This window comes from Osmia lignaria, unplaced genomic scaffold, assembly GCF_051020975.1.
Source record: "Osmia lignaria lignaria isolate PbOS001 unplaced genomic scaffold, iyOsmLign1 scaffold0001, whole genome shotgun sequence".
NCBI lineage: Eukaryota > Metazoa > Arthropoda > Insecta > Hymenoptera > Megachilidae > Osmia > Osmia lignaria.
Window position 1 is genome coordinate 9,420,945 of NW_027478158.1, and position 144,179 is coordinate 9,565,123.

Sequence of the window (144,179 nt, forward strand, 5' to 3'; positions counted from 1 at the left end):
GTTTCCGAGATATGTGCAGATTTATCTCAAGGGAAGGGGCCTGACGGACATATTTCGAGATATTTCTTCTTCTTGTTGTTCTTCTTCTGCACAGCTAAGCTGGAAGTGGCATTTGCAGCTCGCAATAGTGCAGAATTACCTCAAAGAAAGGGGCCACGGTGTTTCTGTATCTCTATTATGTTGGTGCGGCTTCGGAGCTTTTAAATATCTCGATATATCTCGAAAACTACGCTTCTGATCAAAAAATATCATAGAACATAGATTGTAGGAAACATAATTCTCTACAAAAAAGGTCTCTTAACGTTTTGCCATAGCTCGCTTCGTTTCCGAGATATTTGCAGATTTATCTCAAGGGAAGGGACCTGACGGACATATTTCGAGATATTTCTTCTTCTTGTTGTTCTTCTTCTGCACAGCTAAGCTGGAAGTGGCATTTGCAGCTCGCAATAGTGCAGAGTTATCTCAAAGAATGGGGCCACGGTGTTTCTGTATCTCTATTATGTTGGTGCGGCTTCGGAACTTTTAAATATCTTGATATATCTCGAGAACTACGCATCTGATCAAAAAATATCATAGAACATAAAAAGTAGGAAACTTAATTCTCTACAAAAAAGGTCTCTTAACATTTTGCCATAGCTCGGTTCGTTTCCGAGATATTTGCAGATTTATCTCAAGGGAAGGGGCCTGACGGACATATTTCGAGATACTTCTTCTTCTTGTTGTTCTTCTTCTGCACAGCTAAGCTGGAAGTGGCATTTGCAGCTCGCAATAGTGCAGAGTTATCTCAAAGAAAGGGGCCACGGTGTTTCTGTATCCCTATTATGTTGGTGCGGCTTCGGAACTTTTGAATACCTTAATATATCTCGAGAACTACGCATCTGATCAGAAAATATCATAGAACATAAATAGTAGGAAACTTAATTCTCTACAAAAAAGGTGTCTTAACGTTTTGCCATAGCTCGCATCGTATGCGAGATATTTGCAGATTTAGCTCAAGGGGAGGGGCCTGACGGACATATTCCGAGATATTTCTTGTTCTTGTTGTGCTTCTTCTGCACAGCTAAGCTGGAACTGGCATTTGCTGCTCGCAATAGTGCAGAGTTATCTCAGAGAAAGAGGCCACGGTGTTTCTGTATCTCTATTATGTTGGTGCGGCTTCGGAACTTTTAAATATCTCGATATATCTCGAAAACTACGCTTCTGATCAAAAAATATCATAGAACATAAAGTGTAGGAAACATAATTCTCTACAAAAAAGGTCTCTTAACATTTTGCCATAGCTCGCTTCGTTTCCGAGATATGTGCAGATTTATCTCAAGGGAAGGGGCCTGACGGACATATTTCGAGATATTTCTTCTTCTTGTTGTTCTTCTTCTGCACAGCTGAGCTGGAAGTGGCATTTGCAGCTCGCAATAGTGCAGAGTTATCTCAAAGAAAGGGGCCACGGTGTTTCTGTATCTCTATTATGTTGGTGCGGCTTCGGAACTTTTAAATATCTTGATATATCTCGAGAACTACGCATCTGATCAAAAAATATCATACAACATAAATTGTAGGAAACATAATTCTCTACAAAAAAGGTCTCTTAACGTTTTGCCATAGCTCGCTTCGTTTCCGAGATATGTGCAGATTTATCTCAAGGGAAGGGGCCTGACGGACATATTTCGAGATATTTCTTCTTCTTGTTGTTCTTCTTCTGCACAGCTAAGCTGGAAGTGGCATTTGCAGCTCGCAATAGTGCAGAGTTATCTCAAAGAAAGGGGCCACGGTGTTTCTGTATCTCTATTATGTTGGTGCGGCTTCGGAACTTTTAAATATCTTGATATATCTCGAGAACTACGCATCTGATCAAAAAATATCATAGAACATAAAAAGTAGGTAACTTAATTCTCTACAAAAAAGGTCTCTTAACATTTTGCCATAGCTCGCTTCGTTTCCGAGATATGTGCAGATTTATCTCAAGGGAAGGGGCCTGACGGACATATTTCGAGATATTTCTTCTTCTTGTTGTTCTTCTTCTGCACAGATAAGCTGGAAGTGGCATTTGCAGCTCGCAATAGTGCAGAGTTACCTCAAAGAAAGGGGCCACGGTGTTTCTGTATCTCTATTATGTTGGTGCGGCTTCGGAGCTTTTAAATATCTCGATATATCTCGAAAACTACGCTTCTGATCAAAAAATATCATAGAACATAAATTGTAGGAAACATAATTCTCTACAAAAAAGGTCTCTTAACGTTTTGCCATAGCTCGCTTCGTTTCCGAGATATTTGCAGATTTATCTCAAGGGAAGGGACCTGACGGACATATTTCGAGATATTTCTTCTTCTTGTTGTTCTTCCTCTGCACAGCTAAGCTGGAAGTGGCATTTGCAGCTCGCAATAGTGCAGAGTTATCTCAAAGAATGGGGCCACGGTGTTTCTGTATCTCTATTATGTTGGTGCGGCTTCGGAACTTTTAAATATCTTGATATATCTCGAGAACTACGCTTCTGATCAAAAAATATCATAGAACATAAATTGTAGGAAACATAATTCTCCACAAAAAAGGTCTCTTAAGATTTTGCCATAGCTCGTTTCGTTTCCGAGATATTTGCAGATATATCTCAAGGGAAGGGGCCTAACGGACATATTTCGAGATATTTCTTCTTCTTGTTGTTCTTCTTCTGCACAGCTAAACTGGAAGTGGCATTTCCAGCTCGCAATAGTGCAGAGTTATCTCAAAGAAAGGGGCCACGGTGTTTCTGTATCTCTATTATGTTGGTGCGGCTTCGGAACTTTTAAATATCTTGATATATCTCGAGAACTACGCATCTGATCAAAAAATATCATAGAACATAAAAAGTAGGCAACTTAATTCTCTACAAAAAAGGTGTCTTAACATTTTGCCATAGCTCGCTTCGTTTCCGAGATATGTGCAGATTTATCTCAAGGGAAGGGGCCTGACGGACATATTTCGAGATATTTCTTCTTCTTGTTGTTCTTCTTCTGCACAGCTAAGCTGGAAGTGGCATTTGCAGCTCGCAATAGTGCAGAGTTATCTCAAAGAAAGGGGGCACGGTGTTTCTGTATCTCTATTATGTTGGTGCGGCTTCGGAGCTTTTAAATATCTCGATATATCTCGAAAACTACGCTTCTGATCAAAAAATATCATAGAACATAAATTGTAGGAAACATAATTCTCTACAAAAAAGGTGCCTTAACATTTTGCCATAGCTCGCTTCGTTTCCGAGATATATGCAGATTTATCTCAAGGGAAGGGGCCTGACGGACATATTTCGAGATATTTCTTCTTCTTGTTGTTCTTCTTCTGCACAGCTAAACTGGAAGTGGCATGTCCAGCTCGCAATAGTGCAGAGTTATCTGAAAGAAAGGGGCCACGGTGTTTCTGTATCTCTATTATGTTGGTGCGGCTTCGGAACTTTTAAATATCTTGATATATCTCGAGAACTACGCTTCTGATCAAAAAATATCATAGAACATAAATTGTAGGAAACATAATTCTCCACAAAAAAGGTCTCTTAAGATTTTGCCATAGCTCGTTTCGTTTCCGAGATATTTGCAGATATATCTCAAGGGAAGGGGCCTAACGGACATATTTCGAGATATTTCTTCTTCTTGTTGTTCTTCTTCTGCACAGCTAAACTGGAAGTGGCATTTCCAGCTCGCAATAGTGCAGAGTTATCTCAAAGAAAGGGGCCACGGTGTTTCTGTATCTCTATTATGTTGGTGCGGCTTCGGAACTTTTAAATATCTCGATATATCTCGGAAACTACGCTTCTGATCAAACAATATCATAGAACATAAATTGTAGGAAACATAATTCTCTACAAAAAAGGTCTCTTAACGTTTTGCCATAGCTCGCTTCGTTTCCGAGATATTTGCAGATTTATCTCAAGGGAAGGGGCCTGACGGACATATTTCGAGATATTTCTTCTTCTTGTTGTTCTTCTTCTGCACAGCTAAACTGGAAGTGGCATTTCCAGCTCGCAATAGTGCAGAGTTATCTCAAAGAAAGGGGCCACGGTGTTTCTGTATCTCTATTATGTTGGTGCGGCTTCGGAACTTTTAAATATCTTGATATATCTCGAGAACTACGCATCTGATCAAAAAATATCATACAACATAAAAAGTAGGTAACTTAATTCTCTACAAAAAAGGTCTCTTAACATTTTGCCATAGCTCGCTTCGTTTCCGAGATATGTGCAGATTTATCTCAAGGGAAGGGGCCTGACGGACATATTTCGAGATATTTCTTCTTCTTGTTGTTCTTCTTCTGCACAGCTAAGCTGGAAGTGGCATTTGCAGCTCGCAATAGTGCAGAGTTATCTCAAAGAAAGGGGCCACGGTGTTTCTGTATCTCTATTATGTTGGTGCGGCTTCGGAGCTTTTAAATATCTCGATATATCTCGAAAACTACGCTTCTGATCAAAAAATATCATAGAACATAAATTGTAGAAAACATAATTCTCTACAAAAAAGGTCTCTCAACATTTTGCCATAGCTCGCTTCGTTTCCGAGATATATGCAGATTTATCTCAAGGGAAGGGGCCTGACGGACATATTTCGAGATATTTCTTCTTCTTGTTGTTCTTCTTCTGCACAGCTAAACTGGAAGTGGCATGTCCAGCTCGCAATAGTGCAGAGTTATCTGAAAGAAAGGGGCCACGGTGTTTCTGTATCTCTATTATGTTGGTGCGGCTTCGGAACTTTTAAATATCTTGATATATCTCGAGAACTACGCTTCTGATCAAAAAATATCATAGAACATAAATTGTAGGAAACATAATTCTCCACAAAAAAGGTCTCTTAAGATTTTGCCATAGCTCGTTTCGTTTCCGAGATATTTGCAGATATATCTCAAGGGAAGGGGCCTAACGGACATATTTCGAGATATTTCTTCTTCTTGTTGTTCTTCTTCTGCACAGCTAAACTGGAAGTGGCATTTCCAGCTCGCAATAGTGCAGAGTTATCTCAAAGAAAGGGGCCACGGTGTTTCTGTATCTCTATTATGTTGGTGCGGCTTCGGAGCTTTTAAATATCTCGATATATCTCGAAAACTGCGCTTCTGATCAAAAAATATCATAGAACATAAATTGTAGGAAACATAATTCTCTACAAAAAAGGTCTCTCACCATTTTGCCAGAGCTCGCTTCGTTTCTGAGATATTTGCAGATTTATCTCAAGGGAAGGGTCCTGACGGACATATTTCAGGATATTTCTTCTTCTTGTTGTTCTTCTTCTGCACAGCTAAACTGGAAGTGGCATTTCTAGCTCGCAATAGGGCAGAGTTATCTCAAAGAAAGGGGCCACTGTGTTTCTGTATCTCTATTATGTTGGTGCGGCTCCGGAACTTTTAAATATCTTGATATATCTCGAGAACTACGCATCTGATCAAAAAATATCATAGAACATAAAAAGTGGGAAACTTAATTCTCTACAAAAAAGGTCTCTTAACATTTTGCCATAGCTCGCTTCGTTTCCGAGATATTTGCAGATTTATCTCAAGGGAAGGGGACTGACGGACATATTTCGACATATTTCTTCTTCTTGTAGTTCTTCTTCTGCACAGCTAAGCTGGAAGTGGCATTTGCAGCTCGCAGTAGTGCAGAGTTATCTCAAAGAAAGGGGCCACAGTGTTTCTGTATCTCTATTATGTTGGTGCGGCTTCGGAACTTTTAAATACCTTGATATATCTCGAGAACTACGCTACTGATCAAAAAATATCATAGAACATAAATTGTAGGAAACATAATTCGCTACAAAAAAGGTCTCTTAAGATTTTGCCATAGCTCGTTTCGTTTCCGAAATATTTGCAGATATATCTCAAGGGAAGGGGCCTGGCGGACATATTTCGAGATATTTCTTCTTCTTGTTGTTCTTCTTCTGCACAGCTAAACTGGAAGTGGCATTTCCAGCTCGCAATAGTGCAGAGTTATCTCAAAGAAAGGGGCCACGGTGTTTCTGTATCTCTATTATGTTGGTGCGGCTTCGGAACTTTTAAATATCTTGATATATCTCGAGAACTACGCATCTGATCAAAAAATATCATAGAACATAAAAAGTAGGTAACTTAATTCTCTACAAAAATGGTCTCTTAACATTTTGCCATAGCTCGTTTCGTTTCCGAGATATTTGCAGATATATCTCAAGGAAAGGGGCCTAACGGACATATTTCGAGATATTTCTTCTTCTTGTTGTTCTTCTTCTGCACAGCTAAACTGGAAGTGGCATTTCCAGCTCGCAATAGTGCAGAGTTATCTCAAAGAAAGGGGCCACGGTGTTTCTGTATCTCTATTATGTTGGTGCGGCTTCGGAACTTTTAAATACCTTGATATATCTCGAGAACTACGCATCTGATCAAAAAATATCATAGAACATAAAAAGTAGGTAACTTAATTCTCTACAAAAAAGGTCTCTTAACATTTTGCCATAGCTCGCTTCGTTTCCGAGATATGTGCAGATTTATCTCAAGGGAAGGGGCCTGACGGACATATTTCGAGATATTTCTTCTTCTTGTTGTTCTTCTTCTGCACAGCTAAGCTGGAAGTGGCATTTGCAGCTCGCAATAGTGCAGAGTTATCTCAAAGAAAGGGGCCACGGTGTTTCTGTATCTCTATTATGTTGGTGCGGCTTCGGAGCTTTTAAATATCTCGATATATCTCGAAAACTACGCTTCTGATCAAAAAATATCATAGAACATAAATTGTAGGAAACATAATTCTGTACAAAAAAGGTCTCTTAACGTTTTGCCATAGCTCGCTTCGTTTCCGAGATATTTGCAGATTTATCTCAAGGGAAGGGTCCTAACGGACATATTTCGAGATATTTCTTCTTCTTGTTGTTCTTCTTCTGCACAGCTAACCTGGAAGTGGCATTTCCAGCTCGCAATAGTGCAGAGTTATCCCGAAGAAAGGGGCCACGGTGTTTCTGTATCTCTATTATGTTGGTGCGGCTTCGGAACTTTTAAATATCTCGATATATCTCGAAAACTACGCTTCTGATCAAAAAATATCATAGAACATAAATTGTAGGAAACATAATTCTCTACAAAAAAGGTCTCTCACCATTTTGCCAGAGCTCGCTTCGTTTCTGAGATATTTGCAGATATATCTCAAGGGAAGGGGCCTGACGGACATATTTCGAGATATTTCTTCTTCTTGTTGTTCCTCTTCTGCACAGCTAAGCTGGAAGTGGCATTTGCGGCTCGCACTGGTGCAGAGTTATCTCAACGAAAGGGGCCACGGTGTTTCTGTATCTCTATTATGTTGGTGCAGCTTCGGAACTTTTAAATATCTTGATATATCTCGAGAACTACGCATCTGATCAAAAAATATCATGGAACACAAAAAGTAGAAACCCTAATTCTCTACAAAAAAGGTCTCTTAACATTTTGCCATAGCTCGCTTCGTTTCCGAGATATTTGCAGATTTATCTCAAGGGAAGGGTCCTAACGGACATATTTCGAGATATTTCTTCTTCTTGTTGTTCTTCTTCTGCACAGCTAACCTGGAAGTGGCATTTCCAGCTCGCAATAGTGCAGAGTTATCCCGAAGAAAGGGGCCACGGTGTTTCTGTATCTCTATTATGTTGGTGCGGCTTCGGAACTTTTAAATATCTCGATATATCTCGAAAACTACGCTTCTGATCAAAAAATATCATAGAACACAAATTGTAGGAAACTTAATTCTCTACAAAAAAGGTCTCTCACCATTTTGCCATAGCTCGCTTCGTTTCTGAGATATTTGCAGATTTATCTCAAGGGAAGGGTCCTGACGGACATATTTCGGGATATTTCTTCTTCTTGTTGTTCTTCTTCTGCACAGCTAAACTGGAAGTGGCATTTCTAGCTCGCAATAGTGCAGAGTTATCTCAAAGAAAGGGGCCACTGTGTTTCTGTATCTCTATTATGTTGCTGCGGCTTCGGAACTTTTAAATATCTTGATATATCTCGAGAACTACGCATCTGATTAAAAAATATCATAGAACATAAATAGTAGGATACTTAATTCTCTACAAAAAAGGTCTCTCAACATTTTGCCATAGCTCGCTTCGTTTCCGAGATATTTGCACATTTATCTCAAGGGAAGGGGCCTAACGGACATATTTCGAGATATTTCTTCTTCTTGTTGTTCTTCTTCTGCACAGCGAAGCTGGAAGTGGCATTTGCAGCTCGCAGTAGTGCAGAGTTATCTCAAAGAGAGGGGCCACGGTGTTTCTGTATCTCTATTATGTTGGTGCGGCTTCGGAACTTTTAAATATCTTGATATATCTCGAGAACTACGCATCTGATCAAAAAATATCATAGAACATAAGAAGTAGCAAACTTAATTCTCCACAAAAAAGGTCTCTCAACATTTTGCCATAGCTCGCTTCGTTTCCGAGATATTTGCACATTTATCTCAAGGGAAGGGGCCTGACGGACATATTTCGAGATATTTCTTCTTCTTGTTGTTCTTCTTCTGCACAGCTATGCTGGAAGTGGCATTTGCAGCTCGCAATAGTGCAGAGTTATCTCAAAGAAAGGGGCCACGGTGTTTCTGTATCTCTATTATGTTGGTGCGGCTTCGGAACTTTTAAATATCTTGATATATCTCGAGAACTACGCATCTGCTCAAAAAATATCATAAAACATAAAAAGTAGCAAACTTAATTCTCCACAAAAAAGGTCTCTTAACATTTTGCCATAGCTCGCTTCGTTTCCGAGATATTTGCAGATTTATCTCAAGGGAAGGGGCCTGACGGACATGTTTCGAGATATTTCTTCTTCTTGTTGTTCTTCTTCTGCACAGCTAAACTGGAAGTGGCATTTCCAGCTCGCAATAGTGCAGAGTTATCTCAAAGAAAGGGGCCACGGTGTTTCTGTATCTCTATTATGTTGGTGCGGCTTCGGAACTTTTAAATATCTCGATATATCTCGAAACTTACGCTTCTGATCAAAAAATATCATAGAACATAAATTGTAGGAAACATAATTCTCTACAAATAAAGTCTCTTAACATTTTGCCATAGCTCGCTTCGTTTCCGAGATATTTGCAGATTTATCTCAAGGGAAGGGGCCTGACGGACATATTTCGAGATATTTCTTCTTCTTGTTGTTCTTCTTCTGCACAGCTAAGCTGGAAGTGGCACTTGCAGCTCGCAATAGTGCAGAGTTATCTCAAAGAGAGGGGCCACGGTGTTTCTGTATCTCTATTATGTTGGTGCAGCTTCGGAACTTTCAAATATCTTGATATATCTCGAGAACTACGCATCTGATCAAAAAATATCATGGAACACAAAAAGTAGAAACCCTAATTCTCTACAAAAAAGGTCTCTTAACATTTTGCCATAGCTCGCTTCGTTTCCGAGATATTTGCAGATCTATCTCAAGGGAACGGGCCTGACGGACATATTTCGAAATAGTTCTTATTCTTGTTGTTCTTCTTCTGCACAGCTAAGCTGGAAGCGGCATTTGCAACTCGCAATAGTGCAGAGTTATCTCAAAGAAAGGGGCCACGGTGTTTCTGAATCTCTATTATGTTGGTGCGGCTTCGGAACTTTTAAATATCTTGATATATCTCGAGAACTACGCATCTGATCAAAAAATATCATACAACATAAAAAGTAGGAAACTTAATTCTCTACAAAAAAGGTCTCTTAACATTTTGCCATAGCTCGCTTCGTTTCCGAGATATTTGCAGATTTATCTCAAGGGAAGGGGCCTGACGGACATATTTCGAGATATTTCTTCTTCTTGTTGTTCTTCTTCTGCACAGCTAAGCTGGAAGTGGCACTTGCAGCTCGCAATAGTGCAGAGTTATCTCAAAGAAAGGGGCCACGGTGTTTCTGTATCTCTATTATGTTGGTGGGGCTTCGGAACTTTTAAATATCTTGATATATCTCGAGAACTACGCATCTGATCAAAAAAGATCATGGAACATAAAAAGTAGAAAACTTAATTCTCTACAAAAAAGGTCTCTTAACATTTTGCCATGGCTCGCTTCGTTTCCGAGATATTTGCAGATTTATCTCAAGGGAAGGGGCCTGACGGACATATTTCGAGATATTTCTTCTTCTTGTTGTTCTTCTTCTGCACAGCTAAGCTGGAAGTGGCACTTGCAGCTCGCAATAGTGCAGAGTTATCTCAAAGAGAGGGGCCACGGTGTTTCTGTATCTCTATTATGTTGGTGCAGCTTCGGAACTTTCAAATATCTTGATATATCTCGAGAACTACGCATCTGATCAAAAAATATCATGGAACACAAAAAGTAGAAACCCTAATTCTCTACAAAAAAGGTCTCTTAACATTTTGCCATAGCTCGCTTCGTTTCCGAGATATTTGCAGATCTATCTCAAGGGAACGGGCCTGACGGACATATTTCGAAATAGTTCTTATTCTTGTTGTTCTTCTTCTGCACAGCTAAGCTGGAAGCGGCATTTGCAACTCGCAATAGTGCAGAGTTATCTCAAAGAAAGGGGCCACGGTGTTTCTGAATCTCTATTATGTTGGTGCGGCTTCGGAACTTTTAAATATCTTGATATATCTCGAGAACTACGCATCTGATCAAAAAATATCATACAACATAAAAAGTAGGAAACTTAATTCTCTACAAAAAAGGTCTCTTAACATTTTGCCATAGCTCGCTTCGTTTCCGAGATATTTGCAGATTTATCTCAAGGGAAGGGGCCTGACGGACATATTTCGAGATATTTCTTCTTCTTGTTGTTCTTCTTCTGCACAGCTAAGCTGGAAGTGGCACTTGCAGCTCGCAATAGTGCAGAGTTATCTCAAAGAAAGGGGCCACGGTGTTTCTGTATCTCTATTATGTTGGTGGGGCTTCGGAACTTTTAAATATCTTGATATATCTCGAGAACTACGCATCTGATCAAAAAAGATCATGGAACATAAAAAGTAGAAAACTTAATTCTCTACAAAAAAGGTCTCTTAACATTTTGCCATAGCTCGCTTCGTTTCCGAGATATTTGCAGATTTATCTCAAGGGAAGGGGCCTGACGGACATATTTCGAGATATTTCTTCTTCTTGTTGTTCTTCTTCTGCACAGCTAAGCTGGAAGTGGCACTTGCAGCTCGCAATAGTGCAGAGTTATCTCAAAGAAAGGGGCCACGGTGTTTCTGTATCTCTATTATGTTGGTGGGGCTTCGGAACTTTTAAATATCTTGATATATCTCGAGAACTACGCATCTGATCAAAAAAGATCATGGAACATAAAAAGTAGAAAACTTAATTCTCTACAAAAAAGGTCTCTTAACATTTTGCCATAGCTCGCTTCGTTTCCGAGATATTTGCAGATTTATCTCAAGGGAAGGGGCCTGACGGACATATTTCGAGATATTTCTTCTTCTTGTTGTTCTTCTTCTGCACAGCTAAGCTGGAAGTGGCATTTGCGGCTCGCACTAGTGCAGAGTTATCTCAAAGAAAGGGGCCACGGTGTTTCTGTATCTCTATTATGTTGGTGCGGCTTCGGAACTTTTAAATATCTTGATATATCTCGAGATCTACGCAACTGATCAAAAAATATCATACTACATAAAAAGTAGGAAACTTAATTCTCTACAAGAAAGGTCTCTAAACATTTTGCCATAGCTCGCTTCGTTTCCGAGATATTTGCAGATTTATCTCAAGGGAAGGGGCCTGACGGACATATTTCGAGATATTTCTTCTTCTTGTTGTTCTTCTTCTGCACAGCTAAGCTGGAAGTGGCATTTGCGGCTCGCAATAGTGCAGAGTTATCTCAAAGAGAGGGGCCACGGTGTTTCTGTATCTCTATTATGTTGGTGCGGCTTCGGAACTTTTAAATATCTTGATATATCTCGAGAACTACGCATCTGATCAAAAAATATCATAGAACATAAAAAGTAGGAAACTTAATTCTCTACAAATAAGGTCTCTTAACATTTTGCCATAGCTCGGTTCGTTTCCGAGATATTTGCAGATTTATCTCAAGGGAAGGGGCCTGACGGACATATTTCGAGATATTTCTTCTTCTTGTTGTTCTTCTTCTGCACAGCTAAGCTGGAAGTGGCATTTGCAGCGCGCTATAGTGCAGAGTTATCTCAAAGAAAGGGGCCACGGTGTTTCTGTATCTCTATTATGTTGGTGCGGCTTCGGAACTTTTAAATATCTTGATATATCTCGAGAACTACGCATCTGATCAAAAAATATCATAGAACGTAAAAAGTAGGAAACTTAATTCTCTACAAAAAAAGTCTCTTAACATTTTGCCATAGCTCGCTTGGTTTCCGAGATATTTGCAGATTTATCTCAAGGGAAGGGGGCTGACGGACATATTTCGAGATATTGCTTCTTCTTGTTGTTCTTCTTCTGCACAGCTAAGCTCGAAGTGGCATTTGCAGCTCGCAATAGTGCAGAGTTATCTCAAAGAAAGGGGCCACGGTGTTTCTGTCTCTCTATTATGTTGGTGCGGCTTCGGAACTTTTAAATATCTTGATATATCTCGAGAACTACGCATCTGATCAAAAAATATCATAGAACATAAAAAGTAGGAAACTTAATTCTCTCCAAGTAAGGTCTCTGAACATTTTGCCATAGCTCGGTTCGTTTTCGAGATATTTGCAGATTTATCTCAAGGGAAGGGGCCTGACGGACATATTTCGAGATATTTCTTCTTCTTGTTGTTCTTCTTCTGCACAGCTAAGCTGGAAGTGGCATTTGCAGCGCGCAATAGTGCAGAGTTATCTCAAAGAAAGGAGCCACGGTGTTTCTGTATCTCTATTATGTTACTGCGGCCTCGGAACTTTTAAATATCATGATATATCTCGAAAACTACGCTTCTGATCAAAAAATATCATAGAAGGTAAATTGTAGGAAACATAATTCTCTAGAAAAAAGGTCTCTTAACATTTTGCCATAGCTCGCTTCGTTTCCGAGATATTTGCAGATTTATCTCAAGGGAAGGGGTCTGACGGACATATTTCGAGATATTTCTTCTTCTTGTTGTTCTTCTTCTGCACAGCTAAGCTCGAAGTGGCATTTGCAGCTCGCAATAGTGCAGAGTTATCTCAAAGAAAGGGGCCACGGTGTTTCTGTATCTCTATTATGTTGGTGCGGCTTCGGAACTTTTAAATATCTTGATATATCTCGAGAACTACGCATCTGATCAAAAAATATCATAGAACATAAAAAGTAGGAAACTTAATTCTCTACAAGTAAGGTCTCTGAACATTTTGCCATAGCTCGGTTCGTTTTCGAGATATTTGCAGATTTATCTCAAGGGAAGGGGCCTGACGGACATATTTCGAGATATTTCTTCTTCTTGTTGTTCTTCTTCTGCACAGCTAAGCTGGAAGTGGCATTTGCAGCTCGCAATAGTGCAGAGTGATCTCAAAGAAAGGGGCCACCGTGTTTCTGTATCTCTATTATGTTGGTGCGGCTTCGGAATTTTTAAATATCTCGATATATCTCGAAAACTACGCTTCTGATCAAAAAATATCATAGAACATAAATTGTAGGAAACATAATTCTCTACAAATAAAGTCTCTTAACATTTTGCCATAGCTCGCTTCGTTTCCGAGATATTTGCAGATATATCTCAAGGGAAGGGGCCTGACGGACATATTTCGAGATATTTCTTCTTCTTGTTGTTCCTCTTCTGCACAGCTAAGCTGGAAGTGGCATTTGCGGCTCGCACTGGTGCAGAGTTATCTCAACGAAAGGGGCCACGGTGTTTCTGTATCTCTATTATGTTGGTGCAGCTTCGGAACTTTTAAATATCTTGATATATCTCGAGAACTACGCATCTGATCAAAAAATATCATGGAACACAAAAAGTAGAAACCCTAATTCTCTACAAAAAAGGTCTCTTAACATTTTGCCATAGCTCGCTTCGTTTCCGAGATATTTGCCGATCTATCTCAAGGGAAGGGGCCTGACGGACATATTTCGAAATATTTCTTATTCTTGTTGTTCTTCTTCTGCACAGCTACGCTGGAAGCGGCATTTGCAACTCGCAATAGTGCAGAGTTATCTCAAAGAAAGGGGCCACGGTGTTTCTGTATCTCTATTATGTTGGTGCGGCTTCGGAACTTTTAAATATCTTGATATATCTCGAGAACTACGCATCTGATCAAAAATATCATACAACATAAAAAGTAGGAAACTTAATTCTCTACAAATAAGGTCTCTTAACATTTTGCCATAGCTCGGTTCGTTTCCGAGATATTTGCAGATTTATCTCAAGGGAAGGGGCCTGACGGACATATTTCGAGATATTTCTTCTTCTTGTTGTTCTTCTTCTGCACAGCTAAGCTGGAAGTGGCATTTGCAGCGCGCTATAGTGCAGAGTTATCTCAAAGAAAGGGGCCACGGTGTTTCTGTATCTCTATTATGTTGGTGCGGCTTCGGAACTTTTAAATATCTTGATATATCTCGAGAACTACGCATCTGATCAAAAAATATCATAGAACGTAAAAAGTAGGAAACTTAATTCTCTACAAAAAAGGTCTCTTAACATTTTGCCATAGCTCGCTTGGTTTCCGAGATATTTGCAGATTTATCTCAAGGGAAGGGGGCTGACGGACATATTTCGAGATATTTCTTCTTCTTGTTGTTCTTCTTCTGCACAGCTAAGCTCGAAGTGGCATTTGCAGCTCGCAATAGTGCAGAGTTATCTCAAAGAAAGGGGCCACGGTGTTTCTGTATCTCTATTATGTTGGTGCGGCTTCGGAACTTTTAAATATCTTGATATATCTCGAGAACTACCCATCTGATCAAAAAATATCATAGAACATAAAAAGTAGGAAACTTAATTCTCTACAAGTAAGGTCTCTGAACATTTAGCCATAGCTTGGTTCGTTTCCGAGATATTTGCAGATTTATCTCAAGGGTAGGGGCCTGACGGACATATTTCGAGATATTTCTTCTTCTTGTTGTTCTTCTTCTGCACAGCTAAGCTGGAAGTGGCATTTGCAGCGCGCAATAGCGCAGAGTTATCTCAAAGAAAGGAGCCACGGTGTTTCTGTATCTCTATTATGTTACTGCGGCCTCGGAACTTTTAAATATCTCGATATATCTCGAAAACTACGCTTCTGATCAAAAAATATCATAGAAGGTAAATTGTAGGAAACATAATTCTCTAGAAAAAAGGTCTCTTAACATTTTGCCATAGCTCGCTTCGTTTCCGAGATATTTGCAGATTTATCTCAAGGGAAGGGGTCTGACGGACATATTTCGAGATATTTCTTCTTCTTGTTGTTCTTCTTCTGCACAGCTAAGCTGGAAGTGGCATCTGCAGCTCGCAATAGTGCAGAGTGATCTCAAAGAAAGGGGCCACCGTGTTTCTGTATCTCTATTATGTTGGTGCGGCTTCGGAATTTTTAAATATCTCGATATATCTCGAGAACTACGCATCTGATCAAAAAATATCATAGAACATAAAAAGTAGGAAACTTAATTCTCTACAAAAAAGGTCTCTTAACATTTTGCCATAGCTCGGTTCGTTTCCGAGATATTTGCAGATTTATCTCAAGGGAAGGGGCCTGACGGACATATTTCGAGATACTTCTTCTTCTTGTTGTTCTTCTTCTGCACAGCTAAGCTGGAAGTGGCATTTGCAGCTCGCAATAGTGCAGAGTTATCTCAAAGAAAGGGGCCACGGTGTTTCTGTATCCCTATTATGTTGGTGCGGCTTCGGAACTTTTGAATACCTTAATATATCTCGAGAACTACGCATCTGATCAGAAAATATCATAGAACATAAATAGTAGGAAACTTAATTCTCTACAAAAAAGGTCTCTTAACATTTTCCCATAGCTGGCATCGTTTCCGAGATATTTGCAGATTTAACTCAAGGGAAGGGGCCTGACGAACATATTCCGAGATATTTCTTCTTCTTGTTGTTCCTCTTCTGCACAGCTAAGCTGGAAGTGGCATTTGCAGCTCGCAAAAGTGCAGAGTTATCTCAAAGAAAGAGGCCACGGTGTTTCTGTACCTCTATTATGTTGGTGCAGCTTCGGAACTTTTAAATATCTCGATATATCTCGAAAACTACGCTTCTGATCAAAAAATATCATAGAACATAAAGTGTAGGAAACATAATTCTCTACAAAAAAGGTCTCTTAACATTTTGCCATAGCTCGCATCGTATGCGAGATATTTGCAGATTTAGCTCAAGGGGAGGGGCCTGACGGACATATTCCGAGATATTTCTTGTTCTTGTTGTGCTTCTTCTGCACAGCTAAGCTGGAACTGGCATTTGCTGCTCGCAATAGTGCAGAGTTATCTCACAGAAAGGGGCCACGGTGTTTCTGTATCTCTATTATGTTGGTGCGGCTTCGGAACTTTTACATATCTTGATATATCTCGAGAACTACGCATCTGATCAAAAAATATCATAGAACATAAAAAGTAGGAAGCTTAATTCTCTACAAAAAAGGTCTCTTAACATTTTCCCATAGCTGGCATCGTTTCCGAGATATTTGCAGATTTAGCTCAAGGGAAGGGGCCTGACGAACATATTCCGAGATATTTCTTCTTCTTGTTGTTCCTCTTCTGCACAGCTAAGCTGGAAGTGGCATTTGCAGCTCGCAAAAGTGCAGAGTTATGTCAAAGAAAGAGGCCACGGTGTTTCTGTACCTCTATTATGTTGGTGCAGCTTCGGAACTTTTAAATATCTCGATATATCTGGAAAACTACGCTTCTGATCAAAAAATATCATAGAACGTAAAAAGTAGGAAACTTAATTCTCTACAAATAAGGTCTCTTAACATTTTGCCATAGCTCGCTTCGTTTCCGAGATATTTGCAGATTTATCTCAAGGGAAGGGGCCTGACGGACATATTTCGAGATATTTCTTCTTCTTGTTGTTCTTCTTCTGCACAGCTAAGCTGGAAGTGGCATTTGCAGCTCGCAATAGTGCAGAGATATCTCAAAGAAAGGGGCCACGGTGTTTCTGTATCTCTATTATGTTGGTGCGGCTTCGGAACTTTTAAATATCTTGATATATCTCGAGAACTACGCATCTGATCAAAAAATGTCATAGAACATAAAAAGTAGGAAACTTAATTCTCTACAAAAAAGGTCTCTTAACATTTTGCCATAGCTCGCTTCGTTTCCGAGATATTTGCAGATTTATCTCAAGGGAAGGGGCCTGACGGACATATTTCGAGATATTTCTTCTTCTTGTTGTTCTTCTTCTGCACAGCTAAGCTGGAAGTGGCATTTACAGCTCGCAATAGTGCAGAGTTATCTCAAAGAAAGGGGCCACGGTGTTTCTGTATTTCTATTATGTTTGTGCGGCTTCGGAACTTTTAAATATCTTGATATATCTCGAGAACTACGGATCTGATCAAAAAATATCATAGAACATAAAAAGTAGGAAACTTAATTCTCTACAAAAAAGGTCTCTTAACATTTTGCCATAGCTCGCTTCGTTTCCGAGATATTTGCAGATTTATCTCAAGGGAAGGGGCCTGACGGACATATTTCGAGATATTTCTTCTTCTTGTTGTTCTTCTTCTGCACAGCTAAGCTGGAAGTGGCATTTGCAGCTCGCACTAGTGCAGAGTTATCTCAAAGAAAGGGGCCACGGTGTTTCTGTATCTCTATTATGTTGGTGCGGCTTCGGAACTTTTAAATATCTCGATATATCTCGAAAACTACGCTTCTGATCAAAAAATATCGTAGAACATAAATTGTAGGAAACATAATTCTCTACAAAAAAGATCTCTTAACATTTTGCGATAGCTCGCTTCGTTTCCGAGATATTTGCAGATTTATCTCAAGGGAAGGGGCCTGACGGACATATTTCGAGATATTTCTTCTTCTTGTTGTTCTTCTTCTGCACAGCTGAGCTGGAAGTGGCATTTGCAGCTCGCAATAGTGCAGAGTTATCTCAAAGAAAGGGGCCACGGTGTTTCTGTATCTCTATTATGTTGGTGCGGCTTCGGAACTTTTAAATATCTCGATATATCTCGAAAACTACGCTTCTGATCAAAAAATATCATAGAACATAAATTGTAGGAAACATAATTCTCTACAAAAAAGGTCTCTTAACATTTTGCCATAGCTCTCTTCGTTTCCGAGATATTTCCAGATTTATCTCAAGGGAAGGGGCCTGACGGACATATTTCGAGATATTTCTTCTTCTTGTTGTTCTTCTTCTGCACAGCTAAGCTGGAAGTGGCATTTGCAGCTCGCAATAGTGCAGAGTTATCTCAAAGAAAGGGGCCACGGTGTTTCTGTATCTCTATTATGTTGGTGCGGCTTCGGAACTTTTAAATATCTTGATATATCTCGAGAACTGCGCTTCTGATCAAAAAATATCATAGAACATAAAAAGTAGGAAACTTAATTCTCTACAAAAAAGGTCTCTTAACATTTTGCCATAGCTCGCTTCGTTTCCGAGATATTTGCAGATTTATCTCAAGGGAAGGGGCCTAACGGACATATTTCGAGATATTTCTTCTTCTTGTTGTTCTTCTTCTGCACAGCTAAGCTGGAAGTGGCATTTGCTGCTCGCACTAGTGCAGAGTTATCTCAAAGAAAGGGGCCACGGTGTTTCTGTATCTCTATTATGTTGGTGCGGCTTCGGAACTTTTAAATATCTTGATATATCTCGAGAACTACGCATCTGATCAAAAAATATCATAGAACATAAAAAGTAGGAAACTTAATTCTCTACAAAAAAGGTCTCTTAACATTTTGCCATAGCTCGCTTCGTTTCCGAGATATTTGCAGATTTATCTCAAGGGAAGGGGCCTAACGGACATATTTCGAGATATTTCTTCTTCTTGTTGTTCTTCTTCTGCACAGCTAAGCTGGAAGTGGCATTTGCTGCTCGCACTAGTGCAGAGTTATCTCAAAGAAAGGGGCCACGGTGTTTCTGTATCTCTATTATGTTGGTGCGGCTTCGGAACTTTTAAATATCTTGATATATCTCGAGAACTACGCATCTGATCAAAAAATATCATAGAACATAAAAAGTAGGAAACTTAATTCTCTTCCAAAAATGTCTCTTAACATTTTGCCATAGCTCGCTTCGTTTCCGAGATATTTGCAGATTTATCTCAAGGGAAGGGGCCTGACGGACATATTTCGAGATATTTCTTCTTCTTGTTGTTCTTCTTCTGCACAGCTAAGCTAGAAGTGGCATTTGCGGCTCGCACTAGTGCAGAGTTATCTCAAAGAAAGGGGCCACGGTGTTTCTGTATCTCTATTATGTTGGTGCGGTTTCGGAACTTTTAAATATCTTGATATATCTCGAGAACTACGCATCTGATCAAAAAATATCATAGAACATAAAAAGTAGGAAACTTAATTCTCTACAAATAAGGTCTCTTAACATTTTGCCATAGCTCGCTTCGTTTCCGAGATATTTGCAGATTTATCTCAAGGGAAGGGGCCTCACGGACATATTTCGAGATATTTCTTCTTCTTGTTGTTCTTCTTCTGCACAGCTAAGCTGGAAGTGGCATTTGCGGCTCGCACTAGTGCAGAGTTATGTCAAAGAAAGGGGCCACGGTGTTTCTGTATCTCTATTATGTTGGTGCGGCTTCGGAACTTTTAAATATCTCGATATATCTGGAAAACTACGCTTCTGATCAAAAAATATCATAGAACGTAAAAAGTAGGAAACTTAATTCTCTACAAATAAGGTCTCTTAACATTTTGCCATAGCTCGCTTCGTTTCCGAGATATTTGCAGATTTATCTCAAGGGAAGGGGCCTGACGGACATATTTCGAGATATTTCTTCTTCTTGTTGTTCTTCTTCTGCACAGCTAAGCTGGAAGTGGCATTTGCAGCTCGCAATAGTGCAGAGATATCTCAAAGAAAGGGGCCACGGTGTTTCTGTATCTCTATTATGTTGGTGCGGCTTCGGAACTTTTAAATATCTTGATATATCTCGAGAACTACGCGTCTGATCAAAAAATATCATAGAACATAAAAAGTAGGAAACTTAATTCTCTACAAAAAAGGTCTCTTAACATTTTCCCATAGCTGGCATCGTTTCCGAGATATTTGCAGATTTAGCTCAAGGGAAGGGGCTTGACGAACATATTCCGAGATATTTCTTCTTCTTGTTGTTCCTCTTCTGCACAGCTAAGCTGGAAGTGGCATTTGCAGCTCGCAAAAGTGCAGAGTTATGTCAAAGAAAGAGGCCACGGTGTTTCTGTACCTCTATTATGTTGGTGCAGCTTCGGAACTTTTAAATATCTCGATATATCTGGAAAACTACGCTTCTGATCAAAAAATATCATAGAACGTAAAAAGTAGGAAACTTAATTCTCTACAAATAAGGTCTCTTAACATTTTGCCATAGCTCGCTTCGTTTCCGAGATATTTGCAGATTTATCTCAAGGGAAGGGGCCTGACGGACATATTTCGAGATATTTCTTCTTCTTGTTGTTCTTCTTCTGCACAGCTAAGCTGGAAGTGGCATTTGCAGCTCGCAATAGTGCAGAGATATCTCAAAGAAAGGGGCCACGGTGTTTCTGTATCTCTATTATGTTGGTGCGGCTTCGGAACTTTTAAATATCTTGATATATCTCGAGAACTACGCATCTGATCAAAAAATGTCATAGAACATAAAAAGTAGGAAACTTAATTCTCTACAAAAAAGGTCTCTTAACATTTTGCCATAGCTCGCTTCGTTTCCGAGATATTTGCAGATTTATCTCAAGGGAAGGGGCCTGACGGACATATTTCGAGATATTTCTTCTTCTTGTTGTTCTTCTTCTGCACAGCTAAGCTGGAAGTGGCATTTACAGCTCGCAATAGTGCAGAGTTATCTCAAAGAAAGGGGCCACGGTGTTTCTGTATCTCTATTATGTTGGTGCGGCTTCGGAACTTTTAAATATCTTGATATATCTCGAGAACTACGCATCTGATCAAAAAATGTCATAGAACATAAAAAGTAGGAAACTTAATTCTCTACAAAAAAGGTCTCTTAACATTTTGCCATAGCTCGCTTCGTTTCCGAGATATTTGCAGATTTATCTCAAGGGAAGGGGCCTGACGGACATATTTCGAGATATTTCTTCTTCTTGTTGTTCTTCTTCTGCACAGCTAAGCTAGAAGTGGCATTTGCGGCTCGCACTAGTGCAGAGTTATCTCAAAGAAAGGGGCCACGGTGTTTCTGTATCTCTATTATGTTTGTGCGGCTTCGGAACTTTTAAATATCTTGATATATCTCGAGAACTACGGATCTGATCAAAAAATATCATAGAACATAAAAAGTAGGAAACTTAATTCTCTACAAAAAAGGTCTCTTAACATTTTGCCATAGCTCGCTTCGTTTCCGAGATATTTGCAGATTTATCTCAAGGGAAGGGGCCTGACGGACATATTTCGAGATATTTCTTCTTCTTGTTGTTCTTCTTCTGCACAGCTAAGCTGGAAGTGGCATTTGCAGCTCGCACTAGTGCAGAGTTATCTCAAAGAAAGGGGCCACGGTGTTTCTGTATCTCTATTATGTTGGTGCGGCTTCGGAACTTTTAAATATCTCGATATATCTCGAAAACTACGCTTCTGATCAAAAAATATCGTAGAACATAAATTGTAGGAAACATAATTCTCTACAAAACACGTCTCTTAACATTTTGCCATAGCTCGCTTCGTTTCCGAGATATTTGCAGATTCAGCTCAAAGGAACTGGCCTGACGGACATATTTCGAGATATTTCTTCTTCTTGTTGTTCTTCCTCTGCACAGCTAAGCTGGAAGTGGCATTTGCAGCTCGCAATAGTGCAGAGTTATCTCAAAGAAAGGGGCCACGGTGTTTCTGTATCTCTATTATGTTGGTGCGGCTTCGGAACTTTTAAATATCTCGATATATCTCGAGAACTACTCGTCTGATCAAAAAATATCATAGAACATAAAAAGTAGGAAACTTAATTCTCTACAAAAACTGTCTCTTAACATTTTGCCATAGCTCGCTTCGTTTCCGAGATATTTGCAGATATATCTCAAGGGAAGGGGCCTGACGGACATATTTCGAGATATTTCTTCTTCTTGTTGTTCTTCTTCTGCACAGGTATGCTGGAAGTGGCATTTGCGGCTCGCACTAGTGCACAGTTATCTCAAAGAAAGGGGCCACGGTGTTTCTGTATCTCTATTATGTTGGTGCGTCTTCGGAACTTTTAAATATCTCGATATATCTCGAAAACTACGCTTCTGATCAAAAAATATCATAGAACATAAATTGTAGGAAACATAATTCTCAACAAAAAACGTCTCTTAACATTTTGCCATAGCTCGCTTCGTTTCCGAGATATTTGCAGATTTATCTCAAGGGAAGGGGCCTAACGGACATATTTCGAGATATTTCTTCTTCTTGTTGTTCTTCTTCTGCACAGCTAAACTGGAAGTGGCATTTCCAGCTCGCACTAGTGCAGAGTTATCTCAAAGAAAGGGGCCACGGTGTTTCTGTATCTCTATTATGTTGGTGCGGCTTCGGAACTTTTAAATATCTTGATATATCTCGAGAACTACGCATCTGATCAAAAAATATCATAGAACATAAAAAGTAGGAAACTTAATTCTCTACAAAAAAGGTCTCTTAACATTTTGCCATAGCTCGCTTCGTTTCCGAGATATTTGCAGATTTATCTCAAGGGAAGGGGCCTAACGGACATATTTCGAGATATTTCTTCTTCTTGTTGTTCTTCTTCTGCACAGCTAAGTTGGAAGTGGCATTTGCGGCTCGCACTAGTGCAGAGTTATCTCAAAGAAAGGGGCCACGGTGTTTCTGTATCTCTATTATGTTGGTGCGGTTTCGGAACTTTTAAATATCTTGATATATCTCGAGAACTACGCATCTGATCAAAAAATATCATAGAACATAAAAAGTAGGAAACTTAATTCTCTACAAACAAGGTCTCTTAACATTTTGCCATAGCTCGCTTCGTTTCCGAGATATTTGCAGATTTATCTCAAGGGAAGGGGCCTAACGGACATATTTCGAGATATTTCTTCTTCTTGTTGTTCTTCTTCTGCACAGCTAAACTGGAAGTGGCATTTCCAGCTCGCACTAGTGCAGAGTTATCTCAAAGAAAGGGGCCACGGTGTTTCTGTATCTCTATTATGTTGGTGCGGCTTCGGAACTTTTAAATATCTTGATATATCTCGAGAACTACGCATCTGATCAAAAAATATCATAGAACATAAAAAGTAGGAAACTTAATTCTCTACAAAAAAGGTCTCTTAACATTTTGCCATAGCTCGCTTCGTTTCCGAGATATTTGCAGATTTATCTCAAGGGAAGGGGCCTAACGGACATATTTCGAGATATTTCTTCTTCTTGTTGTTCTTCTTCTGCACAGCTAAGTTGGAAGTGGCATTTGCGGCTCGCACTAGTGCAGAGTTATCTCAAAGAAAGGGGCCACGGTGTTTCTGTATCTCTATTATGTTGGTGCGGTTTCGGAACTTTTAAATATCTTGATATATCTCGAGAACTACGCATCTGATCAAAAAATATCATAGAACATAAAAAGTAGGAAACTTAATTCTCTACAAACAAGGTCTCTTAACATTTTGCCATAGCTCGCTTCGTTTCCGAGATATTTGCAGATATATCTCAAGGGAAGGGGCCTAACGGACATATTTCGAGATATTTCTTCTTCTTGTTGTTCTTCTTCTGCACAGCTAAGCTGGAAGTGGCATTTGCAGCTCGCAATAGTGCAGAGATATCTCAAAGAAAGGGGCCACGGTGTTTCTGTATCTCTATTATGTTGGTGCGGCTTCGGAACTTTTAAATATCTTGATATATCTCGAGAACTACGCGTCTGATCAAAAAATATCATAGAACATAAAAAGTAGGAAACTTAATTCTCTACAAAAAAGGTCTCTTAATATTTTGCAATAGCTCGCTTCGTTTCCGAGATATTTGCAGATTTATCTCAAGGGAAGGGGCCTAACGGACATATTTCGAGATATTTCTTCTTCTTGATGTTCTTCTTCTGCACAGCTGAGCTGGAAGTGGCATTTGCGGCTCGCACTAGTGCAGAGTTATCTCAAAGAAAGGGGCCACGGTGTTTCTGTATCTCTATTATGTTGGTGCGGCTTCGGAACTTTTAAATATCTTGATATATCTCGAGAACTACGCATCTGATCAAAAACTATCATAGAACATGAAAAGTAGGAAACTTAATTCTCTACAAAAAAGGTCTCTTAATATTTTGCCATAGCTCGCTTCGTTTCCGAGATATTTGCAGATTTATCTCAAGGGAAGGGGCCTAACGGACATATTTCGAGATATTTCTTCTTCTTGATGTTCTTCTTCTGCACAGCTAAACTGGAAGTGGCATTTCCAGCTCGCAATAGTGCAGAGTTATCTCAAAGAAAGGGGCCACGGTGTTTCTGTATCTCTATTATGTTGGCGCGGCTTCGGAACTTTTAAATATCTTGATATATCTCGAGAACTACGCATCTGATCAAAAAATATCATAGAACATAAAAAGTAGGAAACTTAATTCCCTTCCAAAAATGTCTCTTAACATTTTGCCATAGCTCGCTTCGTTTCCGAGATATTTGCAGATTTATCTCAAGGGAAGGGGCCTAACGGACATATTTCCAGATATTTCTTCTTCTTGATGTTCTTCTTCTGCACAGCTAAACTGGAAGTGGCATTTCCAGCTCGCAATAGTGCAGAGTTATCTCAAAGAAAGGGGCCACGGTGTTTCTGTATCTCTATTATGTTGGTGCGGCTTCGGAACTTTTAAATATCTTGATATATCTCGAGAACTACGCATCTGATCAAAAAATATCATAGAACATAAAAAGTAGGAAACTTAATTCCCTTCCAAAAATGTCTCTTAACATTTTGCCATAGCTCGCTTCGTTTCCGAGATATTTGCAGATTTATCTCAAGGGAAGGGGCCTGACGGACATATTTCGAGATATTTCTTCTTCTTGTTGTTCTTCTTCTGCACAGCTAAGCTGGAAGTGGCATTTGCGGCTCGCACTAGTGCAGAGTTATCTCAAAGAAAGGGGCCACGGTGTTTCTGTATCTCTATTATGTTGGTGCGGCTTCGGAACTTTTAAATATCTTGATATATCTCGAGAACTACGCATCTGATCAAAAAATATCATAGAACATAAAAAGTAGGAAACTTAATTCTCTACAAAAAAGGTCTCTTAACATTTTGCCATAGCTCGCTTCGTTTCCGAGATATTTGCAGATTTATCTCAAGGGAAGGGGCCTAACGGACATATTTCGAGATATTGCTTCTTCTTGTTGTTCTTCTTCTGCACAGCTAAGCTGGAAGTGGCATTTGCAGCTCGCAATAGTGCAGAGATATCTCAAAGAAAGGGGCCACGGTGTTTCTGTATCTCTATTATGTTGGTGCGTCTTCGGAACTTTTAAATATCTCGATATATCTCGAAAACTACGCTTCTGATCAAAAAATATCATAGAACATAAATTGTAGGAAACATAATTCTCTACAAAAAACGTCTCTTAACATTTTGCCATAGCTCGCTTCGTTTCCGAGATATTTGCAGATTCAGCTCAAAGGAACTGGCCTGACGGACATATTTCGAGATATTTCTTCTTCTTGTTGTTCTTCTTCTGCACAGCTAAGCTGGAAGTGGCATTTACAGCTCGCAATAGTGCAGAGTTATCTCAAAGAAAGGGGCCACGGTGTTTCTGTATCTCTATTATGTTGGTGCGGCTTCGGAACTTTTAAATATCTCGATATATCTCGAAAACTACGCTTCTGATCAAAAAATATCATAGAACATAAATTGTAGGAAACATAATTGTCTACAAAAAACGTCTGTTAACATTTTGCCATAGCTCGCTTCGTTTCCGAGATATTTGCAGATTCAGCTCAAAGGAACTGGCCTGACGGACATATTTCGAGATATTTCTTCTTCTTGTTGTTCTTCCTCTGCACAGCTAAGCTGGAAGTGGCATTTGCAGCTCGCAATAGTGCAGAGTTATCTCAAAGAAAGGGGCCACGGTGTTTCTGTATCTCTATTATGTTGGTGCGGCTTCGGAACTTTTAAATATCTTGATATATCTCGAGAACTACGCATCTGATCAAAAAATATCATAGAACATAAAAAGTAGGAAACTTAATTCTCTACAAAAAAGGTCTCTTAACATTTTGCCATAGCTCGCTTCGTTTCCGAGATATTTGCATATTTATCTCAAGGGAAGGGGCCTGACGGACATATTTCGAGATATTTCTTCTTCTTGTTGTTCTTCTTCTGCACAGCTAAGCTGGAAGTGGCATTTGCGGCTCGCACTAGTGCACAGTTATCTCAAAGAAAGGGGCCACGGTGTTTCTGTATCTCCATTATGTTGGTGCGTCTTCGGAACTTTTAAATATCTCGATATATCTCGAAAACTACGCTTCTGATCAAAAAATATCATAGAACATAAATTGTAGGAAACATAATTCTCTACAAAAAACGTCTCTTAACATTTTGCCATAGCTCGCTTCGTTTCCGAGATATTTGCAGATTCAGCTCAAAGGAACTGGCCTGACGGACATATTTCGAGATATTTCTTCTTCTTGTTGTGCTTCCTCTGCACAGCTAAGCTGGAAGTGGCATTTGCAGCTCGCAATAGTGCAGAGTTATCTCAAAGAAAGGGGCCACGGTGTTTCTGTATCTCTATTATGTTGGTGCGGCTTCGGAACTTTTAAATATCTCGATATATCTCGAAAACTGCGCTTCTGATCAAAAAATATCATACAACATAAAAAGTAGGAAACTTAATTCTCTACAAAAAAGGTCTCTTAACATTTTGCCATAGCTCGCTTCGTTTCCGAGATATTTGCAGATTTATCTCAAGGGAAGGGGCCTAACGGACATATTTCGAGATATTTCTTCTTCTTGTTGTTCTTCTTCTGCACAGCTAAACTGGAAGTGGCATTTCCAGCTCGCGATAGTGCAGAGTTATCTCAAAGAAAGGGACCACGGTGTTTCTGTATCTCTATTATGTTGGTGCGGCTTCGGAACTTTTAAATATCTTGATATATCTCGAGAACTACGCATCTGATCAAAAAATATCATAGAACATGAAAAGTAGGAAACTTAATTCTCTACAAAAAAGTTCTCTTAACATTTTGCCATAGCTCTCTTCGTTTCCGAGATATTTGCAGATTTATCTCAAGGGAAGGGGCCTGACGGACATATTTCGAGATATTTCTTCTTCTTGTTGTTCTTCTTCTGCACAGCTAAGCTGGAAGTGGCATTAGCGGCTCGCACTAGTGCACAGTTATCTCAAAGAAAGGGGCCACGGTGTTTCTGTATCTCTATTATGTTGGTGCGTCTTCGGAACTTTTAAATATCTCGATATATCTCGAAAACTACGCTTCTGATCAAAAAATATCATAGAACACAAACTGTAGGAAACATAATTGTCTACAAAAAACGTCGCTTAACATTTTGCCATAGCTCGCTTCGTTTCCGAGATATTTGCAGATTCAGCTCAAAGGAACTGGCCTGACGGACATATTTCGAGATATTTCTTCTTCTTGTTGTTCTTCCTCTGCACAGCTAAGCTGGAAGTGGCATTTGCAGCTCGCAATAGTGCAGAGTTATCTCAAAGAAAGGGGCCACGGTGTTTCTGTATCTCTATTATGTTGGTGCGGCTTCGGAACTTTTAAATATCTTGATATATCTCGAGAACTACGCATCTGATCAAAAAATATCATAGAACATAAAAAGTAGGAAACTTAATTCTCTACAAAAAAGGTCTCTTAACATTTTGCCATAGCTCGCTTCGTTTCCGAGATATTTGCATATTTATCTCAAGGGAAGGGGCCTGACGGACATATTTCGAGATATTTCTTCTTCTTGTTGATCTTCTTCTGCACAGCTAAGCTGGAAGTGGCATTTGCGGCTCGCACTAGTGCACAGTTATCTCAAAGAAAGGGGCCACGGTGTTTCTGTATCTCTATTATGTTGGTGCGTCTTCGGAACTTTTAAATATCTCGATATATCTCGAAAACTACGCTTCTGATCAAAAAATATCATAGAACATAAATTGTAGGAAACATAATTCTCTACAAAAAACGTCTCTTAACATTTTGCCATAGCTCGCTTCGTTTCCGAGATATTTGCAGATTCAGCTCAAAGGAACTGGCCTGACGGACATATTTCGAGATATTTCTTCTTCTTGTTGTTCTTCTTCTGCACAGCTAAGCTGGAAGTGGCATTTACAGCTCGCAATAGTGCAGAGTTATCTCAAAGAAAGGGGCCACGGTGTTTCTGTATCTCTATTATGTTGGTGCGGCTTCGGAACTTTTAAATATCTTGATATATCTCGAGCACTACGCATCTGATCAAAAAATATCATAGAACATGAAAAGTAGGAAACTTAATTCTCTACAAAAAAGGTCTCTTAACATTTTGCCATAGCTCTCTTCGTTTCCGAGATATTTGCAGATTTATCTCAAGGGAAGGGGCCTGACGGACATATTTCGAGATATTTCTTCTTCTTGTTGTTCTTCTTCTGCACAGCTAAGCTGGAAGTGGCATTTGCAGCTCGCAATAGTGCAGAGTTATCTCAAAGAAAGGGGCCACGGTGTTTCTGTATCTCTATTATGTTGGTGCGGCTTCGGAACTTTTAAACATCTTGATATATCTCGAGAACTACGCGTCTGATCAAAAAATATCATAGAACATAAAAAGTAGGAAACTTAATTCTCTACAAAAAAGGTCTCTTAACATTTTGCCATAGCTCGCTTCGTTTCCGAGATATTTGCATATTTATCTCAAGGGAAGGGGCCTGACGGACATATTTCGAGATATTTCTTCTTCTTGTTGTTCTTCTTCTGCACAGCTAAGCTGGAAGTGGCATTTCCGGCTCGCACTAGTGCAGAGTTATCTCAAAGAAAGAGGCCACGGTGTTTCTGTATCTCTATTATGTTGGTGCGGCTTCGGAACTTTTAAATATCTCGATATATCTCGAAAACTACGCTTCTGATCAAAAAATATCATACAACATAAAAAGTAGGAAACTTAATTCTCTACAAAAAAGGTCTCTTAACATTTTGCCATAGCCCGCTTCGTTTCCGAGATATTTGCAGATTTATCTCAAGGGAAGGGGCCTAACGGACATATTTCGAGATATTTCTTCTTCTTGATGTTCTTCTTCTGCACAGCTAAACTGGAAGTGGCATTTCCAGCTCGCAATAGTGCAGAGTTATCTCAAAGAAAGGGGCCACGGTGTTTCTGTATCTCTATTATGTTGGTGCGTCTTCGGAACTTTTAAATATCTCGATATATCTCGAAAACTACGCTTCTGATCAAAAAATATCATAGAACATCAATTGTAGGAAACATAATTGTCTACAAAAAACGTCTCTTAACATTTTGCCATAGCTCGCTTCGTTTCCGAGATATTTGCAGATTCAGGTCAAAGGAACTGGCCTGACGGACATATTTCGAGATATTTCTTCTTCTTGTTGTTCTTCCTCTGCACAGCTAAGCTGGAAGTGGCATTTGCAGCTCGCAATAGTGCAGAGTTATCTCAAAGAAAGGGGCCACGGTGTTTCTGTATCTCTATTATGTTGGTGCGGCTTCGGAACTTTTAAATATCTTGATATATCTCGAGAACTACGCATCTGATCAAAAAATATCATAGAACATAAAAAGTAGGAAACTTAATTCTCTTCCAAAAATGTCTCTTATCATTTTGCCATAGCTCGCTTCGTTTCCGAGATATTTGCAGATTTATCTCAAGGGAAGGGGCCTGACGGACATATTTCGAGATATTTCTTCTTCTTGTTGTTCTTCTTCTGCACAGCTAAGCTGGAAGTGGCATTTGCGGCTCGCACTAGTGCAGAGTTATCTCAAAGAAAGGGGCCACGGTGTTTCTGTATCTCTATTATGTTGGTGCGGCTTCGGAACTTTTAAATATCTTGATATATCTCGAGAACTACGCATCTGATGAAAAAATATCATAGAACATAAAAAGTAGGAAACTTAATTCTTTACAAAAAAGGTCTCTTAACATTTTGCCATAGCTCGCATCGTTTCCGAGATATTTGCAGATTTATCTCAAGGGAAGGGGCCTAACGGACATATTTCGAGATATTTCTTCTTCTTGTTGTTCTTCTTCTGCACAGCTAAGCTGGAAGTGGCATTTGCGGCTCGCACTAGTGCAGAGTTATCTCAAAGAAAGGGGCCACGGTGTTTCTGTATCTCTATTATGTTGGTGCGGCTTCGGAACTTTTAAATATCTTGATATATCTCGAGAACTACGCATCTGATCAAAAAATATCATAGAACATAAAAAGTAGGAAACTTAATTCTCTTCCAAAAATGTCTTAACATTTTGCCATAGCTCGCTTCGTTTCCGAGATATTTGCAGATTTATCTCAAGGGAAGGGGCCTGACGGACATATTTCGAGATATTTCTTCTTCTTGTTGTTCTTCTTCTGCACAGCTAAGCTGGAAGTGGCATTTGCGGCTCGCACTAGTGCAGAGTTATCTCAAAGAAAGGGGCCACGGTGTTTCTGTATCTCTATTATGTTGGTGCGGCTTCGGAACTTTTAAATATCTTGATATATCTCGAGAACTACGCATCTGATGAAAAAATATCATAGAACATAAAAAGTAGGAAACTTAATTCTATACAAAAAAGGTCTCTTAACATTTTGCCATAGCTCGCATCGTTTCCGAGATATTTGCAGATTTATCTCAAGGGAAGGGGCCTAACGGACATATTTCGAGATATTTCTTCTTCTTGTTGTTCTTCTTCTGCACAGCTAAGTTGGAAGTGGCATTTGCGGCTCGCACTAGTGCAGAGTTATCTCAAAGAAAGGGGCCACGGTGTTTCTGTATCTCTATTATGTTGGTGCGGTTTCGGAACTTTTAAATATCTTGATATATCTCGAGAACTACGCATCTGATCAAAAAATATCATAGAACATAAAAAGTAGGAAACTTAATTCTCTACAAACAAGGTCTCTTAACATTTTGCCATAGCTCGCTTCGTTTCCGAGATATTTGCAGATATATCTCAAGGGAAGGGGCCTCACGGACATATTTCGAGATATTTCTTCTTCTTGTTGTTCTTCTTCTGCACAGCTAAGCTGGAAGTGGCATTTGCAGCTCGCAATAGTGCAGAGATATCTCAAAGAAAGGGGCCACGGTGTTTCTGTATCTCTATTATGTTGGTGCGGCTTCGGAACTTTTAAATATCTTGATATATCTCGAGAACTACGCGTCTGATCAAAAAATATCATAGAACATAAAAAGTAGGAAACTTAATTCTCTACAAAAAAGGTCTCTTAATATTTTGCAATAGCTCGCTTCGTTTCCGAGATATTTGCAGATTTATCTCAAGGGAAGGGGCCTGACGGACATATTTCGAGATATTTCTTCTTCTTGTTGTTCTTCTTCTGCACAGCTAAGCTGGAAGTGGCATTTGCGGCTCGCACTAGTGCAGAGTTATCTCAAAAAAAGGGGCCACGGTGTTTCTGTATCTCTATTATGTTGGTGCGGCTTCGGAACTTTTAAATATCTCGATATATCTCGAAAACTACGCTTCTGATCAAAAAATATCATAGAACATAACTTGTAGGAAACATAATTCTCTACAAAAAAGGTCTCTTAACATTTTGCCATAGCTCGCTTCGTTTCCGAGATATTTGCAGATATATCTCAAGGGAAGGGGCCTGACGGACATATTTCGAGATATTTCTTCTTCTTGTTGTTCTTCTTCTGCACAGCTAAACTGGAAGTGGCATTTCCAGCTCGCAATAGTGCAGAGTTATCTGAAAGAAAGGGGCCACGGTGTTTCTGTATCTCTATTATGTTGGTGCGGCTTCGGAACTTTTAAATATCTTGATATATCTCGAGAACCACGCATCTGATCAAAAACTATCATAGAACATGAAAAGTAGGAAACTTAATTCTCTACAAAAAAGGTCTCTTAACATTTTGCCATAGCTCTCTTCGTTTCCGAGATATTTGCAGATTTATCTCAAGGGAAGGGGCCTGACGGACATATTTCGAGATATTTCTTCTTCTTGTTGTTCTTCTTCTGCACAGCTAAGCTGGAAGTGGCATTTACAGCTCGCAATAGTGCAGAGTTATCTCAACGAAAGGGGCCACGGTGTTTCTGTATCTCTATTATGTTGGTGCGGCTTCGGAACTTTTAAATATCTTGATATATCTCGAGAACTACGCATCTGATCAAAAAATATCATAGAACATAAAAAGTAGGAAACTTAATTCTCTATAAAAAAGGTCTCTTAACATTTTGCCATAGCTCGCTTCGTTTCCGAGATATTTGCAGATTTATCTCAAGGGAAGGGGCCTAACGGACATATTTCGAGATATTTCTTCTTCTTGTTGTTCTTCTTCTGCACAGCTAAGTTGGAAGTGGCATTTGCGGCTCGCACTAGTGCAGAGTTATCTCGAAGAAAGGGGCCACGGTGTTTCTGTATCTCTATTATGTTGGTGCGGTTTCGGAACTTTTAAATATCTTGATATATATCGAGAACTACGCATCTGATCAAAAAATATCATAGAACATAAAAAGTAGGAAACTTAATTCTCTACAAATAAGGCCTCTTAACATTTTGCCATAGCTCGCTTCGTTTCCGAGATATTTGCAGATATATCTCAAGGGAAGGGGCCTCACGGACATATTTCGAGATATTTCTTCTTCTTGTTGTTCTTCTTCTGCACAGCTAAGCTGGAAGTGGCATTTGCAGCTCGCAATAGTGCAGAGATATCTCAAAGAAAGGGGCCACGGTGTTTCTGTATCTCTATTATGTTGGTGCGTCTTCGGAACTTTTAAATATCTCGATATATCTCGAAAACTACGCTTCTGATCAAAAAATATCATAGAACATAAATTGTAGGAAACATAATTCTCTACAAAAAACGTCTCTAAACATTTTGCCATAGCTCGCTTCGTTTCCGAGATATTTGCAGATTCAGCTCAAAGGAACTGGCCTGACGGACATATTTCGAGATATTTCTTCTTCTTGTTGTTCTTCTTCTGCACAGCTAAGCTGGAAGTGGCATTTACAGCTCGCAATAGTGCAGAGTTATCTCAAAGAAAGGGGCCACGGTGTTTCTGTATCTCTATTATGTTGGTGCGGCTTCGGAACTTTTAAATATCTTGATATATCTCGAGAACTACGCATCTGATCAAAAAATATCATAGAACATGAAAAGTAGGAAACTTAATTCTCTACAAAAAAGGTCTCTTAACATTTTGCCATAGCTCTCTTCGTTTCCGAGATATTTGCAGATTTATCTCAAGGGAAGGGGCCTGACGGACATATTTCGAGATATTTCTTCTTCTTGTTGTTCTTCTTCTGCACAGCTAAGCTGGAAGTGGCATTTGCAGCTCGCAATAGTGCAGAGTTATCTCAAAGAAAGGGGCCACGGTGTTTCTGTATCTCTATTATGTTGGTGCGGCTTCGGAACTTTTAAACATCTTGATATATCTCGAGAACTACGCGTCTGATCAAAAAATATCATAGAACATAAAAAGTAGGAAACTTAATTCTCTACAAAAAAGGTCTCTTAACATTTTGCCATAGCTCGCTTCGTTTCCGAGATATTTGCATATTTATCTCAAGGGAAGGGGCCTGACGGACATATTTCGAGATATTTCTTCTTCTTGTTGTTCTTCTTCTGCACAGCTAAGCTGGAAGTGGCATTTCCGGCTCGCACTAGTGCAGAGTTATCTCAAAGAAAGGGGCCACGGTGTTTCTGTATCTCTATTATGTTGGTGCGGCTTCGGAACTTTTAAATATCTCGATATATCTCCAAAACTACGCTTCTGATCAAAAAATATCATAGAACATAAATTGTAGGAAACATAATTCTCTACAAAAAACGTCTCTTAACATTTTGCCATAGCTCGCTTCGTTTCCGAGATATTTGCAGATTCAGCTCAAAGGAACTGGCCTGACGGACATATTTCGAGATATTTCTTCTTCTTGTTGTTCTTCCTCTGCACAGCTAAGCTGGAAGTGGCATTTGCAGCTCGCAATAGTGCAGAGTTATCTCAAAGAAAGGGGCCACGGTGTTTCTGTATCTCTATTATGTTGGTGCGGCTTCGGAACTTTTAAATATCTCGATATATCTCGAAAACTACGCTTCTGATCAAAAAATCTCATAGAACATAAAAAGTAGGAAACTTAATTCTCTACAAAAAAGGTCTCTTAACATTTTGCCATAGCTCGCTTCGTTTCCGAGATATTTGCAGATTTATCTCAAGGGAAGGGGCCTAACGGACATATTTCGAGATATTTCTTCTTCTTGTTGTTCTTCTTCTGCACAGCTAAACTGGAAGTGGCATTTCCAGCTCGCAATAGTGCAGAGTTATCTCAAAGAAAGGGGCCACGGTGTTTCTGTATCTCTATTATGTTGGTGCGGCTTCGGAACTTTTAAATATCTTGATATATCTCGAGAACTGCGCATCTGATCAAAAAATATCATAGAACATAAAAAGTAGGAAACTTAATTCTCTACAAAAAAGGTCTCTTAATATTTTGCCATAGCTCGCTTCGTTTCCGAGATATTTGCAGATTTATCTCAAGGGAAGGGGCCTAACGGACATATTTCGAGATATTTCTTCTTCTTGATGTTCTTCTTCTGCACAGCTAAACTGGAAGTGGCATCTCCAGCTCGCAATAGTGCAGAGTTATCTCAAAGAAAGGGGCCACGGTGTTTCTGTATCTCTATTATGTTGGTGCGGCTTCGGAACTTTTAAATATCTTGATATATCTCGGGAACTACGCATCTGATCAAAAAATATCATAGAACATAAAAAGTAGGAAACTTAATTCTCTACAAAAAAGGTCTCTTAACATTTTGCCATAGCTCGCTTCGTTTCCGAGATATTTGCAGATTTATCTCAAGGGAAGGGGCCTGACGGACATATTTCGAGATATTTCTTCTTCTTGTTGTTCTTCTTCTGCACAGCTAAGCTGGAAGTGGCATTTGCGGCTCGCACTAGTGCAGAGTTATCTCAAAGAAAGGGGCCACGGTGTTTCTGTATCTCTATTATGTTGGTGCGGCTTCGGAACTTTTAAATATCTTGATATATCTCGAGAACTACGCATCTGATCAAAAAATATCATAGAACATAAAAAGTAGGAAACTTAATTCTCTTCCAAAAATGCCTCTTAACATTTTGCCATAGCTCGCTTCGTTTCCGAGATATTTGCAGATATATCTCAAGGGAAGGGGCCTGACGGACATATTTCGAGATATTTCTTCTTCTTGTTGTTCTTCTTCTGCACAGCTAAGCTGGAAGTGGCATTTGCGGCTCGCACTAGTGCAGAGTTATCTCAAAGAAAGGGGCCACGGTGTTTCTGTATCTCTATTATGTTGGTGCGGCTTCGGAACTTTTAAATATCTTGATATATCTCGAGAACTACGCATCTGATGAAAAAATATCATAGAACATAAAAAGTAGGAAACTTAATTCTTTACAAAAAAGGTCTCTTAACATTTTGCCATAGCTCGCATCGTTTCCGAGATATTTGCAGATTTATCTCAAGGGAAGGGGCCTAACGGACATATTTCGAGATATTTCTTCTTCTTGTTGTTCTTCTTCTGCACAGCTAAGCTGGAAGTGGCATTTGCGGCTCGCACTAGTGCAGAGTTATCTCAAAGAAAGGGGCCACGGTGTTTCTGTATCTCTATTATGTTGGTGCGGCTTCGGAACTTTTAAATATCTTGATATATCTCGAGAACTACGCTTCTGATCAAAAAATATCATAGAACATAAATTGTAGGAAACATAATTCTCTACAAAAAACGTCTCTTAACATTTTGCCATAGCTCGCTTCGTTTCCGAGATATTTGCAGATTCAGCTCAAAGGAACTGGCCTGACGGACATATTTCGAGATATTTCTTCTTCTTGTTGTTCTTCCTCTGCACAGCTAAGCTGGAAGTGGCATTTGCAGCTCGCAATAGTGCAGAGTTATCTCAAAGAAAGGGGCCACGGTGTTTCTGTATCTCTATTATGTTGGTGCGGCTTCGGAACTTTTAAATATCTTGATATATCTCGAGAACTACGCGTCTGATCAAAAAATCTCATAGAACATAAAAAGTAGGAAACTTAATTCTCTACAAAAAAGGTCTCTTAACATTTTGCCATAGCTCGCTTCGTTTCCGAGATATTTGCAGATTTATCTCAAGGGAAGGGGCCTAACGGACATATTTCGAGATATTTCTTCTTCTTGTTGTTCTTCTTCTGCACAGCTAAACTGGAAGTGGCATTTCCAGCTCGCAATAGTGCAGAGTTATCTCAAAGAAAGGGGCCACGGTGTTTCTGTATCTCTATTATGTTGGTGCGGCTTCGGAACTTTTAAATATCTTGATATATCTCGAGAACTGCGCATCTGATCAAAAAATATCATAGAACATAAAAACTAGGAAACTTAATTCTCTACAAAAAAGGTCTCTTAATATTTTGCCATAGCTCGCTTCGTTTCCGAGATATTTGCAGATTTATCTCAAGGGAAGGGGCCTAACGGACATATTTCGAGATATTTCTTCTTCTTGATGTTCTTCTTCTGCACAGCTAAACTGGAAGTGGCATTTCCAGCTCGCAATAGTGCAGAGTTATCTCAAAGAAAGGGGCCACGGTGTTTCTGTATCTCTATTATGTTGGTGCGGCTTCGGAACTTTTAAATATCTTGATATATCTCGAGAACTACGCATCTGATCAAAAAATATCATAGAACATAAAAAGTAGGAAACTTAATTCTCTACAAAAAAGGTCTCTTAACATTTTGCCATAGCTCGCTTCGTTTCCGAGATATTTGCAGATTTATCTCAAGGGAAGGGGCCTGACGGACATATTTCGAGATATTTCTTCTTCTTGTTGTTCTTCTTCTGCACAGCTAAGCTGGAAGTGGCATTTGCGGCTCGCACTAGTGCAGAGTTATCTCAAAGAAAGGGGCCACGGTGTTTCTGTATTTCTATTATGTTGGTGCGGCTTCGGAACTTTTAAATATCTTGATATATCTCGAGAACTACGCATCTGATCAAAAAATATCATAGAACATAAAAAGTAGGAAACTTAATTCTCTTCCAAAAATGTCTCTTAACATTTTGCCATAGCTCGCTTCGTTTCCGAGATATTTGCAGATTCAGCTCAAAGGAACTGGCCTGACGGACATATTTCGAGATATTTCTTCTTCTTGTTGTTCTTCCTCTGCACAGCTAAGCTGGAGGTGGCATTTGCAGCTCGCAATAGTGCAGAGTTATCTCAAAAAAAGGGGCCACGGTGTTTCTGTATCTCTATTATGTTGGTGCGGCTTCGGAACTTTTAAATATCTTGATATATCTCGAGAACTACGCATCTGATCAAAAAATATCATAGAACATAAAAAGTAGGAAACTTAATTCTCTACAAAAAAGGTCTCTTAACATTTTGCCATAGCTCGCTTCGTTTCCGAGATATTTGCATATTTATCTCAAGGGAAGGGGCCTGACGGACATATTTCGAGATATTTCTTCTTCTTCTTGTTCTTCTTCTGCACAGCTAAGCTGGAAGTGGCATTTGCGGCTCGCACTAGTGCACAGTTATCTCAAAGAAAGGGGCCACGGTGTTTCTGTATCTCTATTATGTTGGTGCGGCTTCGGAACTTTTAAATATCTTGATATATCTCGAGAACTGCGCATCTGATCAAAAAATATCATAGAACATAAAAAGTAGGAAACTTAATTCTCTACAAAAAAGGTCTCTTAATATTTTGCCATAGCTCGCTTCGTTTCCGAGATATTTGCAGATTTATCTCAAGGGAAGGGGCCTAACGGACATATTTCGAGATATTTCTTCTTCTTGATGTTCTTCTTCTGCACAGCTAAACTGGAAGTGGCATTTCCAGCTCGCAATAGTGCAGAGTTATCTCAAAGAAAGGGGCCACGGTGTTTCTGTATCTCTATTATGTTGGTGCGGCTTCGGAACTTTTAAATATCTTGATATATCTCGAGAACTACGCATCTGATGAAAAAATATCATAGAACATAAAAAGTAGGAAACTTAATTCTTTACAAAAAAGGTCTCTTAACATTTTGCCATAGCTCGCATCGTTTCCGAGATATTTGCAGATTTATCTCAAGGGAAGGGGCCTAACGGACATATTTCGAGATATTTCTTCTTCTTGTTGTTCTTCTTCTGCACAGCTAAGTTGGAAGTGGCATTTGCGGCTCGCACTAGTGCAGAGTTATCTCAAAGAAAGGGGCCACGGTGTTTCTGTATCTCTATTATGTTGGTGCGGCTTCGGAACTTTTAAATATCTTGATATATCTCGAGAACTACGCGTCTGATCAAAAAATCTCATAGAACATAAAAAGTAGGAAACTTAATTCTCTACAAAAAAGGTCTCTTAACATTTTGCCATAGCTCGCTTCGTTTCCGAGATATTTGCAGATATATCTCAAGGGAAGGGGCCTGACGGACATATTTCGAGATATTTCTTCTTCTTGTTGTTCTTCTTCTGCACAGCTAAGCTGGAAGTGGCATTTGCGGCTCGCACTAGTGCAGAGTTATCTCAAAGAAAGGGGCCACGGTGTTTCTGTATCTCTATTATGTTGGTGCGGCTTCGGAACTTTTAAATATCTTGATATATCTCGAGAACTACGCATCTGATGAAAAAATATCATAGAACATAAAAAGTAGGAAACTTAATTCTTTACAAAAAAGGTCTCTTAACATTTTGCCATAGCTCGCATCGTTTCCGAGATATTTGCAGATTTATCTCAAGGGAAGGGGCCTAACGGACATATTTCGGGTTTTTTATTCTTCTTGTTGTTCTTCTTCTGCACAGCTAAGCTGGAAGTGGCATTTGCGGCTCGCACTAGTGCAGAGTTATCTCAAAGAAAGGGGCCACAGTGTTTCTGTATCTCTATTATGTTGGTGCGGCTTCGGAACTTTTAAATATCTTGATATATCTCGAGAACTACGCTTCTGATCAAAAAATATCATAGAACATAAATTGTAGGAAACATAATTCTCTACAAAAAACGTCTCTTAACATTTTGCCATAGCTCGCTTCGTTTCCGAGATATTTGCAGATTCAGCTCAAAGGAACTGGCCTGACGGACATATTTCGAGATATTTCTTCTTCTTGTTGTTCTTCCTCTGCACAGCTAAGCTGGAAGTGGCATTTGCAGCTCGCAATAGTGCAGAGTTATCTCAAAGAAAGGGGCCACGGTGTTTCTGTATCTCTATTATGTTGGTGCGGCTTCGGAACTTTTAAATATCTTGATATATCTCGAGAACTACGCATCTGATCAAAAAATATCATAGAACATAAAAAGTAGGAAACTTAATTCTCTACAAAAAAGGTCTCTTAACATTTTGCCATAGCTCGCTTCGTTTCCGAGATATTTGCATATTTATCTCAAGGGAAGGGGCCTGACGGACATATTTCGAGATATTTCTTCTTCTTGTTGTTCTTCTTCTGCACAGCTAAGCTGGAAGTGGCATTTGCGGCTCGCACTAGTGCACAGTTATCTCAAAGAAAGGGGCCACGGTGTTTCTGTATCTCTATTATGTTGGTGCGGCTTCGGAACTTTTAAATATCTTGATATATCTCGAGAACTGCGCATCTGATCAAAAAATATCATAGAACATAAAAAGTAGGAAACTTAATTCTCTACAAAAAAGGTCTCTTAATATTTTGCCATAGCTCGCTTCGTTTCCGAGATATTTGCAGATTTATCTCAAGGGAAGGGGCCTAACGGACATATTTCGAGATATTTCTTCTTCTTGATGTTCTTCTTCTGCACAGCTAAACTGGAAGTGGCATTTCCAGCTCGCAATAGTGCAGAGTTATCTCAAAGAAAGGGGCCACGGTGTTTCTGTATCTCTATTATGTTGGTGCGGCTTCGGAACTTTTAAATATCTTGATATATCTCGAGAACTACGCATCTGATGAAAAAATATCATAGAACATAAAAAGTAGGAAACTTAATTCTTTACAAAAAAGGTCTCTTAACATTTTGCCATAGCTCGCATCGTTTCCGAGATATTTGCAGATTTATCTCAAGGGAAGGGGCCTAACGGACATATTTCGAGATATTTCTTCTTCTTGTTGTTCTTCTTCTGCACAGCTAAGTTGGAAGTGGCATTTGCGGCTCGCACTAGTGCAGAGTTATCTCAAAGAAAGGGGCCACGGTGTTTCTGTATCTCTATTATGTTGGTGCGGTTTCGGAACTTTTAAATATCTTGATATATCTCGAGAACTACGCATCTGATCAAAAAATATCATAGAACATAAAAAGTAGGAAACTTAATTCTCTACAAACAAGGTCTCTTAACATTTTGCCATAGCTCGCTTCGTTTCCGAGATATTTGCAGATATATCTCAAGGGAAGGGGCCTCACGGACATATTTCGAGATATTTCTTCTTCTTGTTGTTCTTCTTCTGCACAGCTAAGTTGGAAGTGGCATTTGCGGCTCGCACTAGTGCAGAGTTATCTCAAAGAAAGGGGCCACGGTGTTTCTGTATCTCTATTATGTTGGTGCGGCTTCGGAACTTTTAAATATCTTGATATATCTCGAGAACTACGCGTCTGATCAAAAAATCTCATAGAACATAAAAAGTAGGAAACTTAATTCTCTACAAAAAAGGTCTCTTAACATTTTGCCATAGCTCGCTTCGTTTCCGAGATATTTGCAGATTTATCTCAAGGGAAGGGGCCTAACGGACATATTTCGAGATATTTCTTCTTCTTGTTGTTCTTCTTCTGCACAGCTAAACTGGAAGTGGCATTTCCAGCTCGCAATAGTGCAGAGTTATCTCAAAGAAAGGGGCCACGGTGTTTCTGTATCTCTATTATGTTGGTGCGGCTTCGGAACTTTTAAATATCTTGATATATCTCGAGAACTGCGCATCTGATCAAAAAATATCATAGAACATAAAAAGTAGGAAACTTAATTCTCTACAAAAAAGGTCTCTTAATATTTTGCCATAGCTCGCTTCGTTTCCGAGATATTTGCATATTTATCTCAAGGGAAGGGGCCTGACGGACATATTTCGAGATATTTCTTCTTCTTGATGTTCTTCTTCTGCACAGCTAAGCTGGAAGTGGCATTTGCGGCTCGCACTAGTGCACAGTTATCTCAAAGAAAGGGGCCACGGTGTTTCTGTATCTCTATTATGTTGGTGCGTCTTCGGAACTTTTAAATATCTCGATATATCTCGAAAACTACGCTTCTGATCAAAAAATATCATAGAACATAAATTGTAGGAAACATAATTCTCTACAAAAAACGTCTCTTAACATTTTGCCATAGCTCGCTTCGTTTCCGAGATATTTGCAGATTCAGCTCAAAGGAACTGGCCTGACGGACATATTTCGAGATATTTCTTCTTCTTGTTGTTCTTCCTCTGCACAGCTAAGCTGGAAGTGGCATTTGCAGCTCGCAATAGTGCAGAGTTATCTCAAAGAAAGGGGCCACGGTGTTTCTGTATCTCTATTATGTTGGTGCGGCTTCGGAACTTTTAAATATCTTGATATATCTCGAGAACTACGCGTCTGATCAAAAAATATCATAGAACATAAAAAGTAGGAAACTTAATTCTCTACAAAAAAGGTCTCTTAACATTTTGCCATAGCTCGCTTCGTTTCCGAGATATTTGCAGATTTATCTCAAGGGAAGGGGCCTAACGGACATATTTCGAGATATTTCTTCTTCTTGATGTTCTTCTTCTGCACAGCTAAACTGGAAGTGGCATTTCCAGCTCGCAATAGTGCAGAGTTATCTCAAAGAAAGGGGCCACGGTGTTTCTGTATCTCTATTATGTTGGTGCGGCTTCGGAACTTTTAAATATCTTGATATATCTCGAGAACTACGCGTCTGATCAAAAAATCTCATAGAACATAAAAAGTAGGAAACTTAATTCTCTACAAAAAAGGTCTCTTAACATTTTGCCATAGCTCGCTTCGTTTCCGAGATATTTGCAGATTTATCTCAAGGGAAGGGGCCTAACGGACATATTTCGAGATATTTCTTCTTCTTGTTGTTCTTCTTCTGCACAGCTAAACTGGAAGTGGCATTTCCAGCTCGCAATAGTGCAGAGTTATCTCAAAGAAAGGGGCCACGGTGTTTCTGTATCTCTATTATGTTGGTGCGGCTTCGGAACTTTTAAATATCTTGATATATCTCGAGAACTGCGCATCTGATCAAAAAATATCATAGAACATAAAAAGTAGGAAACTTAATTCTCTACAAAAAAGGTCTCTTAATATTTTGCCATAGCTCGCTTCGTTTCCGAGATATTTGCAGATTTATCTCAAGGGAAGGGGCCTAACGGACATATTTCGAGATATTTCTTCTTCTTGATGTTCTTCTTCTGCACAGCTAAACTGGAAGTGGCATTTCCAGCTCGCAATAGTGCAGAGTTATCTCAAAGAAAGGGGCCACGGTGTTTCTGTATCTCTATTATGTTGGTGCGGCTTCGGAACTTTTAAATATCTTGATATATCTCGAGAACTACGCATCTGATCAAAAAATATCATAGAACATAAAAAGTAGGAAACTTAATTCTCTACAAAAAAGGTCTCTTAACATTTTGCCATAGCTCGCTTCGTTTCCGAGATATTTGCAGATTTATCTCAAGGGAAGGGGCCTGACGGACATATTTCGAGATATTTCTTCTTCTTGTTGTTCTTCTTCTGCAGAGCTAAGCTGGAAGTGGCATTTGCGGCTCGCACTAGTGCAGAGTTATCTCAAAGAAAGGGGCCACGGTGTTTCTGTATCTCTATTATGTTGGTGCGGCTTCGGAACTTTTAAATATCTTGATATATCTCGAGAACTACGCATCTGATCAAAAAATATCATAGAACATAAAAAGTAGGAAACTTAATTCTCTTCCAAAAATGTCTCTTAACATTTTGCCATAGCTCGCTTCGTTTCCGAGATATTTGCAGATATATCTCAAGGGAAGGGGCCTGACGGACATATTTCGAGATATTTCTTCTTCTTGTTGTTCTTCTTCTGCACAGCTAAGCTGGAAGTGGCATTTGCGGCTCGCACTAGTGCAGAGTTATCTCAAAGAAAGGGGCCACGGTGTTTCTGTATCTCTATTATGTTGGTGCGGCTTCGGAACTTTTAAATATCTTGATATATCTCGAGAACTACGCATCTGATGAAAAAATATCATAGAACATAAAAAGTAGGAAACTTAATTCTTTACAAAAAAGGTCTCTTAACATTTTGCCATAGCTCGCATCGTTTCCGAGATATTTGCAGATTTATCTCAAGGGAAGGGGCCTAACGGACATATTTCGAGATATTTCTTCTTCTTGTTGTTCTTCTTCTGCACAGCTAAGCTGGAAGTGGCATTTGCGGCTCGCACTAGTGCAGAGTTATCTCAAAGAAAGGGGCCACGGTGTTTCTGTATCTCTATTATGTTGGTGCGGCTTCGGAACTTTTAAATATCTTGATATATCTCGAGAACTACGCTTCTGATCAAAAAATATCATAGAACATAAATTGTAGGAAACATAATTCTCTACAAAAAACGTCTCTTAACATTTTGCCATAGCTCGCTTCGTTTCCGAGATATTTGCAGATTCAGCTCAAAGGAACTGGCCTGACGGACATATTTCGAGATATTTCTTCTTCTTGTTGTTCTTCCTCTGCACAGCTAAGCTGGAAGTGGCATTTGCAGCTCGCAATAGTGCAGAGTTATCTCAAAGAAAGGGGCCACGGTGTTTCTGTATCTCTATTATGTTGGTGCGTCTTCGGAACTTTTAAATATCTCGATATATCTCGAAAACTACGCTTCTGATCAAAAAATATCATAGAACATAAATTGTAGGAAACATAATTCTCTACAAAAAACGTCTCTTAACATTTTGCCATAGCTCGCTTCCTTTCCGAGATATTTGCAGATTCAGCTCAAAGGAACTGGCCTGACGGACATATTTCGAGATATTTCTTCTTCTTGTTGTTCTTCCTCTGCACAGCTAAGCTGGAAGTGGCATTTGCAGCTCGCAATAGTGCAGAGTTATCTCAAAGAAAGGGGCCACGGTGTTTCTGTATCTCTATTATGTTGGTGCGGCTTCGGAACTTTTAAATATCTTGATATATCTCGAGAACTACGCGTCTGATCAAAAAATATCATAGAACATAAAAAGTAGGAAACTTAATTCTCTACAAAAAAGGTCTCTTAACATTTTGCCATAGCTCGCTTCGTTTCCGAGATATTTGCAGATTTATCTCAAGGGAAGGGGCCTAACGGACATATTTCGAGATATTTCTTCTTCTTGTTGTTCTTCTTCTGCACAGCTAAACTGGAAGTGGCATTTCCAGCTCGCAATAGTGCAGAGTTATCTCAAAGAAAGGGGCCACGGTGTTTCTGTATCTCTATTATGTTGGTGCGGCTTCGGAACTTTTAAATATCTTGATATATCTCGAGAACTGCGCATCTGATCAAGAAATATCATAGAACATAAAAAGTAGGAAACTTAATTCTCCACAAAAAAGGTCTCTTAATATTTTGCCATAGCTCGCTTCGTTTCCGAGATATTTGCAGATTTATCTCAAGGGAAGGGGCCTAACGGACATATTTCGAGATATTTCTTCTTCTTGATGTTCTTCTTCTGCACAGCTAAACTGGAAGTGGCATTTCCAGCTCGCAATAGTGCAGAGTTATCTCAAAGAAAGGGGCCACGGTGTTTCTGTATCTCTATTATGTTGGTGCGGCTTCGGAACTTTTAAATATCTTGATATATCTCGAGAACTACGCATCTGATGAAAAAATATCATAGAACATAAAAAGTAGGAAACTTAATTCTTTACAAAAAAGGTCTCTTAACATTTTGCCATAGCTCGCATCGTTTCCGAGATATTTGCAGATTTATCTCAAGGGAAGGGGCCTAACGGACATATTTCGAGATATTTCTTCTTCTTGTTGTTCTTCTTCTGCACAGCTAAGTTGGAAGTGGCATTTGCGGCTCGCACTAGTGCAGAGTTATCTCAAAGAAAGGGGCCACGGTGTTTCTGTATCTCTATTATGTTGGTGCGGTTTCGGAACTTTTAAATATCTTGATATATCTCGAGAACTACGCATCTGATCAAAAAATATCATAGAACATAAAAAGTAGGAAACTTAATTCTCTACAAACAATGTCTCTTAACATTTTGCCATAGCTCGCTTCGTTTCCGAGATATTTGCAGATATATCTCAAGGGAAGGGGCCTCACGGACATATTTCGAGATATTTCTTCTTCTTGTTGTTCTTCTTCTGCACAGCTAAGTTGGAAGTGGCATTTGCGGCTCGCACTAGTGCAGAGTTATCTCAAAGAAAGGGGCCACGGTGTTTCTGTATCTCTATTATGTTGGTGCGGTTTCGGAACTTTTAAATATCTTGATATATCTCGAGAACTACGCATCTGATCAAAAAATATCATAGAACATAAAAAGTAGGAAACTTAATTCTCTACAAACAAGGTCTCTTAACATTTTGCCATAGCTCGCTTCGTTTCCGAGATATTTGCAGATATATCTCAAGGGAAGGGGCCTCACGGACATATTTCGAGATATTTCTTCTTCTTGTTGTTCTTCTTCTGCACAGCTAAGCTGGAAGTGGCATTTGCAGCTCGCAATAGTGCAGAGATATCTCAAAGAAAGGGGCCACGGTGTTTCTGTATCTCTATTATGTTGGTGCGGCTTCGGAACTTTTAAATATCTTGATATATCTCGAGAACTACGCGTCTGATCAAAAAATATCATAGAACATAAAAAGTAGGAAACTTAATTCTCTACAAAAAAGGTCTCTTAATATTTTGCAATAGCTCGCTTCGTTTCCGAGATATTTGCAGATTTATCTCAAGGGAAGGGGCCTGACGGACATATTTCGAGATATTTCTTCTTCTTGTTGTTCTTCTTCTGCACAGCTAAGCTGGAAGTGGCATTTGCGGCTCGCACTAGTGCAGAGTTATCTCAAAAAAAGGGGCCACGGTGTTTCTGTATCTCTATTATGTTGGTGCGGCTTCGGAACTTTTAAATATCTCGATATATCTCGAAAACTACGCTTCTGATCAAAAAATATCATAGAACATAACTTGTAGGAAACATAATTCTCTACAAAAAAGGTCTCTTAACATTTTGCCATAGCTCGCTTCGTTTCCGAGATATTTGCAGATATATCTCAAGGGAAGGGGCCTGACGGACATATTTCGAGATATTTCTTCTTCTTGTTGTTCTTCTTCTGCACAGCTAAACTGGAAGTGGCATTTCCAGCTCGCAATAGTGCAGAGTTATCTGAAAGAAAGGGGCCACGGTGTTTCTGTATCTCTATTATGTTGGTGCGGCTTCGGAACTTTTAAATATCTTGATATATCTCGAGAACCACGCATCTGATCAAAAACTATCATAGAACATGAAAAGTAGGAAACTTAATTCTCTACAAAAAAGGTCTCTTAACATTTTGCCATAGCTCTCTTCGTTTCCGAGATATTTGCAGATTTATCTCAAGGGAAGGGGCCTGACGGACATATTTCGAGATATTTCTTCTTCTTGTTGTTCTTCTTCTGCACAGCTAAGCTGGAAGTGGCATTTGCGGCTCGCACTAGTGCAGAGTTATCTCAAAGAAAGGGGCCACAGTGTTTCTGTATCTCTATTATGTTGGTGCGGCTTCGGAACTTTTAAATATCTCGATATATCTCGAAAACTACGCTTCTGATCAAAAAATATCATAGAACATAAATTGTAGGAAACATAATTCTCTACAAAAAAGGTCTCTTAACATTTTGCCATAGCTCGCTTCGTTTCCGAGATATTTGCAGATATATCTCAAGGGAAGGGGCCTGACGGACATATTTCGAGATATTTCTTCTTCTTGTTGTTCTTCTTCTGCACAGCTAAGCTGGAAGTGGCATTTACAGCTCGCAATAGTGCAGAGTTATCTCAACGAAAGGGGCCACGGTGTTTCTGTATCTCTATTATGTTGGTGCGGCTTCGGAACTTTTAAATATCTTGATATATCTCGAGAACTACGCATCTGATCAAAAAATATCATAGAACATAAAAAGTAGGAAACTTAATTCTCTACAAAAAAGGTCTCTTAACATTTTGCCATAGCTCGCTTCGTTTCCGAGATATTTGCAGATTTATCTCAAGGGAAGGGGCCTGACGGACATATTTCGAGATATTTCTTCTTCTTGTTGTTCTTCTTCTGCACAGCTAAACTGGAAGTGGCATTTCCAGCTCGCAATATTGCAGAGTTATCTCAAAGAAAGGGGCCACGGTGTTTCTGTATCTCTATTATGTTGGTGCGGCTTCGGAACTTTTAAATATCTTGATATATCTCGAGAACTACGCATCTGATCAAAAAATATCATAGAACATAAAAAGTAGTAAACTTAATTCTCTACAAAAAGGTCTCTTAACATTTTGCCATAGCTCGCTTCGTTTCCGAGATATTTGCAGATATATCTCAAGGGAAGGGGCCTGACGGACATATTTCGAGATATTTCTTCTTCTTGTTGTTCTTCTTCTGCACAGCTGAGCTGGAAGTGGCATTTGCAGGTCGCAATAGTGCAGAGTTATCTCAAAGAAAGGGGCCACGGTGTTTCTGTATCTCTATTATGTTGGTGCGGTTTCGGAACTTTTAAATATCTTGATATATCTCGAGAACTACGCATCTGATCAAAAAATATCATAGAACATAAAAAGTAGGAAACTTAATTCTCTACAAACAAGGTCTCTTAACATTTTGCCATAGCTCGCTTCGTTTCCGAGATATTTGCAGATATATCTCAAGGGAAGGGGCCTCACGGACATATTTCGAGATATTTCTTCTTCTTGTTGTTCTTCTTCTGCACAGCTAAGCTGGAAGTGGCATTTGCAGCTCGCAATAGTGCAGAGATATCTCAAAGAAAGGGGCCACGGTGTTTCTGTATCTCTATTATGTTGGTGCGGCTTCGGAACTTTTAAATATCTTGATATATCTCGAGAACTACGCGTCTGATCAAAAAATATCAGAGAACATAAAAAGTAGGAAACTTAATTCTCTACAAAAAAGGTCTCTTAATATTTTGCAATAGCTCGCTTCGTTTCCGAGATATTTGCAGATTTATCTCAAGGGAAGGGGCCTGACGGACATATTTCGAGATATTTCTTCTTCTTGTTGTTCTTCTTCTGCACAGCTAAGCTGGAAGTGGCATTTGCGGCTCGCACTAGTGCAGAGTTATCTCAAAAAAAGGGGCCACGGTGTTTCTGTATCTCTATTATGTTGGTGCGGCTTCGGAACTTTTAAATATCTCGATATATCTCGAAAACTACGCTTCTGATCAAAAAATATCATAGAACATAACTTGTAGGAAACATAATTCTCTACAAAAAAGGTCTCTTAACATTTTGCCATAGCTCGCTTCGTTTCCGAGATATTTGCAGATATATCTCAAGGGAAGGGGCCTGACGGACATATTTCGAGATATTTCTTCTTCTTGTTGTTCTTCTTCTGCACAGCTAAACTGGAAGTGGCATTTCCAGCTCGCAATAGTGCAGAGTTATCTGAAAGAAAGGGGCCACGGTGTTTCTGTATCTCTATTATGTTGGTGCGGCTTCGGAACTTTTAAATATCTCGATATATCTCGAAAACTACGCTTCTGATCAAAAAATATCATAGAACATAAATTGTAGGAAACATAATTCTCTACAAAAAAGGTCTCTTAACATTTTGCCATAGCTCGCTTCGTTTCCGAGATATTTGCAGATATATCTCAAGGGAAGGGGCCTGACGGACATATTTCGAGATATTTCTTCTTCTTGTTGTTCTTCTTCTGCACAGCTAAGCTGGAAGTGGCATTTACAGCTCGCAATAGTGCAGAGTTATCTCAACGAAAGGGGCCACGGTGTTTCTGTATCTCTATTATGTTGGTGCGGCTTCGGAACTTTTAAATATCTTGATATATCTCGAGAACTACGCATCTGATCAAAAAATATCATAGAACATAAAAAGTAGGAAACTTAATTCTCTACAAAAAAGGTCTCTTAACATTTTGCCATAGCTCGCTTCGTTTCCGAGATATTTGCAGATTTATCTCAAGGGAAGGGGCCTGACGGACATATTTCGAGATATTTCTTCTTCTTGTTGTTCTTCTTCTGCACAGCTAAACTGGAAGTGGCATTTCCAGCTCGCAATAGTGCAGAGTTATCTCAAAGAAAGGGGCCACGGTGTTTCTGTATCTCTATTATGTTGGTGCGGCTTCGGAACTTTTAAATATCTTGATATATCTCGAGAACTACGCATCTGATCAAAAAATATCATAGAAGATAAAAAGTAGGAAACTTAATTCTCTACAAAAAAGGTCTCTTAACATTTCGCCATAGCTCGCTTCGTTTCCGAGATATTTGCAGATTTATCTCAAGGGAAGGCGCCTGTCGGACATATTTCGAGATATTTCTTCTTCTTGTTGTTCTTCTTCTGCACAGCTAAGCTGGAAGTGGCATTTGCGGCTCGCACTAGTGCAGAGTTATCTCAAAGAAAGGGGCCACGGTGTTTCTGTATCTCTATTATGTTGGTGCGGCTTCGGAACTTTTAAATATCTCGATATATCTCGAAAACTACGCTTCTGATCAAAAAATATCATAGAACATAAATTGTAGGAAACATAATTCTCTACAAAAAACGTCTCTTAACATTTTGCCATAGCTCGCTTCGTTTCCGAGATATTTGCAGATTCAGCTCAAAGGAACGGGCCTGACGGACATATTTCGAGATACTTCTTCTTCTTGTTGTTCTTCCTCTGCACAGCTAAGCTGGAAGTGGCATTTGCAGCTCGCAATAGTGCAGAGTTATCTCAAAGAAAGGGGCCACGGTGTTTCTGTATCTCTATTATGTTGGTGCGGCTTCGGAACTTTTAAATATCTCGATATATCTCGAAAACTACGCTTCTAATCAAAAAATATCATAGAACATAAATTGTAGGAAAGATAATTCTCTACAAAAAAGGTCTCTTAACATTTTGCCATAGCTCGCTTCGTTTCCGAGATATTTGCAGATATATCTCAAGGGAAGGGGCCTGACGGACATATTTCGAGATATTTCTTCTTCTTGTTGTTCTTCTTCTGCACAGCTAAGCTGGAAGTGGCATTTGCGGCTCGCACTAGTGCACAGTTATCTCAAAGAAAGGGGCCACGGTGTTTCTGTATCTCTATTATGTTGGTGCGTCTTCGGAACTTTTAAATATCTCGATATATCTCGAAAACTACGCTTCTGATCAAAAAATATCATAGAACATAAATTGTAGGAAACATAATTCTCTACAAAAAACGTCTCTTAACATTTTGCCATAGCTCGCTTCGTTTCCGAGATATTTGCAGATTCAGCTCAAAGGAATTGGCCTGACCGACATATTTCGAGATATTTCTTCTTCTTGTTGTTCTTCCTCTGCACAGCTAAGCTGGAAGTGGCATTTGCAGCTCGCAATAGTGCAGAGTTATCTCAAAGAAAGGGGCCACGGTGTTTCTGTATCTCTATTATGTTGGTGGGGCTTCGGAACTTTTAAATATCTTGATATATCTCGAGAACTACGCATCTGATCAAAAAATATCATAGAACATAAAAAGTAGGAAACTTAATTCTCTACAAAAAAGGTCGCTTAACATTTTGCCATAGCTCGCTTCGTTTCCGAGATATTTGCATATTTATCTCAAGGGAACGGGCCTGACGGACATATTTCGAGATATTTCTTCTTCTTGTTGTTCTTCTTCTGCACAGCTAAGCTGGAAGTGGCATTTGCGGCTCGCACTAGTGCAGAGTTATCTCAAAGAAAGGGGCCACGGTGTTTCTGTATCTCTATTATGTTGGTGCGGCTTCGGAACTTTTAAATATCTCGATATATCTCGAAAAGTACGCTTCTGATCAAAAAATATCATAGAACATTAATTGTAGGAAACATAATTCTCTACAAAAAACGTCTCTCAACATTTTGCCATAGCTCGCTTCGTTTCCGAGATATTTGCAGATTCAGCTCAAAGGAACGGGCCTGACGGACATATTTCGAGATACTTCTTCTTCTTGTTGTTCTTCCTCTGCACAGCTAAGCTGGAAGTGGCATTTGCAGCTCGCAATAGTGCAGAGTTATCTCAAAGAAAGGGGCCACGGTGTTTCTGTATCTCTATTATGTTGGTGCGGCTTCGGAACTTTTAAATATCTTGATATATCTCGAGAACTACGCATCTGATCAAAAAATATCATAGAACATAAAAAGTAGGAAACTTAATTCTCTACAAAAAAGGTCTCTTAACATTTTGCCATAGCTCGCTTCGTTTCCGAGATATTTGCAGATTTATCTCAAGGGAAGGGGCCTGACGGACATATTTCGAGATATTTCTTCTTCTTGTTGTTCTTCTTCTGCACAGCTAAGCTGGAAGTGGCATTTGCGGCTCGCACTAGTGCACAGTTATCTCAAAGAAAGGGGCCCCGGTGTTTCTGTATCTCTATTATGTTGGTGCGGCTTCGGAACTTTTAAGTATCTCGATATATCTCGCGAACTACGCATCTGATCAAAAAATATCATAGAACATAAAATGTAGGAAACTTAATTCTCTACAAAAAAGGTCTCTTAACATTTTGCCATAGCTCGCTTCGTTTCCGAGATATTTGCAGATTTATCTCAAGGGAAGGGGCCTGACGAACATATTTCGAGATATTTCTTCTTCTCGTTGTTCTTCTTCTGCACAGCTAAGCTGTAAGTGGCATTTGCGGCTCGCGCTAGTGCAGAGTTATCTCAAAGAAAGGGGCCACGGTGTTTCTGTATCTCTATTATGTTGGTGCGGCTTCGGAACTTTTAAATATCTTGATATATCTCGAGAACTACGCATCTGATCAAAAAATATCATAGAACATAAAAAGTAGGAAACTTAGTTCTCTACAAAATGATCTCTTAACATTTTGCCATAGCTCGCTTCGTTTCCGAGATATTTGCAGATTTATCTCAAGGGAAGGGGCCTGACGGACATATTTCGAGATACTTCTTCTTCTTGTTGTTCTTCTTCTGCACAGCTAAGCTGGAAGTGGCATTTGCAGCTCGCAATAGTGCAGAGTTATCTCAAAGAAAGGGGCCACGGTGTTTCTGTATCTCTATTATGTTGGTGGGGCTTCGGAACTTTTAAATATCTTGATATATCTCGAGAACTACGCATCTGATCAAAAAATATCATAGAAGATAAAAAGTAGGAAACTTAATTCTCTACAAAAAAGGTCGCTTAACATTTTGCCATAGCTCGCTTCCTTTCCGAGATATTTGCATATTTATCTCAAGGGAACGGGCCTGACGGACATATTTCGAGATATTTCTTCTTCTTGATGTTCTTCTTCTGCACAGCTAAGCTGGAAGTGGCATTTGCGGCTCGCACTAGTGCAGAGTTATCTCAAAGAAAGGGGCCACGGTGTTTCTGTATCTCTATTATGTTGGTGCGGCTTCGGAACTTTTAAATATCTTGATATATCTCGAGAACTACGCATCTGATCAAAAAATATCAAAGAAGATAAAAAGTAGGAAACTTAATTCTCTACAAAAAAGGTCTCTTAACATTTCGCCATAGCTCGCTTCGTTTCCGAGATATTTGCAGATTTATCTCAAGGGAAGGGGCCTAACGGACATATTTCGAGATATTTCTTCTTCTTGTTGTTCTTCTTCTGCACAGCTAAGCTGGAAGTGGCATTTACAGCTCGCAATAGTGCAGAGTTATCTCAAAGAAAGGGACCACGGTGTTTCTGTATCTCTATTATGTTGGTGCGGCTTCGGAACTTTTAAATATCTTGATATATCTCGAGAACTACGCATCTGATCAAAAAATATCATAGAACATGAAAAGTAGGAAACTTAATTCTCTACAAAAAAGGTCTCTTAACATTTTGCCATAGCTCTCTTCGTTTCCGAGATATTTGCAGATTTATCTCAAGGGAAGGGGCCTGACGGACATATTTCGAGATATTTCTTCTTCTTGTTGTTCTTCTTCTGCACAGCTAAGCTGGAAGTGGCATTTGCAGCTCGCAATAGAGCAGAGTTATCTCAAAGAAAGGGGCCACGGTGTTTCTGTATCTCTATTATGTTGGTGCGTCTTCGGAACTTTTAAATATCTCGATATATCTCGAAAACTACGCTTCTGATCAAAAAATTTCATAGAACATAAATTGTAGGAAACATAATTCTCTACAAAAAACGTCTCTTAACATTTTGCCATAGCTCGCTTCGTTTCCGAGATATTTGCAGATTCAGCTCAAAGGAACTGGCCTGACGGACATATTTCGAGATATTTCTTCTTCTTGTTGTTCTTCCTCTGCACAGCTAAGCTGGAAGTGGCATTTGCAGCTCGCAATAGTGCAGAGTTATCTCAAAGAAAGGGGCCACGGTGTTTCTGTATCTCTATTATGTTGGTGCGGCTTCGGAACTTTTAAATATCTTGATATATCTCGAGAACTACGCGTCTGATCAAAAAATATCATAGAACATAAAAAGTAGGAAACTTAATTCTCTACAAAAAAGGTCTCTTAACATTTTGCCATAGCTCGCTTCGTTTCCGAGATATTTGCAGATTTATCTCAAGGGAAGGGGCCTAACGGACATATTTCGAGATATTTCTTCTTCTTGTTGTTCTTCTTCTGCACAGCTAAACTGGAAGTGGCATTTCCAGCTCGCAATAGTGCAGAGTTATCTGAAAGAAAGGGGCCACGGTGTTTCTGTATCTCTATTATGTTGGTGCGGCTTCGGAACTTTTAAATATCTTGATATATCTCGAGAACTGCGCATCTGATCAAAAAATATCATAGAACATAAAAAGTAGGAAACTTAATTCTCTACAAAAAAGGTCTCTTAATATTTTGCCATAGCTCGCTTCGTTTCCGAGATATTTGCAGATTTATCTCAAGGGAAGGGGCCTAACGGACATATTTCGAGATATTTCTTCTTCTTGATGTTCTTCTTCTGCACAGCTAAACTGGAAGTGGCATTTCCAGCTCGCAATAGTGCAGAGTTATCTCAAAGAAAGGGGCCACGGTGTTTCTGTATCTCTATTATGTTGGTGCGGCTTCGGAACTTTTAAATATCTTGATATATCTCGAGAACTACGCATCTGATCAAAAAATATCATAGAACATAAAAAGTAGGAAACTTAATTCTCTACAAAAAAGGTCTCTTAACATTTTGCCATAGCTCGCTTCGTTTTCGAGATATTTGCAGATTTATCTCAAGGGAAGGGGCCTAACGGACATACTTCGAGATATTTCTTCTTCTTGTTGTTCTTCTTCTGCACAGCTAAGTTGGAAGTGGCATTTGCGGCTCGCACTAGTGCAGAGTTATCTCAAAGAAAGGGGCCACGGTGTTTCTGTATCTCTATTATGTTGGTGCGGCTTCGGAACTTTTAAATATCTTGATATATCTCGAGAACTACGCGTCTGATCAAAAAATATCATAGAACATAAAAAGTAGGAAACATAATTCTGTACAAAAAAGGTCTCTTAACATTTTGCCATAGCTCGCTTCGTTTCCGAGATATTTGCAGATTTATCTCAAGGGAAGGGGCCTGACGGACATATTTCGAGATATTTCTTCTTCTTGTTGTTCTTCTTCTGCACAGCTAAGCTGGAAGTGGCATTTGCTGCTCGCACTAGTGCACAGTTATCTCAAAGAAAGGGGCCACGGTGTTTCTGTATCTCTATTATGTTGGTGCGGCTTCGAACTTTTAAGTATCTCGATATATCTCGAAAACTACGCTTCTGATCAAAAAATATCATAGAACATAAATTGTAGGAAACATAATTCTCTACAAAAAACGTCTCTTAAGATTTTGCCATAGCTCGCTTCGTTTCCGAGATATTTGCAGATGCAGCTCAAAGGAACTGGCCTGACGGACATATTTCGAGATATTTCTTCTTCTTGTTGTTCTTCCTCTGCACAGCTAAGCTGGAAGTGGCATTTGCAGCTCGCAATAGTGCAGAGTTATCTCAAAGAAAGGGGCCACGGTGTTTCTGTATCTCTATTATGTTGGTGGGGCTTCGGAACTTTTAAATATCTTGATATATCTCGAGAACTACGCATCTGATCAAAAAATATCATAGAACATAAAAAGTAGGAAACTTAATTCTCTACAAAAAAGGTCGCTTAACATTTTGCCATAGCTCGCTTCGTTTCCGAGATATTTGCATATTTATCTCAAGGGAACGGGCCTGACGGACATATTTCGAGATATTTCTTCTTCTTGTTGTTCTTCTTCTGCACAGCTAAGCTGGAAGTGGCATTTGCGGCTCGCACTAGTGCAGAGTTATCTCAAAGAAAGGGGCCACGGTGTTTCTGTATCTCTATTATGTTGGTGCGGCTTCGGAACTTTTAAATATCTTGATATATCTCGAGAACTACGCATCTGATCAAAAAATATCATACAACATAAAAAGTAGGAAACTTAATTCTCTACAAAAAAGATCTCTTAACATTTTGCCATAGCTCGCTTCGTTTCCGAGATATTTGCAGATTTATCTCAAGGGAAGGGGCCTGACGGACATATTTCGAGATACTTCTTCTTCTTGTTGTTCTTCTTCTGCACAGCTAAGCTGGAAGTGGCATTTGCAGCTCGCAATAGTGCAGAGTTATCTCAAAGAAAGGGGCCACGGTGTTTCTGTATCTCTATTATGTTGGTGGGGCATCGGAACTTTTAAATATCTTGATATATCTCGAGAACTACGCATCTGATCAAAAAACATCATAGAACATAAAAAGTAGGAAACTTAATTCTCTACAAAAAAGGTCGCTTAACATTTTGCCATAGCTCGCTTCGTTTCCGAGATATTTGCATATTTATCTCAAGGGAACGGGCCTGACGGACATATTTCGAGATATTTCTTCTTCTTGTTGTTCTTCTTCTGCACAGCTAAGCTGGAAGTGGCATTTGCGGCTCGCACTAGTGCAGAGTTATCTCAAAGAAAGGGGCCACGGTGTTTCTGTATCTCTATTATGTTGGTGCGGCTTCGGAACTTTTAAATATCTCGATATATCTCGAAAACTACGCTTCTGATCAAAAAATATCATAGAACATAAATTGTAGGAAACATAATTCTCTACAAAAAAGGTCTCTTAACATTTTGCCATAGCTCGCTTCGTTTCCGAGATATTTGCAGATATATCTCAAGGGCAGGGGCCTGACGGACATATTTCGAGATATTTCTTCTTCTTGTTGTTCTTCTTCTGCACAGCTAAACTGGAAGTGGCATTTCCAGCTCGCAATAGTGCAGAGTTATCTCAAAGAAAGGGGCCACGGTGTTTCTGTATCTCTATTATGTTGGTGCGGCTTCGGAACTTTTAAATATCTTGATATATCTCGAGAACTACGCATCTGATCAAAAAATATCATAGAAGATAAAAAGTAGGAAACTTAATTCTCTACAAAAAAGGTCTCTTAACATTTCGCCATAGCTCGCTTCGTTTCCGAGATATTTGCAGATTTATCTCAAGGGAAAGGGCCTGTCGGACATATTTCGAGATATTTCTTCTTCTTGTTGTTCTTCTTCTGCACAGCTAAGCTGGAAGTGGCATTTGCGGCTCGCACTAGTGCAGAGTTATCTCAAAGAAAGGGGCCACGGTGTTTCTGTATCTCTATTATGTTGGTGCGGCTTCGGAACTTTTAAATATCTTGATATATCTCGAGAACTACGCATCTGATCAAAAAATATCATAGAACATAAAAAGTAGGAAACTTAATTCTCTACAAAAAAGGTCTCTTAACATTTTGCCATAGCTCGCTTCGTTTCCGAGATATTTGCAGATTTATCTCAAGGGAAGGGTCCTGATGGACATATTTCGAGATATTTCTTCTTCTTGTTGTTCTTCTTCTGCACAGCTAAACTGGAAGTGGCATTTCCAGCTCGCAATCGTGCAGAGTTATCTCAAAGAAAGGGGCCACGGTGTTTCTGTATCCCTATTATGTTGGTGCGGCTTCGGAACTTTTAAATATCTCGATATATCTCGAAAACTACGCTTCTGATCAAAAAATATCATACAACATAAAAAGTAGGAAACTTAATTCTCTACAAAAAAGATCTCTTAACATTTTGCCATAGCTCGCTTCGTTTCCGAGATATTTGCAGATTTATCTCAAGGGAAGGGGCCTGACGGACATATTTCGAGATACTTCTTCTTCTTGTTGTTCTTCTTCTGCACAGCTAAGCTGGAAGTGGCATTTGCAGCTCGCAATAGTGCAGAGTTATCTCAAAGAAAGGGGCCACGGTGTTTCTGTATCTCTATTATGTTGGTGGGGCTTCGGAACTTTTAAATATCTTGATATATCTCGAGAACTACGCATCTGATCAAAAAATATCATAGAACATAAAAAGTAGGAAACTTAATTCTCTACAAAAAAGGTCGCTTAACATTTTGCCATAGCTCGCTTGGTTTCCGAGATATTTGCAGATTTATCTCAAGGGAAGGGGCCTGACGGACATATTTCGAGATATTTCTTCTTCTTGTTGTTCTTCTTCTGCACAGCTAAGCTGGAAGTGGCATTTGCGGCTCGCACTAGTGCAGAGTTATCTCAAAGAAAGGGGCCACGGTGTTTCTGTATCTCTATTATGTTGGTGCGGTTTCGCAACTTTTAAATATCTTGATATATCTCGAGAACTACGCATCTGATCAAAAAATATCATAGAACATAAAAAGTAGGAAACTTAATTCTCTGCAAATAAGGTCTCTTAACATTATGCCATAGCTCGCTTCGTTTCCGAGATATTTGCAGATTTATCTCAAGGGAAGGGGCCTGACGGACATATTTCGAGATATTTCTTCTTCTTGTTGTTCTTCTTCTGCACAGCTAAGCTGGAAGTGGCATTTACGGCTCGCACTAGTGCAGAGTTATCTCAAAGAAAGGGGCCACGGTGTTTCTGTATCTCTATTATGTTGGTGCGGCTTCGGAACTTTTAAATATCTCGATATATCTCGAAAACTACGCTTCTGATCAAAAAATATCATAGAACATATATTGTAGGAAACAGAGTTCTCTACAAAAAAGGTCTCTTAACATTTTGCCATAGCTCGCTTCGTTTCCGAGATATTTGCAGATATATCTCAAGGGAAGGGGCCTGACGGACATATTTCGAGATATTTCTTCTTCTTGTTGTTCTTCTTCTGCACAGCTAAGCTGGAAGTGGCATTTACAGCTCGCAATAGTGCAGAGTTATCTCAAAGAAAGGGGCCACGGTGTTTCTGTATCTCTATTATGTTGGTGCGGCTTCGGAACTTTTAAATATCTTGATATATCTCGAGAACTACGCATCTGATCAAAAAATATCATAGAAGATAAAAAGTAGGAAACTTAATTCTCTACAAAAAAGGTCTCTTAACATTTTGCCATAGCTCGCTTGGTTTCCGAGATATTTGCAGATTTATCTCAAGGGAAGGGGCCTGACGGACATATTTCGAGATATTTCTTCTTCTTGTTGTTCTTCTTCTGCACAGCTAAGCTGGAAGTGGCATTTGCGGCTCGCACTAGTGCAGAGTTATCTCAAAGAAAGGGGCCACGGTGTTTCTGTATCTCTATTATGTTGGTGCGGTTTCGCAACTTTTAAATATCTTGATATATCTCGAGAACTACGCATCTGATCAAAAAATATCATAGAACATAAAAAGCAGGAAACTTAATTCTCTGCAAATAAGGTCTCTTAACATTTTGCCATAGCTCGCTTCGTTTCCGAGATATTTGCAGGTTTATCTCAAGGGAAGGAGGCCTGACGGCCATATTTCGAGATATTTCTTCTTCTTGTTGTTCTTCTTCTGCGCAGCTAAGCTGGAAGTGGCATTTGCAGCTCGCAATAGTGCAGAGATATCTCAAAGAAAGGGGCCACGCTGTTTCTGTATCTCTATTATGTTGGTGCGGCTTCGGAACTTTTAAATATCTTGATATATCTCGAGAGCTACGCGTCTGATAAAAAAATATCATAGAACATAAAAAGTAGGAAACATAATTCTCTACAAAAAAGGTCTCTTAACATTTTGCCATAGCTTGCTTCGTTTCCGAGATATTTGCAGATTTATCTCAAGGGAAGGGGCCTGACGGACATATTTCGAGATATTTCTTCTTCTTGTTGTTCTTCTTCTGCACAGCTAAGCTGGAAGTGGCATTTGCAGCTCGCAATAGTGCAGAGTTATCTCAAAGAAAGGGGCCACGGTGTTTCTGTATCTCTATTATGTTGGTGCGGCTTCGGAACTTTTAAATATCTTGATATATCTCGAGAACTACGCATCTGATCAAAAAATATCATACAACATAAAAAGTAGGAAACTTAATTCTCTACAAAAAAGATCTCTTAACATTTTGCCATAGCTCGCTTCGTTTCCGAGATATTTGCAGATTTATCTCAAGGGAAGGGGCCTGACGGACATATTTCGAGATACTTCTTCTTCTTGTTGTTCTTCTTCTGCACAGCTAAGCTGGAAGTGGCATTTGCAGCTCGCAATAGTGCAGAGTTATCTCAAAGAAAGGGGCCACGGTGTTTCTGTATCTCTATTATGTTGGTGGGGCTTCGGAACTTTTAAATATCTTGATATATCTCGAGAACTACGCATCTGATCAAAAAATATCATAGAACATAAAAAGTAGGAAACTTAATTCTCTACAAAAAAGGTCGCTTAACATTTTGCCATAGCTCGCTTGGTTTCCGAGATATTTGCAGATTTATCTCAAGGGAAGGGGCCTGACGGACATATTTCGAGATATTTCTTCTTCTTGTTGTTCTTCTTCTGCACAGCTAAGCTGGAAGTGGCATTTACAGCTCGCAATAGTGCAGAGTTATCTCAAAGAAAGGGGCCACGGTGTTTCTGTATCTCTATTATGTTGGTGCGGCTTCGGAACTTTTAAATATCTTGATATATCTCGAAAACTACGCTTCTGATCAAAAAATATCATAGAACATAACTTGTAGGAAACATAATTCTCTACAAAAAAGGTCTCTTAACATTTTGCCATAGCTCGCTTCGTTTCCGAGATAGTTGCAGATTTATCTCAAGGGAAGGGGCCTGACGGACATATTTCGCGATATTTCTTCTTCTTGTTGTTCTTCTTCTGCACAGCTAAGCTGGAAGTGGCATTTGCAGCTCGCAATAGTGCAGAGTTATCTCAAAGAAAGGGGCCACGGTGTTTCTGTATCTCTATTATGTTGGTGCGGCTTCGGAACTTTTAAATATCTCGATATATCTCGAGAACTACGCATCTGATCAAAAAATATCATAGAACATAAAAAGTAGGAAACTTAATTCTCTACAAATAAGGTCTCTTAACATTTTGCCATAGCTCGCTTCGTTTCCGAGATATTTGCAGATTTATCTCAAGGGAAGGGGCCTGACGGACATATTTCGAGATATTTCTTCTTCTTGTTGTTCTTCTTCTGCACAGCTAAGCTGGAAGTGGCATTTGCAGCTCGCAATAGTGCTGAGTTATCGCAAAGAAAGGGGCCACGGTGTATCTGTACCTCTATTATGTTGGTGCAGCTTCGGAGCTTTTAAATATCTTGATATATCTCGAGAACTACGCATCTGATCAAAAAATATCATAGAACATAAAAAGTAGGAAACTTAATTCTCTACAAAAAAGGTCTCTTAACATTTTGCCATAGCTCGCTTCGTTTCCGAGATATTTGCAGATTTATCTCAAGGGAAGGGGCCTGACGGACATATTTCGAGATATTTCTTCTTCTTGTTGTTCTTCTTCTGCACAGCTAAGCTGGAAGTGGCATTTACAGCTCGCAATAGTGCAGAGTTATCTCAAAGAAAGGGGCCACGGTGTTTCTGTATCTCTATTATGTTGGTGCGGCTTCGGAACTTTTAAATATCTTGATATATCTCGAGAACTACGCATCTGATCAAAAAATATCATAGAACATAAATAGTAGGAAACTTAATTTCCTACAAAAAAGATCTCTTACTATTTTGCCATAGCTCGCATTGTTTCCGAGATATTTGCAGATTTAGCTCAAGGGAAGGGGCCTGACGGACATATTTCGAGATATTTCTTCTTCTTGTTGTTCTTCTTCTGCACAGCTAAGCTGGAAGTGGCATTTGCAGCTCGCAATAGTGCAGAGTTATCTCAAAGAAAGGGGCCACGGTGTTTCTGTATCTCTATTATGTTGGTGCGGCTTCGGAACTTTTAAATATCTTGATATATCTCGAAAACTACGCATCTGATCAAAAAATATCATACAACATAAAAAGTAGGAAACTTAATCCTCTACAAAAAAGGTCTCTTAACATTTTGCCATAGCTCGCTTCGTTTCCGAGATATTTGCAGATTTATCTCAAGGGAAGGGGCCTAACGGACATATTTCGAGATATTTCTTCTTCTTGTTGTTCTTCTTCTGCACAGCTAAGCTGGAAGTGGCATTTGCAGCTCGCAATAGTGCAGAGTTATCTCAAAGAAAGGGGCCACGGTGTTTCTGTATCTCTATTATGTTGGTGCGGCTTCGGAACTTTTAAATATCTTGATATATCTCGAAAACTACGCTTCTGATCAAAAAATATCATAGAACATAACTTGTAGGAAACATAATTCTCTACAAAAAAGGTCTCTTAACATTTTGCCATAGCTCGCTTCGTTTCCGAGATATTTGCAGATTTATCTCAAGGGAAGGGGCCTGACGGACATATTTCGAGATATTTCTTCCTCTTGTTGTTCTTCTTCTGCACAGCTAAACTGGAAGTGGCATTTCCAGCTCGCAATAGTGCAGAGTTATCTCAAAGAAAGGGGCCACGGTGTTTCTGTATCTCTATTATGTTGGTGCGGCTTCGGAACTTTTAAATATCTTGATATATCTCGAGAACTACGCATCTGATCAAAAAATATCATAGAACATAAAAAGTAGGAAACTTAATTGTCTACAAAAAAGGTCTCGTAACATTTTGCCGTAGCTCGCTTCGTTTCCGAGATATTTGCAGATTTATCTCAAGGGAAGGGGCCTGACGGACATATTTCGAAATATTTCTTATTCTTGTTGTTCTTCTTCTGCACAGCTAAGCTGGAAGTGGCATTTGCAGCTCGCAATAGTGCAGAGTTATCTCAAAGAAAGGGGCCACGGTGTTTCTGTACCTCTATTATGTTGGTGCAGCTTCGGAGCTTTTAAATATCTTGATATATCTCGAGAACTACGCATCTGATCAAAAAATATCATAGAACATAAATTGTAGGAAACATAATTCTCTACAAAAGAGATCTCTTAACATTTTGCCATAGCTCGCTTCGTTTCCGAGATATTTGCAGATTTATCTCAAGGGAAGGGGCCTGACGGACATATTTCGAGATATTTCTTCTTCTTGTTGTTCTTCTTCTGCACAGCTAAACTGGAAGTGGCATTTCCAGCTCGCAATAGTGCAGAGTTATCTCAAAGAAAGGGGCCACGGTGTTTCTGTATCTCTATTATGTTGGTGCGGCTTCGGAACTTTTAAATATCTTGATATATCTCGAGAACTACGCATCTGATCAAAAAATATCATAGAACATAAAAAGTAGGAAACTTAGTTCTCTACAAAAAAGGTCTCTTAACATTTTGCCATAGCTCGCTTCGTTTCCGAGATATTTGCAGATTTATCTCAAGGGAAGGGGCCTGACGGACATATTTCGAGATATTTCTTCTTCTTGTTGTTCTTCTTCTGCACAGCTAAACTGGAAGTGGCATTTCCAGCTCGCAATAGTGCAGAGTTATCTCAAAGAAAGGGGCCACGGTGTTTCTGTATCTCTATTATGTTGGTGCGGCTTCGGAACTTTTAAATATCTTGATATATCTCGAGAACTACGCATCTGATCAAAAAATATCATAGAACATAAATAGTAGGAAACTTAATTTCCTACAAAAAAGATCTCTTACTATTTTGCCATAGCTCGCATTGTTTCCGAGATATTTGCAGATTTAGCTCAAGGGAAGGGGCCTGACGGACATATTTCGAGATATTTCTTCTTCTTGTTGTTCTTCTTCTGCACAGCTAAGCTGGAAGTGGCATTTGCAGCTCGCAATAGTGCAGAGTTATCTCAAAGAAAGGGGCCACGGTGTTTCTGTATCTCTATTATGTTGGTGCGGCTTCGGAACTTTTAAATATCTTGATATATCTCGAAAACTACGCATCTGATCAAAAAATATCATACAACATAAAAAGTAGGAAACTTAATCCTCTACAAAAAAGGTCTCTTAGCATTTTGCCATAGCTCGCTTCGTTTCCGAGATATTTGCAGATTTATCTCAAGGGAAGGGGCCTGACGGACATATTTCGAAATATTTCTTATTCTTGTTGTTCTTCTTCTGCACAGCTAAGCTGGAAGTGGCATTTGCAGCTCGCAATAGTGCAGAGTTATCTCAAAGAAAGGGGCCACGGTGTTTCTGTACCTCTATTATGTTGGTGCAGCTTCGGAGCTTTTAAATATCTTGATATATCTCGAGAACTACGCATCTGATCAAAAAATATCATAGAGCATAAAAAGTAGGAAACTTAATTCTCTACAAAAAAGGTCTCTTAACATTTTGCCATAGCTCGCTTCGTTTCCGAGATATTTGCAGATTTATCTCAAGGGAAGGGGCCTGACGGACATATTTCGTGATATTTCTTCTTCTTGTTGTTCTTCTTCTGCACAGCTAAGCTGGAAGTGGCATTTACAGCTCGCAATAGTGCAGAGTTATCTCAAAGAATGGGGCCACGGTGTTTCTGTATCTCTATTATGTTGGTGCGGCTTCGGAACTTTTAAATATCTTGATATATCTCGAGAACTACGCATCTGATCAAAAAATATCATAGAACATAAATAGTAGGAAACTTAATTTCCTACAAAAAAGATCTCTTACTATTTTGCCATAGCTCGCTTCGTTTCCGAGATAGTTGCAGATTTATCTCAAGGGAAGGGGCCTGACGGACATATTTCGAGATATTTCTTCTTCTTGTTGTTCTTCTTCTGCACAGCTAAACTGGAAGTGGCATTTCCAGCTCGCAATAGTGCAGAGTTATCTCAAAGAGAGGGGCCACGGTGTTTCTGTATATCTATTATGTTGGTGCGGCTTCGGAACTTTTAAATATCTCGATATATCTCGAAAACTACGCTTCTGATCAAAAAATATCATTGAACATAAATTGTAGGAAACATAATTCTCTACAAAAAAGGTCTCTTAACATTTTGCCATAGCTCGCTTCGTTTCCGAGATATTTGCAGATTCAACTCAAAGGAACTGGCCTGACGGACATATTTCGAGATATTTCTTCTTCTTGTTGTTCTTCCTCTGCACAGCTAAGCTGGAAGTGGCATTTGCAGCTCGCAATAGTGCAGAGTTATCTCAAACAAAGGGGCCACGGTGTTTCTGTATCTCTATTATGTTGGTGCGGCTTCGGAACTTTTAAATATCTTGATATATCTCGAGAACTACGCATCTGATCAAAAAATATCATAGAACGTAAAAAGTAGGAAACTTAATTCTCTACAAAAAAGGTCTCTTAACATTTTGCCATAGCTCGCTTTGTTTCCGAGATATTTGCATATTTATCTCAAGGGAAGGGGCCTGACGGACATATTTCGAGATATTTCTTCTTCTTGTTGTTGTTCTTCTGCACAGCTAAGCTGGAAGTGGCATTTGCAGCTCGCAATAGTGCAGAGTTATCCCAAAGAAAGGGGCCACGGTGTTTCTGTATCTCTATTATGTTGGTGCGGCTTCGGAACTTTTAAATATCTCGATATATCTCGAAAACTACGCTTCTGATCAAAAAATATCATAGAAGATAAAAAGTAGGAAACTTAATTTCCTACAAAAAAGATCTCTTACTATTTTGACATAGCTCGCATTGTTTCCGAGATATTTGCAGATTTAGCTCAAGGGAAGGGGCCTGACGGACATATTTCGAGATATTTCTTCTTCTTGTTGTTCTTCTTCTGCACAGCTAAGCTGGAAGTGGCATTTGCAGCTCGCAATAGTGCAGAGTTATCTCAAAGAAAGGGGCCACGGTGTTTCTGTATCTCTATTATGTTGGTGCGGCTTCGGAACTTTTAAATATCTTGATATATCTCGAGAACTACGCATCTGATCAAAAAATATCATAGAACATAAAAAGTAGGAAACTTAATTGTCTACAAAAAAGGTCTCGTAACATTTTGCCGTAGCTCGCTTCGTTTCCGAGATATTTGCAGATTTATCTCAAGGGAAGGGGCCTGACGGACATATTTCGAAATATTTCTTATTCTTGTTGTTCTTCTTCTGCACAGCTAAGCTGGAAGTGGCATTTGCAGCTCGCAATAGTGCAGAGTTATCTCAAAGAAAGGGGCCACGGTGTTTCTGTACCTCTATTATGTTGGTGCAGCTTCGGAGCTTTTAAATATCTTGATATATCTCGAGAACTACGCATCTGATCAAAAAATATCATAGAACATAAATTGTAGGAAACATAATTCTCTACAAAAGAGATCTCTTAACATTTTGCCATAGCTCGCTTCGTTTCCGAGATATTTGCAGATTTATCTCAAGGGAAGGGGCCTGACGGACATATTTCGAGATATTTCTTCTTCTTGTTGTTCTTCTTCTGCACAGCTAAACTGGAAGTGGCATTTCCAGCTCGCAATAGTGCAGAGTTATCTCAAAGAAAGGGGCCACGGTGTTTCTGTATCTCTATTATGTTGGTGCGGCTTCGGAACTTTTAAATATCTTGATATATCTCGAGAACTACGCATCTGATCAAAAAATATCATAGAACATAAAAAGTAGGAAACTTAGTTCTCTACAAAAAAGGTCTCTTAACATTTTGCCATAGCTCGCTTCGTTTCCGAGATATTTGCAGATTTATCTCAAGGGAAGGGGCCTGACGGACATATTTCGAGATATTTCTTCTTCTTGTTGTTCTTCTTCTGCACAGCTAAACTGGAAGTGGCATTTCCAGCTCGCAATAGTGCAGAGTTATCTCAAAGAAAGGGGCCACGGTGTTTCTGTATCTCTATTATGTTGGTGCGGCTTCGGAACTTTTAAATATCTTGATATATCTCGAGAACTACGCATCTGATCAAAAAATATCATAGAACATAAATAGTAGGAAACTTAATTTCCTACAAAAAAGATCTCTTACTATTTTGCCATAGCTCGCATTGTTTCCGAGATATTTGCAGATTTAGCTCAAGGGAAGGGGCCTGACGGACATATTTCGAGATATTTCTTCTTCTTGTTGTTCTTCTTCTGCACAGCTAAGCTGGAAGTGGCATTTGCAGCTCGCAATAGTGCAGAGTTATCTCAAAGAAAGGGGCCACGGTGTTTCTGTATCTCTATTATGTTGGTGCGGCTTCGGAACTTTTAAATATCTTGATATATCTCGAAAACTACGCATCTGATCAAAAAATATCATACAACATAAAAAGTAGGAAACTTAATCCTCTACAAAAAAGGTCTCTTAGCATTTTGCCATAGCTCGCTTCGTTTCCGAGATATTTGCAGATTTATCTCAAGGGAAGGGGCCTGACGGACATATTTCGAAATATTTCTTATTCTTGTTGTTCTTCTTCTGCACAGCTAAGCTGGAAGTGGCATTTGCAGCTCGCAATAGTGCAGAGTTATCTCAAAGAAAGGGGCCACGGTGTTTCTGTACCTCTATTATGTTGGTGCAGCTTCGGAGCTTTTAAATATCTTGATATATCTCGAGAACTACGCATCTGATCAAAAAATATCATAGAGCATAAAAAGTAGGAAACTTAATTCTCTACAAAAAAGGTCTCTTAACATTTTGCCATAGCTCGCTTCGTTTCCGAGATATTTGCAGATTTATCTCAAGGGAAGGGGCCTGACGGACATATTTCGTGATATTTCTTCTTCTTGTTGTTCTTCTTCTGCACAGCTAAGCTGGAAGTGGCATTTACAGCTCGCAATAGTGCAGAGTTATCTCAAAGAATGGGGCCACGGTGTTTCTGTATCTCTATTATGTTGGTGCGGCTTCGGAACTTTTAAATATCTTGATATATCTCGAGAACTACGCATCTGATCAAAAAATATCATAGAACATATATAGTAGGAAACTTAATTTCCTACAAAAAAGATCTCTTACTATTTTGCCATAGCTCGCTTCGTTTCCGAGATAGTTGCAGATTTATCTCAAGGGAAGGGGCCTGACGGACATATTTCGAGATATTTCTTATTCTTGTTGTTCTTCTTCTGCACAGCTAAGCTGGAAGTGGCATTTGCAGCTCGCAATAGTGCAGAGTTATCTCAAAGAAAGGGGCCACGGTGTTTCTGTACCTCTATTATGTTGGTGCAGCTTCGGAGCTTTTAAATATCTTGATATATCTCGAGAACTACGCATCTGATCAAAAAATATCATAGAACATAAATTGTAGGAAACATAATTCTCTACAAAAGAGGTCTCTTAACATTTTGCCATAGCTCGCTTCGTTTCCGAGATATTTGCAGATTTATCTCAAGGGAAGGGTCCTGATGGACATATTGCGAGATATTTCTTCTTCTTGTTGTTCTTCTTCTGCACAGCTAAACTGGAAGTGGCATTTCCAGCTCGCAATCGTGCAGAGTTATCTCAAAGAAAGGGGCCACGGTGTTTCTGTATCTCTATTATGTTGGTGCGGCTTCGGAACTTTTAAATATCTTGATATATCTCGAAAACTACGCATCTGATCAAAAAATATCATACAACATAAAAAGTAGGAAACTTAATCCTCTACAAAAGAGGTCTCTTAACATTTTGACATAGCTCGCTTCGTTTCCGAGATATTTGCATATTTATCTCAAGGGAAGGGGCCTGACGGACATATTTCGAGATATTTCTTCTTCTTGTTGTTCTTCTTCTGCACAGCTAAGCTGGAAGTGGCATTTGCAGCTCGCAATAGTGCAGAGTTATCTCAAAGAAAAGGGCCACGTGTTTCTGTATCTCTATTATGTTGGTGCGGCTTCGGAACTTTTAAATATCTCGATATATCTCGAAAACTACGCTTCTGATCAAAAAATACCATAGAACATAGCTTGTAGGAAACATAATTCTCTACAAAAAAGGTCTCTTAACATTTTGCCATAGCTCGCTTCGTTTCCGAGATATTTGCAGATTTATCTCATGGGAAGGGTCCTGATGGACATATTGCGAGATATTTCTTCTTCTTGTTGTTCTTCTTCTGCACAGCTAAACTGGAAGTGGCATTTCCAGCTCGCAATCGTGCAGAGTTATCTCCAAGAAAGGGGCCACGGTGTTTCTGTATCTCTATTATGTTGGTGCGGCTTCGGAACTTTTAAATATCTTGATATATCTCGAGAACTGCGCATCTGATCAAAAAATATCATAGAACATAAAAAGTAGGAAACTTAATTCTCTACACAAAAGGTCTCTTAACATTTTGCCATAGCTCTCTTCGTTTCCGAGATATTTGCAGATTTATCTCAAGGGAAGGGTCCTGACGGACATATTTCGTGATATTTCTTCTTCTTGTTGTTCTTCTTCTGCACAGCTAAACTGGAAGTGGCATTTCCAGCTCGCAATAGTGCAGAGTTATCCCAAAGAAAGGGGCCACAGTGTTTCTGTATCTCTATTATGTTGGTGCGGCTTCGCAACTTTTAAATATCTCGATATATCTCGAAAACTACGCTTCTGATCAAAAAATATCGTAGAACATAAATTGTAGGAAACATAATTCTCTACAAAAAAGGTCTCTTAACATTTTGCCATAGCTTGCTTCGTTTCCGAGATATTTGCAGATATATCTCAAGGGAAGGGGCCTGACGGACATATTTCGAGATATTTCTTCTTCTTGTTGTTCTTCTTCTGCACAGCTAAGCTGGAAGTGGGATTTGCAGCTCGCAATAGTGCAGAGTTATCTCAAAGAAAGGGGCCACGGTGTTTCTGTATCTCTATTATGGTGGTGCGGCTTCGGAACTTTTAAATATCTTGATATATCTCGAGAACTACGCATCTGATCAAAAAATATCATAGAACATAAAAAGTAGGAAACTTAATTCTCTACAAAAAAGGTCTCTTAACATTTTGCCATAGCTCGCTTCGTTTCCGAGATATTTGCAGATTTATCTCAAGGGAAGGGGCCTGACGGACATATTTCGAGATATTTCTTCTTCTTGTTGTTCTTCTTCTGCACAGCTAAGCTGGAAGTGGCATTTACAGCTCGCAATAGTGCAGAGTTATCTCAAAGAAAGGGGCCACGCTGTTTCTGTATCTCTATTATGTTGGTGCGGCTTCGGAACTTTTAAATATCTTGATATATCTCGAGAACTACGCATCTGATCAAAAAATATCATAGAACATAAATAGTAGGAAACTTAATTTCCTACAAAAAAGATCTCTTACTATTTTGCCATAGCTCGCATTGTTTCCGAGATATTTGCAGATTTAGCTCAAGGGAAGGGGCCTGACGGACATATTTCGAGATATTTCTTCTTCTTGTTGTTCTTCTTCTGCACAGCTAAGCTGAAAGTGGCATTTGCAGCTCGCAATAGTGCAGAGTTATCGCAAAGAAAGGGGCCACGGTGTTTCTGTATCTCTATTATGTTTGTGCGGCTTCGGAACTTTTAAATATCTTGATATATCTCGAGAACTACGCACCTGATCAAAAAATATCATAGAACATAGAAAGTAGGAAACCTAATTTTCTACAAAAAAGGTCTCTTAACATTTTGCCGTAGCTCGCTTCGTTTCCGAGATATTTGCAGATTTATCTCAAGGGAAGGGGCCTGACGGACATATTTCGTGATATTTCTTCTTCTTGTTGTTCTTCTTCTGCACAGCTAAGCTGGAAGTGGCATTTACAGCTCGCAATAGTGCAGAGTTATCTCAAAGAAAGGGGCCACGGTGTTTCTGTATCTCTATTATGTTGGTGCGGCTTCGGAACTTTTAAATATCTCGATATATCTCGAAAACTACGCTTCTGATCAAAAAATACCATAGAACATAGCTTGTAGGAAACATAATTCTCTACAAAAAAGGTCTCTTAACATTTTGCCATAGCTCGCTTCGTTTCCGAGATAGTTGCAGATTTATCTCAAGGGAAGGGGCCTGACGGACATATTTCGAGATATTTCTTATTCTTGTTGTTCTTCTTCTGCACAGCTAAGCTGGAAGTGGCATTTGCAGCTCGCAATAGTGCAGAGTTATCTCAAAGAAAGGGGCCACGGTGTTTCTGTACCTCTATTATGTTGGTGCAGCTTCGGAGCTTTTAAATATCTTGATATATCTCGAGAACTACGCATCTGATCAAAAAATATCATAGAACATAAATTGTAGGAAACATAATTCTCTACAAAAGAGGTCTCTTAACATTTTGCCATAGCTCGCTTCGTTTCCGAGATATTTGCAGATTTATCTCAAGGGAAGGGTCCTGATGGACATATTTCGAGATATTTCTTCTTCTTGTTGTTCTTCTTCTGCACAGCTAAACTGGAAGTGGCATTTCCAGCTCGCAATCGTGCAGAGTTATCTCCAAGAAAGGGGCCACGGTGTTTCTGTATCTCTATTATGTTGGTGCGGCTTCGGAACTTTTAAATATCTTGATATATCTCGAGAACTGCGCATCTGATCAAAAAATATCATAGAACACAAAAAGTAGGAAACTTAATTCTCTACAAAAAAGGTCTCTTAACATTTTGCCATAGCTCTCTTCGTTTCCGAGATATTTGCAGATTTATCTCAAGGGAAGGGTCCTGACGGACATATTTCGTGATATTTCTTCTTCTTGTTGTTCTTCTTCTGCACAGCTAAACTGGAAGTGGCATATCCAGCTCGCAATAGTGCAGAGTTATCCCAAAGAAAGGGGCCACGGTGTTTCTGTATCTCTATTATGTTGGTGCGGCTTCGCAACTTTTAAATATCTCGATATATCTCGAAAACTACGCTTCTGATCAAAAAATATCATAGAACATAAATTGTAGGAAACATAATTCTCTACAAAAAAGGTCTCTTAACATTTTGCCATAGCTTGCTTCGTTTCCGAGATATTTGCAGATATATCTCAAGGGAAGGGGCCTGACGGACATATTTCGAGATATTTCTTCTTCTTGTTGTTCTTCTTCTGCACAGCTAAGCTGGAAGTGGGATTTGCAGCTCGCAATAGTGCAGAGTTATCTCAAAGAAAGGGGCCACGGTGTTTGTGTATCTCTATTATGGTGGTGCGGCTTCGGAACTTTTAAATATCTTGATATATCTCGAGAACTACGCATCTGATCAAAAAATATCATAGAACATAAAAAGTAGGAAACTTAATTCTCTACAAAAAAGGTCTCTTAACATTTTGCCATAGCTCGCTTCGTTTCCGAGATATTTGCAGATTTATCTCAAGGGAAGGGGCCTGACGGACATATTTCGAGATATTTCTTCTTCTTGTTGTTCTTCTTCTGCACAGCTAAGCTGGAAGTGGCATTTACAGCTCGCAATAGTGCAGAGTTATCTCAAAGAAAGGGGCCACGCTGTTTGTGTATCTCTATTATGTTGGTGCGGCTTCGGAACTTTTAAATATCTTGATATATCTCGAGAACTACGCATCTGATCAAAAAATATCATAGAACATAAATAGTAGGAAACTTAATTTCCTACAAAAAAGATCTCTTACTATTTTGCCATAGCTCGCATTGTTTCCGAGATATTTGCAGATTTAGCTCAAGGGAAGGGGCCTGACGGACATATTTCGAGATATTTCTTCTTCTTGTTGTTCTTCTTCTGCACAGCTAAGCTGGAAGTGGCATTTGCAGCTCGCAATAGTGCAGAGTTATCGCAAAGAAAGGGGCCACGGTGTTTCTGTATCTCTATTATGTTTGTGCGGCTTCGGAACTTTTAAATATCTTGATATATCTCGAGAACTACGCATCTGATCAAAAAATATCATAGAACGTAGAAAGTAGGAAACCTAATTTTCTACAAAAAAGGTCTCTTAACATTTTGCCGTAGCTCGCTTCGTTTCCGAGATATTTGCAGATTTATCTCAAGGGAAGGGGCCTGACGGACATATTTCGTGATATTTCTTCTTCTTGTTGTTCTTCTTCTGCACAGCTAAGCTGGAAGTGGCATTTACAGCTCGCAATAGTGCAGAGTTATCTCAAAGAAAGGGGCCACGGTGTTTCTGTATCTCTATTATGTTGGTGCGGCTTCGGAACTTTTAAATATCTTGATATATCTCGAGAACTACGCATCTGATCAAAAAATATCATAGAACATAAAAAGTAGGAAACTTAATTCTCTACAAATAAGGTCTCTTAACATTTTGCCATAGCCCGCTTCGTTTCCGAGATATTTGCAGATTTATCTCAAGGGAAGGGGCCTGACGGACATATTTCGAGATATTTCTTCTTCTTGTTGTTCTTCTTCTGCACAGCTAAGCTGGAAGTGGCATTTGCAGCTCGCAATAGTGCAGAGTTATCTCAAAGAAAGGGGCCACGGTGTTTCTGTATCTCTATTATGTTGGTGCGGCTTCGGAACTTTTAAATATCTTGATATATCTCGAAAACTACGCTTCTGATCAAAAAATATCATAGAACATAACTTGTAGGAAACATAATTCTCTACAAAAAAGGTCTCTTAACATTTTGCCATAGCTCGCTTCGTTTCCGAGATAGTTGCAGATTTATCTCAAGGGAAGGGGCCTGACGGACATATTTCGAGATATTTCTTCTTCTTGTTGTTCTTCTTCTGCACAGCTAAGCTGGAAGTGGCATTTGCAGCTCGCAATAGTGCAGAGTTATCTCAAAGAAAGGGGCCACGGTGTTTCTGTATCTCTATTATGTTGGTGCGGCTTCGGAACTTTTAAATATCTCGATATATCTCGAGAACTACGCATCTGATCAAAAAACATCATAGAACATAAAAAGTAGGAAACTTAATTCTCTACAAATAAGGTCTCTTAACATTTTGCCATAGCTCGCTTCGTTTCCGAGATATTTGCAGATTTATCTCAAGGGAAGGGGCCTGACGGACATATTTCGAGATATTTCTTCTTCTTGTTGTTCTTCTTCTGCACAGCTAAGCTGGAAGTGGCATTTGCAGCTCGCAATAGTGCAGAGTTATCTCAAAGAAAGGGGCCACGTGTTTCTGTATCTCTATTATGTTGGTGCGGCTTCGGAACTTTTAAATATCTCGATATATCTCGAAAACTACGCTTCTGATCAAAAAATACCATAGAACATAGCTTGTAGGAAACATAATTCTCTACAAAAAAGGTCTCTTAACATTTTGCCATAGCTCGCTTCGTTTCCGAGATAGTAGCAGATTTATCTCACGGGAAGGGGCCTGACGGACATATTTCGAGATATTTCTTCTTCTTGTTGTTCTTCTTCTGCACAGCTAAGCTGGAAGTGGCATTTGCAGCTCGCAATAGTGCAGAGTTATCTCAAAGAAAGGGGCCACGGTGTTTCTGTATCTCTATTATGTTGGTGCGGCTTCGGAACTTTTAAATATCTCGATATATCTCGAGAACTACGCATCTGATCAAAAAATATCATAGAACATAAAAAGTAGGAAACTTAATTCTCTACAAATAGGGTCTCTTAACATTTTGCCATAGCTCGCTTCGTTTCCGAGATATTTGCAGATTTATCTCAAGGGAAGGGGCCTGACGGACATATTTCGAGATATTTCTTCTTCTTGTTGTTCTTCTTCTGCACAGCTAAGCTGGAAGTGGCATTTGCAACTCGCAATAGTGCAGAGTTATCGCAAAGAAAGGGGCCACGGTGTTTCTGTATCTCTATTATATTTGTGCGGCTTCGGAACTTTTAAATATCTTGATATATCTCGAGAACTACGCATCTGATCAAAAAATATCATAGAACATAAAAAGTAGGAAACCTAATTTTCTACAAAAAAGGTCTCTTAACATTTTGCCGTAGCTCGCTTCGTTTCCGAGATATTTGCAGATTTATCTCAAGGGATGGGGCCTGACGGACATATTTCGAAATATTTCTTATTCTTGTTGTTCTTCTTCTGCACAGCTAAGCTGGAAGTGGCATTTGCAGCTCGCAATAGTGCAGGGTTATCTCAAAGAAAGGGGCCACGGTGTTTCTGTACCTCTATTATGTTGGTGCAGCTTCGGAGCTTTTAAATATCTTGATATATCTCGAGAACTACGCATCTGATCAAAAAATATCATAGAACATAAATTGTAGGAAACATAATTCTCTACAAAAGAGGTCTCTTAACATTTTGCCATAGCTCGCTTCGTTTCCGAGATATTTGCAGATTTATCTCAAGGGAAGGGTCCTGATGGACATATTTCGAGATATTTCTTCTTCTTGTTGTTCTTCTTCTGCACAGCTAAGCTGGAAGTGGCATTTGCAGCTCGCCATAGTGCAGAGTTATCTCAAAGAAAGGGGCCACGGTGTTTCTGTACCTCTATTATGTTCGTGCAGCTTCGAAGCTTTTAAATATCTTGATATATCTCGAGAACTACGCATCTGATCAAAAAATATCATAGAACATAAATTGTAGGAAACATAATTCTCTACAAAAAAGGTCTCTCAACGTTTTGCCATAGCTCGCTTCGTTTCCGAGATATTTGCAGATTTATCTCAAGGGAAGGGTCCTGACGGACATATTTCGAGATATTTCTTCTTCTTGTTGTTCTTGTTCTGCACAGCTAAACTGGAAGTGGCATTTCCAGCTCGCAATAGTGCAGAGTTATCCCAAAGAAAGGGGCCACGGTGTTTCTGTATCTCTATTATGTTGGTGCGGCTTCGGAACTTTTAAATATCTTGATATATCTCGAAAACTACGCTTCTGATCAAAAAATATCATAGAACATAAATTGTAGGAAACATAATTCTCTACAAAAAAGGTCTCTTAACATTTTGCGATAGCTTGCTTCGTTTCCGAGATATTTGCAGATATATCTCAAGGGAAGGGGCCTGACGGACATATTTCGAGATATTTCTTCTTCTTGTTGTTCTTCTTCTGCACAGCTAAGCTGGAAGTGGCATTTACAGCTCGCAATAGTGGAAAGTTATCTCAAAGAAAGGGGCCACGGTGTTTCTGTCTCTCTATTATGTTGGTGCGGCTTCGGAACTTTTAAATATCTTGATATATCTCGAGAACTGCGCATCTGATCAAAAAATATCATAGAACATAAAAAGTAGGAAACTTAATTCTCTACAAAAAAGGTCTCTTAACATTTTGCCATAGCTCTCTTCGTTTCCGAGATATTTGCAGATTTATCTCAAGGGAAGGGGCCTGACGGACATATTTCGAGATATTTCTTCTTCTTGTTGTTCTTCTTCTGCACAGCTGAGCTGGAAGTGGCATTTGCAGCTCGCAATAGTGCAGAGTTAACTCAAAGAAAGTGGCCACGGTGTTTCTGTATCTCTATTATGTTGCTGCGGCTTCGGAACTTTTAAATATCTTGATATATCTCGAGAACTGCGCATCTGATCAAAAAATATCATAGAACATAAAAAGTAGGAAACTTAATTCTCTACAAAAAAGGTCTCTTACTATTTTGCCATAGCTCGCATTGTTTCCGAGATATTTGCAGATTTAGCTCAAGGGAAGGGGCCTGACGGACATATTTCGAGATATTTCTTCTTCTTGTTGTTCTTCTTCTGCACAGCTAAGCTGGAAGTGGCATTTGCAGCTCGCAATAGTGCAGAGTTATCGCAAAGAAAGGGGCCACGGTGTTTCTGTATCTCTATTATATTTGTGCGGCTTCGGAACTTTTAAATATCTTGATATATCTCGAGAACTACGCATCTGATCAAAAAATATCATAGAACATAAAAAGTAGGAAACCTAATTTTCTACAAAAAAGGTCTCTTAAGATTTTGCCGTAGCTCGCTTCGTTTCCGAGATATTTGCAGATTTATCTCAAGGGATGGGGCCTGACGGACATATTTCGAGATATTTCTTCTTCTTGTTGTTCTTCTTCTGCACAGCTAAGCTGGAAGTGGCATTTGCAGCTCGCAATAGTGCAGAGTTATCTCAAAGAAAGGGGCCACGGTGTTTCTGTACCTCTATTATGTTCGTGCAGCTTCGAAGCTTTTAAATATCTTGATATATCTCGAGAACTACGCATCTGATCAAAAAATATCATAGAACATAAATTGTAGGAAACATAATTCTCTACAAAAAAGGCCTCTCAACGTTTTGCCATAGCTCGCTTCGTTTCCGAGATATTTGCAGATTTATCTCAAGGGAAGGGTCCTGACGGACATATTTCGAGATATTTCTTCTTCTTGTTGTTCTTGTTCTGCACAGCTAAACTGGAAGTGGCATTTCCAGCTCGCAATAGTGCAGAGTTATCCCAAAGAAAGGGGCCACGGTGTTTCTGTATCTCTATTATGTTGGTGCGGCTTCGGAACTTTTAAATATCTTGATATATCTCGAAAACTACGCTTCTGATCAAAAAATATCATAGAACATAAATTGTAGGAAACATAATTCTCTACAAAAAAGGTCTCTTAACATTTTGCGATAGCTTGCTTCGTTTCCGAGATATTTGCAGATATATCTCAAGGGAAGGGGCCTGACGGACATATTTCGAGATATTTCTTCTTCTTGTTGTTCTTCTTCTGCACAGCTAAGCTGGAAGTGGCATTTACAGCTCGCAATAATGGAAAGTTATCTCAAAGAAAGGGGCCACGGTGTTTCTGTATCTCTATTATGTTGGTGCGGCTTCGGAACTTTTAAATATCTTGATATATCTCGAGAACTGCGCATCTGATCAAAAAATATCATAGAACATAAAAAGTAGGAAACTTAATTCTCTACAAAAAAGGTCTCTTAACATTTTGCCATAGCTCGCTTCGTTTCCGAGATATTTGCAGATTTATCTCAAGGGAAGGGGCCTGACGGACATATTTCGAGATATTTCTTCTTCTTGTTGTTCTTCGTCTGCACAGCTAAGCTGGAAGTGGCATTTGCAGCTCACAATAGTGCAGAGTTATCTCAAAGAAAGGGGCCACGGTGTTTCTCTATCTCTATTATGTTGGTGCGGCTTCGGAACTTTTAAATATCTTGATATATCTCGAGAACTACGCATCTGATCAAAAAATATCATAGAACATAAATTGTAGGAAACATAATTCTCTACAAAAAAGCTCTCTTAACGTTTTGCCGTAGCTCGCTTCGTTTCCGAGATATTTGCAGATTTATCTCAAGGGAAGGGTCCTGACGGACATATTTCGAGATATTTCTTCTTCTTGTTGTTCTTCTTCTGCACAGCTAAACTGGAAGTGGCATTTCCAGCTCGCAATAGTGCAGAGTTATCCCAAAGAAAGGGGCCACGGTGTTTCTGTATCTCTATTATGTTGGTGCGGCTTCGCAACTTTTAAATATCTCGATATATCTCGAAAACTACGCTTCTGATCAAAAAATATCATAGAACATAAATTGTAGGAAACATAATTCTCTACAAAAAAGGTCTCTTAACATTTTGCCATAGCTCGCTTCGTTTCCGAGATATTTGCAGATTTATCTCAAGGGAAGGGTCCTGATGGACATATTTCGAGATATTTCTTCTTCTTGTTGTTCTTCTTCTGCACAGCTAAACTGGACGTGGCATTTCCAGCTCGCAATCGTGCAGAGTTATCTCAAAGAAAGGGGCCACGGTGTTTCTGTATCTCTATTATGTTGGTGCAGCTTCGAAGCTTTTAAATATCTTGATATATCTCGAGAACTACGCATCTGATCAAAAAATATCATAGAACATAAATTGTAGGAAACATAATTCTCTACAAAAAAGGTCTCTTAACGTTTTGCCATAGCTCGCTTCGTTTCCGAGATATTTGCAGATTTATCCCAAGGGAAGGGTCCTGACGGACATATTTCGGGATATTTCTTCTTCTTGTTGTTCTTGTTCTGCACAGCTAAACTGGAAGTGGCATTTCCAGCTCGCAATAGTGCAGAGTTATCCCAAAGAAAGGGGCCACGGTGTTTCTGTATCTCTATTATGTTGGTGCGGCTTCGGAACTTTTAAATATCTTGATATATCTCGAAAACTACGCTTCTGATCAAAAAATATCATAGAACATAACTTGTAGGAAACATAATTCTCTACAAAAAAGGTCTCTTAACATTTTGCCATAGCTCGCTTCGTTTCCGAGATATTTGCAGATATATCTCAAGGGAAGGGGCCTGACGGACATATTTCGAGATATTTCTTCTTCTTGTTGTTCTTCTTCTGCACAGCTCAGCTGGAAGTGGCATTTACAGCTCGCAATAGTGGAAAGTTATCTCAAAGAAAGGGGCCACGGTGTTTCTGTATCTCTATTATGTTGGTGCGGCTTCGGAACTTTTAAATATCTTGATATATCTCGAGAACTGCGCATGTGATCAAAAAATATCATAGAACATAATAAGTAGGAAACTTAATTCTCTACAAAAAAGGTCTCTTAACATTTTGCCATAGCTCTCTTCGTTTCCGAGATATTTGCAGATTTATCTCAAGGGAAGGGGCCTGACGGACATATTTCGAGATATTTCTTCTTCTTGTTGTTCTTCTTCTGCACAGCTGAGCTGGAAGTGGCATTTGCAGCTCGCAATAGTCCAGAGTTATCTCAAAGAAAGGGGCCACGGTGTTTCTGTATCTCTATTATGTTGGTGCGGCTTCGGAACTTTTAAATATCTTGATATATCTCGAGAACTACGCATCTGATCAAAAAATATCATAGAACATAAAAAGTAGGAAACTTAATTCTCTACAAAAAAGGTCTCTAAACATTTTGCCATAGCTCGCGTCGTTTCCGAGATATTTGCAGATTTATCTCAAATGAAGGGGCCTGACGGACATATTTCGAGATATTTCTTCTTCTTGTTGTTCTTCTTCTGCACAGCTAAGCTGGAAGTGGCATTTACAGCTCGCAATAGTGCAGAGTTATCTCAAAGAAAGGGGCCACGGTGTTTCTGTATCTCTATTATGTTGGTGCGGCTTCGGAACTTTTAAATATCTTGATATATCTCGAGAACTGCGCATCTGATCAAAAAATATCATAGAACATAAAAAGTAGGAAACTTAATTCTCTACAAAAAAGGTCTCTTAACATTTTGCCATAGCTCTCTTCGTTTCCGAGATATTTGCAGATTTATCTCAAGGGAAGGGGCCTGACGGACATATTTCGAGATATTTCTTCTTCTTGTTGTTCTTCTTCTGCACAGCTAAGCTGGAAGTGGCATTTGCAGCTCGCAATAGTGCAGAGTTATCTCAAAGAAAGGGGCCACGGTGTTTCTGTATCTCTATTATGTTGGTGCGGCTTCGGAACTTTTAAATATCTTGATATATCTCGAGAACTGCGCATCTGATCAAAAAATATCATAGAACATAAAAAGTAGGAAACTTAATTCTCTACAAAAAAGGTCTCTTAACATTTTGCCATAGCTCGCTTCGTTTCCGAGATATTTGCAGATTTATCTCAAGGGAAGGGTCCTGATGGACATATTTCGAGATATTTCTTCTTCTTGTTGTTCTTCTTCTGCACAGCTAAACTGGAAGTGGCATTTCCAGCTCGCAAGCGTGCAGAGTTATCTCAAAGAAAGGGGCCACGGTGTTTCTGTATCTCTATTATGTTGGTGCAGCTTCGAAGCTTTTAAATATCTTGATATATCTCGAGAACTACGCATCTGATCAAAAAATATCATAGAACATAAATTGTAGGAAACATAATTCTCTACAAAAAAGGTCTCTTAACGTTTTGCCATAGCTCGCTTCGTTTCCGAGATATTTGCAGATTTATCCCAAGGGAAGGGTCCTGACGGACATATTTCGAGATATTTCTTCTTCTTGTTGTTCTTGTTCTGCACAGCTAAACTGGAAGTGGCATTTCCAGCTCGCAATAGTGCAGAGTTATCCCAAAGAAAGGGGCCACGGTGTTTCTCTATCTCTATTATGTTGGTGCGGCTTCGGAACTTTTAAATATCTTGATATATCTCGAGAACTACGCATCTGATCAAAAAATATCATAGAACATAAATTGTAGGAAACATAATTCTCTACAAAAAAGGTCTCTTAACGTTTTGCCGTAGCTCGCTTCGTTTCCGAGATATTTGCAGATTTATCTCAAGGGAAGGGTCCTGACGGACATATTTCGAAATATTTCTTCTTCTTGTTGTTCTTCTTCTGCACAGCTAAACTGGAAGTGGCATTTCCAGCTCGCAATAGTGCAGAGTTATCCCAAAGAAAGGGGCCACGGTGTTTCTGTATCTCTATTATGTTGGTGCAGCTTCGAAGCTTTTAAATATCTTGATATATCTCGAGAACTGCGCATCTGATCAAAAAATATCATAGAACATAAAAAGTAGGAAACTTAATTCTCTACAAAAAAGGTCTCTTAACATTTTGCCATAGCTCGCTTCGTTTCCAAGATATTTGCAGATTTATCTCAAGGGAAGGGGCCTGACGGACATATTTCGAGATATTTCTTCTTCTTGTTGTTCTTCCTCTGCACAGCTAAGCTGGAAGTGGCATTTGCAGCTCGCAATAGTGCAGAGTTATCTCAAAGAAAGCGGCCACAGTGTTTCTGTATCTCTATTATGTTGGTGCGGCTTCGGAACTTTTAAATATCTTGATATATCTCGAGAACTACGCATCTGATCAAAAAATATCATAGAACATAAAAAGTAGGAAACTTAATTCTCTACAAAAAAGGTCTCTTAACATTTTGCCATAGCTCGCTTCGTTTCCGAGATATTTGCAGATTTATCTCAAGGGAAGGGGCCTGACGGACATATTTCGAGATATTTCTTCTTCTTGTTGTTCTTCTTCTGCACAGCTAAGCTGGAAGTGGCATTTGCAGCTCGCAATAGTGCAGAGTTATCTCAAAGAAAGGGGCCACGGTGTTTCTGTATCTGTATTATGTTGGTGCGGCTTCGGAACTTTTAAATATCTCGATATATCTCGAGAACCACGCATCTGATCAAAAAATATCATAGAACATAAATAGTAGGAAACTTAATTCTCTACAAATAAGGTCTCTTAACATTTTGCCATAGCTCGCTTCGTTTCCGAGATATTTGCAGATTTATCTCAAGGGAAGGGGCCTGACGGACATGTTTCGAGATATTTCTTCTTCTTGTTGTTCTTCTTCTGCACAGCTAAGCTGGAAGTGGCATTTGCAGCTCGCAATAGTGCAGAGTTATCTCAAAGAAAGGGGCCACGTGTTTCTGTATCTCTATTATGTTGGTGCGGCTTCGGAACTTTTAAATATCTCGATATATCTCGAAAACTACGCTTCTGATCAAAAAATACCATAGAACATAGCTTGTAGGAAACATAATTCTCTACAAAAAAGGTCTCTTAACATTTTGCCATAGCTCGCTTCGTTTCCGAGATAGTTGCAGATTTATCTCAAGGGAAGGGGCCTGACGGACATATTTCTAGATATTTCTTCTTCTTGTTGTTCTTCTTCTGCACAGCTCAGCTGGAAGTGGCATTTACAGCTCGCAATAGTCCAGAGTTATCTCAAAGAAAGGGGCCACGGTGTTTCTGTATCTCTATTATGTTGCTGCGGCTTCGGAACTTTTAAATATCTTGATATATCTCGAGAACTGCGCATCTGATCAAAAAATATCATAGAACATAAAAAGTAGGAAACTTAATTCCCTACAAAAAAGGTCTCTAAACATTTTGCCATAGCTCGCTTCGTTTCCGAGATATTTGCAGATTTATCTCAAGGGAAGGGGCCTGACGGACATATTTCGAGATATTTCTTCTTCTTGTTGTTCTTCCTCTGCACAGCTAAGCTGGAAGTGGCATTTGCAGCTCGCCATAGTGCAGAGTTATCTCAAAGAAAGGGGCCACGGTGTTTCTGTATCTCTATTATGTTGGTGCGGCTTCGGAACTTTTAAATATCTTGATATATCTCGAGAACTACGCATCTGATCAAAAAATATCATACAACATAAAAAGTAGGAAACTTAATTCTCTACAAAAAAGGTCTCTTAACATTTTGCCATAGCTCGCTTCGTTTCCGAGATATTTGCAGATTTATCTCAAGGGAAGTGGCCTGACGGACATATTTCGAGATATTTCTTCTTCTTGTTGTTCTTCCTCTGCACAGCTAAGCTGGAAGTGGCATTTGCAGCTCGCAATAGTGCAGAGTTATCTCAAAGAAAGGGGCCACGGTGTTTCTGTATCTCTATTATGTTGGTGCGGCTTCGGAACTTTTAAATATCTTGATATATCTCGAGAACTGCGCATCTGATCGAAAAATATCATAGAACATAAAAAGTAGGAAACTTAATTCTCTACAAAAAAGGTCTCTTAACATTTTGCCATAGCTCGCTTCGTTTCCGAGATATTTGCAGATTTATCTCAAGGAAAGGGGCCTAACGGACATATTTCGAGATATTTCTTCTTCTTGTTGTTCTTCTTCTGCACAGCTAAGCTGGAAGTGGCATTTGCAGCTCGCAATAGTGCAGAGTTATCTCAAAGAAAGGGGCCACGGTGTTTCTGTATCTCTATTATGTTGGTGCGGCTTCGGAACTTTTAAATATCTTGATATATCTCGAGAACTGCGCATCTGATCAAAAAATATCATAGAACATAAAAAGTAGGAAACTTAATTCTCTACAAAAAAGGTCTCTTAACATTTTGCCATAGCTCTCTTCGTTTCCGAGATATTTGCAGATTTATCTCAAGGGAAGGGTCCTGACGGACATATTTCGAGATATTTCTTCTTCTTGTTGTTCTTCTTCTGCACAGCTAAGCTGGAAGTGGCATTTGCAGCTCGCAATAGTGCAGAGTTATCTCAAAGAAAGGGGCCACGGTGTTTCTGTATCTCTATTATGTTGGTGCGGCTTCGGAACTTTTAAATATCTTGATATATCTCGAAAACTACGCTTCTGATAAAAAAATATCATAGAACATAACTTGTAGGAAGCATAATTCTCTACAAAAAAGGTCTCTTAACATTTTGCCATAGCTCGCTTCGTTTCCGAGATAGTTGCAGATTTATCTCAAGGGAAGGGGCCTGACGGACATATTTCGAGATATTTCTTCTTCTTGTTGTTCTTCTTCTGCACAGCTAAGCTGGAAGTGGCATCTGCGGCTCGCACTAGTGCAGAGTTATCTCAAAGAAAGGGGCCACGGTGTTTCTGTATCTCTATTATGTTGGTGCGGCTTCGGAACTTTTAAATATCTCGATATATCTCGAAAACTACGCTTCTGATCAAAAAATATCATAGAACATAAATTGTAGGAAACATAATTCTCTACAAAAAACGTCTCTTAACATTTTGCCATAGCTCGCTTCGTTTCCGAGATATTTGCAGATTCAGCTCAAAGGAACGGGCCTGACGGACTTATTTCGAGATACTTCTTCTTCTTGTTGTTCTTCCTCTGCACAGCTAAGCTGGAAGTGGCATTTGCAGCTCGCAATAGTGCAGAGTTATCTCAAAGAAAGGGGCCACGGTGTTTCTGTATCTCTCTTATGTTGGTGCGGCTTCGGAACTTTTAAATATCTTGATATATCTCGAGAACTACGCATCTGATCAAAAAATATCATAGAACATAAAAAGTAGGAAACTTAATTCTCTACAAAAAAGGTCTCTTAACATTTTGCCATAGCTCGCTTCGTTTCCGAGATATTTGCAGATTTATCTCAAGGGAAGGGGCCTGACGGACATATTTCGAGATATTTCTTCTTCTTGTTGTTCTTCTTCTGCACAGCTAAGCTGGAAGCGGCATTTGCGGCTCGCACTAGTGCAGAGTTATCTCAAAGAAAGGGGCCACGGTGTTTCTGTATCTCTGTTATGCTGGTGCGGTTTCGGAACTTTTAAATATCTTGATATATCTCGAGAACTACGCATCTGATCAAAAAATATCATAGAACATAAATTGTAGGAAACATAATTCTCTACAAAAAAGGTCTCTTAACATTTTGCCATAGCTCGCTTCGTTTCCGAGATATTTGCAGATATATCTCAAGGGCAGGGGCCTGACGGACATATTTCGAGATACTTCTTCTTCTTGTTGTTCTTCTTCTGCACAGCTAAGCTGGAAGTGGCATTTGCGGCTCGCACTAGTGCAGAGTTATCTCAAAGAAAGGGGCCACGGTGTTTCTGTATCCCTATTATGTTGGTGCGGCTTCGGAACTTTTAAATATCTCGATATATCTCGAAAACTACGCTTCTGATAAAAAAATATCATAGAACATAAATTGTAGGAAACATAATTCTCTACAAACAACGTCTCTTAACATTTTGCCATAGCTCGCTTCGTTTCCGAGATATTTGCAGATTCAGCTCAAAGGAACTGGCCTGACGGACATATTTCGAGATAGTTCTTCTTCTTGTTGTTCTTCTTCTGCACAGCTAAGCTGGAAGTGGCATTTACAGCTCGCAATAGTGCAGAGTTATCTCAAAGAAAGGGGCCACGGTGTTTCTGTATCTCTATTATGTTGGTGCGGCTTCGGAACTTTTAAATATCTTGATATATCTCGAGAACTACGCATCTGATCAAAAAATATCATAGAACATAAAAAGTAGGAAACCTAATTTTCTACAAAAAAGGTCTCTTAACATTTTGCCATAGCTCGCTTCGTTTCCGAGATATTTGCAGATTCATCTCAAGGGAAGGCGCCTGACGGACATATTTCGAGATATTTCTTCTCTTTGTTGTTCTTCTTCTGCACAGCTAAGCTGGAAGTGGCATTTGCGGCTCGCACTAGTGCAGAGTTATCTCAAAGAAAGGGGCCACGGTGTTTCTGTATCCCTATTATGTTGGTGCGGCTTCGGAACTTTTAAATATCTCGATATATCTCGAAAACTACGCTTCTGATCAAAAAATATCATAGAACATAAATTGTAGGAAACATAATTCTCTACAAAAAACGTCTCTTAACATTTTGCCATAGCTCGCTTCGTTTCCGAGATATTTGCAGATTCAGCTCAAAGGAACTGGCCTGACGGACATATTTCGAGATATTGCTTCTTCTTGTTGTTCTTCTTCTGCACAGCTAAGCTGGAAGTGGCATTTACAGCTCGCAATAGTGCAGAGTTATCTCAAAGAAAGGGGCCACGGTGTTTCTGTATCTCTATTATGTTGGTGCTGCTTCGGAACTTTTAAATATCTTGATATATCTCGAGAACTACGCATCTGATCAAAAAATATCGTAGAACATGAAAAGTAGGAAACTTAATTCTCTACAAAAAAGGTCTCTTAACATTTTGCCATAGCTCTCTTCGTTTCCGAGATATTTGCAGATTTATCTCAAGGGAAGGGGCCTGACGGACATATTTCGAGATATTTCTTCTTCTTGTTGTTCTTCTTCTGCACAGCTAAGCTGGAAGTGGCATTTGCAGCTCGTAATAGTGCAGAGTTATCTCAAAGAAAGGGGCCACGGTGTTTCTGTATCTCTATTATGTTGGTGCGGCTTCGGAACTTTTAAATATCTTGATATATCTCGAGAACTACGCATCTGATCAAAAAATATCATAGAACATAAAAAGTAGGAAACTTAATTCTCTACAAAAAAGGTCTCTTAACATTTTGCCATAGCTCGCTTCGTTTCCGAGATATTTGCAGATTTATCTCAAGGGAAGGGTCCTGATGGACATATTTCGAGATATTTCTTCTTCTTGTTGTTCTTCTTCTGCACAGCTAAACTGGAAGTGGCATTTCCAGCTCGCAATCGTGCAGAGTTATCTCAACGAAAGGGGCCACGGTGTTTCTGTATCTCTATTATGTTGGTGCGGCTTCGGAACTTTTAAATATCTTGATATATCTCGAGAACTACGCCTCTGATCGAAAAATATCATAGAACATAAAAAGTAGGAAACTTAATTCTCTACAAAAAAGGTCTCTTAACATTTTGCCATAGCTCGCTTCGTTTCCGAGATATTTGCAGATTTATCTCAAGGGAAGGGGCCTGACGGACATATTTCGAGATATTTCTTCTTCTTGTTGTTCTTCTTCTGCACAGCTAAGCTGGAAGTGGCATTTGCGGCTCGCACTAGTGCAGAGTTATCTCAAAGAAAGGAGCCACGGTGTTTCTGTATCTCTATTATGTTGGTGCGGCTTCGGAACTTTTAAATATCTCGATATATCTCGAAAACTACGCTTCTGATCAAAAAATATCATAGAACATAAATTGTAGGAAACATAATTCGCTACAAAAAACGTCTCTTAACATTTTGCCATAGCTCGCTTCGTTTCCGAGATATTTGCAGATTCAGCTCAAAGGAACGGGCCTGACGGACATATTTCGAGATACTTCTTCTTCTTGTTGTTCTTCCTCTGCACAGCTAAGCTGGAAGTGGCATTTGCAGCTCGCAATAGTGCAGAGTTATCTCAAAGAAAGGGGCCACGGTGTTTCTGTATCTCTATTACGTTGGTGCGGCTTCGGAACCTTTAAATATCTCGATATATCTCGAAAACTACGCTTCTGATCAAAAAATATCATAGAACATAAATTGTAGGAAACATAATTCTCTACCATAAAGGTCTCTTAACATTTTGCCATAGCTCGCTTCGATTCCGAGATATTTGCAGATTTATCTCAAGGGAAGGGGCCTGACGGACATATTTCGAGATATTTCTTCTTCTTGTTGTCCTTCTTCTGCACAGCTAAGCTGGAAGTGGCATTTGCGGCTCGCACTAGTGCAGAGTTATCTCAAAGAAAGGGGCCACGGTGTTTCTGTATCTCTATTATGTTGGTGCGGCTTCGGAACTTTTAAATATCTCGATATATCTCGAAAACTACGCTTCTGATCAAAAAATATCATAGAACATAAATTGTAGGAAACATAATTCTCTACAAAAAACGTCTCTTAACATTTTGCCATAGCTCGCTTCGTTTCCGAGATATTTGCAGATTCAGCTCAAAGGAACTGGCCTGACGGACATATTTCGAGATATTTCTTCTTCTTGTTGTTCTTCCTCTGCACAGCTAAGCTGGAAGTGGCATTTGCAGCTCGCAATAGTGCAGAGTTATCTCAAAGAAAGAGGCCACGGTGTTTCTGTATCTCTATTATGTTGGTGCGGCTTCGGAACTTTTAAATATCTTGATATATCTCGAGAACTACGCATCTGATCAAAAAATATCATAGAACATAAATTGTAGGAAACATAATTCTCTACAAAAAAGGTCTCTTAACATTTTGCCATAGCTCGCTTCGTTTCCGAGATATTTGCAGATATATCTCAAGGGAAGGGGCCTGACGGACATATTTCGTGATATTTCTTCTTCTTGTTGTTCTTCTTCTGCACAGCTAAGCTGGAAGTGGCATTTGCAGCTCGCAATAGTGCAGAGTTATCTCAAAGAAAGGGGCCACGGTGTTTCTGTATCTCTATTATGTTGGTGCGGCTTCGGAACTTTTAAATATCTTGATATATCTCGAGAACAACGCATCTGATCAAAAAATATCATAGAACATAAAAAGTAGGAAACTTAATTCTCTACAACAAAGGTCTCTTAACATTTTGCCATAGCGCGCTTCGTTTCCGAGATATTTGCTGATTTATCTCAAGGGAAGGGGCCTGACGGACATATTTCGAGATATTTCTTCTTCTTGTTGTTCTTCTTCTGCACAGCTAAACTGGAAGTGGCATTTCCAGCTCGCAATAGTGCAGAGTTATCTCAACGAAAGGGGCCACGGTGTTTCTGTATCTCTATTATGTTGGTGCGGCTTCGGAACTTTTAAATATCTTGATATATCTCGAGAACTACGCCTCTGATCGAAAAATATCATAGAACATAAAAAGTAGGAAACTTAATTCTCTACAAAAAAGGTCTCTTAACATTTTGCCATAGCTCGCTTCGTTTCCGAGATATTTGCAGATTTATCTCAAGGGAAGGGGCCTGACGGACATATTTCGAGATATTTCTTCTTCTTGTTGTTCTTCTTCTGCACAGCTGAGCTGGAAGTGGCATTTGCGGCTCGCACTAGTGCAGAGTTATCTCAAAGAAAGGAGCCACGGTGTTTCTGTATCTCTATTATGTTGGTGCGGCTTCGGAACTTTTAAATATCTCGATATATCTCGAAAACTACGCTTCTGATCAAAAAATATCATAGAACATAAATTGTAGGAAACATAATTCGCTACAAAAAACGTCTCTTAACATTTTGCCATAGCTCGCTTCGTTTCCGAGATATTTGCAGATTCAGCTCAAAGGAACGGGCCTGACGGACATATTTCGAGATACTTCTTCTTCTTGTTGTTCTTCCTCTGCACAGCTAAGCTGGAAGTGGCATTTGCAGCTCGCAATAGTGCAGAGTTATCTCAAAGAAAGGGGCCACGGTGTTTCTGTATCTCTATTACGTTGGTGCGGCTTCGGAACCTTTAAATATCTCGATATATCTCGAAAACTACGCTTCTGATCAAAAAATATCATAGAACATAAATTGTAGGAAACATAATTCTCTACCATAAAGGTCTCTTAACATTTTGCCATAGCTCGCTTCGATTCCGAGATATTTGCAGATTTATCTCAAGGGAAGGGGCCTGACGGACATATTTCGAGATATTTCTTCTTCTTGTTGTCCTTCTTCTGCACAGCTAAGCTGGAAGTGGCATTTGCGGCTCGCACTAGTGCAGAGTTATCTCAAAGAAAGGGGCCACGGTGTTTCTGTATCTCTATTATGTTGGTGCGGCTTCGGAACTTTTAAATATCTCGATATATCTCGAAAACTACGCTTCTGATCAAAAAATATCATAGAACATAAATTGTAGGAAACATAATTCTCTACAAAAAACGTCTCTTAACATTTTGCCATAGCTCGCTTCGTTTCCGAGATATTTGCAGATTCAGCTCAAAGGAACTGGCCTGACGGACATATTTCGAGATATTTCTTCTTCTTGTTGTTCTTCCTCTGCACAGCTAAGCTGGAAGTGGCATTTGCAGCTCGCAATAGTGCAGAGTTATCTCAAAGAAAGAGGCCACGGTGTTTCTGTATCTCTATTATGTTGGTGCGGCTTCGGAACTTTTAAATATCTTGATATATCTCGAGAACTACGCATCTGATCAAAAAATATCATAGAACATAAATTGTAGGAAACATAATTCTCTACAAAAAAGGTCTCTTAACATTTTGCCATAGCTCGCTTCGTTTCCGAGATATTTGCAGATATATCTCAAGGGAAGGGGCCTGACGGACATATTTCGTGATATTTCTTCTTCTTGTTGTTCTTCTTCTGCACAGCTAAGCTGGAAGTGGCATTTGCAGCTCGCAATAGTGCAGAGTTATCTCAAAGAAAGGGGCCACGGTGTTTCTGTATCTCTATTATGTTGGTGCGGCTTCGGAACTTTTAAATATCTTGATATATCTCGAGAACAACGCATCTGATCAAAAAATATCATAGAACATAAAAAGTAGGAAACTTAATTCTCTACAACAAAGGTCTCTTAACATTTTGCCATAGCGCGCTTCGTTTCCGAGATATTTGCTGATTTATCTCAAGGGAAGGGGCCTGACGGACATATTTCGAGATATTTCTTCTTCTTGTTGTTCTTCTTCTGCACAGCTAAACTGGAAGTGGCATTTCCAGCTCGCAATAGTGCAGAGTTATCTCAAAGAAAGGGGCCACGGTGTTTCTGTATCTCTATTATGTTGGTGCGGCTTCGGAACTTTTAAATATCTTGATATATCTCGAGAACTACGCATCTGATCAAAAAATATCATAGAACATAAAAAGTAGGAAACTTAATTCTCTACAAATAAGGTCTCTTAACATTTTGCCATAGCTCGCTTCCTTTTCGAGGTATTTGCAGATTTATCTCAAGGGAAGGGGCCTGACGGACATATTTCGAGATATTTCTTCTTCTTGTTGTTCTTCTTCTGCACAGCTAAGCTGGAAGTGGCATTTTCAGCTCGCAATAGTGCATAGTTATCTCAAAGAAAGGGGCCACGGTGTTTCTGTATCTCTATTATGTTGGTGCGGCTTCGGAACTTTTAAATATCTTGATATATCTCGAGAACAACGCATCTGATCAAAAAATATCATAGAACATAAAAAGTAGGAAACTTAATTCTCTACAACAAAGGTTTCTTAAGATTTTGCCATAGCTCGCTTCGTTTCCGAGATATTTGTAGATTTATCTCGAGGGAAGGGGCCTGACGGACATATTTCGAGATATTTCTTCTTCTTGTTGTTCTTCTTCTGCACAGCTAAGCTGGAAGTGACATTTGCGGCTCGCACTAGTGCAGAGTTATCTCAAAGAAAGGGGCCACGGTGTTTCTGGATCTCTATTATGTTGGTGCGGCTTCGGAACTTTTAAATATCTCGATATATCTCGAAAACTACGCTTCTGATCAAAAAATATCATAGAACATAAATTGTAGGAAACATAATTCGCTACAAAAAAGGTCTCTTAACATTTTGCCATAGCTCGTTTCGTTTCCGAGATATTTGCAGATATATCTCAAGGGAAGGGGCCTGACGGACATATTTCGAGATATTTCTTCTTCTTGTTGTTCTTCTTCTGCACATCTAAGCTGGAAGTGGCATTTGCAGCTCGCAATAGTGCAGAGTTATCTCAAAGAAAGCGGCCACGGTGTTTCTGTACCTCTATTATGTTGGTGCGTCTTCGGAACTTTTAAATATCTTGATATATCTCGAGAACAACGCATCTGATCAAAAAATATCATAGAACATAAAAAGTAGAAAACTTAATTCTCTACAACAAAGGTCTCTTAACATTTTGCCTTAGCTCGCTTCGTTTCCGAGATATTTGCAGATTTATCTCGAGGGAAGGGGCCTGACGGACATATTTCGAGATATTTCTTCTTCTTGTTGTTCTTCTTCTGCACAGCTAAGCTGGAAGTGACATTTGCGGCTCGCACTAGTGCAGAGTTATCTCAAAGAAAGGGGCCACGGTGTTTCTGTATCTCTATTATGTTGGTGCGGCTTCGGAACTTTTAAATATCTTGATATATCTCGAGAACAACGCATCTGATCAAAAAATATCATAGAACATAAAAAGTAGGAAACTTAATTCTCTACAACAAAGGTCTCTTAACATTTTGCCATAGCTCGCTTCGTTTCCGAGATATTTGCAGATTTATCTCGAGGGAAGGGGCCTGACGGACATATTTCGAGATATTTCTTCTTCTTGTTGTTCTTCTTCTGCACAGCTAAGCTGGAAGTGGCATTTGCGGCTCGCACTAGTGCAGAGTTATCTCAAAGAAAGGGGCCACGGTGTTTCTGGATCTCTATTATGTTGGTGCGGCTTCGGAACTTTTAAATATCTCGATATATCTCGAAAACTACGCTTCTGATCAAAAAATATCATATAACATAAATTGTAGGAAACATAATTCTCTACAAAAAAGGTCTCTTAACATTTTGCCATAGCTCGTTTCGTTTCCGAGATATTTGCAGATATATCTCAAGGGAAGGGGCCTGACGGACATATTTCGAGATATTTCTTCTTCTTGTTGTTCTTCTTCTGCACAGCTAAACTGGAAGTGGCATTTCCAGCTCGCAATAGTGCAGAGTTATCTCAAAGAAAGGGGCCACGGTGTTTCTGTATCTCTATTATGTTGGTGCGGCTTCGGAACTTTTAAATATCTTGATATATCTCGAGAACTACGCATCTGATCAAAAAATATCATAGAACATAAAAAGTAGGAAACTTAATTCTCTACAAATAAGGTCTCTTAACATTTTGCCATAGCTCGCTTCGTTTCGGAGATATTTGCAGATTTATCTCAAGGGAAAGGGCCTGACGGACATATTTCGAGATATTTCTTCTTCTTGTTGTTCTTCTTGTGCACAGCTAAGCTGGAAGTGGCATTTCCAGCTCGCAATAGTGCAGAGTTATCTCAAAGAAAGGGGCCACGGTGTTTCTGTATCTCTATTATGTTGGTGCGGCTTCGGAACTTTTAAATATCTTGATATATCTCGAGAACTACGCATCTGATCAAAAAATATCATAGAACATAAAAAGTAGGAAACTTAATTCTCTACAAATAAGGTCTCTTAACATTTTGCCATAGCTCGCTTCGTTTCGGAGATATTTGCAGATTTATCTCAAGGGAAGGGGCCTGACGGACATATTTCGAGATATTTCTTCTTCTTGTTGTTCTTCTTCTGCACAGCTAAGCTGGAAGTGGCATTTGCAGCTCGCAATAATGCAGAGTTATCTCAAAGAAAGGGTCCACGGTGTTTCTGTATCTCTATTATGTTGGTGCGGCTTCGGAACTTTTAAATATCTTGATATATCTCGAGCACTACGCATCTGATCAAAAAATATCATAGAACATAAAAAGTAGGAAACTTAATTCTCTACAAGAAAGGTCTCTTAACATTTTGCCATAGCTCGCTTCGTTTCCGAGATATTTGCAGATTTATCTCAAGGGATGGGGCCTGACGGACATATTTCGAGATATTTCTTCTTCTTGTTGTTCTTCTTCTGCACATCTAAGCTGGAAGTGGCATTTGCAGCTCGCAATAGTGCAGAGTTATCTCAAAGAAAGGGGCCACGGTGTTTCTGTATCTCTATTATGTTGGTGCGGCTTCGCAACTTTTAAATATCTTGATATATCTCGAGAACAACGCATCTGATCAAAAAATATCATAGAACATAAAAAGTAGGAAACTTAATTCTCTACAACAAAGGTCTCTTAACATTTTGCCATAGCTCGCTTCGTTTCCGAGATATTTGCAGATTTATCTCGAGGGAAGGGGCCTGACGGACATATTTCGAGATATTTCTTCTTCTTGTTGTTCTTCTTCTGCACAGCTAAGCTGGAAGTGGCATTTGCGGCGCGCACTAGTGCAGAGTTATCTCAAAGAAAGGGGCCACGGTGTTTCTGGATCTCTATTATGTTGGTGCGGTTTCGGGACTTTTAAATATCTCGATATATCTCGAAAACTACGCTTCTGATCAAAAAATATCATATAACATAAATTGTAGGAAACATAATTCTCTACAAAAAAGGTCTCTTAACATTTTGCCATAGCTCGTTTCGTTTCCGAGATATTTGCAGATATATCTCAAGGGAAGGGGCCTGACGGACATATTTCGAGATATTTCTTCTTCTTGTTGTTCTTCTTCTGCACAGCTAAACTGGAAGTGGCATTTCCAGCTCGCAATAGTGCAGAGTTATCTCAAAGAAAGGGGCCACGGTGTTTCTGTATCTCTATTATGTTGGTGCGGCTTCGGAACTTTTAAATATCTTGATATATCTCGAGAACTACGCATCTGATCAAAAAATATCATAGAACATAAAAAGTAGGAAACTTAATTCTCTACAAATAAGGTCTCTTAACATTTTGCCATAGCTCGCTTCGTTTCGGAGATATTTGCAGATTTATCTCAAGGGAAAGGGCCTGACGGACATATTTCGAGATATTTCTTCTTCTTGTTGTTCTTCTTCTGCACAGCTAAGCTGGAAGTGGCATTTCCAGCTCGCAATAGTGCAGAGTTATCTCAAAGAAAGGGGTCACGGTGTTTCTGTATCTCTATTATGTTGGTGCGGCTTCGGAACTTTTAAATATCTTGATATATCTCGAGAACTACGCATCTGATCAAAAAATATCATAGAACATAAAAAGTAGGAAACTTAATTCTCTACAAATAAGGTCTCTTAACATTTTGCCATAGCTCGCTTCGTTTCCGAGATATTTGCAGATTTATCTCGAGGGAAGGGGCCTGACGGACATATTTCGAGATATTTCTTCTTCTTGTTGTTCTTCTTCTGCACAGCTAAGCTGGAAGTGGCATTTGCGGCTCGCACTAGTGCAGAGTTATCTCAAAGAAAGGGGCCACGGTGTTTCTGGATCTCTATTATGTTGGTGCGGCTTCGGAACTTTTAAATATCTCGATATATCTCGAAAACTACGCTTCTGATCAAAAAATAACATATAACATAAATTGTAGGAAACATAATTCTCTACAAAAAAGGTCTCTTAACATTTTGCCATAGCTCGCTTCGTTTCCGAGATATTTGCAGATTTATCTCAAGGGATGGGGCCTGACGGACATATTTCGAGATATTTCTTCTTCTTGTTGTTCTTCTTCTGCACATCTAAGCTGGAAGTGGCATTTGCAGCTCGCAATAGTGCAGAGTTATCTCAAAGAAAGCGGCCACGGTGTTTCTGTACCTCTATTATGTTGGTGCAGCTTCGGAACTTTTAAATATCTTGATATATCTCGAGATCTACGCATCTGATCAAAAAATATCATAGAACATAAAAAGTAGGAAACTTAATTCTCTACAAAAAAGGTCTCTTCACATTTTGCCATAGCTCGCTTCGTTTCCGAGATATTTGCAGATTTATCTCGAGGGAAGGGGCCTGACGGACATATTTCGAGATATTTCTTCTTCTTGTTGTTCTTCTTCTGCACAGCTAAGCTGGAAGTGGCATTTGCGGCTCGCACTAGTGCAGAGTTATCTCAAAGAAAGGGGCCACGGTGTTTCTGGATCTCTATTATGTTGGTGCGGCTTCGGAACTTTTAAATATCTCGATATATCTCGAAAACTACGCTTCTGATCAAAAAATATCATAGAACATAAATTGTAGGAAACATAATTCTCTACAAAAAAGGTCTCTTAACATTTTGCCATAGCTCGTTTCGTTTCCGAGATATTTGCAGATATATCTCAAGGGAAGGGGCCTGACGGACATATTTCGAGATATTTCTTCTTCTTGTTGTTCTTCTTCTGCACAGCTAAACTGGAAGTGGCATTTCCAGCTCGCAATAGTGCAGAGTTATCTCAAAGAAAGGGGCCACGGTGTTTCTGTATCTCTATTATGTTGGTGCGGCTTCGGAACTTTTAAATATCTTGATATATCTCGAGAACTACGCATCTGATCAAAAAATATCATAGAACATAAAAAGTAGGAAACTTAATTCTCTACAAATAAGGTCTCTTAACATTTTGCCATAGCTCGCTTCGTTTCGGAGATATTTGCAGATTTATCTCAAGGGAAGGGGCCTGACGGACATATTTCGAGATATTTCTTCTTCTTGTTGTTCTTCTTCTGCACAGCTAAGCTGGAAGTGGCATTTGCAGCTCGCAATAATGCAGAGTTATCTCAAAGAAAGGGTCCACGGTGTTTCTGTATCTCTATTATGTTGGTGCGGCTTCGGAACTTTTAAATATCTTGATATATCTCGAGAACTACGCATCTGATCAAAAAATATCATATAACATAAATTGTAGGAAACATAATTCTCTACAAAAAAGGTCTCTTAACATTTTGCCATAGCTCGTTTCGTTTCCGAGATATTTGCAGATATATCTCAAGGGAAGGGGCCTGACGGACATATTTCGAGATATTTCTTCTTCTTGTTGTTCTTCTTCTGCACAGCTAAACTGGAAGTGGCATTTCCAGCTCGCAATAGTGCAGAGTTATCTCAAAGAAAGGGGCCACGGTGTTTCTGTATCTCTATTATGTTGGTGCGGCTTCGGAACTTTTAAATATCTTGATATATCTCGAGAACTACGCATCTAATCAAAAAATATCATAGAACATAAAAAGTAGGAAACTTAATTCTCTACAAATAAGGTCTCTTAACATTTTGCCATAGCTCGCTTCGTTTCGGAGATATTTGCAGATTTATCTCAAGGGAAGGGGCCTGACGGACATATTTCGAGATATTTCTTCTTCTTGTTGTTCTTCTTCTGCACAGCTAAGCTGGAAGTGGCATTTGCAGCTCGCAATAATGCAGAGTTATCTCAAAGAAAGGGTCCACGGTGTTTCTGTATCTCTATTATGTTGGTGCGGCTTCGGAACTTTTAAATATCTTGATATATCTCGAGAACTACGCATCTGATCAAAAAATATCATAGAACATAAAAAGTAGGAAACTTAATTCTCTACAAGAAAGGTCTCTTAACATTTTGCCATAGCTCGCTTCGTTTCCGAGATATTTGCAGATTTATCTCAAGGGATGGGGCCTGACGGACATATTTCGAGATATTTCTTCTTCTTGTTGTTCTTCTTCTGCACATCTAAGCTGGAAGTGGCATTTGCAGCTCGCAATAGTGCAGAGTTATCTCAAAGAAAGCGGCCACGGTGTTTCTGTACCTCTATTATGTTGGTGCAGCTTCGGAACTTTTAAATATCTTGATATATCTCGAGATCTACGCATCTGATCAAAAAATATCATAGAACATAAAAAGTAGGAAACTTAATTCTCTACAAAAAAGGTCTCTTAACATTTTGCCATAGCTCGCTTCGTTTCCGAGATATTTGCAGATTTATCTCGAGGGAAGGGGCCTGACGGACATATTTCGAGATATTTCTTCTTCTTGTTGTTCTTCTTCTGCACAGCTAAGCTGGAAGTGGCATTTGCGGCTCGCACTAGTGCAGAGTTATCTCAAAGAAAGGGGCCACGGTGTTTCTGGATCTCTATTATGTTGGTGCGGCTTCGGAACTTTTAAATATCTCGATATATCTCGAAAACTACGCTTCTGATCAAAAAATATCATAGAACATAAATTGTAGGAAACATAATTCTCTACAAAAAAGGTCTCTTAACATTTTGCCATAGCTCGTTTCGTTTCCGAGATATTTGCAGATTTATCTCAAGGGAAGGGGCCTGACGGACATATTTCGAGATATATCTTCTTCTTGTTGTTCTTTTTCTTCACAGCTAAGCTGGAAGTGGCATTTGCAGCTCGCAATAGTGCAGAGTTATCTCAAAGAAAGGGGCCACGGCGTTTCTGTATCTCTATTATGTTGGGGCGGCTTCGGAACTTTTAAATATCTTGATATATCTCGAGAAGTACGCATCTGATCAAAAAATATCATAGAACATAGAAAGTAGGAAACTTAATTCTCTACAAAAAAGGTCTCTTAACATTTTGCGATAGCTCGCTTCGTTTCCGAGATATTTGCAGATTTATCTCAAGGGAAGGGGCCTGACGGACATATTTCGAGATATTTCTTCTTCTTGTTGTTCTTCTTCTGCACAGCTAAGCTGGAAGTGGCGTTTCCAGCTCGCAATAGCGCAGAGTTATCTGAAAGAAAGGGGCCACGGTGTTGCTGTATCTCTATTATGTTGGTGCGGCTTCGGAACTTTTAAATATCTTGATATATCTCGAGAACTAAGCATCTGATCCAAAAATATCATAGAACATAAAAAGTAGGAAACTTAATTCTCTACAAAGAAGGTCTGTATACATTTTGCCATATCTCGCTTCGTTTCCGAGATATTTGCAGATTTATCTCGAGGGAAGGGGCCTGACGGACATATTTCGAGATATTTCTTCTTCTTCTTGTTCTTCTTCTGCACAGCTAAGCTGGAAGTGGCTTTTGCGGCTCGCACTAGTGCAGAGTTATCTCAAAGAAAGGGGCCACGGTGTTTCTGTATCTCTATTATGTTGGTGCGGCTTCGGAACTTTTAAATATCTCGATATATCTCGAGAACTACGCATCTGATCAAAAAATATCATAGAACATAAAAAGTAGGAAACTTAATTCTCTACAAAAAAGGTCTCTTAACATTTTGCCATAGCTCGCTTCGTTTCCGAGATATTTGCAGATATATCTCAAGGGAAGGGGCCTGACGGACATATTTCGAGATATTTCTTCTTCTTGTTGTTCTTCTTCTGCACAGCTAAGCTGGAAGTGGCATTTGCGGCTCGCACTAGTGCAGAGTTATCTCAAAGAAATGGGCCACGGTGTTTCTGTATCTCTATTATGTTGGTGCGGCTTCGGATCTTTTAAATATCTCGATATATCTCGAAAACTACGCTTCTGATCAAAAAATATCATAGCACATAAATTGTAGGAAACATAATTCTCTACAAAAAACGTCTCTTAACATTTTGCCATAGCTCGCTTCGTTTCCGAGATATTTGCAGATTTATCTCAAGGGAAGGGGCCTGACGGACATATTTCGAGATATTTCTTCTTCTTGTTGTTCTTCCTCTGCACAGCTAAGCTGGAAGTGGCATTTGCAGCTCGCAATAGTGCAGAGTAATCTCAAAGAAAGGGGCCACGGTGTTTCTGTATCTCTATTATGTTGGTGCGGCTTCGGAACTTTTAAATATCTCGATATATCTCGAAAACTACGCTTCTGATCAAAAAATATCATAGAACATAAAAAGTAGGAAACTTAATTCTCTACAAAAAAGGTCTCTTAACATTTTGCCATAGCTCGCTTCGTTTCCGAGATATTTGCAGATTTATCTCAAGGGAAGGGGCCTGACGGACATATTTCGAGATATTTCTTCTTCTTGTTGTTCTTCTTCTGCACAGCTAAGCTGGAAGTGGCATTTGCGGCTCGCACTAGTGCAGAGTTATCTCAAAGAAAGGGGCCACGGTGTTTCTGTATCTCTATTATGTTGGTGCGGCTTCGGAACTTTTAAATATCTCGATATATCTCGAAAACTACGCTTCTGATCAAAAAATATCATAGCACATAAATTGTAGGAAACATAATTCTCTACAAAAAACGTCTCTTAACATTTTGCCATAGCTCGCTTCGTTTCCGAGATATTTGCAGATTTATCTCAAGGGAAGGGGCCTGACGGACATATTTCGAGATATTTCTTCTTCTTCTTGTTCTTCTTCTGCACAGCTAAGCTGGAAGTGGCATTTGCGGCTCGCACTAGTGCAGAGTTATCTCAAAGAAAGGGGCCACGGTGTTTCTGTATCTCTATTATGTTGGTGCGGCTTCGGAACTTTTAAATATCTCGATATATCTCGAAAACTACGCTTCTGATCAAAAAATATCATAGAACATAAATTGTAGGAAACATAATTCTGTACAAAAAACGTCTCTTAACATTTTGCCATAGCTCGCTTCGTTTCCGAGATATGTGCAGATTCAGCTCAAAGGAACGGGCCTGACGGACATATTTCGAGATACTTCTTCTTCTTGTTGTTCTTCCTCTGCACAGCTAAGCTGGAAGTGGCATTTGCAGCTCGCAATAGTGCAGAGTTATCTCAAAGAAAGGGGCCACGGTGTTTCTGTATCTCTATTATCTTGGTGCGGCTTCGGAACTTTTAAATATCTCGATATATCTCGAAAACTACGCTTCTGATCAAAAAATATCATAGAACATAAAAAGTAGGAAACTTAATTCTCTACAAAAAAGATCGCTTAACATTTTGCCATAGCTCGCTTCGTTTCCGAGATATTTGCAGATTTATCTCAAGGGAAGGGGCCTAACGGACATATTTCGAGATATTTCTTCTTCTTGTTGTTCTTCTTCTGCACAGCTAAGCTGGAAGTGGCATTTGCAGCTCGCAATAGTGTAGAGTTATCTCAAAGAAAGGGGCCACGGTGTTTCTGTATCTCTATTATGTTGGTGCGGCTTCGGAACTTTTAAATATCTTGATATATCTCGAGAACTATGCATCTGATCAAAAAATATCATAGAACATAAAAAGTAGGAAACTTAATTCTCTACAAATAAGGTCTCTTAACATTTTGCCATAGCCCGCTTCGTTTCCGAGATATTTGCAGATTTATCTCAAGGGAAGGGGCCTGACGGACATATTTCGAGATATTTCTTCTTCTTGTTGTTATTCTTCTGCACAGCTAAGCTGGAAGTGGCATTTGCAGCTCGCAATAGTGCAGAGTTATCGCAAAGAAAGGGGCCACGGTGTTTCTGTATCTCTATTATGTTGGTGCGGCTTCGGAACTTTTAAATATCTTGATATATCTCGAGAACTATGCATCTGATCAAAAAATATCATAGAACATAAAAAGTAGGAAACTTAATTCTCTACAAGAAAGGTCTCTTAACATTTTGCCATAGCTCGCTTCGTTTCCGAGATATTTGCAGATTTATCTCAAGGGAAGGGGCCTTACGGACATATTTCGAGATATTTCTTCTTATTGTTGTTCTTCTTCTGCACAGCTAAGCTGGAAGTGGCATTTGCAGCTCGCAATAGTGCAGAGTTATCTCAAAGAAAGGGGCCACGGTGTTTCTGTATCTCTATTATGTTGGTGCAGCTTCGGAACTTTTAAATATCTTGATATATCTCGAGAACTACGCATCTGATCAAAAAATATCATGCAACATAAAAAGTAGAAAACTTAATTCTCTACAAAAAAGGTCTCTTAACATTTTGCCATAGCTCGCTTCGTTTCCGAGATATTTGCAGATTTATCTCAAGGGAAGGGGCCTGACGGACATATTTCGAGATATTTCTTCTTCTTGTTGTTCTTCTTCTGCACAGCTAAGCTGGAAGTGGCATTTGCAGCTCGCAATAGTGCATAGTTATCTCAAAGAAAGGGGCCACGGTGTTTCTGTATCTCTATTATGTTGGTGCGGCTTCGGAACTTTTAAATATCTTGATATATCTCGAGAACTACGCATCTGATCAAAAAATATCATAGAACATAAAAAGTAGGAAACTTAATTCTCTACAAAAAAGGTCTCTTAACATTTTGCCATAGCTCGCTTCGTTTCCGAGATATTTGCAGATATATCTCAAGGGAAGGGGCCTAACGGACATATTTCGTGTTATTTCTTCTTCTTGTTGTTCTTCTTCTGCACAGCTAAGCTGGAAGTGGCATTTGCAGCTCGCAATAGTGCAGAGTTATCTCAAAGAAAGGGGCCACGGTGTTTCTGTATCTCTATTATGTTGGTGCGGCTTCGGAACTTTTAAATATCTTGATATATCTCGAGAACAACGCATCTGATCAAAACATATCATAGAACATAAAAAGTAGGAAACTTAATTCTCTACAACAAAGGTCTCTTAACATTTTGCCATAGCTCGCTTCGTTTCCGAGATATTTGCAGATTTATCTCGAGGGAAGGGGCCTGACGGACATATTTCGAGATATTTCTTCTTCTTGTTGTTATTCTTCTGCACAGCTAAGCTGGAAGTGGCATTTGCAGCTCGCAATAGTGCAGAGTTATCTCAAAGAAAGGGGCCACGGTGTTTCTGTATCTCTATTATGTTGGTGCGGCTTCGGAACTTTTAAATATCTTGATATATCTCGAGAACTACGCATCTGATCAAAAAATATCATAGAACACAAATTGTAGGAAACATAATTCTCTACAAAAAAGGTCTCTTAACATTTTGCCATAGCTCGTTTCGTTTCCGAGATATTTGCAGATATATCTCAAGGGAAGGGGCCTGACGGACATATTTCGAGATATTTCTTCTTCTTGTTGTTCTTCTTCTGCACAGCTATACTGGAAGTGGCATTTCCAGCTCGCAATAGTGCAGAGTTATCTCAAAGAAAGGGGCCACGGTGTTTCTGTATCTCTATTATGTTGGTGCGGCTTCGGAACTTTTAAATATCTTGATATATCTCGAGAACTACGCATCTGATCAAAAAATATCATAGAACACAAATTGTAGGAAACATAATTCTCTACAAAAAAGGTCTCTTAACATTTTGCCATAGCTCGTTTCGTTTCCGAGATATTTGCAGATATATCTCAAGGGAAGGGGCCTGACGGACATATTTCGAGATATTTCTTCTTCTTGTTGTTCTTCTTCTGCACAGCTATACTGGAAGTGGCATTTCCAGCTCGCAATAGTGCAGAGTTATCTCAAAGAAAGGGGCCACGGTGTTTCTGTATCTCTATTATGTTGGTGCGGCTTCGGAACTTTTAAATATCTTGATATATCTCGAGAACTACGCATCTGATCAAAAAATATCATAGAACATAAAAAGTAGGAAACTTAATTCTCTACAAAAAAGGTCTCTTAACATTATGCCATAGCTCGCTTCGTTTCCGAGATATTTGCTGATTTATCTCAAGGGAAGGGGCCTGACGGACATATTTCGAGATATTTCTTCTTCTTGTTGTTCTTCTTCTGCACAGCTAAACTGGAAGTGGCATTTCCAGCTCGCAATAGTGCAGAGTTATCTCAAAGAAAGGGTCCACGGTGGTTCTGTATCTCTATTATGTTGGTGCGGCTTCGGAACTTTTAAATATCTTGATATATCTCGAGAACTACGCATCTGATCAAAAAATATCATAGAACATAAAAAGTAGGAAACTTAATTCTCTACAAGAAAGGTCGCTTAACATTTTGCCATAGCTCGCTTCGTTTCCGAGATATTGGCAGATTTATCTCAAGGGAAGGGGCCTGACGGTCATATTTCGAGATATTTCTTCTTCTTGTTGTTCTTCTTCTGCACAGCTAAGCTGGAAGTGGCATTTGCAGCTCGCAATAGTGCATAGTTATCTCAAAGAAAGGGGCCACGGTGTTTCTGTATCTCTATTATGTTGGTGCGGCTTCGGAACTTTTAAATATCTTGATATATCTCGAGAACTACGCATCTGATCAAAAAATATCATAGAACATAAAAGGTAGGAAACTTAATTCTCTACAAAAAAGGTCTCTTAACATTTTGCCATAGCTCGCTTCGTTTCCGAGATATTTGCAGATTTATCTCAAGGGAAGGGGCCTAACGGACATATTTCGTGATATTTCTTCTTCTTGTTGTTCTTCTTCTGCACAGCTAAGCTGGAAGTGGCATTTGCAGCTCGCAATAGTGCAGAGTTATCTCAAAGAAAGGGGCCACGGTGTTTCTGTATCTCTATTATGTTGGTGCGGCTTCGGAACTTTTAAATATCTTGATATATCTCGAGAACAACGCATCTGATCAAAAAATATCATAGAACATAAAAAGTAGGAAACTTAATTCTCTACAACAAAGGTCTCTTAACATTTTGCCATAGCTCGCTTCGTTTCCGAGATATTTGCAGATTTATCTCGAGGGAAGGGGCCTGACGGACATATTTCGAGATATTTCTTCTTCTTGTTGTTCTTCTTCTGCACAGCTAAACTGGAAGTGGCATTTCCAGCTCGCAATAGTGCAGAGTTATCTCAAAGAAAGGGTCCACGGTGTTTCTGTATCTCTATTATGTTGGTGCGGCTTCGGAACTTTTAAATATCTTGATATATCTCGAGAACTACGCATCTGATCAAAAAATATCATAGAACATAAAAAGTAGGAAACTTAATTCTCTACAAAAAAGGTCTCTTAACATTATGCCATAGCTCGCTTCGTTTCCGAGATATTTGCAGATTTATCTCGAGGGAAGGGGCCTGACGGACATATTTCGAGATATTTCTTCTTCTTGTTGTTATTCTTCTGCACAGCTAAGCTGGAAGTGGCATTTGCAGCTCGCAATAGTGTAGAGTTATCTCAAAGAAAGGGGCCACGGTGTTTCTGTATCTCTATTATGTTGGTGCGGCTTCGGAACTTTTAAATATCTTGATATATCTCGAGAACAACGCATCTGATCAAAAAATATCATAGAACATAAAAAGTAGGAAACTTAATTCTCTACAAAAAAGGTCTCTTAACATTTTGCCATAGCTCGCTTCGTTTCCGAGATATTTGCAGATATATCTCAAGGGAAGGGGCCTAACGGACATATTTCGTGTTATTTCTTCTTCTTGTTGTTCTTCTTCTGCACAGCTAAGCTGGAAGTGGCATTTGCAGCTCGCAATAGTGCAGAGTTATCTCAAAGAAAGGGGCCACGGTGTTTCTGTATCTCTATTATGTTGGTGCGGCTTCGGAACTTTTAAATATCTTGATATATCTCGAGAACAACGCATCTGATCAAAACATATCATAGAACATAAAAAGTAGGAAACTTAATTCTCTACAACAAAGGTCTCTTAACATTTTGCCATAGCTCGCTTCGTTTCCGAGATATTTGCAGATTTATCTCGAGGGAAGGGGCCTGACGGACATATTTCGAGATATTTCTTCTTCTTGTTGTTATTCTTCTGCACAGCTAAGCTGGAAGTGGCATTTGCAGCTCGCAATAGTGCAGAGTTATCTCAAAGAAAGGGGCCACGGTGTTTCTGTATCTCTATTATGTTGGTGCGGCTTCGGAACTTTAAAATATCTTGATACATCTCGAGAACTACGCATCTGATCAAAAAATATCATAGAACATAAATTGTAGAAAACATAATTCTCTACAAAAAAGGTCTCTTAACATTTTGCCATAGCTCGCTTCGTTTCCGAGATATTTGCAGATCTATCTCAAGGGATGGGGCCTGACGGACATATTTCGAGATATTTTTCTTCTTGTTGTTCTTCTTCTGCACATCTAAGCTGGAAGTGGCATTTGCAGCTCGCAATAGTGCAGAGTTATCTCAAAGAAAGCGGCCACGGTGTTTCTGTACCTCTATTATGTTGGTGCAGCTTCGGAACTTTTAAATATCTTGATATATCTCGAGATCTACGCATCTGATCAAAAAATATCATAGAACATAAAAAGTAGGAAACTTAATTCTCTACAAAAAAGGTCTCTTAACATTTTGCCATAGCTCGCTTCGTTTCCGAGATATTGGCAGATTTATCTCAAGGGAAGGGGCCTGACGGACATATTTCGAGATATTTCTTCTTCTTGTTGTTCTTCTTCTGCACAGCTAAGCTGGAAGTGGCATTTGCCGCTCGCACTAGTGCAGAGTTATCTCAAAGAAAGGGGCCACGGTGTTTCTGTATCTCTATTATGTTGGTGCGGCTTCGTAACTTTTAAATATCTTGATATATCTCGAGAACTACGCATCTGATCAAAAAATATCATACTACATAAAAAGTAGGACACTTAATTCTCTACAAAAAAGGTCTCTTAACGTTTTGCCATAGCTCGCTTCGTTTTCGAGGTATTTGCAGATTTATCTCAAGGGAAGGGGCCTGACGGACATATTTCGACATATTTCTTCTTCTTGTTGTTCTTCTTCTGCACAGCTAAGCTGGAAGTGGCATTTGCAGCTCGCAATAGTGCATAGTTATCTCAAAGAAAGGGGCCACGGTGTTTCTGTATCTCTATTATGTTGGTGCGGCTTCGGAACTTTTAAATATCTTGATATATCTCGAGAACAACGCATCTGATCAAAAAATATCATAGAACATAAAAAGTAGGAAACTTAATTCTCTACAACAAAGGTCTCTTAACATTTGGCCATAGCTCGATTCGTTTCCGAGATATTTGCAGATTTATCTCGAGGGAAGGGGCCTGACGGACATATTTCGAGATATTTCTTCTTCTTGTTGTTCTTCTTCTGCACAGCTAAGCTGGAAGTGGCATTTGCGGCTCGCACTAGTGCAGAGTTATCTCAAAGAAAGGGGCCACGGTGTTTCTGGATCTCTATTATGTTGGTGCGGCTTCGGAACTTTTAAATATCTCGATATATCTCGAAAACTACGCTTCTGATCAAAAAATATCATATAACATAAATTGTAGGAAACATAATTCTCTACAAAAAAGGTCTCTTAAGATTTTGCCATAGCTCGTTTCGTTTCCGAGATATTTGCAGATATATCTCAAGGGAAGGGGCCTGACGGACATATTTCGAGATATTTCTTCTTCTTGTTGTTCTTCTTCTGCACAGCTAAACTGGAAGTGGCATTTCCAGCTCGCAATAGTGCAGAGTTATCTCAAAGAAAGGGGCCACGGTGTTTCTGTAGCTCTATTATGTTGGTGCGGCTTCGGAACTTTTAAATATCTTGATATATCTCGAGAACTACGCATCTGATCGAAAAATATCATAGAACATAAAAAGTAGGAAACTTAATTCTCTACAAAAAAGGTCTCTTAACATTATGCCATAGCTCGCTTCGTTTCCGAGATATTTGCTGATTTATCTCAAGGGAAGGGGCCTGACGGACATATTTCGAGATATTTCTTCTTCTTGTTGTTCTTCTTCTGCACAGCTAAGCTGGAAGTGGCATTTGCAGCTCGCAATAGTGCAGAGTTATCTGAAAGAAAGGGGCCACGGTGTTTCTGTATCTCTATTATGTTGGTGCGGCTTCGGAACTTTTAAATATCTCGATATATCTCGAAAACTACGCTTCTGATCAAAAAATATCATAGAACATAACTTGTAGGAGACATAATTCTCTACAAAAAAGGTCTCTTAACATTTTGCCATAGCTCGCTTCGTTTCCGAGATATTTGCAGATATATCTCAAGGGAAGGGGCCTGACGGACATATTTCGAGATATTTCTTCTTCTTGTTGTTCTTCTTCTGCACAGCTAAACTGGAAGTGGCATTTCCAGCTCGCAATAGTGCAGAGTTATCTCAAAGAAAGGGGCCACGGTGTTTCTGTAGCTCTATTATGTTGGTGCGGCTTCGGAACTTTTAAATATCTTGATATATCTCGAGAACTACGCATCTGATCGAAAAATATCATAGAACATAAAAAGTAGGAAACTTAATTCTCTACAAAAAAGGTCTCTTAACATTATGCCATAGCTCGCTTCGTTTCCGAGATATTTGCTGATTTATCTCAAGGGAAGGGGCCTGACGGACATATTTCGAGATATTTCTTCTTCTTGTTGTTCTTCTTCTGCACAGCTAAGCTGGAAGTGGCATTTGCAGCTCGCAATAGTGCAGAGTTATCTGAAAGAAAGGGGCCACGGTGTTTCTGTATCTCTATTATGTTGGTGCGGCTTCGGAACTTTTAAATATCTCGATATATCTCGAAAACTACGCTTCTGATCAAAAAATATCATAGAACATAACTTGTAGGAGACATAATTCTCTACAAAAAAGGTCTCTTAACATTTTGCCATAGCTCGCTTCGTTTCCGAGATATTTGCAGATTTATCTCGAGGGAAGGGGCCTGACGGACATATTTCGAGATATTTCTTCTTCTTGTTGTTCTTCTTCTGCACAGCTAAACTGGAAGTGGCGTTTCCAGCTCGCAATAGCGCAGAGTTATCTGAAAGAAAGGGGCCACGGTGTTGCTGTATCTCTATTATGTTGGTGCGGCTTCGGAACTTTTAAATATCTTGATATATCTCGAGAACTACGCATCTGATCAAAAAATATCATAGAACATAAAAAGTAGGAAACTTAATTCTCTACAAAAAAGGTCTCTTAACATTTTGCCATAGCTCGCTTCGTTTCCGAGATATTTGCAGATTTATCTCAAGGGAAGGGGCCTGACGGACATATTTCGAGATATTTCTTCTTCTTGTTGTTCTTCTTCTGCACAGCTAAACTGGAAGTGGCATTTCCAGCTCGCAATAGTGCAGGGTTATCTCAAAGAAAGGGGCCACGGTGTTTCTGTATCTCTATTATGTGGGTGCGGCTTCGGAACTTTTAAATATCTTGATATATCTCGAGAACTACGCATCTGATCAAAAAATATCATAGAACATAAAAAGTAGGAAACTTGATTCTCTACAAAAAAGGTCTCTCAACATTTTGCCATAGCTCGCTTCGTTTCCGAGATATTTGCAGATTTATCTCAAGGGAAGGGGCCTGACGGACATATTTCGAGATATTTCTTCTTCTTGTTGTTCTTCTTCTGCACAGCTAAGCTGGAAGTGGCATTTGCGGCTCGCGCTAGTGCAGAGTTATCTCAAAGAAAGGGGCCACGGTGTTTCTGTATCTCTATTATGTTGGTGCGGCTTCGGAACTTTTAAATATCTTGATATATCTCGGGAACTACGCTTCTGATAAAAAAATATCATAGAACATAAAAAGTAGGAAACTTAATTCTCTACAAATAAAGTCTCTTAACATTTTGCCATAGCTCGCTTCGTTTCCGAGATATTTGCAGATTTATCTCAAGGAAAGGGGCCTGACGGACATATTTCTAGATATTTCTTCTTCTTGTTGTTCTTCTTCTGCACAGCTAAGCTGGAAGTGGCATTTGCAGCTCGCAATAGTGCAGAGTTATCTCAAAGAAAGGGGCCACGGTGTTTCTGTATCTCTATTATGTTGGTGCGGCTTCGGAACTTTTAAATATCTCGATATATCTCGAAAACTACGCTTCTGATCAAAAAATATCATAGAACATAACTTGTAGGAGACATAATTCTCTACAAAAAAGGTCTCTTAACATTTTGCCATAGCTCGCTTCGTTTCCGAGATATTTGCAGATATATCTCAAGGGAAGGGGCCTGACGGACATATTTCGAGATATTTCTTCTTCTTGTTGTTCTTCTTCTGAACAGCTAAGCTGGAAGTGGCATTTGCAGCTCGCAATAGTGCAGAGTTATCTCAAAGAAAGGGGCCACGGTGTTTCTGTATCTCTATTATGTTGGTGCAGCTTCGGAACTTTTAAATATCTTGATATATCTCGAGAACAACGCATCTGATCAAAAAATATCATAGGACATAAAAAGTTGGAAACTTAATTCTCTACAAAAAAGGTCTCTTAACATTTTGCCATAGCTCGCTTCGTTTCCGAGATATTTGCAGATTTATCTCGAGGGAAGGGGCCTGACGGACATATTTCGAGATATTTCTTCTTCTTGTTGTTCTTCTTCTGCACAGCTAAGCTGGAAGTGGCATTTGCGGCTCGCGCTAGTGCAGAGTTATCTCAAAGAAAGGGGCCACGGTGTTTCTGTATCTCTATTATGTGGGTGCGGCTTCGGAACTTTTAAATATCTTGATATATCTCGAGAACTACGCATCTGATCAAAAAATATCATAGAACATAAAAAGTAGGAAACTTAATTCTCTACAAATAAAGTCTCTTAACATTTTGCCTTAGCTCGCTTCGTTTCCGAGATATTTGCAGATTTATCTCAAGGGAAGGGGCCTGAGGGACATATTTGGAGATATTTCTTCTTCTTGTTGTTCTTCTTCTGCACAGCTAAGCTGGAAGTGGCATTTGCGGCCCGCACTAGTGCAGAGTTATCTCAAAGAAAGGGGCCACGGTGTTTCTGTATCTCTATTATGTTGGTGCGGCTTCGGAACTTTTAAATATCTCGATATATCTCGAAAACTACGCTTCTGATCAAAAAATATCATAGAACATAACTTGTAGGAGACATAATTCTCTACAAAAAAGGTCTCTTAACATTTTGCCATAGCTCGCTTCGTTTCCGAGATATTTGCAGATATATCTCAAGGGAAGGGGCCTGACGGACATATTTCGAGATATTTCTTCTTCTTGTTGTTCTTCTTCTGCACAGCTAAACTGGAAGTGGCGTTTCCAGCTCGCAATAGCGCAGAGTTATCTGAAAGAAAGGGGCCACGGTGTTGCTGTATCTCTATTATGTTGGTGCGGCTTCGGAACTTTTAAATATCTTGATATATCTCGAGAACTACGCATCTGATCAAAAAATATCATAGAACATAAAAAGTAGGAAACTTAATTCTCTACAAAAAAGGTCTCTTAACATTTTGCCATAGCTCGCTTCGTTTCCGAGATATTTGCAGATATATCTCAAGGGAAGGGGCCTGACGGACATATTTCCAGATATTTCTTCTTCTTGTTGTTCTTCTTCTGCACAGCTAAACTGGAAGTGGCATTTCCAGCTCGCAATAGTGCAGAGTTATCTGAAAGAAAGGGGCCACGGTGTTTCTGTATCTCTATTATGTTGGTGCGGCTTCGGAACTTTTAAATATCTTGATATATCTCGAGAACTACGCATATGATCAAAAAATATCATAGAACATAAAAAGTAGGAAACTTAATTCTCTACAAAAAAGGTCTCTTAACATTTTGCCATAGCTCGCTTCGTTTCCGAGATATTTGCAGATTTATCTCGAGGGAAGGGGCCTGACGGACATATTTCGAGATATTTCTTCTTCTTGTTGTTCTTCTTCTGCACAGCTAAGCTGGAAGTGGCATTTGCGGCTCGCACTAGTGCAGAGTTATCTGAAAGAAAGGGGCCACGGTGTTTCTGCATCTCTATTATGTTGGTGCGGCTTCGGAACTTTTAAATATCTCGATATATCTCGAAAACTACGCTTCTGATCAAAAAATATCATAGAACATAAATTGTAGGAAACATAATTCTCTACAAAAAAGGTCTCTTAACATTTTGCCATAGCTCGTTTCGTTTCCGAGATATTTGCAGATATATCTCAAGGGAAGGGGCCTGACGGACATATTTCGAGATATTTCTTCTTCTTGTTGTTCTTCTTCTGCACAGCTAAACTGGAAGTGGCGTTTCCAGCTCGCAATAGCGCAGAGTTATCTGAAAGAAAGGGGCCACGGTGTTGCTGTATCTCTATTATGTTGGTGCGGCTTCGGAACTTTTAAATATCTTGATATATCTCGAGAACTACGCATCTGATAAAAAAATATCATAGAACATAAAAAGTAGGAAACTTAATTCTCTACAAAAAAGGTCTCTTAACATTTTGCCATAGCTCGCTTCGTTTCCGAGATATTTGCAGATTTATCTCGAGGGAAGGGGCCTGACGGACATATTTCGAGATATTTCTTCTTCTTGTTGTTCTTCTTCTGCACAGCTAAGCTGGAAGTGGCTTTTGCGGCTCGCACTAGTGCAGAGTTATCTCAAAGAAAGGGGCCACGGTGTTTCTGTATCTCTATTATGTTGGTGCGGCTTCGGAACTTTTAAATATCTCGATATATCTCGAGAACTACGCATCTGATCAAAAAATATCATAGAACATAAAAAGTAGGAAACTTAATTCTCTACAAAAAAGGTCTCTTAACATTTTGCCATAGCTCGCTTCGTTTCCGAGATATTTGCAGATTTATCTCAAGGGAAGGGGCCTGACGGACATATTTCGAGATATTTCTTCTTCTTGTTGTTCTTCTTCTGCACAGCTAAACTGGAAGTGGCATTTCCAGCTCGCAATAGTGCAGAGTTATCTCAAAGAAAGGGGCCACGGTGTTTCTGTATCTCTATTATGTGGGTGCGGCTTCGGAACTTTTAAATATCTTGATATATCTCGAGAACTACGCATCTGATCAAAAAATATCATAGAACATAAAAAGTAGGAAACTTGATTCTCTACAAATAAAGTCTCTTAACATTTTGCCTTAGCTCGCTTCGTTTCCGAGATATTTGCAGATTTATCTCAAGGGAAGGGGCCTGAGGGACATATTTGGAGATATTTCTTCTTCTTGTTGTTCTTCTTCTGCACAGCTAAGCTGGAAGTGGCATTTGCGGCTCGCACTAGTGCAGAGTGAACTCAAAGAAAGGGGCCACGGTGTTTCTCTATCTCTATTATGTTGGTGCGGCTTCGGAACTTTTAAATATCACGATATATCTCGAAAACTACGCTTCTGATCAAAAAATATCATAGAACGTAAATTGTAGGAAACACAATTCTCTACAAAAAACGTCTCTTAACATTTTGCCATAGCTCGCTTCGTTTCCGAGATATTTGCAGATTTATCTCAAGGGAAGGGGCCTGACGGACATATTTCGAGATATTTCTTCTTCTTGTTGTTCTTCTTCTGCACAGCTAAACTGGAAGTGGCATTTCCAGCTCGCAATAGTGCAGAGTTATCTCAAAGAAAGGGGCCACGGTGTTTCTGTATCTCTATTATGTGGGTGCGGCTTCGGAACTTTTAAATATCTTGATATATCTCGAGAACTACGCATCTGATCAAAAAATATCATAGAACATAAAAAGTAGGAAACTTGATTCTCTACAAATAAAGTCTCTTAACATTTTGCCTTAGCTCGCTTCGTTTCCGAGATATTTGCAGATTTATCTCAAGGGAAGGGGCCTGAGGGACATATTTGGAGATATTTCTTCTTCTTGTTGTTCTTCTTCTGCACAGCTAAGCTGGAAGTGGCATTTGCGGCTCGCACTAGTGCAGAGATATCTCAAAGAAAGGGGCCACGGTGTTTCTGTATCTCTATTATGTTGGTGCGGCTTCGGAACTTTTAAATATCTCGATATATCTCGAAAACTACGCGTCTGATCAAAAAATATCATAGAACATAAAAAGTAGGAAACTTAATTCTCTACAAAAAAGGTCTCTTAACATTTTGCCATAGCTCGCTTCGTTTCCGAGATATTTGCAGATTTATCTCAAGGGAAGGGGCCTGAGGGACATATTTGGAGATATTTCTTCTTCTTGTTGTTCTTCTTCTGCACAGCTAAGCTGGAAGTGGCATTTGCGGCCCGCACTAGTGCAGAGTTATCTCAAAGAAAGGGGCCACGGTGTTTCTGTATCTCTATTATGTTGGTGCGGCTTCGGAACTTTTAAATATCTCGATATATCTCGAAAACTACGCTTCTGATCAAAAAATATCATAGAACATAACTTGTAGGAGACATAATTCTCTACAAAAAAGGTCTCTTAACATTTTGCCATAGCTCGCTTCGTTTCCGAGATATTTGCAGATATATCTCAAGGGAAGGGGCCTGACGGACATATTTCGAGATATTTCTTCTTCTTGTTGTTCTTCTTCTGCACAGCTAAACTGGAAGTGGCGTTTCCAGCTCGCAATAGCGCAGAGTTATCTGAAAGAAAGGGGCCACGGTGTTGCTGTATCTCTATTATGTTGGTGCGGCTTCGGAACTTTTAAATATCTTGATATATCTCGAGAACTACGCATCTGATCAAAAAATATCATAGAACATAAAAAGTAGGAAACTTAATTCTCTACAAAAAAGGTCTCTTAACATTTTGCCATAGCTCGCTTCGTTTCCGAGATATTTGCAGATATATCTCAAGGGAAGGGGCCTGACGGACATATTTCGAGATATTTCTTCTTCTTGTTGTTCTTCTTCTGCACAGCTAAACTGGAAGTGGCATTTCCAGCTCGCAATAGTGCAGAGTTATCTGAAAGAAAGGGGCCACGGTGTTTCTGTATCTCTATTATGTTGGTGCGGCTTCGGAACTTTTAAATATCTTGATATATCTCGAGAACTACGCATATGATCAAAAAATATCATAGAACATAAAAAGTAGGAAACTTAATTCTCTACAAAAAAGGTCTCTTAACATTTTGCCATAGCTCGCTTCGTTTCCGAGATATTTGCAGATTTATCTCAAGGGAAGGGGCCTGAGGGACATATTTGGAGATATTTCTTCTTCTTGTTGTTCTTCTTCTGCACAGCTAAGCTGGAAGTGGCATTTGCGGCCCGCACTAGTGCAGAGTTATCTCAAAGAAAGGGGCCACGGTGTTTCTGTATCTCTATTATGTTGGTGCGGCTTCGGAACTTTTAAATATCTCGATATATCTCGAAAACTACGCTTCTGATCAAAAAATATCATAGAACATAACTTGTAGGAGACATAATTCTCTACAAAAAAGGGCTCTTAACATTTTGCCATAGCTCGCTTCGTTTCCGAGATATTTGCAGATATATCTCAAGGGAAGGGGCCTGACGGACATATTTCGAGATATTTCTTCTTCTTGTTGTTCTTCTTCTGCACAGCTAAACTGGAAGTGGCGTTTCCAGCTCGCAATAGCGCAGAGTTATCTGAAAGAAAGGGGCCACGGTGTTGCTGTATCTCTATTATGTTGGTGCGGCTTCGGAACTTTTAAATATCTTGATATATCTCGAGAACTACGCATCTGATCAAAAAATATCATAGAACATAAAAAGTAGGAAACTTAATTCTCTACAAAAAAGGTCTCTTAACATTTTGCCATAGCTCGCTTCGTTTCCGAGATATTTGCAGATATATCTCAAGGGAAGGGGCCTGACGGACATATTTCGAGATATTTCTTCTTCTTGTTGTTCTTCTTCTGCACAGCTAAACTGGAAGTGGCATTTCCAGCTCGCAATAGTGCAGAGTTATCTGAAAGAAAGGGGCCACGGTGTTTCTGTATCTCTATTATGTTGGTGCGGCTTCGGAACTTTTAAATATCTTGATATATCTCGAGAACTACGCATATGATCAAAAAATATCATAGAACATAAAAAGTAGGAAACTTAATTCTCTACAAAAAAGGTCTCTTAACATTTTGCCATAGCTCGCTTCGTTTCCGAGATATTTGCAGATTTATCTCGAGGGAAGGGGCCTGACGGACATATTTCGAGATATTTCTTCTTCTTGTTGTTCTTCTTCTGCACAGCTAAGCTGGAAGTGGCATTTGCGGCCCGCACTAGTGCAGAGTTATCTCAAAGAAAGGGGCCACGGTGTTTCTGTATCTCTATTATGTTGGTGCGGCTTCGGAACTTTTAAATATCTCGATATATCTCGAAAACTACGCTTCTGATCAAAAAATATCATAGAAAATAACTTGTAGGAGACATAATTCTCTACAAAAAAGGTCTCTTAACATTTTGCCATAGCTCGCTTCGTTTCCGAGATATTTGCAGATATATCTCAAGGGAAGGGGCCTGACGGACATATTTCGAGATATTTCTTCTTCTTGTTGTTCTTCTTCTGCACAGCTAAACTGGAAGTGGCGTTTCCAGCTCGCAATAGCGCAGAGTTATCTGAAAGAAAGGGGCCACGGTGTTTCTGCATCTCTATTATGTTGGTGCGGCTTCGGAACTTTTAAATATCTCGATATATCTCGAAAACTACGCTTCTGATCAAAAAATATCATAGAACATAAATTGTAGGAAACATAATTCTCTACAAAAAAGGTCTCTTAACATTTTGCCATAGCTCGTTTCGTTTCCGAGATATTTGCAGATATATCTCAAGGGAAGGGGCCTGACGGACATATTTCGAGATATTTCTTCTTCTTGTTGTTCTTCTTCTGCACAGCTAAACTGGAAGTGGCGTTTCCAGCTCGCAATAGCGCAGAGTTATCTGAAAGAAAGGGGCCACGGTGTTGCTGTATCTCTATTATGTTGGTGCGGCTTCGGAACTTTTAAATATCTTGATATATCTCGAGAACTACGCATCTGATCAAAAAATATCATAGAACATAAAAAGTGGGAAACTTAATTCTCTACAAAAAAGGTCTCTTAACATTTTGCCATAGCTCGCTTCGTTTCCGAGATATTTGCAGATTTATCTCAAGGGAAGGGGCCTGACGGACATATTTCGAGATATTTCTTCTTCTTGTTGTTCTTCTTCTGCACAGCTAAACTGGAAGTGGCATTTCCAGCTCGCAATAGTGCAGAGTTATCTCAAAGAAAGGGGCCACGGTGTTTCTGTATCTCTATTATGTGGGTGCGGCTTCGGAACTTTTAAATATCACGATATATCTCGAAAACTACGCTTCTGATCAAAAAATATCATACAACGTAAATTGTAGGAAACACAATGCTCTACAAAAAACGTCTCTTAACATTTTGCCATAGCTCGCTTCGTTTCCGAGATATTTGCAGATTTATCTCAAGGGAAGGGGCCTGACGGACATATTTCGAGATATTTCTTCTTCTTGTTGTTCTTCTTCTGCACAGCTAAGCTGGAAGTGGCATTTGCAGCTCGCAATAGTGCAGAGTTATCTCAAAGAAAGGGGCCACGGTGTTTCTGTATCTCTATTATGTTGGTGCGGCTTCGGAACTTTTAAATATCTTGATATATCTCGAGAACTACGCATCTGATCAAAAAATATCATAGAACATAGAAAGTAGGAAACTTAATTCTCTACAAAAAAGGTCTCTTAACATTTTGCCATAGCTCGCTTCGTTTCCGAGATATTTGCAGATTTATCTCGAGGGAAGGGGCCTGACGGACATATTTCGAGATATTTCTTCTTCTTGTTGTTCTTCTTCTGCACAGCTAAGCTGGAAGTGGCTTTTGCGGCTCGCACTAGTGCAGAGTTATCTCAAAGAAAGGGGCCACGGTGTTTCTGTATCTCTATTATGTTGGTGCGGCTTCGGAACTTTTAAATATCTCGATATATCTCGAGAACTACGCATCTGATCAAAAAATATCATAGAACATAAAAAGTAGGAAACTTAATTCTCTACAAAAAAGGTCTCTTAACATTTTGCCATAGCTCGCTTCGTTTCCGAGATATTTGCAGATTTATCTCAAGGGAAGGGGCCTGACGGACATATTTCGAGATATTTCTTCTTCTTGTTGTTCTTCTTCTGCACAGCTAAACTGGAAGTGGCATTTCCAGCTCGCAATAGTGCAGAGTTATCTCAAAGAAAGGGGCCACGGTGTTTCTGTATCTCTATTATGTGGGTGCGGCTTCGGAACTTTTAAATATCTTGATATATCTCGAGAACTACGCATCTGATCAAAAAATATCATAGAACATAAAAAGTAGGAAACTTGATTCTCTACAAATAAAGTCTCTTAACATTTTGCCTTAGCTCGCTTCGTTTCCGAGATATCTGCAGATTTATCTCAAGGGAAGGGGCCTGAGGGACATATTTGGAGATATTTCTTCTTCTTGTTGTTCTTCTTCTGCACAGCTAAGCTGGAAGTGGCATTTGCGGCTCGCACTAGTGCAGAGATATCTCAAAGAAAGGGGCCACGGTGTTTCTGTATCTCTATTATGTTGGTGCGGCTTCGGAACTTTTAAATATCTCGATATATCTCGAAAACTACGCTTCTGATCAAAAAATATCATAGAACATAAATTGTAGGAAACACAATTCTCTACAAAAAACGTCTCTTAACATTTTGCCATAGCTCGCTTCGTTTCCGAGATATTTGCAGATTTATCTCAAGGGAAGGGGCCTGACGGACATATTTCGAGATATTTCTTCTTCTTGTTGTTCTTCTTCTGCACAGCTAAGCTGGAAGTGGCATTTGCAGCTCGCAATAGTGCAGAGTTATCTCAAAGAAAGGGGCCACGGTGTTTCTGTATCTCTATTATGTTGGTGCGGCTTCGGAACTTTTAAATATCTTGATATATCTCGAGAACTACGCATCTGATCAAAAAATATCATAGAACATAGAAAGTAGGAAACTTAATTCTCTACAAAAAAGGTCTCTTAACATTTTGCCATAGCTCGCTTCGTTTCCGAGATATTTGCAGATTTATCTCAAGGGAAGGGGCCTGACGGACATATTTCGAGATATTTCTTCTTCTTGTTGTTCTTCTTCTGCACAGCTAAACTGGAAGTGGCATTTCCAGCTCGCAATAGTGCAGAGTTATCTCAAAGAAAGGGGCCACGGTGTTTCTGTATCTCTATTATGTGGGTGCGGCTTCGGAACTTTTAAATATCTTGATATATCTCGAGAACTACGCATCTGATCAAAAAATATCATAGAACATAAAAAGTAGGAAACTTGATTCTCTACAAATAAAGTCTCTTAACATTTTGCCTTAGCTCGCTTCGTTTCCGAGATATTTGCAGATTTATCTCAAGGGAAGGGGCCTGAGGGACATATTTGGAGATATTTCTTCTTCTTGTTGTTCTTCTTCTGCACAGCTAAGCTGGAAGTGGCATTTGCGGCTCGCACTAGTGCAGAGATATCTCAAAGAAAGGGGCCACGGTGTTTCTGTATCTCTATTATGTGGGTGCGGCTTCGGAACTTTTAAATATCACGATATATCTCGAAAACTACGCTTCTGATCAAAAAATATCATACAACGTAAATTGTAGGAAACACAATGCTCTACAAAAAACGTCTCTTAACATTTTGCCATAGCTCGCTTCGTTTCCGAGATATTTGCAGATTTATCTCAAGGGAAGGGGCCTGACGGACATATTTCGAGATATTTCTTCTTCTTGTTGTTCTTCTTCTGCACAGCTAAGCTGGAAGTGGCATTTGCAGCTCGCAATAGTGCAGAGTTATCTCAAAGAAAGGGGCCACGGTGTTTCTGTATCTCTATTATGTTGGTGCGGCTTCGGAACTTTTAAATATCTTGATATATCTCGAGAACTACGCATCTGATCAAAAAATATCATAGAACATAGAAAGTAGGAAACTTAATTCTCTACAAAAAAGGTCTCTTAACATTTTGCCATAGCTCGCTTCGTTTCCGAGATATTTGCAGATTTATCTCAAGGGAAGGGGCCTGACGGACATATTTCGAGATATTTCTTCTTCTTGTTGTTCTTCTTCTGCACAGCTAAGCTGGAAGTGGCATTTGCGGCTCGCACTAGTGCAGAGTGAACTCAAAGAAAGGGGCCACGGTGTTTCTGTATCTCTATTATGTTGGTGCGGCTTCGGAACTTTTAAATATCACGATATATCTTGAAAACTACGCTTCTGATCAAAAAATATCATAGAACATAAATTGTAGGAAACACAATTCTCTACAAAAAACGTCTCTTAACATTTTGCCATAGCTCGCTTCGTTTCCGAGATATTTGCAGATTTATCTCAAGGGAAGGGGCCTGACGGACATATTTCGAGATATTTCTTCTTCTTGTTGTTCTTCTTCTGCACAGCTAAGCTGGAAGTGGCATTTGCAGCTCGCAATAGTGCAGAGTTATCTCAAAGAAAGGGGCCACGGTGTTTCTGTATCTCTATTATGTTGGTGCGGCTTCGGAACTTTTAAATATCTTGATATATCTCGAGAACTACGCATCTGATCAAAAAATATCATAGAACATAGAAAGTAGGAAACTTAATTCTCTACAAAAAAGGTCTCTTAACATTTTGCCATAGCTCGCTTCGTTTCCGAGATATTTGCAGATTTATCTCAAGGGAAGGGGCCTGACGGACATATTTCGAGATATTTCTTCTTCTTGTTGTTCTTCTTCTGCACAGCTAAGCTGGAAGTGGCATTTGCAGCTCGCAATAGTGCAGAATTATCTCAAAGAAAGGGGCCACGGTGTTTCTGTATCTCTATTATGTTGGTGCGGCTTCGGAACTTTTAAATATCACGATATATCTCGAAAACTACGCTTCTGATCAAAAAATATCATAGAACATAAATTGTAGGAAACATAATTCTCTACAAAAAACGTCTCTTAACATTTTGCCATAGCTTGTTTCGTTTCCGAGATATTTGCAGATATATCTCAAGTGAAGGGGCCTGACGGACATATTTCGAGATATTTCTTCTTCTTGTTGTTCTTCTTCTGCACAGCTAAACTGGAAGTGGCGTTTCCAGCTCGCAATAGCGCAGAGTTATCTCAAAGAAAGGGGCCACGGTGTTTCTGTATCTCTATTATGTTGGTGCGGCTTCGGAACTTTTAAATATCTTGATATATCTCGGGAACTACGCTTCTGATAAAAAAATATCATAGAACATAAAAAGTAGGAAACTTAATTCTCTACAAATAAAGTCTCTTAACATTTTGCCATAGCTCGCTTCGTTTCCGAGATATTTGCAGATTTATCTCAAGGAAAGGGGCCTGACGGACATATTTCTAGATATTTCTTCTTCTTGTTGTTCTTCTTCTGCACAGCTAAGCTGGAAGTGGCATTTGCAGCTCGCAATAGTGCAGAGTTATCTCAAAGAAAGGGGCCACGGTGTTTCTGTATCTCTATTATGTTGGTGCGGCTTCGGAACTTTTAAATATCTTGATATATCTCGAGAACTACGCATCTGATCAAAAAATATCATAGAACATAAAAAGTAGGAAACTTAATTCTCTACAAAAAAGGTCTCTTAACATTTTGCCATAGCTCGCTTCGTTTCCGAGATATTTGCAGATTTATCTCAAGGGAAGGGGCCTGACGGACATATTTCGAGATATTTCTTCTTCTTGTTGTTCTTCTTCTGCACAGCTAAACTGGAAGTGGCATTTCCAGCTCGCAATAGTGCAGAGTTATCTCAAAGAAAGGGGCCACGGTGTTTCTGTATCTCTATTATGTGGGTGCGGCTTCGGAACTTTTAAATATCTTGATATATCTCGAGAACTACGCATCTGATCAAAAAATATCATAGAACATAAAAAGTAGGAAACTTAATTCTCTACAAATAAAGTCTCTTAACATTTTGCCTTAGCTCGCTTCGTTTCCGAGATATTTGCAGATTTATCTCAAGGGAAGGGGCCTGAGGGACATATTTGGAGATATTTCTTCTTCTTGTTGTTCTTCTTCTGCACAGCTAAGCTGGAAGTGGCATTTGCGGCCCGCACTAGTGCAGAGTTATCTCAAAGAAAGGGGCCACGGTGTTTCTGTATCTCTATTATGTTGGTGCGGCTTCGGAACTTTTAAATATCTCGATATATCTCGAAAACTACGCTTCTGATCAAAAAATATCATAGAACATAACTTGTAGGAGACATAATTCTCTACAAAAAAGGTCTCTTAACATTTTGCCATAGCTCGCTTCGTTTCCGAGATATTTGCAGATATATCTCAAGGGAAGGGGCCTGACGGACATATTTCGAGATATTTCTTCTTCTTGTTGTTCTTCTTCTGAACAGCTAAGCTGGAAGTGGCATTTGCAGCTCGCAATAGTGCAGAGTTATCTGAAAGAAAGGGGCCACGGTGTTTCTGTATCTCTATTATGTTGGTGCGGCTTCGGAACTTTTAAATATCTCGATATATCTCGAAAACTACGCTTCTGATCAAAAAATATCATAGAACATAACTTGTAGGAGACATAATTCTCTACAAAAAAGGTCTCTTAACATTTTGCCATAGCTCGCTTCGTTTCCGAGATATTTGCAGATATATCTCAAGGGAAGGGGCCTGACGGACATATTTCGAGATATTTCTTCTTCTTGTTGTTCTTCTTCTGCACAGCTAAACTGGAAGTGGCATTTCCAGCTCGCAATAGTGCAGAGTTATCTGAAAGAAAGGGGCCACGGTGTTTCTGTATCTCTATTATGTTGGTGCGGCTTCGGAACTTTTAAATATCTTGATATATCTCGAGAACTACGCATATGATCAAAAAATATCATAGAACATAAAAAGTAGGAAACTTAATTCTCTACAAAAAAGGTCTCTTAACATTTTGCCATAGCTCGCTTCGTTTCCGAGATATTTGCAGATTTATCTCGAGGGAAGGGGCCTGACGGACATATTTCGAGATATTTCTTCTTCTTGTTGTTCTTCTTCTGCACAGCTAAGCTGGAAGTGGCATTTGCGGCTCGCACTAGTGCAGAGTTATCTGAAAGAAAGGGGCCACGGTGTTTCTGCATCTCTATTATGTTGGTGCGGCTTCGGAACTTTTAAATATCTCGATATATCTCGAAAACTACGCTTCTGATCAAAAAATATCATAGAACATAAATTGTAGGAAACATAATTCTCTACAAAAAAGGTCTCTTAACATTTTGCCATAGCTCGTTTCGTTTCCGAGATATTTGCAGATATATCTCAAGGGAAGGGGCCTGACGGACATATTTCGAGATATTTCTTCTTCTTGTTGTTCTTCTTCTGCACAGCTAAACTGGAAGTGGCGTTTCCAGCTCGCAATAGCGCAGAGTTATCTGAAAGAAAGGGGCCACGGTGTTGCTGTATCTCTATTATGTTGGTGCGGCTTCGGAACTTTTAAATATCTTGATATATCTCGAGAACTACGCATCTGATCAAAAAATATCATAGAACATAAAAAGTAGGAAACTTAATTCTCTACAAAAAAGGTCTCTTAACATTTTGCCATAGCTCGCTTCGTTTCCGAGATATTTGCAGATTTATCTCAAGGGAAGGGGCCTGACGGACATATTTCGAGATATTTCTTCTTCTTGTTGTTCTTCTTCTGCACAGCTAAACTGGAAGTGGCATTTCCAGCTCGCAATAGTGCAGAGTTATCTCAAAGAAAGGGGCCACGGTGTTTCTGTATCTCTATTATGTGGGTGCGGCTTCGGAACTTTTAAATATCTTGATATATCTCGAGAACTACGCATCTGATCAAAAAATATCATAGAACATAAAAAGTAGGAAACTTAATTCTCTACAAATAAAGTCTCTTAACATTTTGCCTTAGCTCGCTTCGTTTCCGAGATATTTGCAGATTTATCTCAAGGGAAGGGGCCTGAGGGACATATTTGGAGATATTTCTTCTTCTTGTTGTTCTTCTTCTGCACAGCTAAGCTGGAAGTGGCATTTGCGGCCCGCACTAGTGCAGAGTTATCTCAAAGAAAGGGGCCACGGTGTTTCTGTATCTCTATTATGTTGGTGCGGCTTCGGAACTTTTAAATATCTCGATATATCTCGAAAACTACGCTTCTGATCAAAAAATATCATAGAACATAACTTGTAGGAGACATAATTCTCTACAAAAAAGGTCTCTTAACATTTTGCCATAGCTCGCTTCGTTTCCGAGATATTTGCAGATATATCTCAAGGGAAGGGGCCTGACGGACATATTTCGAGATATTTCTTCTTCTTGTTGTTCTTCTTCTGAACAGCTAAGCTGGAAGTGGCATTTGCAGCTCGCAATAGTGCAGAGTTATCTGAAAGAAAGGGGCCACGGTGTTTCTGTATCTCTATTATGTTGGTGCGGCTTCGGAACTTTTAAATATCTCGATATATCTCGAAAACTACGCTTCTGATCAAAAAATATCATAGAACATAACTTGTAGGAGACATAATTCTCTACAAAAAAGGTCTCTTAACATTTTGCCATAGCTCGCTTCGTTTCCGAGATATTTGCAGATATATCTCAAGGGAAGGGGCCTGACGGACATATTTCGAGATATTTCTTCTTCTTGTTGTTCTTCTTCTGCACAGCTAAACTGGAAGTGGCATTTCCAGCTCGCAATAGTGCAGAGTTATCTGAAAGAAAGGGGCCACGGTGTTTCTGTATCTCTATTATGTTGGTGCGGCTTCGGAACTTTTAAATATCTTGATATATCTCGAGAACTACGCATATGATCAAAAAATATCATAGAACATAAAAAGTAGGAAACTTAATTCTCTACAAAAAAGGTCTCTTAACATTTTGCCGTAGCTCGCTTCGTTTCCGAGATATTTGCAGATTTATCTCGAGGGAAGGGGCCTGACGGACATATTTCGAGATATTTCTTCTTCTTGTTGTTCTTCTTCTGCACAGCTAAGCTGGAAGTGGCATTTGCGGCTCGCACTAGTGCAGAGTTATCTGAAAGAAAGGGGCCACGGTGTTTCTGCATCTCTATTATGTTGGTGCGGCTTCGGAACTTTTAAATATCTCGATATATCTCGAAAACTACGCTTCTGATCAAAAAATATCATAGAACATAAATTGTAGGAAACATAATTCTCTACAAAAAAGGTCTCTTAACATTTTGCCATAGCTCGTTTCGTTTCCGAGATATTTGCAGATATATCTCAAGGGAAGGGGCCTGACGGACATATTTCGAGATATTTCTTCTTCTTGTTGTTCTTCTTCTGCACAGCTAAACTGGAAGTGGCGTTTCCAGCTCGCAATAGCGCAGAGTTATCTGAAAGAAAGGGGCCACGGTGTTGCTGTATCTCTATTATGTTGGTGCGGCTTCGGAACTTTTAAATATCTTGATATATCTCGAGAACTACGCATCTGATCAAAAAATATCATAGAACATAAAAAGTAGGAAACTTAATTCTCTACAAAAAAGGTCTCTTAACATTTTGCCATAGCTCGCTTCGTTTCCGAGATATTTGCAGATTTATCTCGAGGGAAGGGGCCTGACGGACATATTTCGAGATATTTCTTCTTCTTGTTGTTCTTCTTCTGCACAGCTAAGCTGGAAGTGGCTTTTGCGGCTCGCACTAGTGCAGAGTTATCTCAAAGAAAGGGGCCACGGTGTTTCTGTATCTCTATTATGTTGGTGCGGCTTCGGAACTTTTAAATATCTCGATATATCTCGAGAACTACGCATCTGATCAAAAAATATCATAGAACATAAAAAGTAGGAAACTTAATTCTCTACAAAAAAGGTCTCTTAACATTTTGCCATAGCTCGCTTCGTTTCCGAGATATTTGCAGATTTATCTCAAGGGAAGGGGCCTGACGGACATATTTCGAGATATTTCTTCTTCTTGTTGTTCTTCTTCTGCACAGCTAAACTGGAAGTGGCATTTCCAGCTCGCAATAGTGCAGAGTTATCTCAAAGAAAGGGGCCACGGTGTTTCTGTATCTCTATTATGTGGGTGCGGCTTCGGAACTTTTAAATATCTTGATATATCTCGAGAACTACGCATCTGATCAAAAAATATCATAGAACATAAAAAGTAGGAAACTTGATTCTCTACAAATAAAGTCTCTTAACAATTTGCCTTAGCTCGCTTCGTTTCCGAGATATTTGCAGATTTATCTCAAGGGAAGGGGCCTGAGGGACATATTTGGAGATATTTCTTCTTCTTGTTGTTCTTCTTCTGCACAGCTAAGCTGGAAGCGGCATTTGCGGCTCGCACTAGTGCAGAGATATCTCAAAGAAAGGGGCCACGGTGTTTCTGTATCTCTATTATGTTGGTGCGGCTTCGGAACCTTTAAATATCTTGATATATCTCGAGAACTACGCATCTGATCAAAAAATATCATAGAACATAGAAAGTAGGAAACTTAATTCTCTACAAAAAAGGTCTGTTAACATTTTGCCATAGCTCGCTTCGTTTCCGAGATATTTGCAGATTTATCTCAAGGGAAGGGGCCTGACGGACATATTTCGAGATGTTTCTTCTTCTTGTTGTTCTTCTTCTGCACAGCTAAGCTGGAAGTGGCATTTGCGGCTCGCGCTAGTGCAGAGTTATCTCAAAGAAAGGGGCCACGGTGTTTCTGTATCTCTATTATGTTGGTGCGGCTTCGGAACTTTTAAATATCACGATATATCTCGAAAACTACGCTTCTGATCAAAAAATATCATAGAACATAAATTGTAGGAAACATAATTGTCTACAAAAAACGTCTCTTAACATTTTGCCATAGCTTGTTTCGTTTCCGAGATATTTGCAGATATATCTCAAGGGAAGGGGCCTGACGGACATATTTCGAGATATTTCTTCTTCTTGTTGTTCTTCTTCTGCACAGCTAAACTGGAAGTGGCGTTTCCAGCTCGCAATAGCGCAGAGTTATCTCAAAGAAAGGGGCCACGGTGTTTCTGTATCTCTATTATGTTGGTGCGGCTTCGGAACTTTTAAATATCTTGATATATCTCGGGAACTACGCTTCTGATAAAAAAATATCATAGAACATAAAAAGTAGGAAACTTAATTCTCTACAAATAAAGTCTCTTAACATTTTGCCATAGCTCGCTTCGTTTCCGAGATATTTGCAGATTTATCTCAAGGAAAGGGGCCTGACGGACATATATCTAGATATTTCTTCTTCTTGTTGTTCTTCTTCTGCACAGCTAAGCTGGAAGTGGCATTTGCAGCTCGCAATAGTGCAGAGTTATATCAAAGAAAGGGGCCACGGTGTTTCTGTATCTCTATTATGTTGGTGCGGCTTCGGAACTTTTAAATATCTTGATATATCTCGAGAACTACGCATCTGATCAAAAAATATCATAGAACATAAAAAGTAGGAAACTTAATTCTCTACAAAAAAGGTCTCTTAACATTTTGCCATAGCTCGCTTCGTTTCCGAGATATTTGCAGATTTATCTCAAGGGAAGGGGCCTGACGGACATATTTCGAGATATTTCTTCTTCTTGTTGTTCTTCTTCTGCACAGCTAAACTGGAAGTGGCATTTCCAGCTCGCAATAGTGCAGAGTTATCTCAAAGAAAGGGGCCACGGTGTTTCTGTATCTCTATTATGTGGGGGCGGCTTCGGAACTTTTAAATATCTTGATATATCTCGAGAACTACTCATCTGATCAAAAAATATCATAGAACATAAAAAGTAGGAAACTTAATTCTCTACAAATAAAGTCTCTTAACATTTTGCCTTAGCTCGCTTCGTTTCCGAGATATTTGCAGATTTATCTCAAGGGAAGGGGCCTGAGGGACATATTTGGAGATATTTCTTCTTCTTGTTGTTCTTCTTCTGCACAGCTAAGCTGGAAGTGGCATTTGCGGCCCGCACTAGTGCAGAGTTATCTCAAAGAAAGGGGCCACGGTGTTTCTGTATCTCTATTATGTTGGTGCGGCTTCGGAACTTTTAAATATCTCGATATATCTCGAAAACTACGCTTCTGATCAAAAAATATCATAGAACATAACTTGTAGGAGACATAATTCTCTACAAAAAAGGTCTCTTAACATTTTGCCATAGCTCGCTTCGTTTCCGAGATATTTGCAGATATATCTCAAGGGAAGGGGCCTGACGGACATATTTCGAGATATTTCTTCTTCTTGTTGTTCTTCTTCTGCACAGCTAAACTGGAAGTGGCATTTCCAGCTCGCAATAGTGCAGAGTTATCTGAAAGAAAGGGGCCACGGTGTTTCTGTATCTCTATTATGTTGGTGCGGCTTCGGAACTTTTAAATATCTTGATATATCTCGAGAACTACGCATATGATCAAAAAATATCATAGAACATAAAAAGTAGGAAACTTAATTCTCTACAAAAAAGGTCTCTTAACATTTTGCCATAGCTCGCTTCGTTTCCGAGATATTTGCAGATTTATCTCGAGGGAAGGGGCCTGACGGACATATTTCGAGATATTTCTTCTTCTTGTTGTTCTTCTTCTGCACAGCTAAGCTGGAAGTGGCATTTGCGGCTCGCACTAGTGCAGAGTTATCTGAAAGAAAGGGGCCACGGTGTTTCTGCATCTCTATTATGTTGGTGCGGCTTCGGAACTTTTAAATATCTCGATATATCTCGAAAACTACGCTTCTGATCAAAAAATATCATAGAACATAAATTGTAGGAAACATAATTCTCTACAAAAAAGGTCTCTTAACATTTTGCCATAGCTCGTTTCGTTTCCGAGATATTTGCAGATATATCTCAAGGGAAGGGGCCTGACGGACATATTTCGAGATATTTCTTCTTCTTGTTGTTCTTCTTCTGCACAGCTAAACTGGAAGTGGCGTTTCCAGCTCGCAATAGCGCAGAGTTATCTGAAAGAAAGGGGCCACGGTGTTGCTGTATCTCTATTATGTTGGTGCGGCTTCGGAACTTTTAAATATCTTGATAGATCTCGAGAACTACGCATCTGATCAAAAAATATCATAGAACATAAAAAGTAGGAAACTTAATTCTCTACAAAAAAGGTCTCTTAACATTTTGCCATAGCTCGCTTCGTTTCCGAGATATTTGCAGATTTATCTCGAGGGAAGGGGCCTGACGGACATATTTCGAGATATTTCTTCTTCTTGTTGTTCTTCTTCTGCACAGCTAAGCTGGAAGTGGCTTTTGCGGCTCGCACTAGTGCAGAGTTATCTCAAAGAAAGGGGCCACGGTGTTTCTGTATCTCTATTATGTTGGTGCGGCTTCGGAACTTTTAAATATCTCGATATATCTCGAGAACTACGCATCTGATCAAAAAATATCATAGAACATAAAAAGTAGGAAACTTAATTCTCTACAAAAAAGGTCTCTTAACATTTTGCCATAGCTCGCTTCGTTTCCGAGATATTTGCAGATTTATCTCAAGGGAAGGGGCCTGACGGACATATTTCGAGATATTTCTTCTTCTTGTTGTTCTTCTTCTGCACAGCTAAACTGGAAGTGGCATTTCCAGCTCGCAATAGTGCAGAGTTATCTCAAAGAAAGGGGCCACGGTGTTTCTGTATCTCTATTATGTGGGTGCGGCTTCGGAACTTTTAAATATCTTGATATATCTCGAGAACTACGCATCTGATCAAAAAATATCATAGAACATAAAAAGTAGGAAACTTGATTCTCTACAAATAAAGTCTCTTAACAATTTGCCTTAGCTCGCTTCGTTTCCGAGATATTTGCAGATTTATCTCAAGGGAAGGGGCCTGAGGGACATATTTGGAGATATTTCTTCTTCTTGTTGTTCTTCTTCTGCACAGCTAAGCTGGAAGCGGCATTTGCGGCTCGCACTAGTGCAGAGATATCTCAAAGAAAGGGGCCACGGTGTTTCTGTATCTCTATTATGTTGGTGCGGCTTCGGAACCTTTAAATATCTTGATATATCTCGAGAACTACGCATCTGATCAAAAAATATCATAGAACATAGAAAGTAGGAAACTTAATTCTCTACAAAAAAGGTCTGTTAACATTTTGCCATAGCTCGCTTCGTTTCCGAGATATTTGCAGATTTATCTCAAGGGAAGGGGCCTGACGGACATATTTCGAGATGTTTCTTCTTCTTGTTGTTCTTCTTCTGCACAGCTAAGCTGGAAGTGGCATTTGCGGCTCGCGCTAGTGCAGAGTTATCTCAAAGAAAGGGGCCACGGTGTTTCTGTATCTCTATTATGTTGGTGCGGCTTCGGAACTTTTAAATATCACGATATATCTCGAAAACTACGCTTCTGATCAAAAAATATCATAGAACATAAATTGTAGGAAACATAATTGTCTACAAAAAACGTCTCTTAACATTTTGCCATAGCTTGTTTCGTTTCCGAGATATTTGCAGATATATCTCAAGGGAAGGGGCCTGACGGACATATTTCGAGATATTTCTTCTTCTTGTTGTTCTTCTTCTGCACAGCTAAACTGGAAGTGGCGTTTCCAGCTCGCAATAGCGCAGAGTTATCTCAAAGAAAGGGGCCACGGTGTTTCTGTATCTCTATTATGTTGGTGCGGCTTCGGAACTTTTAAATATCTTGATATATCTCGGGAACTACGCTTCTGATAAAAAAATATCATAGAACATAAAAAGTAGGAAACTTAATTCTCTACAAATAAAGTCTCTTAACATTTTGCCATAGCTCGCTTCGTTTCCGAGATATTTGCAGATTTATCTCAAGGAAAGGGGCCTGACGGACATATATCTAGATATTTCTTCTTCTTGTTGTTCTTCTTCTGCACAGCTAAGCTGGAAGTGGCATTTGCAGCTCGCAATAGTGCAGAGTTATATCAAAGAAAGGGGCCACGGTGTTTCTGTATCTCTATTATGTTGGTGCGGCTTCGGAACTTTTAAATATCTTGATATATCTCGAGAACTACGCATCTGATCAAAAAATATCATAGAACATAAAAAGTAGGAAACTTAATTCTCTACAAAAAAGGTCTCTTAACATTTTGCCATAGCTCGCTTCGTTTCCGAGATATTTGCAGATTTATCTCAAGGGAAGGGGCCTGACGGACATATTTCGAGATATTTCTTCTTCTTGTTGTTCTTCTTCTGCACAGCTAAACTGGAAGTGGCATTTCCAGCTCGCAATAGTGCAGAGTTATCTCAAAGAAAGGGGCCACGGTGTTTCTGTATCTCTATTATGTGGGGGCGGCTTCGGAACTTTTAAATATCTTGATATATCTCGAGAACTACTCATCTGATCAAAAAATATCATAGAACATAAAAAGTAGGAAACTTAATTCTCTACAAATAAAGTCTCTTAACATTTTGCCTTAGCTCGCTTCGTTTCCGAGATATTTGCAGATTTATCTCAAGGGAAGGGGCCTGAGGGACATATTTGGAGATATTTCTTCTTCTTGTTGTTCTTCTTCTGCACAGCTAAGCTGGAAGTGGCATTTGCGGCCCGCACTAGTGCAGAGTTATCTCAAAGAAAGGGGCCACGGTGTTTCTGTACCTCTATTATGTTGGTGCGGCTTCGGAACTTTTAAATATCTCGATATATCTCGAAAACTACGCTTCTGATCAAAAAATATCATAGAACATAAAAAGTAGGAAACTTAATTCTCTACAAAAAAGGTCTCTTAACATTTTGCCATAGCTCGCTTCGTTTCCGAGATATTTGCAGATTTATCTCGAGGGAAGGGGCCTGACGGACATATTTCGAGATATTTCTTCTCCTTGTTGTTCTTCTTCTGCACAGCTAAGCTGGAAGTGGCATTTGCGGCTCGCACTAGTGCAGAGTTATCTGAAAGAAAGGGGCCACGGTGTTTCTGCATCTCTATTATGTTGGTGCGGCTTCGGAACTTTTAAATATCTCGATATATCTCGAAAACTACGCTTCTGATCAAAAAATATCATAGAACATAAATTGTAGGAAACATAATTCTCTACAAAAAAGGTCTCTTAACATTTTGCCATAGCTCGTTTCGTTTCCGAGATATTTGCAGATATATCTCAAGGGAAGGGGCCTGACGGACATATTTCGAGATATTTCTTCTTCTTGTTGTTCTTCTTCTGCACAGCTAAACTGGAAGTGGCGTTTCCAGCTCGCAATAGCGCAGAGTTATCTGAAAGAAAGGGGCCACGGTGTTGCTGTATCTCTATTATGTTGGTGCGGCTTCGGAACTTTTAAATATCTTGATATATCTCGAGAACTACGCATCTGATCAAAAAATATCATAGAACATAAAAAGTAGGAAACTTAATTCTCTACAAAAAAGGTCTCTTAACATTTTGCCATAGCTCGCTTCGTTTCCGAGATATTTGCAGATTTATCTCGAGGGAAGGGGCCTGACGGACATATTTCGAGATATTTCTTCTTCTTGTTGTTCTTCTTCTGCACAGCTAAGCTGGAAGTGGCTTTTGCGGCTCGCACTAGTGCAGAGTTATCTCAAAGAAAGGGGCCACGGTGTTTCTGTATCTCTATTATGTTGGTGCGGCTTCGGAACTTTTAAATATCTCGATATATCTCGAGAACTACGCATCTGATCAAAAAATATCATAGAACATAAAAAGTAGGAAACTTAATTCTCTACAAAAAAGGTCTCTTAACATTTTGCCATAGCTCGCTTCGTTTCCGAGATATTTGCAGATTTATCTCAAGGGAAGGGGCCTGACGGACATATTTCGAGATATTTCTTCTTCTTGTTGTTCTTCTTCTGCACAGCTAAACTGGAAGTGGCATTTCCAGCTCGCAATAGTGCAGAGTTATCTCAAAGAAAGGGGCCACGGTGTTTCTGTATCTCTATTATGTGGGTGCGGCTTCGGAACTTTTAAATATCTTGATATATCTCGAGAACTACGCATCTGATCAAAAAATATCATAGAACATAAAAAGTAGGAAACTTGATTCTCTACAAATAAAGTCTCTTAACAATTTGCCTTAGCTCGCTTCGTTTCCGAGATATTTGCAGATTTATCTCAAGGGAAGGGGCCTGAGGGACATATTTGGAGATATTTCTTCTTCTTGTTGTTCTTCTTCTGCACAGCTAAGCTGGAAGCGGCATTTGCGGCTCGCACTAGTGCAGAGATATCTCAAAGAAAGGGGCCACGGTGTTTCTGTATCTCTATTATGTTGGTGCGGCTTCGGAACCTTTAAATATCTTGATATATCTCGAGAACTACGCATCTGATCAAAAAATATCATAGAACATAGAAAGTAGGAAACTTAATTCTCTACAAAAAAGGTCTGTTAACATTTTGCCATAGCTCGCTTCGTTTCCGAGATATTTGCAGATTTATCTCAAGGGAAGGGGCCTGACGGACATATTTCGAGATGTTTCTTCTTCTTGTTGTTCTTCTTCTGCACAGCTAAGCTGGAAGTGGCATTTGCGGCTCGCGCTAGTGCAGAGTTATCTCAAAGAAAGGGGCCACGGTGTTTCTGTATCTCTATTATGTTGGTGCGGCTTCGGAACTTTTAAATATCACGATATATCTCGAAAACTACGCTTCTGATCAAAAAATATCATAGAACATAAATTGTAGGAAACATAATTGTCTACAAAAAACGTCTCTTAACATTTTGCCATAGCTTGTTTCGTTTCCGAGATATTTGCAGATATATCTCAAGGGAAGGGGCCTGACGGACATATTTCGAGATATTTCTTCTTCTTGTTGTTCTTCTTCTGCACAGCTAAACTGGAAGTGGCGTTTCCAGCTCGCAATAGCGCAGAGTTATCTCAAAGAAAGGGGCCACGGTGTTTCTGTATCTCTATTATGTTGGTGCGGCTTCGGAACTTTTAAATATCTTGATATATCTCGGGAACTACGCTTCTGATAAAAAAATATCATAGAACATAAAAAGTAGGAAACTTAATTCTCTACAAATAAAGTCTCTTAACATTTTGCCATAGCTCGCTTCGTTTCCGAGATATTTGCAGATTTATCTCAAGGAAAGGGGCCTGACGGACATATATCTAGATATTTCTTCTTCTTGTTGTTCTTCTTCTGCACAGCTAAGCTGGAAGTGGCATTTGCAGCTCGCAATAGTGCAGAGTTATCTCAAAGAAAGGGGCCACGGTGTTTCTGTATCTCTATTATGTTGGTGCGGCTTCGGAACTTTTAAATATCTTGATATATCTCTAGAACTACGCATCTGATCAAAAAATATCATAGAACATATAAAGTAGGAAACTTAATTCTCTACAAAAAAGGTCTCTTAACATTTTGCCATAGCTCGCTTCGTTTCCGAGATATTTGCAGATTTATCTCAAGGGAAGGGGCCTGACGGACATATTTCGAGATATTTCTTCTTCTTGTTGTTCTTCTTCTGCACAGCTAAACTGGAAGTGGCATTTCCAGCTCGCAATAGTGCAGAGTTATCTCAAAGAAAGGGGCCACGGTGTTTCTGTATCTCTATTATGTGGGGGCGGCTTCGGAACTTTTAAATATCTTGATATATCTCGAGAACTACTCATCTGATCAAAAAATATCATAGAACATAAAAAGTAGGAAACTTAATTCTCTACAAATAAAGTCTCTTAACATTTTGCCTTAGCTCGCTTCGTTTCCGAGATATTTGCAGATTTATCTCAAGGGAAGGGGCCTGAGGGACATATTTGGAGATATTTCTTCTTCTTGTTGTTCTTCTTCTGCACAGCTAAGCTGGAAGTGGCATTTGCGGCCCGCACTAGTGCAGAGTGAACTCAAAGAAAGGGGCCACGGTGTTTCTGTATCTCTATTATGTTGGTGCGGCTTCGGAACTTTTAAATATCACGATATATCTCGAAAACTACGCTTCTGATCAAAAAATATCATAGAACATAAATTGTAGGAAACACAATTCTCTACAAAAAACATCTCTTAACATTTTGCCATAGCTCGCTTCGTTTCCGAGATATTTGCAGATTTATCTCAAGGGAAGGGGCCTGACGGACATATTTCGAGATATTTCTTCTTCTTGTTGTTCTTCTTCTGCACAGCTAAGCAGGAAGTGGCATTTGCAGCTCGCAATAGTGCAGAGTTATCTCAAAGAAAGGGGCCACGGTGTTTCTGTATCTCTATTATGTTGGTGCGGCTTCGGAACTTTTAAATATCTTGATATATCTCGAGAACTACGCATCTGATCAAAAAATATCATAGAACATAGAGAGTAGGAAACTTAATTCTCTACAAAAAAGGTCTCTTAACATTTTGCCATAGCTCGCTTCGTTTCCGAGATATTTGCAGATTTATCTCAAGGGAAGGGGCCTGACGGACATATTTCGAGATATTTCTTCTTCTTGTTGTTCTTCTTCTGCACAGCTAAGCTGGAAGTGGCATTTGCAGCTCGCAATAGTGCAGAATTATCTCAAAGAAAGGGGCCACGGTGTTTCTGTATCTCTATTATGTTGGTGCGGCTTCGGAACTTTTAAATATCTTGATATATCTCGAGAACTACGCATCTGATCAAAAAATATCATAGAACATAGAAAGTAGGAAACTTAATTCTCTACAAAAAAGGTCTCTTAACATTTTGCCATAGCTCGCTTCGTTTCCGAGATATTTGCAGATTTATCTCAAGGGAAGGGGCCTGACGGACATATTTCGAGATATTTCTTCTTCTTGTTGTTCTTCTTCTGCACAGCTAAGCTGGAAGTGGCATTTGCGGCTCGAGAGAGTGCAGAGTTATCTCAAAGAAAGGGGCCACGGTGTTTCTGTATCTCTATTATGTTGGTGCGGCTTCGGAACTTTTAAATATCACGATATATCTCGAAAACTACGCTTCTGATCAAAAAATATCATAGAACATAAATTGTAGGAAACATAATTCTCTACAAAAAACGTCTCTTAACATTTTGCCATAGCTTGTTTCGTTTCCGAGATATTTGCAGATATATCTCAAGGGAAGGGGCCTGACGGACATATTTCGAGATATTTCTTCTTCTTGTTGTTCTTCTTCTGCACAGCTAAGCTGGAAGTGGCATTTGCAGCTCGCAATAGTGCAGAGTTATCTCAAAGAAAGGGGCCACGGTGTTTCTGTATCTCTATTATGTTGGTGCGGCTTCGGAACTTTTAAATATCTTGATATATCTCGAGAACTACGCATCTGATCAAAAAATATCATAGAACATAGAAAGTAGGAAACTTAATTCTCTACAAAAAAGGTCTCTTAACATTTTGCCATAGCTCGCTTCGTTTCCGAGATATTTGCAGATTTATCTCAAGGGAAGGGGCCTGACGGACATATTTCGAGATATTTCTTCTTCTTGTTGTTCTTCTTCTGCACAGCTAAGCTGGAAGTGGCATTTGCGGCTCGCACTAGTGCAGAGTGAACTCAAAGAAAGGGGCCACGGTGTTTCTGTATCTCTATTATGTTGGTGCGGCTTCGGAACTTTTAAATATCACGATATATCTCGAAAACTACGCTTCTGATCAAAAAATATCATAGAACATAAATTGTAGGAAACACAATTCTCTACAAAAAACATCTGTTAACATTTTGCCATAGCTCGCTTCGTTTCCGAGATATTTGCAGATTTATCTCAAGGGAAGGGGCCTGACGGACATATTTCGAGATATTTCTTCTTCTTGTTGTTCTTCTTCTGCACAGCTAAGCTGGAAGTGGCATTTGCAGCTCGCAATAGTGCAGAGTTATCTCAAAGAAAGGGGCCACGGTGTTTCTGTATCTCTATTATGTTGGTGCGGCTTCGGAACTTTTAAATATCTTGATATATCTCGAGAACTACGCATCTGATCAAAAAATATCATAGAACATAGAGAGTAGGAAACTTAATTCTCTACAAAAAAGGTCTCTTAACATTTTGCCATAGCTCGCTTCGTTTCCGAGATATTTGCAGATTTATCTCAAGGGAAGGGGCCTGACGGACATATTTCGAGATATTTCTTCTTCTTGTTGTTCTTCTTCTGCACAGCTAAGCTGGAAGTGGCATTTGCAGCTCGCAATAGTGCAGAATTATCTCAAAGAAAGGGGCCACAGTGTTTCTATATCTCTATTATGTTGGTGCGGCTTCGGAACTTTTAAATATCTTGATATATCTCGAGAACTACGCATCTGATCAAAAAATATCATAGAACATAGAAAGTAGGAAACTTAATTCTCTACAAAAAAGGTCTCTTAACATTTTGCCATAGCTCGCTTCGTTTCCGAGATATTTGCAGATTTATCTCAAGGAAAGGGGCCTGACGGACATATTTCTAGATATTTCTTCTTCTTGTTGTTCTTCTTCTGCACAGCTAAGCTGGAAGTGGCATTTGCAGCTCGCAATAGTGCAGAGTTATATCAAAGAAAGGGGCCACGGTGTTTCTGTATCTCTATTATGTGGGGGCGGCTTCGGAACTTTTAAATATCTTGATATATCTCGAGAACTACGCATCTGATCAAAAAATATCATAGAACATAAAAAGTAGAAAACTTAATTCTCTACAAAAAAGGTCTCTTAACATTTTGCCATAGCTCGCTTCGTTTCCGAGATATATGCAGATTTATCTCAAGGGAAGGGGCCTGACGGACATATTTCGAGATATTTCTTCTTCTTGTTGTTCTTCTTCTGCACAGCTAAGCTGGAAGTGGCATTTGCAGCTCGCAATAGTGCAGAGTTATCTGAAAGAAAGGGGCCACGGTGTTTCTGTATCTCTATTATGTTGGTGCGGCTTCGGAACTTTTAAATATCTCGATATATCTCGAAAACTACGCTTCTGATCAAAAAATATCATAGAACATAACTTGTAGGAGACATAATTCTCTACAAAAAAGGTCTCTCAACATTTTGCCATAGCTCGCTTCGTTTCCGAGATATTTGCAGATATATCTCAAGGGAAGGGGCCTGACGGACATATTTCGAGATATTTCTTCTTCTTGTTGTTCTTCTTCTGCACAGCTAAACTGGAAGTGGCATTTCCAGCTCGCAATAGTGCAGAGTTATCTGAAAGAAAGGGGCCACGGTGTTTCTGTATCTCTATTATGTTGGTGCGGCTTCGGAACTTTTAAATATCTTGATATATCTCGAGAACTACGCATCTGATCAAAAAATATCATAGAACATAGAAAGTAGGAAACTTAATTCTCTACAAAAAAGGTCTCTTAACATTTTGCCATAGCTCACTTCGTTTCCGAGATATTTGCAGATTTATCTCAAGGGAAGGGGCCTGACGGACATATTTCGAGATATTTCTTCTTCTTGTTGTTCTTCTTCTGCACAGCTAAGCTGGAAGTGGCATTTGCGGCTCGCACTAGTGCAGAGTGAACTCAAAGAAAGGGGCCACGGTGTTTCTGTATCTCTATTATGTTGGTGCGGCTTCGGAACTTTTAAATATCACGATATATCTCGAAAACTACGCTTCTGATCAAAAAATATGATAGAACATAAATTGTAGGAAACACAATTCTCTACAAAAAACGTCTCTTAACATTTTGCCATAGCTCGCTTGGTTTCCGAGATATTTGCAGATTTATCTCAAGGGAAGGGGCCTGACGGACATATTTCGAGATATTTCTTCTTCTTGTTGTTCTTCTTCTGCACAGCTAAGCTGGAAGTGGCATTTGCAGCTCGCAATAGTGCAGAGTTATCTCAAAGAAAGGGGCCACGGTGTTTCTGTATCTCTATTATGTTGGTGCGGCTTCGGAACTTTTAAATATCTTGATATATCTCGAGAACTACGCATCTGATCAAAAAATATCATAGAACATAGAAAGTAGGAAACTTAATTCTCTACAAAAAAGGTCTCTTAACATTTTGCCATAGCTCGCTTCGTTTCCGAGATATTTGCAGATTTATCTCAAGGGAAGGGGCCTGACGGACATATTTCGAGATATTTCTTCTTCTTGTTGTTCTTCTTCTGCACAGCTAAGCTGGAAGTGGCATTTGCAGCTCGCAATAGTGCAGAATTATCTCAAAGAAAGGGGCCACGGTGTTTCTGTATCTCTATTATGTTGGTGCGGCTTCGGAACTTTTAAATATCTTGATATATCTCGAGAACTACGCATCTGATCAAAAAATATCATAGAACATAGAAAGTAGGAAACTTAATTCTCTACAAAAAAGGTCTCTTAACATTTTGCCATGGCTCGCTTCGTTTCCGAGATATTTGCAGATTTATCTCAAGGGAAGGGGCCTGAGGGACATATTTGGAGATATTTCTTCTTCTTGTTGTTCTTCTTCTGCACAGCTAAGCTGGAAGTGGCATTTGCGGCTCGCACTAGTGCAGAGATATCTCAAAGAAAGGGGCCACGGTGTTTCTGTATCTCTATTATGTTGGTGCGGCTTCGGAACTTTTAAATATCTCGATATATCTCGAAAACTACGCTTCTGATCAAAAAATATCATAGAACATAAATTGTAGGAAACACAATTCTCTACAAAAAACGTCTCTTAACATTTTGCCATAGCTCGCTTCGTTTCCGAGATATTTGCAGATTTATCTCAAGGGAAGGGGCCTGACGGACATATTTCGAGATATTTCTTCTTCTTGTTGTTCTTCTTCTGCACAGCTAAGCTGGAAGTGGCATTTGCAGCTCGCAATAGTGCAGAGTTATCTCAAAGAAAGGGGCCACGGTGTTTCTGTATCTCTATTATGTTGGTGCGGCTTCGGAACTTTTAAATATCTTGATATATCTCGAGAACTACGCATCTGATCAAAAAATATCATAGAACATAGAAAGTAGGAAACTTAATTCTCTACAAAAAGGGTCTCTTAACATTTTGCCATAGCTCACTTCGTTTCCGAGATATTTGCAGATTTATCTCAAGGGAAGGGGCCTGACGGACATATTTCGAGATATTTCTTCTTCTTGTTGTTCTTCTTCTGCACAGCTAAGCTGGAAGTGGCATTTGCGGCTCGCACTAGTGCAGAGTGAACTCAAAGAAAGGGGCCACGGTGTTTCTGTATCTCTATTATGTTGGTGCGGCTTCGGAACTATTAAATATCACGATATATCTCGAAAACTACGCTTCTGATCAAAAAATATGATAGAACATAAATTGTAGGAAACACAATTCTCTACAAAAAACGTCTCTTAACATTTTGCCATAGCTCGCTTCGTTTCCGAGATATTTGCAGATTTATCTCAAGGGAAGGGGCCTGACGGACATATTTCGAGATATTTCTTCTTCTTGTTGTTCTTCTTCTGCACAGCTAAGCTGGAAGTGGCATTTGCAGCTCGCAATAGTGCAGAGTTATCTCAAAGAAAGGGGCCACGGTGTTTCTGTATCTCTATTATGTTGGTGCGGCTTCGGAACTTTTAAATATCTTGATATATCTCGAGAACTACGCATCTGATCAAAAAATATCATAGAACATGGAAAGTAGGAAACTTAATTCTCTACAAAAGAGGTCTCTTAACATTTTGCCATAGCTCGCTTCGTTTCCGAGATATTTGCAGATTTATCTCAAGGGAAGGGGCCTGACGGACATATTTCGAGATATTTCTTCTTCTTGTTGTTCTTCTTCTGCACAGCTAAGCTGGAAGTGGCATTTGCAGCTCGCAATAGTGCAGAGTTATCTCAAAGAAAGGGGCCACGGTGTTTCTGTATCTCTATTATGTGGGTGCGGCTTCGGAACTTTTAAATATCTTGATATATCTCGAGAACTACGCATCTGATCAAAAAATATCATAGAACATAAAAAGTAGGAAACTTGATTCTCTACAAATAAAGTCTCTGAACATTTTGCCTTAGCTCGCTTCGTTTCCGATATATTTGCAGATTTATCTCAAGGGAAGGGGCCTGAGGGACATATTTGGAGATATTTCTTCTTCTTGTTGTTCTTCTTCTGCACAGCTAAGCTGGAAGTGGCATTTGCGGCTCGCACTAGTGCAGAGATATCTCAAAGAAAGGGGCCACGGTGTTTCTGTATCTCTATTATGTTGGTGCGGCTTCGGAACTTTTAAATATCACGATATATCTCGAAAACTACGCTTCTGATCAAAAAATATGATAGAACATAAATTGTAGGAAACACAATTCTCTACAAAAAACGTCTCTTAACATTTTGCCATAGCTCGCTTCGTTTCCGAGATATTTGCAGATTTATCTCAAGGGAAGGGGCCTGACGGACATATTTCGAGATATTTCTTCTTCTTGTTGTTCTTCTTCTGCACAGCTAAGCTGGAAGTGGCATTTGCAGCTCGCAATAGTGCAGAGTTATCTCAAAGAAAGGGGCCACGGTGTTTCTGTATCTCTATTATGTTGGTGCGGCTTCGGAACTTTTAAATATCTTGATATATCTCGAGAACTACGCATCTGATCAAAAAATATCATAGAACATAGAAAGTAGGAAACTTAATTCTCTACAAAAAAGGTCTCTTAACATTTTGCCATAGCTCGCTTCGTTTCCGAGATATTTGCAGATTTATCTCAAGGGAAGGGGCCTGACGGACATATTTCGAGATATTTCTTCTTCTTGTTGTTCTTCTTCTGCACAGCTAAGCTGGAAGTGGCATTTGCAGCTCGCAATAGTGCAGAGTTATCTCAAAGAAAGGGGCCACGGTGTTTCTGTATCTCTATTATGTGGGTGCGGCTTCGGAACTTTTAAATATCTTGATATATCTCGAGAACTACGCATCTGATCAAAAAATATCATAGAACATAAAAAGTAGGAAACTTGATTCTCTACAAATAAAGTCTCTTAACATTTTGCCTTAGCTCGCTTCGTTTCCGAGATATTTGCAGATTTATCTCATGGGAAGGGGCCTGAGGGACATATTTGGAGATATTTCTTCTTCTTGTTGTTCTTCTTCTGCACAGCTAAGCTGGAAGTGGCATTTGCGGCTCGCACTAGTGCAGAGATATCTCAAAGAAAGAGGCCACGGTGTTTCTGTATCTCTATTATGTTGGTGCGGCTTCGGAACTTTTAAATATCTCGATATATCTCGAAAACTACGCTTCTGATCAAAAAATATCATAGAACATAGAAAGTAGGAAACACAATTCTCTACAAAAAACGTCTCTTAACATTTTGCCATAGCTCGCTTCGTTTCCGAGATATTTGCAGATTTATCTCAAGGGAAGGGGCCTGACGGACATATTTCGAGATATTTCTTCTTCTTGTTGTTCTTCTTCTGCACAGCTAAGCTGGAAGTGGCATTTGCAGCACGCAATAGTGCAGAGTTATCTCAAAGAAAGGGGCCACGGTGTTTCTGTATCTCTATTATGTTGGTGCGGCTTCGGAACTTTTAAATATCTTGATATATCTCGAGAACTACGCATCTGATCAAAAAATATCATAGAACATAGAAAGTAGGAAACTTAATTCTCTACAAAAAAGGTCTCTTAACATTTTGCCATAGCTCGCTTCGTTTCCGAGATATTTGCAGATTTATCTCAAGGGAAGGGGCCTGACGGACATATTTCGAGATATTTCTTCTTCTTGTTGTTCTTCTTCTGCACAGCTAAGCTGGAAGTGGCATTTGCGGCTCGCACTAGTGCAGAGTGAACTCAAAGAAAGGGGCCACGGTGTTTCTGTATCTCTATTATGTTGGTGCGGCTTCGGAACTTTTAAATATCACGATATATCTCGAAAACTACGCTTCTGATCAAAAAATATGATAGAACATAAATTGTAGGAAACACAATTCTCTACAAAAAACGTCTCTTAACATTTTGCCATAGCTCGCTTCGTTTCCGAGATATTTGCAGATTTATCTCAAGGGAAGGGGCCTGACGGACATATTTCGAGATATTTCTTCTTCTTGTTGTTCTTCTTCTGCACAGCTAAGCTGGAAGTGGCATTTGCAGCTCGCAATAGTGCAGAGTTATCTCAAAGAAAGGGGCCACGGTGTTTCTGTATCTCTATTATGTTGGTGCGGCTTCGGAACTTTTAAATATCTTGATATATCTCGAGAACTACGCATCTGATCAAAAAATATCATAGAACATAGAAAGTAGGAAACTTAATTCTCTACAAAAAAGGTCTCTTAACATTTTGCCATAGCTCGCTTGGTTTCCGAGATATTTGCAGATTTATCTCAAGGGAAGGGGCCTGACGGACATATTTCGAGATATTTCTTCTTCTTGTTGTTCTTCTTCTGCACAGCTAAGCTGGAAGTGGCATTTGCAGCTCGCAATAGTGCAGAGTTATCTCAAAGAAAGGGGCCACGGTGTTTCTGTATCTCTATTATGTGGGTGCGGCTTCGGAACTTTTAAATATCTTGATATATCTCGAGAACTACGCATCTGATCAAAAAATATCATAGAACATAAAAAGTAGGAAACTTGATTCTCTACAAATAAAGTCTCTTAACATTTTGCCTTAGCTCGCTTCGTTTCCGATATATTTGCAGATTTATCTCAAGGGAAGGGGCCTGAGGGACATATTTGGAGATATTTCTTCTTCTTGTTGTTCTTCTTCTGCACAGCTAAGCTGGAAGTGGCATTTGCGGCTCGCACTAGTGCAGAGATATCTCAAAGAAAGGGGCCACGGTGTTTCTGTATCTCTATTATGTTGGTGCGGCTTCGGAACTTTTAAATATCTTGATATATCTCGAGAACTACGCATCTGATCAAAAAATATCATAGAACATAGAAAGTAGGAAACTTAATTCTCTACAAAAAAGGTCTCTTAACATTTTGCCATAGCTCGCTTCATTTCCGAGATATTTGCAGATTTATCTCAAGGGAAGGGGCCTGACGGACATATTTCGAGATATTTCTTCTTCTTGTTGTTCTTCTTCTGCACAGCTAAGCTGGAAGTGGCATTTGCGGCTCGCACTAGTGCAGAGCGAACTCAAAGAAAGGGGCCACGGTGTTTCTGTATCTCTATTATGTTGGTGCGGCTTCGGAACTTTTAAATATCACGATATATCTCGAAAACTACGCTTCTGATCAAAAAATATCATAGAACATAAATTGTAGGAAACACAATTCTCTACAAAAAACATCTCTTAACATTTTGCCATAGCTCGCTTCGTTTCCGAGATATTTGCAGATTTATCTCAAGGGAAGGGGCCTGACGGACATATTTCGAGATATTTCTTCTTCTTGTTGTTCTTCTTCTGCACAGCTAAGCTGGAAGTGGCATTTGCAGCTCGCAATAGTGCAGAGTTATCTCAAAGAAAGGGGCCACGGTGTTTCTGTATCTCTATTATGTTGGTGCGGCTTCGGAACTTTTAAATATCTTGATATATCTCGAGAACTACGCATCTGATCAAAAAATATCATAGAACATAGAAAGTAGGAAACTTAATTCTCTACAAAAAAGGTCTCTTAACATTTTGCCATAGCTCGCTTCGTTTCCGAGATATTTGCAGATTTATCTCAAGGGAAGGGGCCTGACGGACATATTTCGAGATATTTCTTCTTCTTGTTGTTCTTCTTCTGCACAGCTAAGCTGGAAGTGGCATTTGCAGCTCGCAATAGTGCAGAATTATCTCAAAGAAAGGGGCCACGGTGTTTCTGTATCTCTATTATGTTGGTGCGCCTTCGGAACTTTTAAATATCTTGATATATCTCGAGAACTACGCATCTGATCAAAAAATATCATAGAACATAGAAAGTAGGAAACTTAATTCTCTACAAAAAAGGTCTCTTAAGATTTTGCCATAGCTCGCTTCGTTTCCGAGATATTTGCAGATTTATCTCAAGGCAAGGGGCCTGACGGACATATTTCGAGATATTTCTTCTTCTTGTTGTTCTTCTTCTGCACAGCTAAGCTGGAAGTGGCATTTGCGGCTCGCGCTAGTGCAGAGTTATCTCAAAGAAAGGGGCCACGGTGTTTCTGTATCTCTATTATGTTGGTGCGGCTTCGGAACTTTTAAATATCACGATATATCTCGAAAACTACGCTTCTGATCAAAAAATATCATAGAACATAAATTGTAGGAAACATAATTCTCTACAAAAAAGGTCTCTTAACATTTTGCCATAACTCGCTTCGTTTCCGAGATATTTGCAGATATATCTCAAGGGAAGGGGCCTGACGGACATATTTCGAGATATTTCTTCTTCTTGTTGTTCTTCTTCTGCACAGCTAAACTGGAAGTGGCATTTCCAGCTCGCAATAGTGCAGAGTTATCTGAAAGAAAGGGGCCACGGTGTTTCTGTATCTCTATTATGTTGGTGCGGCTTCGGAACTTTTAAATATCTTGATATATCTCGAGAACTACGCATCTGATCAAAAAATATCATAGAACATAGAAAATAGGAAACTTAATTCTCTACAAAAAAGGTCTCTTAACATTTTGCCATAGCTCGCTTCGTTTCCGAGATATTTGCAGATTTATCTCAAGGGAAGGGGCCTGACGGACATATTTCGAGATATTTCTTCTTCTTGTTGTTCTGCTTCTGCACAGCTAAGCTGGAAGTGGCATTTGCGGCTCGCACTAGTGCAGAGTGAACTCAAAGAAAGGGGCCACGGTGTTTCTGTATCTCTATTATGTTGGTGCGGCTTCGGAACTTTTAAATATCACGATATATCTCGAAGACTACGCTTCTGATCAAAAAATATGATCGAACATAAATTGTAGGAAACACAATTCTCTACAAAAAACGTCTCTTAACATTTTGCCATAGCTCGCTTCGTTTCCGAGATATTTGCAGATTTATCTCCAGGGAAGGGGCCTGACGGACATATTTCGAGATATTTCTTCTTCTTGTTGTTCTTCTTCTGCACAGCTAAGCTGGAACTGGCATTTGCAGCTCGCAGTAGTGCAGAGTTATCTCAAAGAAAGGGGCCACGGTGTTTCTGTATCTCTATTATGTTGGTGCGGCTTCGGAACTTTTAAATATCTTGATATATCTCGAGAACTACGCATCTGATCAAAAAATATCATAGAACATAAAAAGTAGGAAACTTAATTCTCTACAAAAAAGGTCTCTGAACATTTTGCCATAGCTCGCTTCGTTTCCGAGATATTTGCAGATTTATCTCAAGGGAAGGGGCCTGACGGACATATTTCGAGATATTTCTTCTTCTTGTTGTTCTTCTTCTGCACAGCTAAGCTGGAAGTGGCATTTGCGGCTCGCACTAGTGCAGAGTAGTCTCAAAGAAAGGGGCCACGGTGTTTCTGTATCTCTATTATGTTGGTGCGGCTTCGGAACTTTTAAATATCTTGATATATCTCGAGAACTACGCATCTGATCAAAAAATATCATAGAACATAGAGAGTAGGAAACTTAATTCTCTACAAAAAAGGTCTCTTAACATTTTGCCATAGCTCGCTTCGTTTCCGAGATATTTGCAGATTTATCTCAAGGGAAGGGGCCTGACGGACATATTTCGAGATATTTCTTCTTCTTGTTGTTCTTCTTCTGCACAGCTAAGCTGGAAGTGGCATTTGCAGCTCGCAATAGTGCAGAATTATCTCAAAGAAAGGGGCCACGGTGTTTCTGTATCTCTATTATGTTGGTGCGGCTTCGGAACTTTTAAATATCTTGATATATCTCGAGAACTACGCATCTGATCAAAAAATATCATAGAACATAGAAAGTAGGAAACTTAATTCTCTACAAAAAAGGTCTCTTAACATTTTGCCATAGCTCGCTTCGTTTCCGAGATATTTGCAGATTTATCTCAAGGAAAGGGGCCTGACGGACATATTTCTAGATATTTCTTCTTCTTGTTGTTCTTCTTCTGCACAGCTAAGCTGGAAGTGGCATTTGCAGCTCGCAATAGTGCAGAGTTATATCAAAGAAAGGGGCCACGGTGTTTCTGTATCTCTATTATGTGGGGGCGGCTTCGGAACTTTTAAATATCTTGATATATCTCGAGAACTACGCATCTGATCAAAAAATATCATAGAACATAAAAAGTAGAAAACTTAATTCTCTACAAAAAAGGTCTCTTAACATTTTGCCATAACTCGCTTCGTTTCCGAGATATATGCAGATTTATCTCAAGGGAAGGGGCCTGACGGACATATTTCGAGATATTTCTTCTTCTTGTTGTTCTTCTTCTGCACAGATAAGCTGGAAGTGGCATTTGCAGCTCGCAATAGTGCAGAGTTATCTGAAAGAAAGGGGCCACGGTGTTTCTGTATCTCTATTATGTTGGTGCGGCTTCGGAACTTTTAAATATCTCGATATATCTCGAAAACTACGCTTCTGATCAAAAAATATCATAG